The 105,654-nt window shown below is 42.9% G+C and overlaps 2 protein-coding genes and 2 long non-coding RNA genes across 13 annotated transcripts; 2 read left to right on the top strand and 2 right to left on the bottom strand.

The window, feature by feature from the left end:
- Window positions 1-26,551: 26,551 nt before the first annotated feature.
- Window positions 26,552-30,011, bottom strand: LOC133377873 (uncharacterized). Its single transcript, XR_009760813.1, has 2 exons — window positions 29,341-30,011; window positions 26,552-27,106 (listed from the first exon to the last, which is right to left on the bottom strand). It is a non-coding gene; the product is annotated as an uncharacterized LOC133377873 (long non-coding RNA).
- A 2,516-nt stretch (window positions 30,012-32,527) lies between these two features.
- LOC133377874 (uncharacterized) lies at window positions 32,528-50,751 on the top strand. Its single transcript, XR_009760814.1, has 4 exons — window positions 32,528-32,648; window positions 33,604-33,647; window positions 33,781-33,864; window positions 50,692-50,751. It is a non-coding gene; the product is annotated as an uncharacterized LOC133377874 (long non-coding RNA).
- A 60-nt stretch (window positions 50,752-50,811) lies between these two features.
- LOC133377872 (translation factor Guf1, mitochondrial-like) lies at window positions 50,812-81,775 on the top strand. Its single transcript, XM_061612660.1, is given in 19 exon segments — window positions 50,812-51,100; window positions 52,601-52,712; window positions 54,177-54,194; window positions 56,191-56,321; window positions 58,216-58,296; window positions 61,018-61,095; window positions 62,686-62,769; window positions 64,582-64,646; window positions 64,995-65,198; window positions 66,774-66,913; window positions 69,088-69,211; window positions 69,410-69,542; window positions 72,706-72,849; window positions 76,265-76,398; window positions 77,335-77,436; window positions 78,356-78,444; window positions 78,447-78,474; window positions 81,109-81,145; window positions 81,546-81,775. Coding segments are annotated over 19 exon segments (1,995 nt in total). The 5' UTR covers window positions 50,812-50,947; the 3' UTR covers window positions 81,684-81,775.
- Window positions 81,776-83,809: 2,034 nt separating this feature from the next.
- On the bottom strand, window positions 83,810-91,831 carry LOC133377870 (glucosamine-6-phosphate isomerase 2-like). 10 transcript variants are annotated; one of them, XR_009760812.1, is made up of 6 exons: window positions 90,959-91,720; window positions 90,372-90,535; window positions 87,572-87,671; window positions 87,215-87,396; window positions 85,695-85,869; window positions 83,810-84,218 (listed from the first exon to the last, which is right to left on the bottom strand). XR_009760812.1 is itself a non-coding variant. In XM_061612659.1 (4 exons), the coding sequence occupies exons 2-4, from the start codon at window positions 87,581-87,583 to the stop codon at window positions 84,157-84,159; spliced, it is 249 nt and encodes an 82-aa protein (XP_061468643.1). In that variant the 5' UTR covers window positions 87,584-87,671; window positions 91,727-91,821; the 3' UTR covers window positions 83,810-84,156. The 10 variants fall into 10 exon arrangements, 1 of the variants encoding a protein (XP_061468643.1); XR_009760808.1 differs by lacking the exons at window positions 87,215-87,396; window positions 90,959-91,720 and adding an exon at window positions 91,727-91,831; XR_009760806.1 differs by lacking the exon at window positions 87,215-87,396 and having other exon boundaries at window positions 90,955-91,720.
- Window positions 91,832-105,654: the final 13,823 nt, after the last annotated feature.

Genomic DNA, 105,654 nt, shown 5'->3' with positions numbered 1-105,654 from the left:
TTAAGTGCCTTTATAAAGTAATCTTGTTATCTCTGTTATTTAATAAATATATTTGGTTTACCAAAGGCCTGATCCTTGGCTGGGGTTCCACAGACCAGAAGGGAGGGTAAGGTAAATACCAAGGCTGAAGGGTAACAAATGGTGGCAGCGGTGAAGAGAATAACACCACAAGTATTCAGAGCAAACCAGGATTATCTGCATTGATACAAAGGGATTGGGACAGCTTAAGCACGCAGTCACAGGGGTAACCTGATAGAGAGACTCAGGCAGAGTCTCTGGGAATACGGGTTATAGGACGTGACTGGTGGTGCTGCCTAGCAGGGGGATCTGGTGAGGTCTATGCTAGAGCGGGGAGAGAAACCATAAAAAAGGACAGTCCGGACTGGTGGAGTCCCTGGTGGTGCCTAGTGACAGGCAGTAACCACGAGCAGGTAGGAACCTGACAGGGAGAGCCAGGGAAGGGCGTCACAAGGACAACTTTTAAAGATACAGAAGACCTCTTGGAGGACAGGGGGAAGAGCGAATTCCACCTTGTGGTTTTTCCCATTACAGTGTGGCAAGAACACCTGCACTTGGCTGACCTTCTCCTAAATATACAGGATCAGTCTCAAGCCATGAACCTGGCAACCCTACTCCCACATGATGATTGATTGCAGATCACCCAATGGTGGTGGGTGGGAAGGAGATAGTTTAGCCAGAGCAGGCCCTGCTGTCCTCTCTCTCCTGGAATCCTTCCCATGGAACAGATGATGGTAGATCACTTGCGTTAATGGCAGCCAGTAACTGCCATAGAGGAGTTTTTAAAAGGGGGGGATTAGAAATGGCCAGTGCTGCCTAGCCATCGATGGCAAATGTACCCCCAATCAGAAAACACACACCATTTTTTTTCCACCCGTGCATGGGCTGGTGAATTTGGGAGGGGGCATTTCACTACAGCCCTGAGACTACAGTCCCATTGTTTACAAAATATATTTTTTCCTTTGTACCTATGTCTGTCTTTTTATAAAAAAAATGGGACAGATCCAGATGAAGCATATTAAACTTAGTTCCCATTCAACTCAACAGAACAAATTAAATCCCATTGGCATCAATAGAAACTTCAGTTCAACTAACTTACAATCCTAACCATGTCTACTCAGAAGTAAGTCCTACTGAACTCAGTGGGGTTTACTCCCAGGCAAGTAGAGCTAGGATTGCAGCCTTAGTCTGGATCCAGCCCAATGGAGCCCAAACTCAAGTTGTTGCTGTTAAACCCGTGATATTTGCATGCAGAGCCCATTGCTGTACGAGACAAGCACAAAGCAAAACCAAGCAATCTATTTCAAAACACAGTCCCTGGTCATGATACAATGTTCCTGTCTATCCTATGCTAATTTAACCCCTGTGCTAGGACAGGAACCCAGAGTTCTGATTAAGTCTGAATAGAATAAAACAGAATTTGCTAATAGATTCTAGCCTAGCAATTTCACACTGGAGCCTCCCTTTGAAGTCCCTTTGTTGAGCTCTGGTGACTTTAATGTCGGCAGCAGTGTACCTGGGGACTGAAGCGTTCTCCCAAGGCTTCGGAACGTCACCATAGACAATAGAACGGTTATTCATCCCTTACCTTGGGCTCTGAACAGCTTTCTTTCAGCCCAAAACTTGTTATGAAGCTCTATCAAATTGAATTTGGGCATGCTGTCTACAAAGCAAAAGGGGCTGAACCCAGCTCAGGGTGAGCACATATTGAAGCCCCATTGATTTATGGGATGGAGGGGGAGTTAATTGTGTGCTTAAATGTTTCCCACAACTCAGTGGGGCTTCAAAATGCTTAATGTGGTTGGAGTGTGCTCAGTGTGCCAGAGACCAGCAAACTTTGCACCCCTCTGCTTTGGGTCGGCCTCTTTTCACAGCGTTCCACCTATCCTGTTCCTCGCTGGATTTTATTTTGAAGAACACCACTCATGTGGTCAGCCAGCCAGACTTGACCTTACTGTAACAAACTGCCCTCAGTGATGAAGGCCTTAATCAGCGCTTCATTGGAGCACCACAATTTCTGCGAAACCTGCCTTGGCTCAGGGCCGCGGTTGGTAGTGGTGTGTGCAAATTGCTTGGTGGCTGCAGAGAAAAGTGAGTGTGGGGCCTTGGTGGAGCTTCCAAAGGCTTGTTCAAGGCGAGGGAGGGCTGTGCATGCAGCCCTGACTTCCTGTGGCTCTCTGCCTAATGCCATGGAGGTGGCATGAAGGGAAACACTGGAGGGGAAAAGATGGCAGAAAGAGAAAGAAAAAGAAAAGGGAATGAGAGAGGGAGAGGTCAGGCATTGCCCACTGGCAGCGCATGGTTTCCGACAGATCACCTCCAAAGACATGCAGACTTTGACATACTGTATAAAAGGTCCCTCATCCCTAGGCTTTGATGTGTCTTTCATGTCCTGCGCGGTCCCTTCAACGTCACCTATTTCCTTGCTTCTGTCCCTACAATTCCTTCTATAAAGAGGCCTTTGCTGATTCCTTATGGGCACATCGGTCCCAATATGGTCTACGCCAACTGGCAGCAGCCTTTCAGGGTCTTAGGCACAGGTCCTTCCCAGCCCTGCCACCCAGGAGACTTTCAGCTGAAGATGCCAGGAGCTGAATGGGTGCAGAGGAAGCAAGATCCTGTAGGCAAGTCCCATGCTAGATCAGGAACTGTATGCTGGAAAAGGTGCTGTGAGCATGATTTAACGCACCAGATCCCTGCAAGCAGAGAACATGGGTTGGACAGCACTTTGTTGGTCCTCTAGCTCAGCAAATCCAGACTACACCATCACCAACAGAGAGCTCTCCAGCTTCTGATCCAGCCAGTACCATCACCAAATGTTGAGGGGGCCTTTGGCACGGTGCTGACAATGGCTTGCAGCCCTTGGCCTGTGCCCAGTCTGGCCGGCCGCTGGAACCGGGCTTGCCTCCGGCGAGGGAGAGTCTACTGGGTTGCATGTGCAATTCCCAATTAACAATTCTGCTGGATGTCACCAAGGTCCATCTAATCAGCGGCGGCAGGTGGCTCCATGTCAGTGGGGCAATGCTATCCGCTCCTGGGTTTAGTCTGTACTTTCAAGGAGCTGTCCAGGGTGCTGCCAGGCAAAAACCCAGAGTGGATTCCACTGCCCCACTGACACGCCACTGCATCTAGTTGAGTTTTCAACAGTCGCCAGGCAGAAGATGCCTGCCAGGACTGGACTGTAAGTAAACCATGCTCATATTTCTGGATCGGGGTCATAGACTTTCTTTAATATATCATGTACTTTTCAGGCTGAGAGTTCTCATCTCCCTCTCCCTCCTTCCCCCACTTTTTGTTTTACATTTGTAATACGCCACAAATCTGAAATGTCTGAACTGTTATCCTGCCTGCAAAATGTAATTTGATTCTTTCCCCCTTCTTAGCAGTTGATGAGAACCCTTTGTATTTTCATGCTTTAATACAATCTGGCACATAATTACAAATGACTCACCGATAATCTCAGTCATGGAGCTCTCTGAAATTAGATGATAATTTAGCCTGGAGTTTGTGTAGCAAGAAGTAAGAGAAGACGATTTATAATTATTCCAATCAAGAGGTTCTCTCTCTCTCTCCTCCCCCTGCAACTTTCCCTTTTCCAGGCAGCCCCTCCGAAAACAACTAGGGGATGAAAAGTCTTCAGACCTCTTTTGCCCCTCTGTGTCTCCCAGACAAACACGAATGATCAGTGTCCGTTTTCATCACTGTAGAAATGCCCGTAACTGCTACTGGAAAGGTGTGTGTAGAAATCTTCAGGGTCCCAGACCAGGGCAAGAATATGCGTGTCCAAATCTACGTCCACCGAAGCCGTTGGAACTTCCTACCTTCCTCTAAGGACATGTTCATACATTACAAGGCAACAGACCTGAGGCTTGCATTGATGTGCCAGACTGGCTGCTGCTCTTGATGTCTCCCAGATCTTATTACCGCTCGTCTAAGAGAAGACAACATACGCAGCGCAGGAGCGGGGAAACTTTTTCAGCCCAAGGGCCGCATTCCCTTCTGGCCAATCTTCTGAGGGCCACATGCTGGTGGTGGATGGAGCCGGATGCAAAAGCTGGTGGGGCAAATGAATAGACATTTTGACTCTGTACAGTAGGGTAATTTCTACTGTAGAAATCTCTCACACATCCCTCTCTATCCGCCATCCAGACAAGTGAGAGGCATTCACAGAGTTCAAGGACACATTATAGCTGAGGCGAAAGCACTTGAGGGGCAAAACAAGGGCCGGGGAGAGGGTGTGGCCTCTAGAGAAGGGGTGTGGCCTGGGTAGACTTCTGAAGGCCAGACAGAGAGGCCTGGAGGGCCACATTTGGCTTCCAGGCCGAAGGTTCTCCACCCCTGATGTAATGTGGTGCCACCTTTGCTTTCCTCACCGTCTCCTTATTTCATTGGCTGCCATTTGCCAATGTTCCCATTGTCTTGTGCCAGGTGTGGAGTTGCTGCAAGGTTTGGGGGGGCCCTCTAAAGGAGGCCCACCTATGTTGAGGGGCCTCCGGTCTTGTGCTTACCTTGCAGTGACAGCAGCCAGCTAGGAGCCACCCTTTTAACATCCCATGATGGCTCCAATGTACTATCACTCTGGGGCACTGTGTGCAATTAAAACGGCAGCTGTCTGCTACCACCACCTGCCATGGGGGTGTGCATGTGTGGCAGAAATCAACCCCGATGGGCTCGGCTGAGGTGCTGTTTCATTCATATGTTTATTATTACCTTTATATCCAGCCTTTGCTCCAAGGAACTCAAGGCAGTATACACATTTCTTCCGTTTCCATTTTATCCTCACAACAACCCTGCGAGGTAGGTTAGGTTGAGAGATAGTGACTGGCCCAAAGCCACCCAGTGGGCTTCATAGCTGGACGGGGATTTCAACCCTGGTTTCCCAGGCTGTAATCTGACACTTGAATCATTGCACTGCATTGGCTCTGGACCTCGTACTGCTAGGGTCTCAACATTTGCTAGAAGGTGCTAGATGCTGGTGCCAAAACAGCCACATGACCCTTGCAGTGTCTAGTTTGGCCGTGTGTACATTCAACAGGCAGTCAAGGCCAATCTTGGCTTCCTAGCCAAGTGTATCTCTACGATTTCATATTTGTAAACAGATATTGTAAACTGCTTAGAGCTTGTTCACAATCAAGCGGTATATAAATGTTGTTAAAAAAATAAAAAATAGAATAGGAGGCCTGGTAGATCAACCCAGAGGTCTATCTAGTCCAGCATTCTGTTCCCTCAGTGGCACCGTGATGCCTATGGGAAGGCCTCAAGCAGAGCATGGGTGCCACAGCACTTTCTCCAGCAACTGACATTCACTGCCTCTGACACTGGAGATAAAACAGCCATCATGAGTAGTAACTGGGGCTGCTGGAGAATTCCAGTGGAAATGAAAATTGTTAATATTATTTGTCCCATGTACGGAATGGAAATCAATGCAGAGAATACCATATGTTTATGTTTACTATTACATCATTATTTGCTGTTGTTGTTTTTTCAGTCCGCAAACAATGCATAATTGATCATTCCCTCCCCCACTTAAATTCATGTTGAAATGAATGATGCTAAAATAATTACAATGAATTCATAAATACGTAAATAATTATGTAAATAATTAAGTAAAACAGTGTGGACAGCGGGATGAGTAACATCGTATTTGGGGGAACTCACACCTGCAGCAGAATGGAAACAGTGCTGAGGGTGATGAAGACAGGTCGGAATGGAAATCACTATGATTCTATAACTTCTTACATCCCTACTAGGAGCCCCTGATTGTCTTATCTGCCGTCAATTTATTTAACCAAATTTTAAACCAACAAAGTTGGTGACCGTCGCCACACCTTCTGGTGGTGAGCTCCATGTGCGCTGCATGAAGACGTCAGCCACTCAGCCTCTGCTTCCTGCACATAGGAGCATAAGAAGAGCCCTGTTGGATCATGCCAGCATCCTGTTCTCACAGTGGCCAGCCCAGTGCCTATGGGAAGCCTGCAAGCATGACACGACCACAACAGCACCATCCTGACTCATGATTGAGAGAGAGGCACTAGGTAAGGGGGGAAGCCTGAATGAGCCCTTTGCCTTGCAAGTAACAAGGTCAGCATATTATTTTAACTAACTGCTCAGAAAGAAGTAAATCTGCTCCCAGTTTTTAGTGTCCTGGCCAACGAATCAAAGAGCACTGAACTAACACTTCATGTGGGAGTTGTAGTCGAAAGCATCTGGAAGGTGCCAAGCTGGGAACGCTGGACTATAATTTTTCCAATTTTCCTTAAAAAAAAAAAAAAAGGAAAATTGAAAGATTATGGCTGAAATATCCCCAAGGGCAGAGGTTCTCAAACTGTTGGTCCATGCATCACCAGTGGTCCACAAGCTTCATTCAGGTGGTTCGTGGTGTGTCTGTGAAGATAAAAGAATTTGAATTCTATGAAATTGAAATTGTCATACAATAAAATATAGTTTTGCCGCCCTGTGCTCCTGCTGGGAGAAAGGGCGGGATATAAATCAAATAATAAACAAACAAATAAATAGTACAAGAAAACAAAAGAAGCAATACAAATACAGTTAAAGATATCTAGCACTAAACATTACAGTTGCTACAAAATGGAAATGGACTGCCTTCAAGTCGATCCCGACTTATGACTACCCTATGAATAGGGATTTCATGGTAAGCGGTATTCGGACGGGGTTCACCATTGCCTCCCTCTGAGGCTAGTCCTCCCCAGCTGGCTAGGGCCTGCTCAGCTTGCCACAGCTGCACAAGCCAGCCCCTTTGTTGAAGGAAGGCCTTATCCCAGTCTGCGTCTATGTTGGAGCTGCTTTTTAAGATGTCTTGTTTTTATTGTTTTTTTCATTGTTGTTTGCCGTCTTGGGGTTCTTTGGGAGGAAGGGTAGGGTATGAAAGTTGAGATTGATTGATTGATTGATTGATTGATTGATTGATTGATTGATTGAAAGTATATCCCACCGTTCGTGCCAAAGGAGCCCAGGCATCCAGTTGTCAGTGAACAGGGTTGGATTTTACACTACGTTTCTTCAGTCTGGTTTGCACTGGTGCTATTATGCATAAACGTGTGTAGGTATCAACCTGGAGCCTTTGGGATGAAGTAGGTTAGAAATGTTACTTAAAGAAGGAATATGTGAAGCCCAGGTTCAGAGGCCTCTCTCCGCCTATCTGAAGTGCGCCATGTCATCTCTCGGTTGCTCCTTGTCTGTCTTCCATCTTGCCCCGTCTCTCTGCCCTGCTGGTGACCTCGCCCTCTTAGCACTTATCTCCTCCTGTCTCCGAGGCTCAACGGCAGATAAGATGAACGAAAGAGCGAGCGAGAGAAAAGGCAGGCACCGCTAATGACTGAGGTGACGTATTGCCAAACGATAAGCCAACCCACCCTCACGGGCAAAACAGAGGGCGCAGCAGCCTACGGACCAGCGTAGCGACTGTCCAGTTCTTTTGCCTGTAGGGACAAGCACTTTCCTCAGAAAATTACGCAGGCAACAGAAGGAATGGAAGAGTGGAAGCAGACGGTGCAGCTGAAGGACGTAGCTGAGGAATGTAGTCAAGAGAGACGGTCAGACAATGATGCTGGTCTGGGCCCTCACACAAGTTCTCACCCTGCTGTGCACTCCCCGGTCCAAGGAACTGGAAAAATGTGAGACAGTTGGCTTACTAAGGCCAGCTCTGGGTTTAAGAGTGCCTTTTTGTCAAAGTGAGCCCCCTTCTACCTCAGATAGGCTGTGGTCATGGTGGTAGCTCTCTAAATCAGCACTGAGTGGCTGGAAGGTGAGGTAGGGGAGAAATTCAATTCAGTTTGCATTGAAAGGCAAATCTGCCTAATCTACACTTTCTGAAACAATACATGGACTAAAACACAGCCGTCCTTTAAGAATTCTCACTTATTTTCATTTTGCAGTCCACAATTCATGTGGACAAAGATGCCTAAAGCAGGGTAAAGTGTCCATATATTCGTGAAAATAACAGGCAAAATGCCTTATATTAGGGACCACTGTTTTGCAAAAATGTGTATATTAGGGAGAATTGCTTTGCAAAAACGGGTCTATTAGGAGAAATGTGCACTAAATGGCTGATGACTTTTCAAGAGGAATTGGAAAAATGATAAACAGAGAAAAACTAAAACAGAACAATTTGCCCCTCCCAAGCTGGGAGCAGCCATTTACATTTGCCACAGTGCCCTCAACACTGTGTCGCTCTGGGGCATTGCTGGACTACATCATCCTTGACCATTGGCCATGCTGACCTGGACTGATGGGAGCTGGAGTCCAACAACATCCAGAGCAGTGGTTCCCAACCTTTATGAGCACGGGACCCCCTTTATAAGCTGAAAAAAAAATGTGACCCCCTCCCCCCCAGGGGGCAGGCTGGCTGCCAGGAAGCAAGGGGGAAAGCAGCCTTTCTTTGCAGGCTTGCTTCTTTTTGCTTCACAAAAAGCCCTCTCCTCTCATTCTAAGTAAGGGCGTTGCCAGTAGTGGCAGTGCAAGGAGACAGGAATCAGTGATACTAATCCCCTCTTCTTCCTGGTAGCTCCACCCTCAGCCTGCCCTTAGTGTGCCTGAAAGATGCTCTGGCACTTCAGGAAAAGGCCTCCCCTCTTGTTTGGAGCAAGGGGGAGGTGTCATCAGCAGCAGCAGCGGAAAGCAGACAGTGCAGAGGGAGTGAAGACTTTTTTTAAAAAAAATAATAAATAAATAATTTCTTTACTGTTCACGGCCCGCTATGGATTACTTTGCGGCCCCCCTGGGGGTCCCGGCCCCCAGGTTGGGAACCACTGATCTAGAGGATCACAGGTTCCCTCACCCTGATCTAGCCCATTCTTGTCAAGAGGCAAGTCTCCAGTGTTTCAGAAAGGGGTCTTTACCAGCTCTACATGTAGGTGCTGGAGACTGAAGCGGGGACCTTCTGCACACAAAGCTACAGACTAATAAATTGTGCATGATTTTGTGGCTTAAATTAACCCACCTCTCTCCTTTATTGGCCCACCCTAACCCTTCCTTTCTTTGGAGCAAGGTTGGTGCAGAGAAGGTGGTATTAATGAGCTGCTTAGCCAGAGTTTCAGTTTTGCTGTGTGGCACATTGATATGATCAACATTAGCTGAACTGGGGTTTCTAGTCACCGTGGGATAAATATTTGGACTCAGCTGTGTGTCGACAGGCAATCCGTCGGTATCCTCCGACTGAACTCTGGTGGAAATTAAAAGTGCAACAGGCAAGGAATGGACAGGCAGAGGCCCTGCAAAGCAGGAAATGCTCTCTCTCCCCCTCTGAAAGTTGGGTGGTGCTTCTTATTTTTTAACACCTTCCTTTTAATTGTGACACTTGTTATTAAACCTGTGTGTTTTCCTTAAGGGTGGAGAGAGATCTGGGAAACAGCTGGATATTATATTCCAGAGATGGAACATAGGAAGCTGCCTTACACTGAGTCAGACCACTGGTGCACCTAGCTCAGTACTGTCTACTCTGACTGGCAGCAGCTCTTCAGGGCGTCAGCCAGAAATTACTCTCTGGCCTACCTGGAGATGCCGGGGATTGGACCAGGGACCACTGACCACTGAACTATGGTTCTTCTGCCATGGTGGTTTCAACCACTGTTTATTCCGGCAGCTCTTGATGCAACCTGAAACGTGCACAGACCTAAGGGAACCTCATCTGAATGTCTGCCACCTGCTTCCACATTCCACTGTGAAAGGATACAAACTCCATGATTCACCATTAATTCTTCCGTTGCTTTGTTTACCATCTAGCCTGATGAAGTCTTCTGGAGGACTTGAAAGCTGGCACATGCTGTTGCGGCATTTTAATTGGCCTCATCAAGGCATTAATATGGATTTGCAAAACTGATGCATTGCTTAGCATCACTTCATAATTTTATAGGTAAGATAAAATGGCACAAAACCATTTTCTATTGCCATCCCTTGCACTGATGGTGTATTTTATGTAACTCTACACCAAATATTCTCTGATTTTCAGGTAAGAATTAGCCATTTTGGTGGGGTGGAAATTCCTCCCCCAAACCCTTAGGCAGTGAGAATCATTATTTGTTTTATAAAAGAGGGGGTTTGGGTGGACTTCAAGAAATCCCAAGGCTTGCAGAACAACAAAACAAACAATTTTTAAAAAAAAAAACTCCCACTGCCCCCCCAACATGTTATTGAGAAATGAAGATGTTTACTGGGTATGGAATGCTGAGTATGTGTGTTGTTGAGTGGGTGGGGCATAGGTGGAATGGAAAACTGAATGTGGGGGGAATGGAATGGGAGCATTGCTGGCTGGCTGGCTGGCTGGCTGAAACTCTGAACAGAAGCACTTCACCCTGCAACAGTTTAGTGCAGGTCCCACTTGAACATGTGTGTGTGTGTGTGTGTGTGTGTATGTAAGTAAAACTAGGTCAGTAGGCAATAGTGTTTGAGAACCCTGTTTTGTATTTTGACCTATCCTTTTGCTGCTGATTTCTGCTCCTGTGTAAGTATCCAAATTAACCTGTTCAGGCTTCGTAGGTGCTCTCTGACCGTTTCTTCCGATCCCTGCAATTAATTTTTAATCAAGCCTCCTTCCTGAGCATTGTGGGGTATTGTTTCAAACGTGCGTAGGGGAGGCAATTACTCCAAGGTCTTGTATTTAAATTGCCAAACTGATTACCAAGCAAATTGCAAATGTGATTTTGACAAATGCTCCATTGTGCTTCGTGGTTTAAGAGTCAGAAAGAACGCCAAGAGGAGAAGAATTCCACCCATTCCTACTCTACAGGCGGCTTAAGTAAAGTGTTCGGCATTCAGGCTTGCTGGCTTTGTTCCATATGTGCCATTTTGTCTGTTTTGAAGCTTTGCCACAGTGACCTAATAGGGCACAGAATGGGAGGAAAGAAATGGCAGCAATTCTGGGGCTATCCACCCAGTGGCAGGTCAAGGAGGGGAAGGGTTAACTGAAGGAAGGGAGAGGGTCCTTACCCACCTGATGACAGAGGTTTTAATGGGGAAGCTTAAATCAACAGATCTCATCTGGTATAGCACAGTGGGGAGGAGAGCCTGGCTGGGAGTCCAGAGTCTGCGAGTTCAAATCCCCGCTCATGTCTCCTGGGTGTAAAGAGCCAGCTGAAGATCACTGCCACAGTGAGTGGCTCAGGGGTAACATGCCCTGGCACCTGTGCAGCTGTGGGCAAGCTGCAGAGTCCCAAGGAGCCCAGTTGCCCCCCAGCTGGCAGTTGCAAACAAGGAAGGGGCTGGCTTGTGCAGCTGTGGCAAGCTGAGCAGGCCCTAGCCAGCTGGAGAGGACTAGCCTCAGAGGGAGGCAATGGTAACCCCCCTCTGAATACCACTTACCATTGTTGTGTTCAAATTGAAACCCCTGTGTTAATAAAACTATAATTCACTGGTCTTACCTAAACCAGCTTAGGCTTCATGAGAAATAGAACCAGAGTGGCATTTATCTGACTTTCGGTATAAAATGTAGATTTATTTCCTTGTGACCTGACCCTTACCGACATTCCAGTGGCTCACATAATAAAAGCCGGATTACGCTGGAGACTCCCCTACTATGCATTTCATACCGTATATATGCTTATGGCTTTGCTTATTACTGTCAAAATGTTTCACACAGAAATGTCAAAGGCTGCTTTATTGTCCCTCATAGCTCTCGAGTTGTATCCCTCCCTTTTGATATGCAAGACGAAATAATACCATGTCTGTGTTTAAGTTAGAGGGCGCCCGGTTGCAATTGAACCTCCTCTTCCCATGCGCCTTTGTCCGTTCCTGCATAGTGCTTATCTCAAGGACATGTGAAATATGTAGACAAGTTGACAGTGCAATGTTTCCACTTTTGTTCTTCTCCTGTACCCCTTTTTGTTTCTCACATACGTCCCAAAGCTCGGGCAGTTAGCAATTGTTTCTTTATGTTTTATGACGTGAACATGATACTGTAAACTTCGGGGTAAACCTATATAAACCCCCATCTATCAATAAACGCGGTTCCCATGCTCACCTGCTTTGGCTTGTAAGTATTGGGTCCCCTTTGCAAAGGCTTTGTTTTGTGTTGTTTGATCTCTGATAGTGGGTTCATTTTTACTCAGCTCCGCACTCTCCCGGGGTGTAATAAGTGAGCTGGGGTAACAGGACAGCTTGCGTGTTGGGTTTGGATCTAACAATTGGGGGCTCGTCCGGGATCCCTTGTGCGGACCCCCTTTTTGCCATTGCACCCCTTAAATTGATAACAGGCGCCACGAGGATTTCCTCGGTTATCAACGCGAGCGGGCGGCTTTGACAGTTCGGGGATAAAGCACAGTTGAGGAAAAACCCGCTATCAGACGTCATGGGAAATACAGAGGGTGTGCCGGTCAAGGACAGCCCTTTGGGAATTATGTGCATGCTGTGGCAAGAGGAAGAGTTGCCAGTGAGGAGGAGAGGTTTAAAAAAGAAAAAAATGATACAGCTCTGTGAGGAGGAGTGGCCGCGGATGACTGCAGTATCGGTGCCGGGTGAACGGTGGCCGAGGGATGGGTCCTTTGAAACCGTTCCGTTGTTGGGATTGCGGAGACGGATTGGGGATACCCACCCAGACCAATTGGAATTCTGGCTCCTATGGAAAATAGGGTCACAAAAATGGGACAGTCTTACTTTGATGGCAATAAGAACTCTGTCCATTGAGGAACCCCCTCCTTCTTATTTTAATGACAATACGTCAAGTAAAAGAACGGTCCTGAGCCGATCTATAATACCTTCTGCTCCGGATCCGCTCCCAGCTCCCGGGAGCAGAAATCCCACTCCGGAGAAGAGGTTTCTTTCATGTGTGTCGGATGATGACACAGATGAAAGGGAAGAGGAGAAGGGTGCCTCAGGGGGTATGGACACGCGCCAGCGAACAAAAGAAAAGAAAAGGCAGGAGGCAGAAGCGTTAGAGATGCCATTACTTGTACATGATCAGCCGTACGTAGATGCCCGAGGGGGCATCCAGCGTACCGAAGTAGTTGAGCTAAAGAGCTGGTTGGAATGGGATTTAAAGGAATGGAGTAGGATGGCTGGAACTTTTGGTGAGCAGCCAAGGAGAATTAGAGAGTTGTTGGGCAGGTTGTTCGAAAGCCACAATCCGACATACTCGGATGTGGAACATTTGCTGAGAAGGGTTCTGACAGGTGAAGAACGTAGCAGGTTGTGGACGTTGGAGACTGCATGGGCTGCGGAGGCAGCGGGAAATAGAGCTTGGTCGGACCAAGCACGGGTGGCTGCAGCGTGGGTAGCGGGAGACTGGACGCAGCCTCGCCGCGCCCAGCTGCAGACCGACAGGGATAGGCTGTTGACACACTTGGAGCGGATGTCACAGAAACCCCCCAACCAAGCTAAATTCATGGCAATAAAACAAGAAGCCAGTGAACCTCCCAGAAAATTCTGGTCGCGCTTGTTAGAGGGAGCACGTAGCTATACAAATCTGAACCCAGAAAACGTGTTGGATCACCCAACCCTCATTGCCAATTTCGTTCATCAAGCGCAGCCAGCGGTGAGGGATTATTTTCTGAATTTCAGACCCGGATGGGGGGGGGAAGCTGTGACAGTGATATTGGAAGTAGCGGATTTTGTGTGGGATAAGGACAAGGAGAAAAGTAGGAAGAAGGAGAAAAAAGAGGACTTTGAAATGCTGGCTCTTGCTATAAGAGGCCAGCCACCAAATAGAGGATTTCGAGGTAGAGGCAGAGGTTTTCCGAGGGGGCCGAGAGCCGGAAATCAGAGAGGAAGAGGACAAACGAGGAGTCCATGGCAAGGAGATAGGGCTTGTTTTCAGTGCGGAGAGTACACACATTTCAAGAAGGACTGTCCGTGGAGGACAGGGAACGTGCAACACATTTCTAACAACCCTTCTTACCCAGATTTCACAGGTGCGCAAGCGGATTACCCACCTCCACCCCCTCCCGTTGTCCAACAGACGCCGGCTTCATGGGATCAGTACGGAGGGCGCCCAGCACACCAACAATGACTAACTGTGGAAAGGGAGGGGGCAGGATCCGGTCTGATGAATCTGATGTCTTTAGCAGGGATGTTTCTTTCTCTCTCTCTCCCAACTCAAGAACCCAGACTGTCCCTAAACGTGCAAGGACAAGCGGTGACCTTTCTGGTAGATACGGGAGCTACATACTCCCTGATTAATGTAGCGCCAGGAAACTGGTTGAGTAAAGAAGTAAAAATGACAATGGGGGTAGATGGAAACCCCACGCCCATGTGCACAACACTACCGTTGCAAGTTAAATACAATGATAAAATGTTTAACCACGTTTTTCTCTACTCTGTTTCTTGTCCCATTTCCTTAATGGGACGTGACATGTTGTGTAAACTGGAGGCTACCTTAACCTGCACCCCTGAAGGGGTGGGCTTGCTGATGAGTGTATTAGGGGTGCCTACGGGTAATACACTTAGACACAAACATGCAGGAGACGGTTTACCGGGAGACCTTGCTGACCTGCCATCTGACTTGTGGGGCACGGAAGATACAGACGTGGGGCTATTGCGATCAGTAAGCCCCGTTCGAATTCAGGTAAAGCCATCCCTCCCGCCACCAAACGTTGCCCAGTATCCTCTGTCATTAGAAGCAAGAGAAGGCATACGCCCCATAATAGAAGGCTTCATTGCAAAAGGAGTTATCCGGCCGCAGCGGACCCCCTGCAACACGCCAATACTACCAATAAAGAAACCTCCAAAGAAACCCGGAGATCCAGTCCGGTGGAGGTTTTGCCAAGACTTGAGGGCGGTAAACAGGTATGTGATCCCTTTGCACACTGTTGTTCCAGATCCAGTAACGATTATCAGTCAGATTCCATGGGACGCGAAGTGGTTTACCGTGATTGATCTCAAAAATGCTTTTTTTAGCATCCCTCTCCACCCAGATTCGCAATATCTGTTCGGACTCGAATGGGACCAGCGCTCTTTCGTTTGGACCCGAATCCCACAGGGATACCGTGATAGTCCCGGGGTGTTTAGCCAATGCCTGAGGGACGATCTCGAAGGGTTCACCCCAAAAAGAGGTTCCGTGCTTGTTCTGTACGTTGATGATATTTTGATTACCAATGAGCACCAGGGGGCGCTGCGAGAAGACGGTAAGGCTTTTCTGTTATACTTGCATTCAAGGGGTCACAAAATAGACCTGAAGAAGATCCAGTGGCTATCAGAAAGAGTCAAATACTTGGGGTTTATCTTAATGCCAGAGGGGCGACAAATGGACCCGGGGCGTATTTCTACCATACAAAACTGCCCCCTTCCAAGAAAAAAAAGGCAGTTAAGAGGGTTTCTGGGACTGATTGGGTTCTGTAGACCGTGGCTGCCATCATGTGGAGAATTGAGCAAGCCACTATATGCGCTTACTGCAAGCAAGGCTCCTGATCTGATACAATGGAGCCGGGACAACGAGAAGGCGTTTGAATTATTAAAGCAAAGCGTAGCCACGTCCATGTCCCTGAAACCGCCAAATTATGGGAAACCTTTTAATCTGTTTGTACATGAGAGATGTGGGGTGGCCAGTGGAGTTCTGACACAATTATACGGTCCCAGCCATTTCCCAGTGGCGTTTTACTCTCAACAGATTGACAATGTAGCTCGTGGGACCCCCACATGCACGCGCACACTGACTGCGGCAGCCTTGCTGCTAACCAAAGTGAAAGGACTGACCCTCGGACACTCCACCACTGTATGGACCTCCCATGCCCTTTCGGCTTTGCTGCGAAAGTGTACCACACAGGTGTTTTCAGCACAAAGACAGCAACAGCTGGAAGCAGAGCTGCTAGAGGATCCAAATGTCAGATTTGAACGCTGTGGACCATTAAATCCAGCCACACTCTTACCCGATTTACCCCTGCCCCTCCCGGAGCATGACTGTGTGCAAGTCTTACAATCTACCTTACAGATCAGACCAGACCTGTCTGATGAGCCATTGCCAGAATCGGATATTATACTGTTTACAGATGGCAGCTCCTATTACCAAAATGGGGTAAGATATACAGGATTTGCGATAACAACACAGTGGGAGGTGGTGGAGGCGACAGCCCTCCCAGGACGATGGGGAGCGCAAGCAGCAGAGATTTATGCGCTGGCCAGAGCATGTCAATTGTCAGCAGGTAAGAAAGTGACTATTTTTACCGACAGCAGGTATGCTTTTGGAGTTATACACTGTCACATTCATCTGTGGAAATACAGGGGGTTTACAACTGCAGGGGGCAAGCCTATCCAACACTTGGAGCTTGTGCAAAAACTGTTACAAACTATTCTTGATCCCTTACAGCTAGCAGTGGTGCATTGCAAGGCACATACTAAGGAACAGGACCCAGTGACTTTGGGAAATGCCCTGGCTGACCAGACTGCACGCCACGCAGCATTATTACCTATGAGTATGCCAACTCTGGCACTAGTGACCACTGCTTTTGTCCCGCCTGTATCTGTTTCAATACCCCCACGGGAAGTGAAGCAATGGACTGAACTAGGAGCGATCCTGAAACAACAACTATGGACCATGCCGGACGGCCGAGCGTGTCTACCCAGAGCGTTGTATCACGCAGCAGCAAAATGGTTCCATGACCATGGAGGCCATTACGGCATACTTGCCTTATCAGATTCGATCACACGTTTCTGGTATGCCCCTGGAATCCAACCCATATGCGGTGCAATAGTGAAAGCATGCCACATTTGCCAAGCCAACGGACCAGCTTTACCAAACAGGGCCCCACAAGGGGGTAGACCCGTGCCGGCTGCACCTTTTACTCAGCTCCAAATCGACTTCGTTGATCTCCCTAAGGCGGAAGGAAAGAAACATCTTCTAGTCATGGTATGCCCTTTAACAGCATGGGTAGAGGCATTCCCAACCACAAACGCTACGGCAACAACGGTGGCCAAAATATTACTGAAAGAAGTAATACCGCGGTTCGGAATTCCAGAGGTAATAGACTCAGACCGAGGAACACACTTTACAGGACAGATTTTGACAAAAATTGAAGAAGGTCTGGGAATTAAACATGTGTTCCATACCGCTTACCATCCACAATCATCCGGAGCGACGGAAAGACAGAACCGGGAAATTAAGACAGCGTTGGCTAAGTATACTCAGGAAACAGGCTTAAGGTGGCCTCAGGTACTCCCTCTCGTTCTTTTCCATTTGCGTACCCGCCCTACCCGGGCGTTAGGGCTTTCACCGTTCGAATTAGTGTATGGCAGGCCTCCCACAAAAGGGGGGTGCTTGCCAAATGTGGAGGTTTCACTATTGGGGGGGGATCACATAACTGTATCCCAGTATCTTTCCTTGCAGACCAGGCTCCGGGAACTGTGGAAAGCTGCCGGATCCACTAAGACGGTACCCCTTGAGGACCAGGTGCATCCATACAACCCCGGGGACTTTGTTTGGGCAAAGAAATTCGTGAGGGGCGATTCCTTGCAGCCAAGATACACGGGACCACATCAAGTCCTGTTGACTACACAAGCTGCTGTTTTCCTAGAAGGACGAAAGTCGTGGATACACCATTCCCACGTAAAGCCAGCTGTAGTAGCGGCACCGCCACCACCCCAGGTCCCCAAGATACGGTTGCAGAGGAACGAAGAAACCGGCCAGTGGCAGGCGGCACAATTCCCTTTCCAGAACGCGGACATTGAATAAGACATCAACACAGAAATGCTCCAACAAACAGAAAGGATGTCTATTTACTTATGGGGGATGACTGTGTTAGCTCGATATGCCTTACCCCTTTGCTGCCCCCCAAACGTGAAGATATGCAATGATAATGATTATTACTACCTGAAAGACTTTGGACGAACAATCCCAAAAACACGGGATTGCCCAGACCCTTTTCTTTACGATGTAAATCAGATAAAGGAAGGGATAGTGAAGGCTGACATAGCGGGACGGTTGTGTCATAAAACAGCCGTTATCTTGCAACATAATTATACTGGCCGCTGGGTAACGCATTGCACCCAGGCTGAAATCGAATGGCCTATTAGACTTGCACTTCGATGCTGGCAATATAGACATATGCCTAATTACGGCTGCCCTCCAGAGGTAGACATAACATCTATAAGTTCAGAATATAACATGCTTACTTTCCAGGTTAAATATGGAACAACCCAGCCCAAGATGGCAGAAAGACCAAAGTTTTGTGTAGGTATTGGAGAACCATCATGTTATGCATGGCTAAAAGATAAACTGGGCGCTCAGAAACCCATACAAGACAAGGTGACACAAGCTACACAAACCAGGAAAACATGGGGCGGGTTCAAACATAGAAACACCAAAAGAGGCGATGGGTGGGACGGAAATACTTTTGTTGCCTTAATGGAAGAAACAGCTCCGGAAAAGGGCACCTGTTATGTTTGTGCACACACCCCACCGCACGGACAGGCGGGAGTCCCCTTGACGGGGGCCCCATTGCCGTTAAATGACTATCTCTCCTTCGCCTCACATTCCAGCTCACAGGAACTAGAAGGGGGGTTGGTTCTTAGTGGGCCCATCGCGAGATCAGTATGCGTAGGCAGCGGAAGCCAGCCAGCGGGAGGGATGTTATGCGATGGCTTAATTTACTCTACAAAACCAGGTAATTGGTCTTTTATAAATGAAACACGAAAAGCAGCGGGTTTAACGTGGCTTTCTATTTGGCAGCATTTGCTACACCTGACTTTTGCGGACCACCATTTAGTACCTTTCCTTACAGATCTAGTGGATCATCAAACCCCAGCTGGACTCTGGTGGCTTTGTGGGCACTCAGCGGTAAGGAAATTACCAGTAACGGGCTCCTGGACCTGTACTTTGGGAAGAGTAGTTCCAGGACTCCGGGTTTCCTCCACATTGCCTACTCTGCGTCGCCGTAACAAAAGAAGCACAGGGGAGGCAGTGCTGAGAGGTTTCTTTCCACAGTATGGCGCAGCCAAAACATACCAGGAGCTCATAGAATTGTCTCAAGCTTTTGAGCGTTTTATGAATGATTCGGCCATTGCCTTTTCGGATCTCACCAACGAACAAGGGCAAATTAGAACTGTAGTTCTCCAGAACCGGCTCGCTTTGGACTTTTTATTGAGCTCCCACGGGGGGGTCTGTTCGCTGATAGGGAGCGAATGTTGTACCCACATAACAGACAGTAAGGCTGATGTCATAAAACACATTAACGACATCGGAAATATATATCACGAAGTAGAGCACATAGAGAATTTTTCCTTGTTCTCGAGCTTCTCCAATTGGTTTTCAGCCTGGCCCAGTTGGCATAAGATCTTATTTTATATTGTTATAACAGGTGCCTTGTTAATTTCAGTTTGTTGCTGTGTACAATGTATTCCCAATTTAATGCAACTGGCCTCTGCCTGCCTGAACCGACTCACAGTGTCCCTTTTCAAAAAACCACAGCCAACTTACATGGAATTGGCTTTGAGACCGGCTTGGCAATCCAAACAAGGTGATGCAGCTACCTGAGAGACTAACTAGTCTCTCAGGGCTGAAAGGGGGGATTGTTGTGTTCAAATTGAAACCCCTGTGTTAATAAAACTATAATTCACTGGTCTTACCTAAACCAGCTTAGGCTTCATGAGAAATAGAACCAGAGTGGCATTTATCTGACTTTCGGTATAAAATGTAGATTTATTTCCTTGTGACCTGACCCTTACCGACATTCCAGTGGCTCACATAATAAAAGCCGGATTACGCTGGAGACTCCCCTACTATGCATTTCATACCGTATATATGCTTATGGCTTTGCTTATTACTGTCAAAATGTTTCACACAGAAATGTCAAAGGCTGCTTTATTGTCCCTCATAGCTCTCGAGTTGTATCCCTCCCTTTTGATATGCAAGACGAAATAATACCATGTCTGTGTTTAAGTTAGAGGGCGCCCGGTTGCAATTGAACCTCCTCTTCCCATGCGCCTTTGTCCGTTCCTGCATAGTGCTTATCTCAAGGACATGTGAAATATGTAGACAAGTTGACAGTGCAATGTTTCCACTTTTGTTCTTCTCCTGTACCCCTTTTTGTTTCTCACATACGTCCCAAAGCTCGGGCAGTTAGCAATTGTTTCTTTATGTTTTATGACGTGAACATGATACTGTAAACTTCGGGGTAAACCTATATAAACCCCCATCTATCAATAAACGCGGTTCCCATGCTCACCTGCTTTGGCTTGTAAGTATTGGGTCCCCTTTGCAAAGGCTTTGTTTTGTGTTGTTTGATCTCTGATAGTGGGTTCATTTTTACTCAGCTCCGCACTCTCCCGGGGTGTAATAAGTGAGCTGGGGTAACAGGACAGCTTGCGTGTTGGGTTTGGATCTAACACCATGAAAACCCTATTCATAGGGTAGCCATAAGTCAGGATGAACTTGAAGGCAGTCCATTTCCATTTTTTTTCGTTTGCGTGTAGAGCTCACCAGGGTTTTTCTGAAGGCAAGAGAACTCCCTGGGAGTTCTGGGAGCAAATATTAGTAAAAGGATCCACTTCTTTACACATTAGAAGTACCAGATAAGTGATCAACAATACTGTTAGCAATTTCAAGATCAGCAGCGGTAGCAAAGTTGGCCTTGAAAAGAGAGGAAAGGGCGTTTGCTTTCAATTCTCTGCTTTCTTGGGGGGGGAGGGAAAGGGGAATAATTAAACTGTGACATTTCCTACCACTGCTGGTTTTGCTGAGGAAGCATTAATACGACAGGCCTTTTGATTTCCCCCTCCTTCCGATAATCACAGCAGGTTTGAGATCTTATTGTCACAGGATCCAAAGCTAAGGCAGGGAAATTCAAGAGAGGCTAATTAATCACTTCAAAACCTTGCCAGAATGTTATGCTTTTGTAAAACAACAACAAAAAATCAGCACGGCTTTGTCGTTTTGAAGTTACAGGAGCGCATCAGGTGGCTGGGAGGGGGGTGTGGCTGGGAGAGGAGGAGGGAGGAATCTAATGAATATAAACTTCCTGTGGCTGCTTGTTCTAAGCTAGACAATTCATGGCACTCTTTGCATTATTAGCCTCCCAGATGGGCAAACTTGCAGCCATTTGACACCTCATAAATAAATAAAAAATGGTGGTCCAGTTTTCAGTTGCCTTTTCTGGATTCTCTAAGCTGGGGGAGGAAGGCACATAGGGTTGCCATATTCCAGTTCCACAAATCCGGGCAGGTTAATTTGCATATTATGTAAAGTATTTGCATATTATGCAAATTATTTGCATATTATTTGCATATTATGCGAATATTTGCATATTAATACTTGGATTGTCCAGTTGTTTTGTTTTTGTGCCTAGGAATTACCACCAAAAACTGGGGAAAGATGTGAGAAATCTTTTTTTTTTAAAGCAACATTTTTAGCCTTAAATGCCTAGACTCTAGTTTCCAACACTATGGAGTATTTATTGATTGATTAAGAGAATTTATATCCTGCCCTTTTGCTGTTAAAAACAGAGCTCAGCACAGCTTACAAATATAATAAAAACAATAAAAATACACAATCAATATAAAAACATAATAAAAACACAAAATAGCCACATACATAAAGTAAGTCAGGGCAACAGTACGGTTAACCATATACGATATATTTCAAAGATGTGGTGGGTGGAGAAAAACAAGAAGCCAAAATGTTAGGAAAAGGAGTCTTTCACACCACATGCTCAGTTCTAAATACTGTTGCAGCAAGTTTTACAAGTTCCTCCAGTATTCCACTGGTGCAGGCACTCAGACATTCAAAGTATCTGTATGTTTCTTAGGTTTTATAAAAGCAGAGCTTTGCTTAACTCAAAATTTCTTCTCCCTTTGATCAACCACATCTACACAGGTTCCGCCTCCATACTCAAAATGAAACTGGGCCTGGAAGTGTGCAACAACCCCACGCAAATACCTTGCTAATTAGATTACCAATGCCAGGATGTCTGTCTTATCGACTACTCTCCTGCTCCCCCCCCCCCGGGCATCATGAAAGACCCAGTCCTGGGCTCAGAAAGAAAATAAATATCTGGTCCTCTTCAAAGTATTGATAAGCCTCTTGTTTTAATTGAAATAATAATTACAAATTCTTGTTCTTATCACTAATGGGAGTTAATTATCTTGCATATGCTGCTGTTGCTTCTATGGCTGTAACGGAGTGAGGTTAAAGATAAGTGAAATGCAAATAGGAAAAAAACAACACAAAAGGCAGTAACACTTTCCTAAGTGTAATACCATACCAACCACAACAAGATTACTATGAGTAAGGCAGAAAACTAAGCATCTCACAACCAAAAATATGATAAATGAAGAAATATTTATATAAAAGCATGACTATCAAATATATTTATTATTTACACAAACTGTAAAGATATTTATAGTGCAATCCTAGGTTTATTTATTCAGAAGCAAGTCCCAGCGTATTCAGTGGGGCTTACTCAAACAGGGACAGAAATGCAACTTCAAGTGATAAGCAACTTCATTCACACAACCCAAAATTCTGAATCATGCCACTTTACGCTGTTTTGCAACTGTTTATACTTGTTTTTATGGTTATTGGATTTTAAATGGCTTTATTTCTTGTTGTGAGCTGCCTTGGTTTCTAACCCTACCTCACAGGGGTGTCAGAAAGATTCCATACACGCACACGCACACGCAGACACTGCAGATGTACAAATACATACAGCCCATATAATAGTTTATTGTCAAACCAGTTGGTCATTGCAGAGAAATCAGTATTAGTTTTAAAAAAATAAGTATTACTTTCCTACAGAATAAAAACTGTAATACCTAAGTAAGCCCTGCCTACTTGCTTTAAAATAGGACTGGAGGGCACAAACACAATTCTTTTTTACATTCACTCCAAAGTCCCATTGATTTTCAGCACATTCATAACAATGTCTACTCAAAAGTAAGTCCTATTGAATTCAATTTGATTTACTCTGGGCATATGGGATTAGCATTGCTTTTACAAAAAGCAAGCATTGGGAAAGTTTTCAAAACACTGCCCAAGATCTGACTCCTGCACACAAGAGGAAAAGAAACTGAAATGTATATACTTACCCAATTTATGAGATTTTCAGATAAACAGGGGGTGAACCCACCTGATTGGCTGCAATCCTGAACGGGTGGGGTTAAAGCTACGAAGTGCTATACAGTACTGTTTAAAGAAATATTTAACAGTCGGGGGGGCGGCTGACGTTTCTATGTATATCTCCAGAACCAGACCACCTAGAAACTTAATTTTTAAAAAAAATTAAAGCTGAGAATCCGGGCCACCTAAAGGGCTAGCCGGGCGCCGGGTGGCATGCATAGAATCCAGGTAAAACCCAGCTAACCAGGCAATATGGCAACCCTAAGATAAAGGGAAATGCCATTTGTGGTGAAAATGAAATAGCAACAGGCAATGTGAAAAGCCTAGGTGTGTGGACTGAGGTACCTTATCGCTAGGGATGGGAAGATCTGTCTGTTGGTTCTCTCAGTTTCTCATTTTTCCAAGGTTAAATTCAATTCTCTACATTCCTACAGCAATCTGTGATTTTTTTTAAAAAAATCCTCATGAAAATTCTCCACCATTTTAGTGCGAATTTCTCCAAATAAATACATTTTTGTAGGCAGTTTTGACAGAGGTACACATTTTTGCAAGCCATTTCTCATGATTTCATGCCTTTTTGCATGTAATTTTTAATCATGTATTCATTTTTGTGCACACTATCCCCTAATATATGCATTTTTGTAAATGTTGTTTAGTTGGCAAACTGCATCCCAAAATTCTAATAAATGTGAATTTCGAAGGACGGCTGTGTTTCAGTTCTCATATTCATTCAGAAACTGCAAATTTGATAAATTCTGCTTGAAATGCAAACTGAATCACAATTCTCACCCATCCCTACTTATTGCAAACCAGATTTCAGTGTGATCTATCAATGAACCCAGGGATGGGAGAGAAATTTGATTCAGTTCGCATTTAAAGCCCAATCTATCGAATCTGCACTTTCCAAAACAATAAGAGAACTGAAATACAGTCATCCTTCAAAATTCGCACTTATCCAGATTTTGTGATGTAGCTCCCCAGCCAAACAATGTTTGCAGAAATGCATATATTAGGGGAATGCATGCATAAAAATATATTAATGAATGCAGTCTATTAGGAGAAATTGCTTGCAAAAATGTGTGTATTTGTCAAAACTGCATACAAAAATGTGTTTGTTAGGAAAAAATGGTGCTAAAACGCTGAAGAATTTCCATGAGGATTTTTTAAAAAAAAGATATTCACAAACTGCTGCAGTGATGTATCAGAGAACTGAATTTAAGAGTGGAAAAATGAGTAACGGAGAGAACTGAAATTGAGAGTTCCTTCTATTCCTAAAGGCACAAGGAGGAGATTGCATTGACAAATTGTAATTAGGATATTTTCCTCTTCCCTTTTTAAAATGGATATAGGGTCTGAGATGGTTTTCCAACCTAAAACAAAGAATTGCACCCTCAACATGTGTATCAAACGTCATTCCAATGTTTAATTGCTGAAGGGTGATACCATATTGCCAAGACATGCCATGTTAAGTAATCGAGTGCAGCCCCACTTCACTTACCTAACAACAATTAATCTACAGACGTGCAGATTGGAGAAGCCTTCAAAGAATTCCCGCCTCTCTCTCCCCCTGCCCCTTCCTCTCCTCAGTCTCAAATTGCTGATTCTGTCCATTTGGGCTTGAATAGTACTACTACAGGTATTAATTAAAACAGCAAATTTAGGATTATGGTACTGTCACTGATCACTGCTATAGCAAATGGTCATGGTGCTTATTTAGCATATATTTAAGTGCTCTGCTGTTTACATTCCATGACCCATTTGACTCCAGTGTTTACAACTCTTTCTTTCATGTATGTATATGTATTCTCTCACTCACTCACACTCATCACTCACTCACACTCACTCATTGAATTTATGCATCGCTTTGCACAACAAAAATCCCAAAGTGATTTACAATAATAAAATCCAATAATACAAATATATGAACATGTTAAAAACAGAGAATTAAAAAATCCAATCATTTGCTGCTGCCAAAGTGTTTAGGAAAACAAAATCGTCTTTGCCCGGTGCTGAAAGAATGCCCAAGTTGGCGACAGGTGGGCCTCCCTGGGGAAAGCATTCCATAGGTGGGGAGCTACTACAGAAAAATAACTGCATGTGAGCACATGTGCACGCGCACGCACACACACACACGCACACACACACACAGACACATCAACCGAGGGCTACACTTCATGCATCTGATGAAGTGGACTCCAGTGCACAAAAACTTATGCCAGAATAATTCATTTGTCAGTCTTTAAAACAAAGGGTTAAGGGGCACATTGCCTTAGGAAAAATGAGAGGGACCACATCCTGGTGGCAGTGAGCATGGCTACAGCAAAAAGGGGGTGGGACACCCCTTTTCTCTTCCCGCTTCATTCTCTCTCTCTATTCATTTCCTTTCATTCATTCTCTCTCTTTCTTCAGGAGGTGGAAGGCTGTGGTTGCCCACCTGTGGCTTTTAGGTGCTGGTTTTGTTGCACTAGAGGAGCAGGTTCAGCCCTCTTCAGAGGTCACCTACAAATACTGAGGAAGGCTGTACAAGTCTCTTTCTTGCTGTATCAGCATAAAATCCAAAGCCACCCAAAGATGCATCTTTATAGTTGCTGAGCCCCCAAACCAACAGCAAAAATGGAGGGAGTTGATTCCAACAGAGTCTCCTTCCGATTGTGGCATGTGCTGTGCTTTGCCCTGTCCCCCCTTCTCTCCCCAGAGACTAATTGCCAAGAGTGAGCACCTTCTCGACGGGGCACTGACTGGTGCCATTTATGCTCCTAGGCCTGGGCTAAACACTCTGCGGTAGGACTTATTTCTGTAGCAACGCTGCACTGCAGAACGACCAGTACCAGGAAGTGGAACATAAGCACAGACCTCTTAAGCACACTGCATTACCTAAAGAGCCTTTCCTGGCTCAGCTGAAGAAAGATAAGCATGAATTGTAAGTGGAGCTTTTCCACCCGCAAACAATTGTCCCTCCCGCCCCCATCACCACCACAGTCAGTTGGACATTGTTTAAGAGTTGATGGAAATGGTGAATCAATGTTGCCATGCCAGTTGAGTGAGAATCTTGCCCATGTTTAGGGGAAGGGGGAGAAATATGGTTTTGATTTGCATTTTTATGTGAACATTCCTAATTCATGCTTCCCAAAATAGGATGGGAACTGAAATGCAGCGATCCTTCAAAATTCACACTCTTCCGAATTGTATACAAAATGCATATATTAGGCGAAAGTGTTCATGAAAATACTTTCATAAGTGACAATAACTTACAAAATGCATTATGTTAAGGGAGGTTGCTTGCAAAAATGTGTACATAAGGCAAAATTGCATACAAAATGCATATATTAGGCGAAAGTGTTCATGAAAATACTTTCATAAGTGACAATAACTTACAAAATGCATTATGTTAAGGGAGGTTGCTTGCAAAAATGTGTATATAAGGCAAAATTGCATACAAAATGTGTATATTAATAGAACTTTGTAACTAAAATGCTGTCCTGGGCTCCTTCTGAGAGGAAGGGCGGGATTTAAACTTAATAAATAATAATAACTAAAACACTGTTGAATTTTCATAAGGATGTTAAACACGATAATCACAAACAGATGTGGAAACGGGTAAACCGAACTGAAGACTGGGGGGAAAATAAGAAATTGAGAGAAAGTCGGCAGACTCATTCACCCCTAGCCAGGCCTGAGAATGAAAGGCCTCTGTGCTAGGCATGAGACCCTTACTTTGCACTTTTGTACAGAAATATATGGAGAATTCATTCAGCACCATGGCAGGGCTTCCTGGGGCAGCTGGCCAGCACGTCTCAAACCAAAGCATGAGGGGGGAAATACTTTGGAGGGTTGGTGGGTGTTGTTGTTGTTTACAATTTTTACTTTTTTTACCCAATTTTACAACTACGATGCACCAACCAAGAGCAAAGAAGGGTTCCAAGTCTCCCCGTTTCTTCTACAGCAGCAGAGTGGAAAAGCTTCCTTCATTCTCTGTCCCTTCTCCATTTGTCTATAGCAGAGGTGGAAATGGAAATGGACTGCCTTGAAGTCGATCCCAACTTATGGCGACCCTATGAATAGGGTTTTTTTTTTTAATATAAATTTTTATTCAGATTTCTAAAAACAAAACAAAAGAAAAAGAACAAATTAATAACTAATACAATAAAAATATTGACTTCCGATTTGTCTTAAATCAGCTATAGGTCTATAGTATATAACAAACCTGTCCCTTAATATATTACAAAATCACTTTCCTCCAGTGGTTATCTTGGTTAATCATTAAATCTCATTAACATCATATCATTTTATTCTTTCCACAAAAAGTCAAAGAGAGGTTTCCAGTTCTTGAGAAATATTTCTATCGATTTTTCTCCAAATAGACATGTCAATTAATCCATCTATTCAAGTCTAATAAATCCAGTAGTTTCAACAGCTATTCTTCCATTATCAGTGTTAGTTCCATCTTCCATCGTCCATCCTTGCACACATAATTCTGCTGTCATAGTCATATAGTAACAGTCTAATAGGAATTTCCTTCATCACAAATATTTTCTTGCCATCAATTCTGACTGTGTTACTGAAATATTGTTGTAAAGTCATATCTCTGTTCTTTTTTACGGGGTGCACTAGCACATCTCTTGAAAGTTTTTCCATTGTCACATATCTGGAATTAATGCTATAAACTTTCTCTATCTCAGGTTCCATCAGATCATTCCAGTCCAGAAATTTTTTTGAAACATTGATAAATTTATCTCTGATATCTTCACCAATTCCTTCAGAGACAGAGCTGAATTCCAAGCAATAATCTTTGTCACTAGGATCCATCACAGCTATAAAGTCCAAATCTTTTTCAAATTCCACATTTGATATATCTATTCCAATTTCCAGGACTTGCACCTTCCCTTTAATTTTTCTTTCATTTCCTGTTGCTTGTCCAGTTATATCTTCTTTTCTCATAGAATCCTTTATTTCTTTCAGCTCCTGTTTCATTTTGCCAAATTCAATTTTCATCTCTTGTCTGCTCTGTCTCAATTCTTGTTTCGTTATCTTAATCTCATCCATTATTTTCTGAAACATGTTTAAAGAGAGAACCCCTTCCTGTACATCCAGGGTCTCGGCCGCTTTCTTGATTGTCATTCTTAAGACCAAAAAAACCCCCCCTTCAATTTCCAATATAGCCACTATTCTCAAGCAAAGAGCAATTTATTTCTTTTTCCAGCAACAAAGGAGTTAATATTCCAAGCCTGTTGACATCATCTTCTAGACAGACTGCCTTATCTCTTATGTTACCAAGAGTGCAAAACAAACTTAGTTCCCAGCATCAAAATAATTAGTGGCATAAAGAATAAACAGATTCGTCAAAATAAAGTAGACCAGAAAAAATAGTCCCAAACAAATAGTACTCAAATGTTCATATTAATCAGATATTTCTCTTCAAATTAGATGCCCCTCATCCGTTTATATCTTTATAATGCTCAATTCCATGCCAGCTTTTTGCAATAAAAACAAAGATAAGCTATTTCGATTTTCTTCTTCCTTAATTCCGTGTATAAAAGAGAAAGGTATAACTCACCCAGGGATTCTTTGTTGCTGATTCTATAACAAATCTCTTTTACTGTAACAATGATAAGAGTGATAGTAGATAGTAGTAGACAGAAGGATGCTTGCCTGTTAAAATTCATTTTTCTTTAAAGAAAAAAAAAGTCTCGCTTAGTCAGTTTGAGCTTGCTTGAATTCCCTGACTCCGTCAGACGCTGCTGGCTACACCTTCGTTCATAGGCGATCCTAATGAATTCCAGTCCCCAACAAACACAACGAAGCTTCTGTGGGTGATATCTTCGTTTCTCCCTTGCCTGGGAGAGAGTTTTTACCAGTCAAAAAATTCTTCTGACTGGTTTTAAAACTGAAAAAGCTTCCTCTGAGACGGGAGCTCGTCTCAGAGGCAGTCACAGGCGGACCTTGGGACTATGCAGCTTGCCCACAGCTGCACAGGTGGCAGGACACGTAACCCCTGAGCCACTCACTGTGGGAGTGATCTTTAGCTGGCCCTTGACACCCAGGAGACACGAGCGGGGATTTGAACTCACCGACTCTGGATTCCCAGCCAGGCTCTCCTCCCCACTGTACTATACCAGCTGATAGCAGAGGTAGGGAACCTTTTTTAATCCAAGGGTGGCATTCCCTTCTGAGCAACTTTCTAAGGGCCACATGCTAGCGGTGGGCAGGTACAACAGCAAATGTGGGTGGAAAGTTTGAGATCCTCAGACAAGGGTTCCAAATCAATTATTTGATTTCAAAGAGACATCATGATTTTTGCAAGCAGACCCACCCAGAAGCAGCTCCAGACCTACCACGACTGGAAGATGTTCAAGATACAGCTGGAGCCCTTCAGTTAGACTCAAGGAGTGAACAGGAGCCCCTCTCCCCCACTCCCTGCAGAGCGAAGATTCCTGCGAGTAGCAGAGCAATGCAGGCTTCTGGTGGTTTAAGGCTACAAGCTCCCAGGAGTCGGAGGGCTAATTGCTAGCACCTGAACCAGGGAAGGGAGCTTAAAAGGCTGTGCGTGGCTTAGGGCTCTTTCTGGAAACAATGTTGACCTTTCGTGTGTCCTTGTAGGCTAGCCAGCCTGGCTTGTGATTGAGTATCTTCAACCCTGCCCTGTCTCATCATCGCATCCCCGGTATCTTCACTTTGGACTTCCCCAGGACTTGTCTCTTCTTCACTCTCTCAGTATTTACACTGACTGTAGTTGCTGGCCTCTTTGCCTCAAGCTTGGCAGATTTATGGCCTGGCTGCTGGACGTTATCTATTAATTACCTTACTGCAACCATAAACCATTCCCCTCAGTCGACAGAGACTGACAGTAGCTATGAGAACCCAAGGAAGCCAAATCTGATTCAGGTGTTTTTCTAATCAAGACATTTCACATGTGAGCGGGGCCATGGGGGTAAGTGCTCTAGTGATGCCCCCCATTCCTGCCCCTGTCTCCACGAGTTGAAGAATGATGGTCTGAAGCATTGAATCTTGTTTCTAGTCTTGGAGGCTCCCCCCCTGCATGATTAGAATTCTGATCTTCCACAAATTCAAGACAGACAGTTGCCCTTCAACGTGCAGAGGATGATAGGGTTGGGCATGGAGGTAGTGCACTTGTTCCAGCCCCCCCCCCCATGTGTTGCATTCCTGAATTAGAAGAACGTCTGTAGATGACTCCAAATGCAAATCTTGGACTTGTTTATCTTTTGCTGGCTGCATTGTAACCCCTTTCCTCACCCCAACCTGCGAGTGTGGGATTTGCCCTAGCTCAGTAGTCACCAGCCATCAATGCTCATTAAAGAAATATCTTCTAGTCATTGAAGGCTACTGATCAGGTTTCTTCAGCAAGATCTAGAAGCATGCTGCCCTTCTGCAAGCAATAAAAGATGGTTGCCCTGATATGAAATGAGATATATAGTTTGGAAACTATAGTATGTAGTGTTAATATGACACAGCAGAAAATGGATTAACCTGAATTAACTTAGAAGCAGAAAAGCAAAATTCCTCTGTGGATACTAAAAGTGCCTGAGAAGGCCAAAATGCTTAGTTGCTGTTTGATGCTCAAAATGCTAGCTTACCAATGTAACGGGACACCTTCCAAGAAGATAGGGACTGAGCGAAGAATATGCTGTGCCTGGGGGAGGTAGGAACAGCACAGGGAGTGCTCAAGATTAGAACGCTCTAAATGCAAAGACAATGAAGTTCACTGAGAAAGTGTTGCTAACAAGATGGGAGGGGCTGTGTATGTGGAGGACTTGAGAGCCATATATCAATCTATCTGTGCAGCTATGCTTTTCAGACTAGGATTCTGGCGTTAGTCGAATGCTTTGTCTCTCTTTTGCAAAAGATGTAGGTAATTAATCAATAAAGGTGTTGTTTTATATATCTGGTTTCTCATCTGGTGATTATTGAAGCTTCCTCCAGATGTAAAGAGCCTTTTGGCGTAACAGCCCCTTCTTTTGACACCATGCAAAAGCAAATGCTGGGAAAAGCAGAAGGGAGTAGAAAAAGAGGAAGACCAAACAAGAGATGGATTTATTCAATAAAGGAAGCCACAGACCTGAACTTACAAGATCTGAACAGGGTAGTTTACAACAGATGCTATTGGAGGCCACTGATTCATAGGGTCACCTTCAGTCGTAATTGACTTGAAGGCACATAACACACACATAGATGCTCAGTCTTAAGCCCATCTGGGTCATACATTTAAAGCAGTATCATACCACTTTAAACAGTCATGGCTCCCCCCTCAAGGAATCCTGGGAACTGTTGTTTGTGAAGGGTGCTGAGAGTTGTTAGGAGACTCCTATACCCCTCACAGAGCTACAGTTGTCAGAGTGGTTTAACTGTGTCAGTCCCTCTTCCCAAAGAACTCTGGGAATTGTCGCTCTGTGAGGGGAATAGGGGGTGTCCTAACAACTCTCAGCACCCATAACAAGCTACAGTTCCCAGGATTCCTTGAGGGGGGAGCCATGATTGCTTAAAGTGGTATGATACTGCTTGAAATGTATGACCCAGATGGGGCCTAGCTCATTTGATACGTTGTGTATTAAACCTCAATTAAAACAAAAAGGGAACGAGAAAGCCTGCTCTTCTGACGCTAGGGCATTGCCAGACAAAGATATATTTTTTCTCTTCTAAGTGTGACATGCAAATAAAATGTATTTCAGATTTCAAAGCCACGGTTGTCCCCCCCCCCTCCTGCCCTGTTTTTCTCTGCAAATTTTCAGGGCTTCAGGGACTTGTTAGGGAAAAGATCAAACATAGCCTCTGCGTAAATGCATAATACATACATTTACCTCACAGGGGTACTGAGGATTAATTAGTTACTGATTGGAAACCACTTTGAAGATGAAAAAGGGCTATATGCACTCTAAAGATTATAAATATTTTTGTTGTCCGTGATAGCTGGCTTTTTAATTTTTTTAATGTGCTAACTTTAAATTATTGGAAAATGTTGATTTTGGCTCTGTTTGAGGATGGAAATAGACAAGCAGCATTTATGGAGTAAAATGTAAATGTACTGCCTTCAAATGGATTCCAACTTATGGCGACCCTATGAATATGGACCAGACTTATACCCGGATCCCTTGGAAAGTGAAGTGTGTGCACATGCCCTGTTCTCTCTTTCTGTCTCTTAGGGAGAGGGAAGACAGCTGATCCGGGGATGGGGGTAGGGAGAAGAATGGCGACCCCTGGTGTAGTAAGGCACATGGCCACCCTAGCCACTTCCAACCCTGGGATTGCAAACTCTTCGTTTAGATTTTTATGAAACTGAAACAACATGAAAGTTTCTAAGTTTTTTGGGGTCTCTTACTCTTTGTCAGCTCTAACCTTCCTATCCATTAAACAGACCACAGAGTGAGAGGGTAGGTAATGGGCTGGGGTGTGGGGCCTCTTCTCTGATAAGCAATTCCTTGAAAAGTCAATCGAAAAGCAATTTAGTGCACTTAAAGGCTTTTTACGACTTTGCTGGAAAAGAAATGGGGGGAGGAACCTCATCGAATCTGTTTGTGTCTCAGCCATCTGTGTTGATAGTGGAATTATTTCTAAGGCTCCACTGAAAAGCTCACCTACCTGTTTATTCATTTTTAATAATAACAACCTGCTTGCTTTTCAACAGGAGGTAGGTAATTTGAAAAATGCAATTACACCTGTTTCCACAGCTCTCTCCAGCTGCTTTTTATATTGGGAAACCATAAATGGAGCTGTGTTCAGTTTGGCTCACTCACTGAATCTGTGGCAAGACACTGAACAGCTGTGAATAATTTGGTAAGATTTGATGAGAGTCTCAGAGCCTGTGTCAGACTTGCAAAAGAGAGGTGACTGGTTAAATCTAGAAATTCACAAACTGTGCAGTGAACTTCCATAAATGAAGGAGAGTCTCTTCCAAGTATGATTTAGGCTGTAATCCTTACCTGGGAGTAAGTCCCATTGAACTTTTAGTTAGAAAACTCAGTGTTCTTTTTGTGCAGATTTCATATATACATTTTACATGCTAGTTTGCCTAGTGTATGCACTTTTGTACATCATTTCAATTGAGCATTGCATAGCAAAATTTGGAGAAGTGCAAATTTCAAATGGTAGCTGTGTTTCAGTTCATGTATCACTTTGGGAACTGGGAATTAGGAAGGTTCATATTAAAATGCAAACCGAGCTGAATTTCTCTCTCATTCCCGGGCCTATTTGATTCTGACACTCTAATCCAGGAGTTGCCCTTTTGCCCGTAAAGGCCTTGAGTGATGCCCCCCAGCTGGTAGCCTAGAATCTGAGCTTTCTTTCTCTTTTTAAAAGTAAGTCTCTAGTCCTCTTAGAAAGAAAGTTATGGAGCAAAATGTGCAGGTACTCTTCTTTCTGTGAAATGAGCCAAACTGGCTGTTCCCACCTGTCAGTGTTATTAGCCAATGAGTGAAGTCAGAGCTGTATTTGATAAATGAGTTGTTTGGAGCACGGCCAGTAGCAGTTCCTGGGGTCCTAAAGTGCTGCTGTTTTGCCATCCCTTTTAGTGTACTTGTCCTGCTCCTGTCTCCCCCCCCCCAAATATTGCATATCTACATAGTTTGTCCTTCCTTTTTCCCTAGGAACCAGGATGCATCTTTCCTGTGTTGGACTCGCCTGAGATCAGGTAGTGCCTAGAAGTTATTTTCTGCAAATACTACTGCACAATAAGTGTGGGCAAATGTTAAAGAATTCCCCCTTCCCACAAAAGGCAAATGTGAAAACTGCAAAGAGGCTTAGGCATGTCTCCTGTTTTGCAGGAGCTAAAGACCAGGGACTCATTAAGAATTCACTGCACAGTTAACTTACGGTACAATGGTTATACTGTAGATGTCTACTCACAAGTAAGTCTCTTCATGCTTTACAAAACAAGTATACACTCTTTCACACAAACACTTCTACAGTGTGGCAGTAACAACTTGTACTTGTGTTCAATATAATGTGTGAACAAGCTGTCTGCCTTCAGATAAGGGAAGGGGGAGGTCTGGCTGGACACAGCACCAGGGGATCTCACCTAGGGTTGCCAGGTTCATGGCCTGAGACTGATCCTGTATCTTTAGGAGAAGAGAAAGTCAGCCAAGTGCAGGTGTTCTTGCAACACTGTAATGAGAAAAACCACAAGGTGGAATTCTCCCTTCCCCCTGCACAACTTTTAAAGATACAGAAGACTTCTTGGAGGCCGGGCCTGGCAACAGGGAACCTGTGGCCCTCCATATGTTGTTGGATTCCATCTGCCATCAGCCCCAGCCAGCATGGACAAGGGTCAGGGATGATGGGAGCTTTAGTCCCACAACATCCGGAGTGCCACAGGTTCTCCATCCTAGTCCTAGGATGAACGGTTGGAAGAGTTGCATATGGTTTGCCTAAAAAGTAGATGATAGCTATAATATCTGAAGGGCTGAAGCAAATATCTGAAAGGCTGCCACATAGATGATGGAGCAAATTTGTTTTCTGTTGCTTTGGCGGACAGGATGTGAACCCTTGGCAAATGACAAGAAAGAGGAACATAGGAAGCTGCCTTATATCAAGTCAGATCGTTGGTCAATCGAATTCAGTATTGTCTCCTCTGACTAGCAGTGGCAGGGCCAGCACCAGGGGCCAGCCAGGTCGGGCTCTGGCTGTAGGTCTCTGCGGCCCAGAGGGGCCCCTTCTTAGGGTGGGAGGGTAGCACTCCTGTTACATGATCAGCAGCAGCACTGACTCCTGACCTTGCCGCAGATCATAGGGAGGGAGCTCCCAGGGTCCCCCAATTCAGACTGTGGGCACTTCATACCCGCCCGCATGCCCCACCTACCTTTCCTATTGTCTTGTATGCTGCATGCACTGTGCACACATCTGCCATCAACCAAGATGGCTGGGAGGGCATCAGCCCCTTTGGGAAGCCCCCACTGCCAAGCCGTGAGCGCACAGTGTGCACAGCATTCAAGACCACAGGAAAGGTAGGTGGGGCATGTGGGCGAGTGCCACAGGCCTGGGTCAGGCTGGTGCCCAAGGGCCCAGTCATGCCTGGTGCTGGCCCTGTGCAGTGGCTGTCCAGGTTTCAGGCAGGGGTCTTTCCCAACCCTACATGGAGATGCCATGGATTGAATTTGGGACCTTCTGCATGCAAGGCAGATGCTCTGCCAGTGAGATACGGCCCTTCCAGAAATGATTAAGGTGGTATCCAACTAACACGTCCCGTCAGCACAAGGATTTCTGCCTGGGCAATGGGGCTTTCCCCCTCTCTCCCCCCTATACATCTCACACCCTCTCCAAATCTGCTCTGTAGAGAACAGATTCAGGGGGCACATGGGGTGGGTGAAGTCCCATTGCACAAGCTGAAATCCTTGCACCGACAGGACATGGTACTTAATGCTACTTTGGGTAGGCCTGCCCTTAGCATGTGCGGAGCCTGGGACAAAAGCATAGATGGAGGGGCACATTCTCTCTCTCTCTCTCTCTCTCTCTCTCTCTCTCTCTCTCTCTCTCTCTAGAGAGAGAGAGAGAGAGAAAGATTTTATTTACAAATATATGTAATTATAATATTTACATATGAGGCTAACAACCTATTAAATACAAATATGACGCTATCCGTAGCCTTCTCCTCCATGAATTTATCTAATTCTCTTTCAAAGCCATCCACATTGCTGGCCATCACTACATCTTATAGTGAGAAAAGATGTCCCCCTTTTCCAGTATCACAATTGAATCAGAGATCCCTTTTAAAAACTAGAGATGCCAGAGCTAGCACAACATGCCACACCAGCTGAAGCCCCCTCTTTTACACAATTATTCTGGACTGCACACCTGATGTCAGTCATATTGAACAAATGACAATGATTGTACATTATGTTGATGTAATCAAACCATCAGATCATGAGATGTCTGAGCCTGAGGTTATCGTAAGAGAAAATTTCTTGGGATTTGTTCCACTAAAGGAGACTACAGGTGCCTTTATGATAGAAACTCTTCTTGGACAGCTTGAGCAAATGGGATTACCAATTGAGAATCTGCGTGGTCAAGGTTATGATAATGGGAGTAACATGAAAGGCAAAGAAAATGGCGTACAAAAGAGAGTCCTGGACATAAACCCACGTGCCTTTTTTGTGCCCTGCAATGCACACTCTTTAAACTTAGTAGTCAATGATGCCGCTAAGTGTTGTCTGGAAGCAACTAGTTTCTTCAGTTTGGTTCAACAGATCTATAATTATTTCTCTGCATCGACTCAGCGTTGGCAAATTCTGACTAGCCATGTATCAGACTTAGGCATAACTGTTAAGCCATTGAGCGAAATAAGATGGGAGAGGTGGATCAATGCTTTGAAACCACTGAGATATCTTCTTGGTAGTATATATGATGCTTTAATAGAGATCTTTGATGACACAAGCCTAAAAGGTTTATCTGGAAATACTTCCCGAATTGAAGATAAGGCCCTTGCTGATGCAATTTGTAAGTTCAAGTTTGTGGTATTCCTTGTTACATAGTACAACATCCTTTTTGAAGTCAATCTTGCAAGCAAGCTACTACAAAATAAAGAAGCTGATTTAAATTCAGCTACAAGCCAATTGCAAGTGATCAAGAATTACCTTGTGTGGGCTGCAGGTGTGATGAGGGTTTTCAACAAGTTTTGATAGTTGCTACTGAGATTGCAAAGGAGCTAGAAATACTACCAAACTTTGAGACAGAACAGGTTAGAAAAAGGAGAAAGAAATGGCATTTTGAGTATGAGGCCCAAGAAGAGGCACCGCAAGATCCAAAGCAGAAATTCAAAGTAGGTTTCTATTATGCTGTCTTAGACATGGCCATACAATCTGTTGAAGAGAGATTCCAACACCTACAACAATATAATTTCCTATCTGGCTTCCTGTATGATATATACAGTATCAACAAAAAATCTACTGAAGATGTACTTAAGGCCTGCAAGAATTTGGAAAAATCATTAATGCACAATGGACACAAAGATACTGATGCTGAAGATCTGTGCTGTGAACTTAAATCAATAGCTCGAAGACTTCCAAAGTCTATGCCGCCACAAAGAGTACTTCTCTTCATACTACAACAAAAACTCCTGGATAATGTGCCTAATGTTTCTGTTGCTCTAAGGATCCTTCTCACACTTCCAGTGTAAGTGGCAAGTGGTGAACGCAGTTTCTCAAAGCTCAAAGTTATAAAAATGTATATACGCTCAACAATGTTGCAAGAGACTAGTTGGCTTGGCAACTATATCAATTGAACATGCCCAAGCATCAGCACTTGACCTGAAGGAATTGGTGACAAAATTTGCAAAGGAAAAGGCACGCAAAGTGAGATTTTGATGTGCCTGAAATTGAAACTTTTAAGAGACTTAAATTTTAACATCACAATTCACAAGATTATTCAAAATGATTTGTGTGCTAAAACATTTTCTGTTGTATTTGAGAAAGATAATCAAAGATTGTTGTATTACTTATTCTTGCAATTTGAAATAAATTTAGCAGTTTCAAGTTTTGTGCTTTTCATTTTTTCTACAAGACATCTGTTTTTGAAAATTGAAGTTAGCCATGTTTTTTGGAGGGTGCAAGTAGTTACCCTTGCCTAGGGCGCAAAATAGACTGGCACCGGCACTGCACCCAGTCTACACATTTCTGTTTTAAAAACGAACTCTGCAGCGATGTATGGAGGAGGGGGAGACGGGGTGGGAAATTTCTGTCCGCAAGGATGGCCACCTCTGACCACGCCCACGAGGCTGGCCAATCAGCACTTCCCGGTACCTTGCCTACAACGCACGCAAAAGGATCTTCAATCTGGACCAGCAAGTAAGCTGTGTTGTTGTTGTTGTTATATGCCTTCAAGTCGATTACGACTTATGGCGATCCTATGAATCAGTGACCTCCAAGAGCATCTGTCATGAACCACCCTGTTCAGATCTTGTAAGTTTAGGTCTGTGGCTTCCTTTATGGAATCAATCCATCTCTTGCTCTTGTTCTAACACCCAATTATTTGTCTTTTTTGCAGTCCATGGTATGCACAAAGCTCTCCTCCAACACCACATTTCAAATGAGTTGATTTTTCTCTTATCCGCTTTTTTCACTGTCCAACTTTCACATCCATACATAGAGATCAGGAATACTATGGTCTGAATGATCCTGACTTTGGTGTTCAGTGATACATCTTTGCATTTGAGGACCTTTGCTAGTTCTCTCATAACTGCCCTCCCCAGTCCTAGCCTTCTTCTGATTTCTTGACTATTGTCTCCATTTTGGTTAATGACTGTGCCGAGGTATTGATAATCCTTGACAAGTTCAATGTCCTCATTGTCAACAGTAAAGTTACATAAATCTTCTGTTGTCATTAGTCTTTAGTCTTCTTGACATTCAGCTGTAGTCCTGCTTTTGTGCTTTCCTCTTTTCCTTTCATCAGCATTTGTTTCAAATCATTACTGGTTTCTGCTAAGAGTATGGTATCATCTGCATATCTTAAATTATTGATGTTTCTCCCTCCAATTTTCACTCCTCCATCTTGGTCCAATCCCGCTTTCCGTATATGTTCTGCGTATAGATTAAACAAGTAGGGTGATAAAATACAACCCTGTCTCACACCCTTTCCGATGGGGAACCAATCAGTTTCTCCATATTCAGTCCTTACAGTAGCCTCTTGTCCACATTCATGTTTTGGCCACATTCATGTGGACCTCTTTGCCACCAGGCACAATCGACAGGTGAAGAGATTCTTCTCCCGGTATGTGACACCAGGCGCGGAAGGGACGGATGCCTTAACTTCCCAGTGGCCTCTGGGCAAACTGTATGCCTTTCCTCTGATTCCAGTTATTCCCAGGGTGATCAAAAAGCTTCGGACTGAGAGATCGGCACTCCTATTAGTGGCTCCATGGTGGCCACGGAGACCTTGGTTTCCAGCCCTTCTCGACCTGTCGGTGGAACCACCATGGCAGATTCCAGTACGAAGGGACCTACTCTCTCAGGGACAGCTCCCCCACCCGGCTCCAGAGTGGTGGGCGCTTCATGTATGGAACTTGAACGGAGGAGACTCTTGAAAAAAGGCATCTCTCCCCAAGTGTTGGAAACTATGATGGCTTCTAGATGCCCTTCCACACTCAGAATTTATGAGGGCACATGGAAGGCATTCTCATCCTGGTCACAGAAGGAATTCTTCCTCGGAAGGCGGGGGTCAACCAGATCTTGTCTTTTCTACAAGACGGATTATCTTTGGGCCTCAGACCAAATACCCTGAAGCGCCAAGTTTCGGCCTTGTCGGCAATCCTCTCCAGATCTCTGGATAATCCAATCGGATCTCACCCTTTTGTCAAACGTTTCCTCAGGGGTGCGACGGTAACAGCACCACCTACGGTGCACCGCTACCCAACTTGGGATTTACATAAAGTTTTATCAGCCCTTCAAAGACCTCCATTTGAACCTCTGAGTCAGGTTTCCCTCCGTCTTCTCTCCTTTAAAGTCTTGTTTCTCGTGGCCATCACTTCGGCTGTAGAGTGTCTGAGTTGAATGCCCTATCCGTCCATAAAATTTTTTGTATGTTTCATAAGGATAGAGTAGTCCTACGTACTGTTCCTTCCTTCCGTCCCAAAGTGTTGTCTACTTTCCATTGCCAGCAAGAGCTGGTATTGCCGTCCTTTTGTCCGAATCCTGTCCACCCTTTAGAGAAAGCCTGGCACTCTCTTGATGTGCGAAGAGTGCTTAAAGTTTATATTTCCAAGACAAAGCCAATTCGGAAAACAGATAATTTGTTTGTCTCTTTCCACCCTACCTCCCTAGGGAATAAGGTGTCCACGTCCACACTAGCCAGGTGGATTAAGGCATGCATATCATTAGCTTATGCCTCTCTAAGATTAGCTCACCCTACCGGAGTAGTAGCTCACTCTACCAGAGCAGCGGCCACATCAGCGGCCTTTTCCCGTAATGCCCCTCTAGCGGAGATTTGTAGAGCAGCCACATGGTCCACTCCCAATACGTTCATTAAGCATTATAAAATAGACTCCTATGCTTCATCGGAGGCAGCCTTTGGGAGGAGGGTGCTACAGCACATCCTCAAGGATCATTCGTGACCACAGCCCAGCAGTATTCCCACCCTACATGGGTCAGCTTTGGTATGTCCCATCTGATATCATCTTTCCATGCACAGGAGAAGAGACATTTGGTCTTACCGTGAAATCGGTCTTCTCTGTGCATGTCAAAGATGATATCAGGGCCACTCCCTATGAGTGCTGGGCTGCCTTTATAAGCACGGTTAGCCCTGGAGCAGAGAGTGTATGAGTACTGTTGTCTTGTCTTGTTTGTGGCGTCTATTGGCCTGATTTCGTGGGCTTGTCATTGGAAACTGAGCACGGAGCAGGCGCAGACCAGGGACAGAGCTACAGTAAAACGTCAGCAGTACTCTTTTGCCTTCAACCACTTGGTGGAGCTAGTTACCCATCTGATATCATCTTTGACATGCACAGAGAAGACCGATTTCACGGTAAGACCAAATGTCTCTTTTTCCAGTCAAAGCTGACTGCATCTTTCCTTTTCTTTTGTGTGCTAAAATCAAGAGCATGTTCTTGGCAGAGCTGCCATTTTATGTTTGGAGTAGAGTGGAGGGTGGGACACAAAGCTTTCAGTCTGGGTGGCAGATATTGAGGGCATCTTCAGCAGCTGAGGAAAGATGCATTTCCCAGTTAACCTAGAACCCCCTCGTTCCCCCCTCCCTGGCAGTGCTGCCTTTACTGCTTCATCATTTTGCAGGAGAGATCTCTCTGGGTTCACAAGTAGCTCTACAGTCTCCAGTTCACTACTACATTGGAAAGAACATAAGAACATAAGAAGAGCCTGCTGGATCAGGCCAGTGGCCCATGTAGTCCAGCATCCTGTTCTCACAGTGGCCAACCAGGTGCCTGGGGGAAGCCCGCAAGCAGGACCCGAGTGCAAGAACACTCTCCCCTCCTGAGGCTGAAAGGCTTTTGTAGAATAGAGTGATCCTTACAGTATTGCCTGTTGTTGTTGTTGTTATGTGCCTTCAAGTCGATTATGACTTATGGCGACCCTATGAATCAGTGATCTCCAAGAGCATCTGTCATGAACCACCCTGTTCAGATCATGTAAGTTCAGGTCTGTGACTTCCTTTATGGAATCAATCCATCTCTTGTTTGGCCTTCCTTTTTTTCTACTCCCTGCTGTTTTTCCCAGCATTATGGTCTTTTCTAGTGAATCAGGTCTTCTCATGATGTGTCCAAAGTATGATAACCTCAGTTTCATCATTTTAGCTTCTAGTGACAGTTCTGGTTTAATTTGATCTAACACCCATTTATTTGTCTTTTTTGCAGAACATGGTATGCACAAAGCTCTCCTCCAACACCACATTTCAAACAAGTTGATTTTTCTCTTAACCGCTTTTTTCACTGTCCAACTTTCACATCCATACATAGAAATTGGGAATACCATGGTCTCAATGATCCTGACTTTGGTGTTCAGTGATACATCTTTGCATTTGAGGACCTTTTCTAGTTCTGTCATAGCTGCCCTCCCCAGTCCTAGCCTTCTTCTGATTTCTTGACTATTGTCTCCATTTTGGTTAATGACCGTGCCGAGGTATTGAAAATCCTTGACAAGTTCAATGTCCTCATTGCCAACTTTGAAATTACATAAATCTGTTGTCATTACTTTAGTCTTTTTGATGTTGAGCTGTAGTCCTGCTTTTGTGCTTTCCTCTTTAACTTTCATCAGCATTCTTTCCAAATCATTACTGGTTTCTGCTAATAGTATGGTATCATCTGCATATCTTAAATTATTGATATTTCTCCCTCCAATTTTCACACCTCCTTCATCTTGGTCCAGTCTCACTTTCCGTATGATATGTTCTGCATACAGATTAAACAAATAGGGTGATAAAATACACCCCTGTCTCACACCCTTTCCGATGGGGAACCAATCGGTTTCTCCGTATTCTGTCTTTACAGTAGCCTCTTGTCCAGAGTATAGGTTGCGCATCAGGACAATCAGATGCTGTGGCACCCCCATTTCTTTCAAAGCATTGCATAGCTTTTCATGATCTACTGCTGTAGTCTATAAAGCACATGGTGATTTTCTTCTGAAATTCCTTGGTCCGTTCCATTATCCAACGTATGTTTGCGATGTGATCTCTGGTGCCTCTTCCTTTTCTAAATCCAGCTTGGACGTCTGGCATTTCTCTCGCCATATATGGTAAGAGCCTTTGTTGTAGAATCTTGAGCATTACTTTACTTGCATGGGATATTAAGGCAATACTTCGGTAATTACTGCATTCTCTGGGATCCCCTTTCTTTGGAAGTGGGATATATATTGAACGCTTCCAGTCTGTGGGCCATTGTTTAGTTTTCCATATTTCTTGACAGATTTTTGTCAAAATTTGGACAGATTCAGTCTCAGTAGCTTGTAGCAACTCTATTGGTATGCTGTCTATTCCTGGTGATTTGTTTCTTCCAAGAATTTTAAGAGCAGATTTCACCTCACATTCTAAAATTTCTGGTTCTTCATCCGATGGTTCCTCCATGAATGAATCTGTCATCCTGTCATCTCTTTTGTAGAGTTCTTCAGTGTATTGCTTCCATCTTCCTTTTATTTCATCTCGGTCAGTCAGTATGTTTCCCTGTTGATTATTCAACGTCCCTACTCTTGGTTTAAATTTCCCTTTCATTTCTCTAATCTTGTTCTTCCCATTTTGTTGTCCTTTTCTATTTCTATACAATAACTATTGTAATAGTTTTCTTTGTCCCTATGTACTAGTCGTTGTATAGTTGCATTTAGGGTTCTGACTGTGTTTCTATCTCCTTTTGCTTTTGCTTTCCTTCTCTCTTTAACCATTTTAAGCGTTTCTTCAGTCATCCATTGAGGTCTTTCTCTCTTTTTAACAAGAGGTCTTTTTGCATTCTGATAATGTCCCTGACTTCAGTCCATAGTTCTTCTGGTTCTCTGTCAACTAAGTTTAAAGCCTGATCTTTATATTCTTCTGGGATGTTATTTAAATTGTATTTTGGCATTATTATTCCTTTGTTGTTCTTCTTTAGCTTTACTCTGATTTTTGATATGACCACCAGTTCATGATCTGTACCACAGTCTGCTCCTGGTCTTGTTTTTGCAGAAAGTATGGAACTTCTCCATCTTCTGTTGCCATATAACCACATGTACAGTCGTCTTTTCGGTTGCTCAAAAATTGTGTTGGCAAGAAACCAATTACTGGTTTCACAGAATTCAATAAGTCTTTCTCCTGCTTCATTTCTGTCTCCTAAGCCCCATTTCCCCACAATTCCTAGTTCATCTCTGTTCCCTACTTTTGCATTCCAGTCCCCCATGATTATCATTATATCTTGTTTTGGTGTGTGATCAATTTCCTCCTGTACTTCTGCGTAAAATCTCTCCAATTCTTCTTCTTCCGCGTTTGATGTTGGAGCGTAGACTTGGATGATGGTTATGTTAATAGGTTTCCCGTTTAATCTCATTGAGATCACTCGCTCAGACCTTGCTTTGTAGCTCCTAATTGCTTTTGCTACATCACTTCTCACTATTAAAGCAACCCTGTTTCTTCTTGATTTCTCATTTCCTGCATAAAATATTTTGTAGTTGCCTGATTGAAAATGTCCCATTCCAGTCCATTTTAATTCATTCATGCCAAGTATTGTAATGCTGATATGCTCCATTTCTTGCTTGACAATTTCTAACTTTCCCTGGTTCATGCTTCTCACATTTCATGTTCCTATTGTGTGCGTTGTACAACTCCAGACTCTCCTTTCGCATCTGTGCACATCAGCCTCTGGGCTTCCTTTCAGCTTTGACCCAGCTGCGTCCTTAGTCACAGCGCTACTCATACTTGTCCTTTGTTCTTCCCCAGTAGCTCGTTGAGTGCCTTCTGACCTGGGGGTCTCATCTTCTAGCTCTATCTCGTGTTGCATTTTGGATACTGTGTTCATAAGGTTTTTGTGGTAAGAGATATTCAGAGGTGGTTTACCAAGATACCATTGCCTTCCTCTGAGTTTGGATGCATCTTAGTCTGGTGTCTCAGCTTTGACCATTTCACCTTGGGTGCCCCTGTTGGAGTCTAGCCTCTTGGTCTAGACTCCTGACGGCATTGGTCTTAGCTTCTTCAACACTCTCAACCCCCCTCACCACGTTAAGGTGTGCATCCTAAAGGGGGAAGTAAGCTGTAGCAGAGCGGATTCTTCTTTCCACTTTGCTCATGTTGGCTGTAAACATTAAAAAGGGTTTGGTTTGTCAGTTTCATTATATGGCAATACACTTCTTGGCTGGTTTTGATACTATTTTCCCCCCGCTTGTGGAATTACAAGTGACGATTTCTTATAGGCATCAGAGGAGATATCCAGAACTTTACTGTGGCTGGGATTGGGCACCAGCCACTTCCTCTTTGCCCCCACTCAGATGATACAAAAACAGTGCCTCCATTTTCATAGGACATTTTGTGCAAGAAAAAAATGTGATGGTTTAAAACGTATTTAAAACTCCCCTGTCCTGCCGATGCAAATACAATCTGTAGATATTTTCCTCATGTCGCAGTTGGGAAGAACTGTGGTTTTCGGAATGGCTTACAACAGCCCTGCAGTGTAGCCCAACAACATTATTCACCTATTGCAAATGGGGGAAACAGAACTGAGGCTGAGAGAGAGTAATTTATAACAAACCTGCGGTGTAGGCCCTTTTTAATCCATTCCAATCCATGAATTAAATTCACTGTAGTCCTACAAATACGCACCTCTGTTTGCAGAGGATAAATCTACGTGAATGGCCATCTCCATCACCTCTCCGCTCTCCTCCCCAATGCGCAGCAGAATACAGACAAAGTTGTGCCCTGTGCACTAAATTGCACGTAAGCGCATTGTGCTTTTACCCCCTCCGACGGTGTTAAATCGGGATCCCATATCAAACAGAAATCTCGAAACGGCGTTCTATATGTGCAGCTCTAAAAATTTTATCTCTACAGCGTTCTATATTTGCAGCTCTAAAATTTCTATCTCTATGCTTCCCAAATCCATATCCTCCCATAGAGATATGAAAATATTTCAACTGATGGCTTTCCCCCCCTGGACACATCGATTACTTCCGTGTCAATCAGGGTCTCAGTTCCGAAAGTCTGTGATGTCTCAATCTGATTAGTAATGGTGGATGAGCGCGTTTGTTGAACCTCGAGGTTGGCTAATGAGATGCCGGCTAGCCTTAATGGCGGCGGCCTCGTCCTCTCTTGCTCGATGTGTTAAATGAGGCGGCGACAATCTGTTAGAAGGATTACTGGGGTTCTTTCTTCCGGGTGGGTTGTTTTCAATTGCCAGAAGAAACCCTTCGTTCCTCTTTCCTTGTCGCCGGGGTGGGGGCAGTTAGGACCTCTGTGTGTGACATTGATTTATTTATTATATTGATGCCTAGTCTTTCCTGGGCATGTCTGCTTATTTTTCCTTCTCTCGTTTATCCTTACAACAATCCTGTGAGGTAGGTTAGGCTGAGTGACTATTCCGAGGTCACCCGGAGGGCTTTATGGCTGCATGGTGGTTTGAACCAGGACCTACGCGATTTTAGCTCAACACTATACCAGGGTGGATCTCCAGATTTGTGCATAGGCTTCCAAGATAACTTGTCTATTGCCTTTTGTAAAGGAAAAAGACAAGTTAACCGTATGTCTCTGAACTCGGATAACTGCTTGTCTAGGCGTTTAATGTGTTGCAGAATTCTCACATGGAAGACATATTTATGAGCTGGATTTATTAATTTATTTATTTGTTTCATTAAACTTATAGACCGCCCCATAGCTGAAGTTCTCTGGGCAGTTCACAAGACAAGAAACATCAGAAAATACAATAAACATGTAACAGTATAAAAACAGATTAAAAGTTTAAAATGTTAAAAAGTTAAAAATAATGTCAATGCATACTAAACATATTAAAAAGCCTGGGTGAAGAGAAAGGTTTTAACCTGGCGCTGAAAAGATAGTAACGTTGGCGCCAGGCGTATCTCCTCAGGGAGATTGTTCCATAAGTCAGGGGCCACCACAGAAAAAGCCCTCTTCCGCGTTGCCACCCTCCGAGCCTCCCTATGAGTAGGAACTCGGAGGAGGGTCTTTGATGATGAGCGTAGTGTACGGGCAGGTTCATAACGGGGGAGGCGTTCCAACAGGTATTGTGGTCCTGTGCCATGTAGGGCTTTATAGGTCAAAACCAGCACTTTGAACCGGGCCCGGAAACAAATAGGCAGCCAGTGCAGGCGGGCCAGAATCAGTGTTATATGGTCGAACCATCTGGTCCCCGTTAGTAGTCTGGCTGCTGCATTCTGCACAAGCTGCAATTTCTGAACCATCTTCATAGGCAGCCCCACGTAGAGCGCATTGCAGTAATCTAATTTCGAGGTTACCAGCGCATGAACTACTGAAGCGAGGTTCTCTCAGTCAAGGTAGGGGCGTAGCTGGGCCACCAGCCGAAGTTGGTAAAAAGCACCCCATGCCACCGAGGCTATCTGAGCCTCGAGTGACAGGGATGGATCTAAAAGAACTCCCAAGCTACGAACCTGTTCCTTCAGGGGGAGTGCAACCCCATCCAGAACAGGTCGAACATCCCCCATCCTGTCAGGAGAACCACCCACCAGCAGCATCTCAGTCTTGTCTGGATTAAGCCTCAGTTTGTTAGCTTTCATCCAGTCCATTGTCGCAGCTAGACATCGGTTCAGCACATCGACAGGCTCACCTGAAGAAGATGAAAAGGAGAAGTAGAGCTGTGTGTCATCAGCGTACTGATGGCAACGCACTCCAAAACTCCTGATGACCGCATCCAGCGGCTTCATATAGATATTAAAGAGCATGGGGGACAGAACTGACCCCTGCGGGACTCCATACTCGAGATCCCAGGGTGCCGAGCAATGCTCCCCAAGCACTACCCTCTGGAGACGACCCACCAGGTAGGAGCGGAACCAGTGCCATGCAGTACCGCCCACTCCCAAATCAGTGAGTCGTCCCAGGAGGATACCATGGTCGATGGTATCAAAAGCCGCTGGGAGATCAAGGAGAATCAGCAGGGTCACACTCCCCCTGTCTGTCTCCCGACAAAGGTAATCATACAGGGCAACCAAGGCTGTCTCCATGCCAAAACCGGGTCTAAAACCGGACTGAAATGGATCCAGATAATCGGTGTCATCCAAGAGTGTCTGGAGCTGGTAGGCAACCACTCGTTCGAGGACCTTGCCCAGGAATGGCACGTTAGCCACTGGCCTATAGTTGTTAAGATTTTCCGGGTCCAGGGACGTTTTCTTCAGAAGTGGTCTTACTATCGCCTCTTTCAGGAGGCCAGGGACCACTCCCTCCCGCAATGAAGCGTTAATCACTGCCCTGGCCCAGCCGGCTGTTTCATTCCTGCTAGCTTTTATTAGCCAAGAAGGGCAAGGATCCAACTTAGAAGTGGTCGCACGCACCAGTCCAAGCACCTTGTCAACGTCCTCAAGCTGTACTAGCTGAAATTCATCCAAAAAATTAGGACAAGACTGTGCGCTGGACACCTCATTCGATTCAACTGCTGCAACATTAGAGTCTAAGTCCTGGCAGATGCAAGAGATTTTGTCCTGGAAGTGCCTAGCAAATTCATTGCAGCGTGCCTGTGATGACTCCACGACGTCCGTAGGGCCGGAATGTAATAGCCCTCGGACTATTTTAAAGAGCTCCGCTGGCCGGCAGATCGACGATTTAATGGTGGCAGCAAAATGTTGCTTCTTAGCTGTCCTCACTGCCCCTAAGTACAACTTAGTGTAGGCACTTACCAGTGCATAATTGCATCCATCAGGAGTTCGCCTCCATCTGCACTCAAGCGGTCTTCTATGCTGTTTCATCGCTCTCAGCTCCAAAGTATACCATGGAGCTGCATGAGCTTTACACCGAAGAGGGTGCACAGGGGCGATCGTGTCAACTGCCCGGGTCATTTCTGCATTCCACAGTTCCACCAGGGCTTTGACAGGAGCACCAGCCTTATCAGCCGAAAAACTCCCCAGAGCCTTTTGAAAGTCCTCCGGAATCATTAGTCTCTGGGGGCGGACCATCTTAATGGGTCCCCCACCCTTGCAGAGGGAAGAGGTCGCTGTGAATCTAAACCTCAGCAAGCGGTGATCTGTCCATGACAAAGGGACCGTTGTAAAATCCCCTACATTCAGATCACCATCCCCCAGTCCAGTGGCAAAAATTAGATCTAGAGTGTGTCCCGCTATATGTGTTGGGCCAACAGCATATTGAGACAGCCCCATGGTTGTCATGGAGGCCATGAAGTCCTGAGCCACCCCAGACAAGATGGTCTCTGCATGGATGTTGACATCCCCCAGCACCAAAAGTCTAGGGGATCTCAACAGTACATCCGAGACCACCTCCGTCAGCTCAGTTAGGGAGTCCGTTGGGCAGCTGGGTGGGCGGTATACCAACAGAATCCCCAATCTGTCACGTTGACCCAACACAAGATGCAAGCACTCCAAGCCAGTAGCCACTTGGACAGGGTGCTTGGAGAGGGAGATGGAACTCCTATAGACCACAGCCACCCCCTCCCCGACCCTCAGATCTACCCAGATGCTGAACCAGATACCCCGGTGGGCACAGCTGGGAGAGACTAGCTCCTCCCTGCTCACCCACCCAGGTCTCTGTAATGCACATCAGGTTGGCTCCCTCATCCACAATTAAATCGTGGATGAGGGAGATCTTATTTTGAACCGATCTGGCATTTAAGAGCAGCATCTGAAGATCTGAGAGCTGGCCGATAGGACAACCACAAAACCCGTGGGTGCGAGGAAGACCGGAACAAGGCACAGTCGTTAGCTGCCTGGGCCGAGTTCCCCTTACCTGGCCAGACTTCTTCACAATGCCGTATCTCCCTCTGCCTGTCACCACGGCAATTGGGGCCCCCTCAGATCTCCCCACATAGCCCTGAAACCTCTCACCCAGGCACATAATGTAAAACCTTAAACGTACACGCAATTCTCATACACATACACTCTCATACACACTCATACCACCATACTCGCCCAGAAGCAAGCTGTAAACACGTGCTAACAGAACCCTAATTAATGACTCTGCTCCCAAAAATAAGAGTTAGAGCGATGTTAACAGCCAGAGAACAACAGCAGCGACAACCAACAACAGTCACGACTCTTCCCCCTCAGATGATAATGATATTCCTTTCCGACAAGCAGGTGGAGAAGATTAGCCACGTCTGGCGGACGGCCAGGGCTCAGTCCTGTGAAGCACCATACCAGCCAGACTACAGCAGCCCGACCCGGGAAATATTGATAGTAAACAATTCCAAGAAAGCAGCAACACAATCCCAGATAAATCGCACAGCTTTATCCTCCAGCAGCAACAGTGGCAGCGGCAGCAGCAGCGTCTCCGTCGTCCTAGGGTCTGCATAGCAGGCAGAAATTTCTAATATGGAAATACAGTTATGGGAAATGCTGCGGCACTCTGTGTTATGTCATGCCCCCATGGTAGTTGTTTTGTGTTATAACACCCCCCCCCATGGCAGCTGTTTTGTGACTGATGCCCCTAGCACTCTCTCAAAATTTGAAATGTGCCCTCTGGTCCAAAAAGGTTAGCAATCCTTGGTGTAGACTGATTCCTATACAGAGAAAGTCAGTGTGTAATCTGCATAAGTTAGCACCTACATTTGTTTTCTGCTATGCAAATGTGTCCTGGGAAGGCATGGCCAATCAAAGCTTCCAAGCATATCTACATACAGTGGAAATCAATGCGCATTTGCAGGTTTCATGTTCATTCTTTTCTGGAAATGCCTTTCATGTAGTAATATAACAGTTGAATCAACTCTGAAACAAACACAAGCCAAGTGAATAATTGTTGAACCTAATGGAGGTGAACTTGAATGGAAGTAAGAGGAATGGACTGTTCAAGATATGGAATATAATTGTGGGCAGTGACTGACTAATTGGTATGATTATTCCATTAAAGCTTTAATTGCAGATTTAAAAGTCTATTAAATAGTTAATAGGTCATGGCATTAGGCTTGTAGAATGGATTCCTCAGCAATGAGCTATGGAACTCAGTCACGTGAAAGTCTGAAAGAATGCTCATTTTTGCTATCGTAAACAAACAATGTGCATCTCTTGATTCTGCGAAAATTAATAAACTGTTTAATTAATTGCAAAATTAAAATAATGGCCAAAGAGCACACAGGATAGGAACAGGATAATCAAGTATATGAGGAACATAAGAAGAGCTTAGTGGGTCTTTCTAGTCCAGCATACTCTTTCCTGCGTTGCCCAACCAAAGCATAGGAAGACTTACAAACAAGGCAGGAAGGCAGCTGCCCTCTCTTTTTTGCCCTGCTGTCGTCTGATACTTGGAGGCATGTTGGCTCTGACTTGGAGCTTCCACTTGGCTGTCTTGGCTATTTATTGTTGATTGGCCTATCCTTCATGAACTACTTTTGTAACTCTTAGGGATGGTAAACGCAAATGAAAGAAGGAACTCTGAGCTTGGGGTGCAGTAAACATAACTGTTAGGATAAGTATTAGGTCCTTTGCAGTGGAGGGCATAAGCTTATCAGGCAACATCTGTCACTTTAAGATTGCTTGTTGCACAAAGTAATTCCTCCCCCCCCCCCATTAATGATTTGGTTGCGACAGGGGAAGGAATACAGTTTTAGAACATGTGAGATGTAACACCAAAAAATAAGTTTCAGCTTTCTCTTTTCACAGGTATAGCCCAATGTGTAACCCCATGAACCTTCGGATCTTTCTGCTCTGTACAGAGAACACACAGACAAGTTCATAAAATCAACTTGCTCCATCTTCTGGAAATGTGTTTTTGTTAAGGATCCCTTTGGCTGATTGTAGAAAGAAGCATCTTGGTGGAACACTATGCTGAACCAGTGGCTGCATTTATGCCCTGTTCTAAGCACTTTGCTTGTCGTACTACAGCCTGAACAGTGACTTCTGCAGCTTTCCTAAAAACATGCTTGCACTTGTAAAAAAGGCTTTATGTCTTTGTGTCAGCCTCAAGAGGTCATATAATGCTGGCATTTTTTCATATTTTTCTCCGGGGCTAGAAAAGCCTCCTGGACATTGTGTCACATTCCCCAGGCAATATCGCTCAGAGACTGGCAAGGTGACAGCTGTCTGTGTACTTATAAATATATCTGTAGGGTAGGGTTGATTTCAGCATTATTAAGCTCATTTTGTAACAGTATAGTTGAGAAGTAAATATATGACAAACATTTCCATAGCAAGTTGGGGGTATTAATTTGCTGGGTTGTGTTCTGTAGTAGAGGACATCAAGTACCTAATTCCTGCTACTACTTTACGAACATAACTGTGCTCTGTGGCCATCTGATGTTTTCTTCCCTTAGTGTTTTTTTAATGAGTATCAGGGAAGTGAATGTTTTCTCAGTAATATCCCAGTTTTAAGTACATTTACTTGGAAGTAAGTCCCATTCATTTCAGTGAAATTTATCTCCTAAGTATGTATGTTTTATTTATTTAACAAAACGGAGAAGAACGTTGGAAGACCATACAGGATCAGGCCAATGGCTCATCTGTTCTCACAGTGACCAACAAGTTGCCCATGGGAAACCTGCAAGCAGGACTTGAGTGCAAGGAGCACTTTCCCCTCCTGCCGGTTTCCAGCAACTGGTATCTAGAATGCTTATGGAGGCAGAGCATAGCCGTCATGGCTAGTATATAGTGCTAGATTGTAACAAACCTTTAAGTGGTTTACAAGAATGAGTTACTATTAAGAACTGCATATCTGCTGTTTTTGTTTTGTGTGTGCATGTGAATCTTCATAGGCTGCTGCTCAAAGCATGCATACTCTGCATATGTGTGTAACATAATCCAGTGTTCCCCAACCTGATGCTCTACAGATGTTTTGGCAAAGCTGCTTACTGGGGTTGTTTATTGAGCTTGCGGCCCCATTTTTGAAGAACTGTGCTGGTTGCTAATTTGCTACTGAGCCAACTTTAGGTTGTCTTGTTGACTTTAAAGCCCTAAACTATTTCTGATTTGGAAACCTGTAAGAATGTCATCTCCCACATAGACCTGCCCGTATGGTAAGATCTTTGGATGAGTCCTGTCTGGTAGTGCTGCAGCCTGCTGAGTTTCATCTTGCAGTAACCAGGCAGATGGTCTTTTCTGTTATGGTGCCCAGCTTGTGGAATCATCCTCTCCTCCCATAAAGCAACTGCTGATTTTGTTAAATTTTCAGTGCATGCTAACAACATTTTTATTCACCCAGGCATTTGCTGCTTATTAAAGCTGAGTTTTTTGTAGTGATGGCTGAGGCTGATGGGAGATGTTGTCCAAAACATCTAGAAGTCACAGGCTGGGGAAGTTTGGCATAACTAGGTTTAGTAAAGAATTGGTTAGGTTGGATCAGAATGGAGATGGAAAATAAACAAATGCTGTAAAGCTGCTAAAGATGTACATCAGAACAGCAAACTTGTGTGAGGCTGAAGCGCCTCTCTTTTTCCTCAGTTTGTGTCTTGGAACAGAAAATGTAAAATTGCATCTTGTGGTTTTAATGAATATAAGTGCATTGGCAAAGATGCATGATTTGTCTGCTGCCCTAGGCTATTAATGTTTTGTGACACTTTTCCTTTATGTGCTTTAGGACACAGTAGATATGGCATTGTTTCCTGTTGAAAACATTAGAAATTTCAGCATAATAGTTCACGTAGACCATGGGAAAAGTACTCTAGCAGATAGGCTGCTGGAGATAACAGGTGAGATAATTTTAGAGTGTGCCTCATGTTTTGTATCATTCTGTGGTATGATTTATTTATTAGATTTATATGTATACTGCCTTTCATTTCAAAGAAATACCAAGACAGTTTACAGAACATTATGACATCATAAAACAAAATATAACAATAAAAGCCATATCAATAAAACAAGAGGAAAACATCAGAATCAATTATGGTAGCTAGAGATGTAAGGACTCAGTATTAATAGTCAGCAAAAACTTGTGCAGAGAGGTATGTTATAATTGCTGTCGGAGGCACCCAGCAGTCAGGGCCTGACTGATCTCCATGAGATAGGTGCCACCATGTGGAAAGCCCTTTTTCGCACTGCTGTGAGGGAGTCATCTGCAGGCTGTGGAATGGCTAACAGGGCCTCCACCACAGATTGCAGCGGTTGGCTTCATCTTACTTTGTTATGCATGCACAGCAATACAATTCTCATGCCAGAGGTCTGTTATATACTGACCATTGTGTAACAATATAGATTTAGCAAGATTTTCATACCTAAAATATAGTGCTTTCTCTAGTGTAATGGCTCATAAAATTTCGTTTATTGCAGTGATGAAGTGGATATTTTATAGAAATGGGACCCAAAAGTTTTGTTTCTATTTCAGTGAGTTGAATTTGATAACGGCTATTTTGTTGTTGATGTCTCTGTTGTGAAACTGCAGTCAGGTTGCATAAAAAAAAAGTATTCACCTTGTTGCCAAGAGAAGCATAGATGTTTCCATTTGCCCATTCTCTTGTCCTCCCCTTCAATGCCAAACACTTTTAAAAATTGAACTCATGGAGGCAAAATGTGTTAAGCAAACAGATATGTTGGCAAAATCTGGATTTGTCCACTGAATGTGCACCATTCTTTTTTTCATTGGTGAATTGTCTTTTCTTATCATGAGCATTGTAGAAAGGCCTTCTATACAGACTAACATATATATAGGTGGCAGCATATGCAGTTTGCTGAAGCTTCTGCCCTCATATTTTTGTACGGAATACCTGTTTGGTTACAAGATTACGGGAAAGCCCTGGTAAGTCAGATGCAGCCTGCTGGCCTTTGATTGACCATCTATACTTTGGCATATAAGACAGGACAAGGAAGGGCACACGGCCCATCTGAATGACTGAACTTGGGTCTAATATTGCACATTAAAACATTTGGGCACCAAAACATCCATTTTGTCCTGCACCATCAATTCTGAGGATATTTGCTTATCCATTGCGTCAATATATTTTAGATGAATTTCCCTGAATATTATCTGGCTGCCATGCCAAACTTTGGAACTATAGCTTTCTTGATAGGAATGGATTAAGAAAGATAATACATAGAAATCGTTCTCTCTCTTTTTTTAATAGCCATATGCCTACGAGAATGAAATATGGCTATGCATAAATTTACAGTATTTTCTTACTCACTTGTACATTAATTATTGAGTATGTTTGACCCTTTAGGAACAATTGTCAAAGCTGACCATAATTAGGGTTGCCATATTCCAGTTCCACAAATCCGGGCAGGTTAATTTGCATATTATGCAAATTATTTGCAAATTATTTGCATATTATGCATATTATTTGCATATTAAAATTTTGATTGTCCAGTTGTTTTGTTTTTGTGCCTAGGAATTACCACCAAAAACTGGGGTGGAGAAAAACAAGAAGCCAAAATGTTAGGAAAAGGAGTCTTTCACACCACATGCTCAGTTCTAAATACTGTTGCAGTAAATTTTACAAGTTCCTCCAGTATTCCACTGGTGCAGGCACTCAGACATTCAAAGTATTTGTATGTTTCTGAGGTTTTATAAAAGCAGAGCTTTGCTTAACTCAAAATTTCTTTTCCCTTTGATCAACCACATCTACACAGGTTCCACCCTCATACTCAAAATGAAACTGGGCCTGGAAGTGTGCAACAACTCCACACATACCTTGCTAATTAGATTACCAATACCAGGATGTCTGTCTTATCGACTACTCTCCTGCTCCCCCCCCCCACCGGGCATCATGAAAGACCCAGTCCTGGGCTCAGAAAGAAAATAAATAACTGGTCCTCTTCAAAGTATTGATAAGCCTCTTGTTTTAATTGAAATAATAATTATAAATTCTTGTTCTTATCACTAATGGGAGTTAATTATCTTGCATATGCTGCTGTTGCTTCTATAGCTGTAACGGAGTGAGGTTAAAGATAAGTGAAATGCAAATAGGAAAAAAAAAACAGAAGGCAGTAACACTTTCCTAAATGTAATACCATACCAATCACAACAAGATTCCTATGAGTAAGACAAAAAATTAAGCATCTCACAACCAGTCAGGATTCCTAACCAAAAACCAAAAATATGATAAATGAAGAAATATTTATATAAGCATGACTATCAAATATATTTATTATTTACACAAACTGTAAAGAGATTTATAGTGCAATCCTAGGTTTATTTATTCAGAAGCAAGTCCCAGCATATTCAGTGGGCCTTACTCAAACAGGGACAGAAATGCAACCTCAAGTGATAAGCAACTTCATTCACACAACCCAAAATTCCGAATCATGCCACTTTACGCTGTTTTGCAACTGTTTATACTTGTTTTTATGGTTATTGGATTTTAAATGGCTTTATTTCTTGTTGTGAGCTGCCTTGGTTTCCAACCCTACCTCACAGGGGTGTTGGAAAGACTCCATACACGCACACGCACACACTGCAGATGTATAAATACATACAGCCCATATAATAGTTTATTGTCAAACCAGTTGGTCATTGCAGAAAAATCAGTATTAGTTTTAAAAAAAATCAGTATTACTTTCCTACAGAATAAAAACTGTAATACCTAAGTAAGCCCTGCCTACTTGCTTTAAAATAGGACTGGAGAAGGGGGCAGAAAGAGTTAGAACACAAACACAATTCTTTTTTACATGCACTCCAAAGTCCCATTGATTTTGAGCACATTCATAACCATGTCTACTCAAAAGTAAGTCCTATTGAATTCAATGGGATTTACTCTGGGCATATGGGATTAGCATGCTTTTACCCCCACAAAAGCAAGTATTGGGAAGGTTTTGAAAACACTGCCCAGGATCTGACTCCTGCACATAAGAGGAAAAGAAACTGAAATGTATATACTTACCCAATTTATGAGATTTCAGATAAACAGGGGGGGAAACCACCATTTTGTTTTCTAGACACTGCCTCAGGTGAATGAAACTGAAACGCAATCCCTGATTGGCTGCAATGCGGAATGGGCGGGGTTAAAGCTACGAAGCGCTATAGTACTGTATACAGTAATGTTTAAAGAAAGATTTAACAGTCGGGGGGGTGGCAGACGTTTTTATGTATATCTCGAGAACCGGACCACCTAGAAACTTAATTTTTTTAAAAAATTAAAGCTGAGAATCCGGGCCACCTAAGGGGCTAGCCGGGCGCCGGGTGGCATGCATAGAATCTGGGTAAAACCCGGCTAACCGGGCAATATGGCAACCCTAACCATAATAAGCAGGTGCTGGATAAATTGCAAGTGGAACGGGAACGAGGAATCGCTGTTAAAGCCCAGACTGCCTCTCTCATTTATAATCACAAAGGAACAAATTATCTCTTAAATCTCATTGATACGCCTGTAAGTTAATTGTTAAAAGTTGTGGAAGTAATACATATCTGACCTGTAGCGTGTTCTTTCGTTTTTTCTTTAAGCTTTTTTTTAGTGCTTTTAGATCTTTTGCATTATTGTTATTTCTTGTTACTGGTTTTACTTTGGTTTTATTCTGCTTGTGCTTTTATTCTGTTTTAGATTTTCTGTTTGTTTTCTTTGTATACTTTATGTTTTAACCTTTACATTAAGTGGCCCAGTAGCTTTGGTGGTATGTAAATAATCCTTAAATAACCATGGGCTGGAGCAAAATTTGTGGCTGTGGTCTAGGAGTTCTGAACAGGCTGTGTAGCTGGGCTCACGCAGGGATGCTGTGTTCCGATATATTAGCAGGAAGGAATCCTTTTGCACATGTGGTAGGTTGGATCAAGCTCCATTGTTACCAGACAGGAGTGAAGTAAAACTGCAATTAATCATTGGACACAGTGCAGTTGTTAAACTAATACAGTTAATTTATTCAGTAGAAGAAGCGAAGTTAATGAGCAAGTTTACAAAGATTGAGGCTGATGAGTCATCCAGAAAACTTCATCATTTGGCACAGAGACTCTTTGTTGACTCTAATGGCATCTTCAACAGAAAGTCCAAATGCAAAGCTGTACAGGCCTTAGATCCTATACTTTCCTCAGCCTTATGCCTTCTAGAAGTTTTGAACTGTAACTCCCATCAACTCCAACCAGCATGGCCAATGGTCAGGAGACATCTGGGAGCTACCAGGTTGGCTACCACAGGGTGTAACAAATTTGTGGAAGCCTGCCCAATATCCCTCTTCTAATAAAACTATCATTTTTGAACCATTTCCTCAGGAATTACGATTAACTAATGACAGGTCAAGAAGGTTTCATAATTAGTTTCCTAATGGGGGTAGGCTCTGGTTTGGATATTATGGTGACCCATTCCTCCAAGATTATGAGGATGTTGGTGATGGTGCCATTTCCTCATGTCATGGAGAGTTGTCTGTTATCTCACTGGCCTCAGGTAGCTAGATGTAGCTTCTGTTCCATCACTTCATGAATTTGTGAAATATCAGAAACTAGATTCAGGCTTTTTGGTAAGTCTGCACACAGTTGGGTAACACCACAGCTTCATGGCTCCCATCTTTCCTGACCAATGGCAATGCTGGCTGGGGCTGATGGGGATTGTGGTCCGGCGGCATCTGGGGGCGTGCTGGTTGGGAAGGGCTGCCCTAGTGTGTGCATTTTTGAATGCATTACTTGGCTCGGGAACTGCATTGCAAAATTCAGTGAAGTGTGAATTTTGAGGGAAGGCTGTCTTTCAGTTTTCGCATTGTTCTGGAAGGTGTAAACTAGGTAGGTGTGCCTTTTAATGTAAACTGAATTGAATTTTTCCAAGGCTGGGGGAAACATAATGTGGCCTTCTGCAAGGAGGCTATGAGTAGAGGGGGTGATAAGATGGCACGTCGTCCACTCTCTTCCCTATAGGGTAAGAACCAGAAGATGTTTGTCAAATATTTGTCTCTGAGCTGCTCAAGATGGGATGGGTAAAGTGGATTTCAAATGGATCTTCTCAAAACTTCTATGTATTTAAATATATCCTGCCTTTTCCAAGCAAGGTACAACAGGGATACAGTTTAAATAAGTTAAAGTTAGCCATAAACTCAGAACAACTTAAAATTAGGTTCTGTGGGATCTGCAGTTATTGGTGGTGATTTTAATGTATTAATGTCTTTATGTCTATTGTTCATTGTAATTTTATACTTCTGATTGTATGTCGCCCAGAGTGGTTGGATATCCTCCCAGATGGGCGACTAATAAATCCAATAAATAAAATAAATATCATTAACCAGATTTTGAGCTGCCAAGTCAACAATGTTCTTGAAAATCATGTATCATTTTTTCCTCCACAGGGCCATGTAGATTTTAGTTATGAAGTATCACGATCATTGTCTGCTTGTCAAGGTGTCTTGCTTGTAGTGGATGCAAATGAGGTAGGCGTTTTGAAGTACATTCCTTTGCTCCCTGCTGTATAATTGATAACGGTAAATTCTGTTTTGTGTGTACCCTTTTTTTCCCCCTGGAGCAATGAACAGTCTTCCTCTTCCAAATGGTTCAAGAAAACTTCCATCTGTCATTGTGGATAACTTTAAAAAATAATAATGGAAAAGGACAACTTAGGGGTCCATCTTAGGCAATTTGTGATCAGGAAAGATTGTATGGGATTATTGGCTTTGTAAGAGTTGGATCCTGTGTTATGTCAGAAAATATGCCTCTACAAGTGCTAGGGGTTGCACAAGTGCTAGGGATTGTAGCCTGAAATCCTAAGCACACTTACAATACAACCCTTAACAAGTCTTTTCAGATATAGGCCCCAGTGAGTTCAGTGGGACTTCCTCCCAAGTAAATGAGTATAAGATTAGAGCTCACTATGGACAAGATCCTGGAACGAGTGGTTGCTGACCAGCTCCAGGCGCTATTGGATGAAACCGATTATCTAGATCCATTTCAATCAGAGTTCAGGCCTGGTTTTGGCACTGAGACTGCCTTGGTCGCCCTGTTTGATGACCTATGTCGGGAGAGAGACAGAGGGAGTGTAACTCTGTTGATTCTCCTTGACCTCTCAGCGGCTTTTGATACCATCGACCATGGTATCCTTCTGGAGAGGCTCGCGGAGTTGGGAGTTGGAGGCACTGTGTGGCAGTGGTTCCGCTCCTACTTAGCGGGTCGTCTCCAGAAGATAGTGCTTGGGGAACATTGCTCGACACCGTGGGTTCTCCAATGTGGGGTCCCGCAGGGTTCGGTTCTGTCTCCCATGCTTGTTAACATTTATATGAAGCCACTGGGGGCGGTCATCAGGAGTTTTGGAGTGCGTTGTCATCAGTACGCTGATGACACGCAGCTCTACTTCTCCTTTACATCTTCTTCAGGTGAGGCAGTCGATGTGCTGAACCGTTGCCTGGCCGCGACAATGGACTGGATGAGAACTAACAAACTGAGACTCAATCCTGACAAGACTGAGATGCTGTTGGTGGATGGTTTCTCTGATCGGATGGTGGATATATACCCTGACATGGATGGGGTTACACTCCCCCTAAAGGAACAGGTTCGTAGTCTGGGAGTCATCTTAGACTCTTCCCTCACACTTGAGGCTCATGTAGCCTCGGTGGCCCGGAATGCGTTCTACCAGCTTCGGTTGGTAGCCCAGCTACGTCCCTATCTGAGTAAGGAGGACCTCACATCAGTGGTACATGCTATGGTAACCTCGCGTCTGGACTACTGCAATGCGCTTTACGTAGGGCTACCTTTGAAGACGGTTCGGAAGCTACAACTAGTGCAAAATGCGGCGGCCAGACTGCTAACAAGAACTAAGCGGTCTGAGCATATAACAGCTGTGCTAGCTCACCTGCACTGGCTTCCAATATGCTTCCGGGCCAGATTCAAAGTGTTGGTACTTACCTATAAAGCCTTATACGGCACGGGACCACGATATCTGTCGGAACGCCTCTCCCGATATGAACAGGCCCGTACACTACGGTCTACTATGAAGGCCCTCCTCCGGGTTCCGACCCATAGGGAAGCCCAGAGAGTGGTGACAAGATCTAGGGCCTTCTCAGTGGTGGCCCCCGAACTATGGAATAGTCTCCCCGAGGAGGTGCGCTTGGCACCGACACTATCATCTTTTCAGCGCCAAGTTAAAACCTTTCTCTTCTCTGAGGCATTTTAATTCATGTTAATTTTAAACTATTATAATCTGATTTTAGACTGTACAGTTTTTGTACAGTTTTGCATTGTGTTATATTATATTGTGTTATTTTTTATTGTATTTTTAATGTTCACCGCCCAGAGAGCTGTTGCTAGTCGGGCGGTATATAAGCTTAATTAAATAAAAATAAATAAATAAATAAATAAAATAAAATAAATAAAGCCCACTGGACACAATGAAACTTGGGGGGGGAAAGTACTGCCTTCAAGTCGATTCCAACTTATGATGACCCTATGAATAGGGTTTTCATGAGGCTGAGAGGCAGTGACTGGCCCAAGGTCACTCAGTGAGCTTCATGGCTATGTGAGGATTCGAACCCTGGTCTCCCAGGTTGTAGTCCAACACCTTAACCACTATGCCGCACTTACTTCTGAGTAAACATGCATAGGATTGTAATGTTAGGCTCTGTTGTGAAAGCTCTGTTGAGGATTTAAATCTAATTTCTGGTCAACCAAAAATAAGGTATGAAGAACCAAAATGATTGCAACATTGGTAATAATGCTACAGTGGGACTGAGTTGGATCTAATTTTTATTTATTTTATTTATTCCACTGTTAAACTGCCCTCCGTCAGTTAAAATCCCAGAGTGTTTTGCAATATGTATATGAAAAGAATAAAATTAAATTTGCCAAGCGATAAGACCATCAATAAACAATAATTACATAAGCTATTAATAAAAGTGAAGGAATAATTAAAACTGCCTTACACTGAGTCAAGCCCATTGGTTAATCTAGCTCATAACTGTCTACACTGACTGGCAGCAGCTCTCCATGTTTTCAGATGGGGTCTCTCAGCCATACTTGGAAATGCTGGGGGTTGAACTTGGACCTTCTGCATGCAAAGCATGTGCTCAGTCACTGAGCTACAACTATGTCCCTTTTCTCTGGGACAGTCTTTTGTGGGGAGAATTACATGCACAAACTCTCAAATGTTTAATACTGTTTTCTAGGGTATTCAAGCTCAAACGGTTGCAAACTTTTATCTTGCATTTGAAGCACAGCTGTCAATAATTCCTGTTATAAATAAGGTAATACTTAATAAATTAATAATTCTTCGATTAAGCTTTAAGACAGAACAATGACTTGTCCCCAGCACCCCTGAGTGCACTTGGGACAGAGGTGAGCCACAGGAGGGTAAGTTGCCGTTCTGATTGTGGGTCACCTCTGTGGTTTTCTCTTCACTGATTTAAGTTTGTCTGTCTGTGTTTATAAACTATTATTACTTCTAAGGCTTTCCTATTTCTTCTCCCAATTTTGTTTATTTATTTGCAAAAATTTCTATACCTGCTAACATTAAGAAGAAAAATATCATGACAGTGTACAGCATGAAATACATCACAAATCTGTAGGTCAGACTGATACAGCCCAGCTACGTCCCTATCTGAGTAAGGAGGACCTCACATCAGTGGTACATGCTATGGTAACCTCGTGTCTGGACTACTGCAATGCGCTTTACGTAGGGCTACCTTTGAAGACGATTCGGAAGCTACAGCTAGTGCAAAATGCGGTGGCCAGACTCTTCTCTGAGGCATTTTAATTCCTGTTAATTCTAAATTATTATATTTTGATTTTAGACTGTACAGTTTTTTGTACAGTTTTGTATTGTGATATACTGCATTGTGTTGTTTTTATTGTATTTTTAATGTTCACCGCCCAGAGAGCTGTTGCTAGTCGGGCGGTATATAAGCTTAATAAAATAAATAAATAATAAACATCAACATAGCTGGATCATACCTCAGGAAAAGCCTGGGTGAACAGATGAGTATTAAGCAGGCGCCCAAATGCCAATACTGAAGGTATTCTGATAGTCATTCAAAGCTCATTCCAAAGGACAGGTGCTGCCACACTAGTGGCTCTTGTCTTAGTGGGCATAAGATGAATCTTATGGCACTACTAAGCTTCTTACTCTTTACACTGCTGAATTTAATCTTCTGGTTCGGCATCCTATTTCCTTAGCACTGTTTTATCCTTGACCGTGCAAGCGGCAGTTCTGGGAGCAAGCCTCACTGAAAACATTGACACTTACTTCCAAGAAATCAAGCATAGGGTTATGTGTCTTGGCTGGCTTCTCCCTGTGCTTAGAACTCTCTGCCTCCTATTTCCTCTTCCTTTTTTTCAGTAGAACAACAGAATTAGAAACCTGTTTATTTCTTCTATGTTCTCTTAAGCTGTTCTAGCTTTTGATTCAGAATCTGTATTTCCTTATGTTTGCTTGATTTCCCTTTTTTGCGTCACCTGCCTTACTCTTCCCTTTGTATCAGTTGATTTTAGATGGTGAACCTGCAGGCCGGGGATTTGTCTTTTAAAAAATGTTTTGTACATTATCTAGTAATTTTATGTGCTTTGTATGTAAAATATGATGATGCTGAACCAACTGTTTCCAATTTCACATAGTTGCTCTAAGTAGACACCCCCTCCTTGACTGCAGAACACTAGTTTAACAAAGACATAGAAAGTTCCCAGGTTGCTAGTAAAATATGGAAAAACGAATATGTAACTATAGCACACATTTTTAAAACACCAGTGAATATGGCTGCCTTCTCTCATTTTTTTGCTCCAATAGGATTTGTTTATTGTCCTAATCATTTAGCTGCTGTAACAGTAACTTTGTTTTGCAGATTGATCTAAAGAATGCAGATCCCGAGAGAGTGGAAAATCAAATTGAAACAGTATTTGATATCCCCAAAGGAGACTGTATTAGGGTAAGACACCATTTTATAAATGTGTGTTTTGTTGATAAACCTCTTCAACAGGGACACTTACAGGTTATTTTTACTAAACAGTTATATTCTTACAGCACACTCTTACGCATTACAGTAGGGCCCCACTCATACAGCGGGTTACATTCCGGACCCCCGCTGTAAAACGGAATGCATTGAGTAACATTGACCAAAATAGCGCCTGATGACCAAAAAACACCGTAAAAGCAGAACAAGCGCCGTAGGAGTGGGGCCTTTCTGCAATTGACAACCGTTGCATTAGCGGAACGCTGTAAAGCGAAGCACCGTAAAGCGGGGCCCTACTGTATTTACTCAGAGTCAGTGAAACTTAGTCCCAAGTAAGTGTGTGCACACTCTTTGTCATAAATTCTATCCAGTAATAGAAGACCCATACACAGGAGTAAACTTCTGCACGTAAGGTGACTTCTTGGCTGTATAGGGTAAAACATCATTGCCTCTATCATCCAAGGTCAAGCTGATCATTGCTAGGAATGGGTCCGTGTGCAAAATTCCTAATACATGGTTGGTATGATAATCTTTTATATTACTGATCACTTCTTTGTCAGGGGGATAGAATATAGTGGATTGTTACTGTCAAAGCTGATTACACTGATGATCTGTTTGGTGATCCTTGTACGCATTGGTGTGCTTGGATCTGTGGACTGAATCCATGGGTTGTAGTCCATTACATATTTACATATGTTTAAATATCATATTGCTCTTCTGTAGTTCATTTGCAATAATTACAGCATCTGAGACTCAATTAAATAGGAACGTAGGAAGTTCCTTGATAGTGAATCAGACCGCTGATTCACCTAATTCAGTATTTTGAGAGCTGCTGTCAGTGTACACGAGTTCTCCAGATGAGCGTTTTCAGATGTCAGATATGGATCCTAGGATCTTCTGCATGCAAAACACATACTCTACATTGAGCTGTGGCCCTTTCACTACTTGAAAAGTGCAATTTTTTTTACAGTGTCAAATTTTCCTGTTTATTATTAGAAGAGGATTAAAATGTTTGAAATGAGCTTTTTTACTACACAAAGACTGTCCTTTCTTGTTATCCAATATGTCCAAATAAAGTAGCATTGGGGGAACTACCACAGCTGTAATTAGGCTCATCAGGCCTCCTTGTTTAGCCTGCAAGGCCATTTTAGCCAGGCCACACCCTCCTGACACTCATTTGACATCATATGGTCATCAGATGCATGACAAGTAAAGCTGTGGCTGCAAATGAATAAACTAGAACTTTGGGATTGTTTCTTTTCAACCGTATCTTGTATTCAGTGTTGAAATCTGGCATCCAGTGAAAGCCATGCTGCTTTCAGCAGGGATCAGATCAGCACCTGACTTCATATGACATCGGGTGATTGACATAAGGGGGGTCCTGCCCACCTGTCAAGGCAGCCAGTGGAAGGTTGGTTTTGGATCCAGCCCTTCCTCCAGAGTGAAGTATATTACTTCCTCCTTCTGTGGAGTGAATTGTTAAAGTCATTGAATAAATACAATTGCTTAATACCAGGTGCTGTAGGCTTAGAGGAAGGCAGTGGTAAACCACCTCTGAATACCTCTTACCATGAAAACCCTATGAATATATCCAAAAAAGATCGCCATAAGTCATGATCGACTTGAAAGCATATAACAACAGCAACTATTCACTGTAAAGCATTTTTAAAATACAACTGGGCATCATGCGTGAAACATAATATGTAAATATGACACTTGCAGCTTATTAGTGGGCTTCAATAGCATTCTCTTGAAATAAGGTCAACTTTCATTTTTAATTTACTTTAGATTTCTGCTAAACTGGGAACAAATATTGAAAGAATACTTCAGGAAGTTATCGAAAGAATCCCTCCGTAAGTTTTCTTTTCTTTTCTGACATCTTATATACTCTGGAGAATAGTCTGTCTTGCAGTTAGGCCTAGCCTTTTACTTGAGCCAAGTATATGTTGCCATCTGAATCTCTTTAATAATATCCCTAATTTGATGAGATAATATTAGTAGATTCGGCTGGTAAATAAGATGTGATGAAAAATCAGGATATGGAGAGGCTTAAACATTTCAGTTTCTGTCTGCCAATCATATTACTACTTGCTGCGTTAACTGGAACTGTTGTTATGCAAGCACTTTGAAAATGTATGTCTGGTACTCAAAAGTAACTCTCAGCAAGTATTATATATTTCTTTCTTTCTTTCTTATAACAGGCCCAGAGCTAGCACACGTGACCCATTGAAGGCTTTGGTGTTCGACTCTACCTTTGATCACTACAGGGGTGTGATTGCCAACATAGCATTGTTTGGTGGAGAGGTTCATAAAGGCCATAGGATAACATCAGCTCATACAAAAAAGGTTTATGAAGTTAATGAAGTGGGAATTCTGACACCCAATGAGCAGCCAACACATACATTGTAAGTGTAAAGTTTTTGAAATAAACCAGAAAGTGTTATTTGTGAGGCCTTTGGTGATGTCTTGATCCTTGTTCCTGTGGCTGCCATGCCAGCAGCAGTAAGGCTGATTTTCCTTCAACTTTGCATTTTCCTTTGACATGTAGGGCAAAATATGGAGCGGAGGCAGTTTCTTGTTAAGACCAGCAGATGAAATTGGCTTAATGGCATTTAGAAACTGCTTCTTGGTGCCTCTGGACAAAAGACTATCTGCTGGTCATTGAAATGAATATTTCAGGCAACAATAAAATGCTCATATTTCACTTTATTTGCAAAAGCTGTGTAGCAGTTGTATAAAGATTGTAGCCAACTAGCATGGGGGAATTGATGTAATTGTAGGCAGTTGATTATGTATATCCAAATTGCTAAATAGCTTATTCTGTCAAGAGAAAGGTTTGAAATATTTAATATTCTCCTATTCTGTATCTGTGTAAGAGTGTCATCTTGCTGGAGGGGCAGGCCTCATCTCCATGGAAACATGGAGGGGAAGAAGCAAAGCGGGGATGTGGTCTCTGAACTATGTCTGTCCAAACTCTAACAATACTGTAATCCTCTCCTGCCCTGGTGTAGCAGTGCAGATGGGGAGGGGCATGAAAGGGAAAAAGTGGCATTTTAAAACAGGAGAGGTCTGAGTGGATTGGGAAGGAAGGAATACTAAGGATTTTTTTTGAGTTTTAAAAAGGAGAGATAGAGAAGATGGGTACAACACAGAAAATAATAAGGGTACAACAGAGCCTTTCCCAGCTCCCTTCTTAGTGCAGTAAAACCTCTCCTGTTTAAAACCAACATGTTTTCCCTCTCTTGTTCCTCCATCCCTGTTTTACTTAAACCTCTTCTGTTGTTTAAAGCCAACACTTCCCCCCTCTCAATTGTCCGCCATTCCAGTTTTACTCAAACTTCTCTTGTTGTTTAAAATGGAATGTGTGTGCAAAGGGGACTGCAAGAATAGGAGGGGAGAAGGCGTGGTCCATGTGCAAGGGGGAGTTGAGAAGATGAAGGAGGAGGAGGAGGAGGGAGGAAAAAAGATTCAAGGTGAAAACTGTGTGTGTGCAAAGGGAGGAGGAGGCATGGAAATGGGTCTGTTTGCTAGGGGGAGTTGAGAAAAGGGAGGAGGAGCAAAGAAAAGGGTGAAGATGAAAACGGGGGGCAAAGGTGAAAACAGGTACAAAAGAAGAGGGGGTGGCTTCATAATTGGGCAGAAGGTGAAAAGGGTTCTTAGTTGCAATGTGGGAGAAGGAAGATGTAAAAGGTTACCATGTGTGGGTGGTCTGTGTGCAAGGGGGTACAACATAGAAGCGGGGAGGAATGGACTTGTGGATGAAAGGGAAAACAGGTGCAAAGTAGGTCTGCAGAGTAGACAAGGGAAGTGGCTTCAGAAATGAGGTTGGGAAGGTGAAAAGAGCTTAGTAGTTGCATGGAGTGGGAAGGGGAAGCTCTGCGGGGCTACCATGGCGGGCGTGGTGGGGGGTTGGTGAGCAGAGCAAGCAGGGGCACAGCCCCAAGTAATGCATATTTCTGCGTGATGCCAATTTCATTTAGATATGCTGGCCAGGTTGGCTATCTCATTGCTGGAATGAAAGAAGCCACAGAAGCCCAAATAGGCGATACAATCTATTTGCATAACCAGCCAGTGGAGCCATTGCCCGGGTTTAAATCAGCAAAACCAATGGTCTTTGCAGGTGAGGTGCACATATTCAAAAGATGGGAAGTAGTTCAAAGCATACTAATATTGGAAGGTGCTCAGGTGCATTAAGGGATCCTTGTTACTGTGGCCTGACTCTGCTGTTGCTGCTGCAGTAACATCTGAATCAGCACAAATTAGCCTGCTGTCAAAACCAGTAATTTATTTAGGCCACTTTTATGCCATCTTGAGATGACATTCCTACCTAACCTCCCTTTTCTTCACTGGCTTGGAAGAGATAATATAGGATCTAAAGATGCTATTTATGTATCCCCCGGCAGGAGTGGAACTGAGATGTGGGGTGGAGAACATGCAGGATGCATAACCTGGATTGACAGAAGGGCACACTTTCATTGGATACAGCTTCACAGTGGCAAGGCATAGTATACTGGCAAGGATCCTGTTTCTGATAAGGCACATGCTGTTGGAATTACTGTGGACCAGCCTGACTGCTGGCTCCCATTGGGAAGTGAAGAGGCCACCACAGCTGACAGCTTTAGCTCTTCCCATGGCTGTTGCTCTGCCACCAGGGGGTGCAGCAATGATGTCAGCCTGTGAAATGGGCTGGTCCGTGCCCTGTAACCCTAAGGCCTCTGAAGGGATTCATCCTCATGTGAGGGAGTAAGGAGCCCACTGGCACATCCTCTCAACTGAGGATCTCTAGTGCCATGTGTCAGATGCCACAGCAGTTGTGACAAACATTTTAACATTCCCACAGGGGCAATATCAACCATATGCAGAAGAGATTGCTAAGTGGAAGGCAAAAAACTGATGAGCAGGACTGTCAAAAGTGATCTTGGGTAAAATTATCCACCCTGTTAATCAGTAGTTAATGCTGGGTCCATGGCTGTCTGAAACAATAGTTAAGGCTCTGTCTTAGTAAGGAAAATGTAGAAAGAGGGTGAGATGTCTGGTTAGGCCAAGAACACTGTGGCTAGGTATGTGTCTTTATATCTCTGATAAAGTTCTGCTTCTGGTCCATCCAGGTCAAATGTATGTCCCTCCCTATTCTTCCCTGGCTTGGAAGTGTGAGAATATAGGATCCAAAGATTAACGCTCTTCCCCATTGAGAGCATTTGCAAGTAGGGAACTTTAAAAGAAAAAAATGTGTTCCAAGACAAAAGTCTCAGTGGAAAGCTCTTTATCAAGTTCTGATGGAGTTTAAACGATCCATCATGTTTGGCTTTTGATCAAGCATCAGTGACCTTGTGCTGTAATGCAAGTACATTCAAATAATATCTAGAGGGATACCCTTGTCTCGTTGACTGTGCTTTCATTTTGTGTTTATGGTGGATTCCTCTAAATTATGTGAGGTGATGCTTTGGTGCCTGTGAAGATCGTTGCTTATTACCACAGTGACTTGGGACAGGTGGAAAGACCAGTGATGTTTGTATAGCCTTTTGAATAATTTTGTTGTAAACCGCCCAGAGAGCTTCGGCTATGGGGCGGTATACAAGTATAATGAATGAATGAATGAATGAATGAATGAATGAATGAATGAATGAATGGGTCTTTTCACAATTATTCAGAGCCGGTTTTACTTTATCAGATTTCATTTCAACAAATGATTTTAACACATGGGAGGGTCATTAAAACATTTCAGCTAGTTTATTCCAATGGAAATTTTTCAGGGGGAGAAATTTTTTAAGAACACTTTTTATGGGTTGTATCCAAGGGTTGCATGAGCAGAAGGCAGCTCATGCAACTAATCTTTTTCTACTTCCCTGCAGCCCCCTGTACTCTGGGTTGGGGGGGCTGCATAGCGGGGGTTGTGTCATATGGGGCTGCAAGAGGGAAATCACCCCCAAACAGGTGGATCTTGCTCTAGAGAGAACAATTTCCCTCTCCCGCTGTAGCCCCACATGACGCAGCCCTCACTTTTCAGGCCCCAATCCTCTGGAGAGGTTCTTCGGCAATACTGGCTCCTGCGGAGGGAGGAGAAAGGTCAGTTGTGCAAGCTGCCTGCTCCGACGCCATGGTTCAATACAGCACTCTGTGAAACACGCCTAAATCTTGATAGTTTTAAAACCTGGCATGTTATTTGTGGGCTGGAATTGAAACAGGCATGTCATCTGTAGAGAGAAGTTTTAAGTGACTCCAAAGAAAGTGCTGAATAAAGTGGATGTGGATATTGATCAGCCACTTTTATTAAAGTTCTCTGTGTATTGACAGGAATGTATCCAGTAGACCAGTCGGAATATAGTAACCTGAAAAGTGCTGTAGAGAAACTGACCCTTAATGACTCCAGTGTTACTGTTCACCACGATACTAACCTTGCCTTGGGAGCTGGATGGAGGTGAGCCTTACTGTATTCAGTCTGTCGCTTCGGGTTTCATCTTTGGGGAGTATTTGTGATGTGATCATCTTTAGCGCAATGCAGCATGAACAACCTCTCTTCATTTGGCTAGGAAGTTTAATCTTTGTGGGAAATTATTTTTTACTGCTATGTAATTGACAATAAAGATTGAATGCAGTGTAAATGTTGTATTTACAGGTTGGGTTTTCTTGCCCTTTTACATATGGGAGTTTTTAATCAGCGTTTGGAGCAAGAATACAATGCGTCTGTCATTTTGACAGCACCCACCGTGCCCTATAAAGCTGTTGTTTCATCAGCAAAGTTGATAAAGGTGATGTATTGTTTTTATCTTGTACGTCGCCCAGAGTGGCTGGACATCCAGCCAGATGGGCGACTAATAAATTTAATATTATTATTATTATTATGTAGGGCTTTGTTTTTGGTTTTGAAGGCTAAAGCAGGAGAGGGGTGTGGGACACTCCGGATGTTGCAGGACTATAACTCCTATCGTCCCTAACCACTGTCCGTACTTGCTAGGACTGATGGGGAGTTGGAGTCGATAACATCTGGAGGGCCACAATTCCTCATCCCCTGGTATAAAGAAAAGAATAAGTGATACATGCCACACAGGCTTGATAGGTAAATTGTTGCTGAAATAATTGGAATTAAGCAAGTAAATCTCAAGAGGCACACTTCAGATGCCATGTTGGGCCAATTGCCAAAACATGTTTTTGATTATCAGGAGCATCTTGCAGGCTCATATCTCCCATTTCTCCCTTCCATGGTTAGCATTAACTGCGTTCTAACTGGTACCGTTGTATTTTCTGCTAACTTTCCATTCAGTGTCTGGTTTAAGAACATAAGAACATAAGAAGAGCCTGCTGGATCAGGCCAGTGGCCCATCTAGTCCAGCATCCTGTTCTCACAGTGGCCAACCAGGTTTAAAGACTAGCTGTGATCAGCAATAACTGTGGTTATACTGATTCAAGCATAATGCTAAAGCTAACATTAACCAGGGAAAGAAGTGGAAAGGAGCGTGTGAGCCTGATGTGAGCCTGATGAACAATGGCAAAATAAGTGAGCCTGCAGAGCGCTTCAGATTGCTCGACTGTGGTTTGTTGATGGTAGTGTGACATGCTGGTTTTTTCCTTTTGTTCAACAAACATCTACATTTTGTTAATTAACTGGCACTAGTGATGAGCTTCTGCAATTTTATCTGTCTTTGAATCCAATTCAATATATTCTTAATCTGTCTCTTTTCTTAGTTGTCTCATTTTTAGGAGCCCATCTGGCTTCAACTAGAAGTCAGTTAGTTAGTGTTTGCAGTCTCCATGCTGTGGAAAACGTTTCTGCAGAGATGCAGCAGGCGTCCTCGCTGCTAAATTTTAGGCGTTATCCTGAAGACTTTTTATGCCAACAAGCTTATTCAGTTGTTTAAATTTTCTTATGATGAGCCAGTTGTGTTTATGATTTTGTATTGTTTTTATAATATTTCTATGTCCTCCTGTATTTGAATACATGGCTGTATAGCACCTTGATAGTTTATGAGCGGACGGTTTATAAATATTTTTATAAATAAATGAAATAAGCAGCACATAGGTTTTGATTATTGGATTCTTAGTTTTAGGAGTTTGAATAATTACAAATGGACCTGCAACAAAATGCTACAGTATATCTTCACCCCCTAATAGGAGTTATTAACCAGAGTGCAAGTCAGCCTCTTTGCCATACATTACATCAGGATATTATAAGCCAGGGGTACCCAAACTGTGGTCTGTGGACCACCAGGAATCTGCAAATCTTCCTGGTGAAGGAATCTTCATTCAGGTGGTCTCCGGTATGTATGTGGATTTGTGGCTGAAGACAGGAGATGGCACAGCTATCACATTAAATATTTATATTGATTTTTAATTGTATTTTTACTGCTTTTATTTCTTATATATTGTGGTTTCTATCCAGTGCTACTCCTACCCAGGGTAGACCCGTTGAAATTCATGAACCTAAGGTAGTCATCTTCATTAACTTCAGTATGTCTCCTCTTGAGTAGGACTAGCCCTATAGGATTTCGGCCCAGTTTATCTGAAGGAGCGCCTCCAGCGTCACCAATTATGCCGCCGGACAAGATCAGCCACACAAGACCTCCTCTCGGTCCCACCGGTTAAAACAGCTAGGCTGGTGCGGACCAGAGAGAGGGCATTTTCGATTGTGGCCCCCACCCTCTGGAATTCCCTTCCTTTCGACCTTCGCCATGCCCCCTCCTTGATAGGTTTCCGCCGAGCCTTGAAGACCTGGCTGTTCAGGCAGGCCTACGGGATCGCTGGGGTGGGTTAGTTTTTAATGTTGTTGATTAATGGAAGAGGGGTGATTAGTTGATTATTGAGTGTGGTTTGTACTGGTTTTATATTGTATTTTATTTTATTATGTCAATGTACGTCGCCTAGAGTGGCCGTTAATTCGGCCAGATAGGCGACTCAAAAATAGAATTTTATTATTATTATTATTATTATTATTATTAGTCTTGGATACAACCCTGTATTTTATAAAATGCATATATAAGAAATAAAAGAAGCGATAAAAGTACAGTTCAAAATCATACAGCATCTAGCAGAGTGTATTACAATTGCAACAATAAGCAGAAAAATAATCAAGTGGTCTGCCAAGACCCCTAGCAGTTTTCAAGTTATTCGTGTGTGTGTGTGTGTGTGGAGTTTGAAGACCGCTGCTATAAGCTTCAGGGGCTCAAGCAAGCCAGTTCAGCCTCCCCACACTTTTTCCTTTCCAGCTGACATACAATGTTTTGTGGCAACTGTTGAGCACTGAGCATGCTTAGTCCTCACTGGGCTGTTTTTTTATTTTGGGGTGTTTTATTTTGCTGGTTTGGTTTTTTTACGTTTTTGTTATTCTGCAAACCTCAGGGTTCCTCCAGATTGTGGCCCTGTCTTGGATATGTTTCTGTCACACAAGGTGCTGAGTTTGCTATAAGGAGTGATATCCTAAATACTTCTAGTCCAACGTGTGCTTTCACAGAAGAGGCTGCTCACTGCATTTCTTTGTGAATCATCTTCCAATAAGCCTTTATTCAAGACAGATAATTCTGACCTGCTCTGCTCTGGTTGCGATTAAATCTTGCAGAGACCCAGAGAACAATAGAACTACAGAGAACTATACCCAGAGAACTATAGCAGTGTTGGTTGACTGTTGTGTTTCTGCATGAGTCACTGGCTCTGGGCTTGCCTCACTCAGAAAGGAGGGAGTGGACATTTCTAGCCCTAGAAGGATAAGAACTAATGTCTGGGGATAGACAGTTCTTTCCATTACACATGCTAAAATAAAACCTTTGGAGATGTAGAAGTAATATGCCTCCAATTTGAACTCAAGAATAAGTGCCATTTCAAAATCATGACAAAAGAGTTGAGGGATTCACTTTTGCTAGCCTGAATAATATGTTGCAAAATACTTTCTCTCATACCCCCCAGGCCGCTTTTTTTGTTTAGGAATATGGGCAAGAGGAGATCACCATAATTAATCCTTCTGAGTTTCCTGACAAGTCAACAGTGGTGGAATATTTGGAACCTACCATTTTGGGCACCATCATAGCACCCGATGAATATATTGGGAAAATAATAAGCCTTTGCCAGGTTGGTTTATCATTTTAAAGCTTGTGTCTGCTGTCTGCCTTCAGGGTTGAGAACATTAACAAATTAAATGAGGCAGTTTTAATTTGAATGAACCAGTCTGGTGGTTTTCATACTTTTAGGGAACAACTTCTCTTCTGAAGAACCTCACATATTGCAGAAGATTCTGGGGCATTGACTTGGTTTACATGGGATGCTGGCCAGGTATCTTGACCCTCATTGTCACCTGTGTGAACACTGAGTATGTGCCCAAGAACACACCTAGCACTTCCCTGCACCTGTGCAGTACAGCGAATGTCAGTGGTGATGGGCAAACTTTTCAGAAAACCCCAGGTTCCCCCAAGAGAGTTTGAAAAACCAGGACCTTCAGTGTTTTTAATTCAGGCAAGCACATTGACATGGACTAAATCATAATAAATAATAATAATGTTTTTGAGTGTTCAGAGCATGTTTTATCCCAGTAATCCTTTTTGCAATCCTGGGAGGCAGTATCATTACAGATCAGAAATCGAGCTGAAAGAACAGTAACTTGCCTAAGGCCACATTGTGACTGTGATGAAATTTCAGTTGACAACTTCCGAGCTCTCATAGCTCAGACTCTAAGCTAATATAGTCTCTTCAAAGAAAATTTTTTTCCTTTGTAAATTGGGAGAGGAAGTTACATGTATTGGGATACTATAATTATTTACTTAACTAGTTGGTCATGCACTACGGCCACCGAACAGGCCGTCCATGCAGTCCCAGGACCCAGTTTCCAACCCAGGGCAATTGATCCTGGCAAAATAACTCCCCTTGCCAAGGCTGAGCAAACCAACGACAGCCCTGCAAGGTAGGCAGACTGCCACCACCCCTTAATCTGAGTAACCGCTCTGAGTCAGGGGAAACCCAGAGCCCAGAAATAGTTCGACCAGGGATTCCAAAAGACAAGAGCCAAACAGGCACTCCTTGTCCCAGAGCCCCAAGCAACCCCAAAACACAGTAGTCAGTGGCCAAGGTACAAGATTCAGAGCCAATTTCTCCTTCTGCAAAGAACACATGTGGGTAAATAAGAAGTAGCTTTATTTGAATAAAATATAAGTGCACAATTAATAGCAGCAAAACATTCCTTAAAACTCACACCCTAAGAAAGGGGGCTTAGGCAAAATACAGAGAGTTCAGACACAATACAAAATAACAAAACTAACTAAACTATTCTACTTACTGAAGAGGTAGTTGTTGCAAAGTCTCGCCTCTCCCCAGAGAGGCATGGCTTGGGTAGTGAAAGGCAGTGGAACCCCAGTCAGGTAACCACCCGTCCAGATGGAACCCAGGGGAACAAAGGCTGTAGGTTTCACCCCCTATACTTAAGGAAAAGTCCCTAGTAACAGACCATACTAATTTAGCCAATCAGGGGGCTTTCTTGTGAGGTAATGCTTCTCGAGGCTTCTCCAGTCTTCGTGCCTAACAGGCCCCTTCCTCCCATCGGTGCTCAGGCCAGTTTGACCTTGGCACCAAGCTCTCATCAGATAAACAGGTGTCTCTTCCTAATTAACTGCAGCTGAGAAACGAAACTAGCATTTTTCCACTCAGAGGCCCCATATCTGAACAAGATGAAATCCCCACAATTCTTTGCATCAGAGCCATGTTACAAGCAACCATTCTGACAAGTTCTTGAGATAGTTAACTAATTAAATGCAGATTTGTGCAGATTTAAATGCAGAAGTGGATTTAAAACTCTGGAATTGGTTCATAGATACTTTTAGGCTTACACAGCAATCAATATGTATCATAGGACATACTTTTTCACAAAAATAATAAGTGAATTTTATAGCATGAAGGTACCCAGGGGACCATGCTATCCAGTGACTGCTCTCAAAGAAAACATCCTTTACAGATGCTAGTTTGATTACCAAGGGAGAAGAGGCCATTCCTTCCTTAGGCTACTTACTCCAGGGTTAAGCTTCCTAGCTTTAACTGCTGTTTCTTCTAAGGTTGATACTAAATCCACTGTACTGTAGTTTGTTTCATGTTTTATCCTCAGTGGCTAGGATGACTTGTGTCCCATTCCTTCAAAATATTAGATGGCTGTCAACCAGTTCTTTAGCTTCTCTAGGCTAAGCACACCTTTTTCTTTCAGCATCACTTGCTGGATTTATCCTCTGAAACCTTTCCAGCTTGTGTCAACATTCTTCTTGAACCTTTAATGTAAGAGTTGAACCAACTTTTCCAGACAAGTGGATGTGGCACAGTAATTTCCTATGTACTGGAAATAGGGCTTCTGTAGAGACAAATTACTTTAAGCAAAAAAGAGAGGACCTGGGACATTCAAAAAAGGTTAGGCAAATTCATGGAGGATAAGAGAAAAATCAACTGGTTTGAAATGTGGTGCTGGAGGAGAGCTTTGCGCATTCCATGGACTGCGAAAAAGACAAATAATTGGGTGTTAGAACAAATTAAACCAGAACTGTCACTAGAAGCTAAAATGATGAAACTGAGGTTATCATACTTTGGAGACATAATGAGAAGACATGATTCACTAGAAAAGACACTAATACTGGGAAAAACAGCAGGGAGTAGAAAAAGAGGAAGGCCAAACAAGAGATGGATTGATTCCATAAAGGAAGCCACAGACCTGAACGTACAAGATCTGAACAGGGTGGCTCGTGACATTTGCTCTTGGAGGTTGCTGATTCAAAGGGTCGCCATAAGTCGTAGTCGACTTGGAGGCACATAACAACAACAACAAGGTTATCAGTGGCTACTTAGCCTTGATGGATATACTCTGCTTCTGCAATTGGAGGCAGCATCCTTCTGAATACCAGTTGCTGGAAATCGCAGGAGAGGAAAGTGCTGTTGTGTTCAGGTCCTGCTTGTGGGCTTCCCATAGGCATCTTGTTGGCAACTGAGACCTGGATGTTGAACAAGTTGGGCCACTGGCCTGATCCAGTAGTCTGTTCTTGTGTTCTTTGTTCCAAACAACTTACAATTTAAATTACAGTTTCTTTTATTCAATACAGCTTGGTCTCCTGCAGATACTTCTCACCCAGCAAGCAAAGTTATAGATGATAAAGTAAATAATCTTCTCTGATTTTCATGAAACTTTTGGTACCTTAGCAATAAGAATTGTGAGGAATTTATACATGTCTGCTCAGAAGTAAGCTCCATTGATTTCAGTGGGACTTACTTCCAGGTATATATGCATGTAGTCCATTTCCCAGGTAATGGAAAAAGAACTGCTGAAGAACATGCAAACAACATAGAAAATAAATCTTCCATAAAGAAACACTGGAGCTTTAATGGCTATTATACTTTCCAGCCCTCCTAATATTAATCATTCAGTTTAAAATTCACCCACCATGTTGTAGAATTTAACATTTAGTTAAAATTACTATCACGGGATATTCCAGTTGACTGTCAAAACTACTGTGTTGCTTGTCAGACCCGAAGGGCTATTCAGAAGGACCTGGTGTACATTGATGACCACAGAGTCATGATGAAATATTTATTTCCACTGAATTAAATTGTAGTAGACTTCTATGATGCTCTGAAATCCCTCTCCTCTGGATATGCCAGGTAATGTAATTTTTGTAATAAAACAGGACATTCATTATATGTTGAATTTTCAGTCGTACAGTTGTGCCCAGTACCCAATTCCCATGGAACTTCAAGAGTTTGGAGAAGAGATGGGGTCTCTCCAGTGCATGGCTTGAGGCCTATTGGGGTCTTACCCCTGTTGTGCGGCAGAATGGACATATTTAAGCGTGTCACAGCTCAATCCTATACATGTCTGCTCAGAAGTAAGCTCCATTGATTTCAGTGGGACTTACTTCCAGGTATATATGCATGTAGTCCATTTCCCAGGTTTATTTGCATGTTTAAGGGCATGTAAATAGAACAGGCTGACTTTGAAACCTTGTAAGCTTTAGGTGGGTTATTTCCTACCTCGCTATTTTAAGTCCTCTAGCACAGCCTTTCCCAACTTTTGGGTCCCTAAATGTTGCTGGTCTACAGTTCCCAGAATTCCCAACCATTGACTGTGCTGGCTGGGCTGATGGGAGTTGTAGTCCAGCAACATCTAGGGAACCAAAGGTTGGGAAAGGAGCAATGACCTAACGTGTTTCCCAACCTTAATTTTTTTTGTTGCTGGACTACAGTTCCCATAATTCCTGACCATTGGCCATGCTGGCTGGGGCTGATGGGAGTTGTAGTCCAGCAACAAAAAATAAATAAAAAAAGGTTGGGAAACACTGATGGACTGATGCCTTTCTAACTCTGTTTGACCTTTGTATCTTGGTTTGTTACTGAACTGCAAGTAGATCTGGTTTGGGATTACAAATTTTCCCACCATATATTTGTTTATCAGTATTTGAAAAGGGGGACATTTTACTGAGGGAGAAAAAGTGTGTGTCTTATCTTTGAAGAATTATTCAAGTATTACATTAAAATGCTGCCTTTCAAAATGGCCTTTTACTTTTTTGAGTGGTGAATTTAATATTTCTCTCTCTTCAGTTTTGACTATGAAGATGCAGGATACCAACCTGCCGATCTTGTCAAAATGGATATTCTTTTAAATGGGAACGCTGTAGAAGAGCTGGTAACTATTGTTCATAAGTAAGTAAACTAAAAATGTATTCCCATTTTATGGTGGGTATCTAAGAGTTGGAAACTGTTTCTGATACTTCTTGAATTATGAAGAAACTGAGCATTTTTAGTGAAAGATCAGCAATTAAAAAAACAAATTGTCCCCGAAACTGGAATGTGAGAAATACAACAGAAAGCTTATCTGGGTTTCCCATTGGACAGAACAATTATACAGCGTTGTTTGCCGGGGGGGGGGAGTCTGTGGTGGAGGAGCTGCCAATTCCTAAACTCTGCTGGGCTGACACTGACTAGGTCAGAAGGTGGGGTAATGCTTTTCCTTCTATCAAACCTTTTTTTAAGAATGCCCTTCAGGGCATGTTGGGAGGGTTTTGGATCATGTGAATCCAAGCTGGCCCCACCCATTTTTGTTCCTTAGCTAGTATTGGAGCACAAGCAGAGGAGCACTTGAAAGTCCCATTGCTGCCCACAGCAGCCTGTGGGTTGGGAGGCCCACAATATGTGGCCTGAGACACCCTTATGGCCTGAGACAGCCTGCCAGGGACGATGGGATGGTGCCTAAAATGTGATTTTCTGATTTTGGTTATATTTTAAAAACTGCCATTTTGGTTTCTGTTTCGTTGTGCAGATTGATTACAATACTCGTTCTTTCCTTCAGTGATTTCATTGCATTATGGCACATTAATTCATCTCTTATGTAATTAAATTGAAACATCTAAAGAATTTTAAATCTTAACAGCCAATGTGGTGGCCTCCAGATGTTGCACTATAAATCCCATCATTCCTTGTCATTGGCCATGCTGACAGGGGCTGATGGGAATTGGAACTGAACATCTGGAGGGCACCACATCAGCTAACCCTGCTTAAGATTGATGGGTTTAGACTTTGATATCAAACTGTGATGTTCCTATCTTTTTTCTTTCTTTTTCAGGGACAAAGCATACACAGTTGCTAAGGCTATGGGTGAACGATTAAAAGATGTTATTCCAAGACAACTATTTGAGATAGCTATTCAGGCAGCGTTGGAAACAAAATAATTGCGAGAGAAACGTGAGTTGTTAGTGTTGACTATCCTTTATTTTATTTTAAAAGGTAGCTAAAATGTAATTTTTTATACAGCTATGCTTGATGATACTATTACAAACCAAAAAAGTTTTTTCCTTTCATCTCTAGTCATTAATTTATTTTCTACTATTTACTCAATGCATTGAAATTCCAGTCTCTTAAAAGGATACTAAAGACAAATAGAAAGTAGCAATTTCATTCAGGCAATTTCATGTACTGTTTCTACCTGCTTCCAAAGCCTTTCAGAGACGTTTCCTTTAGTCCTAGTGCATGCCAGCCTTCTTTCAGAGAAGGCATCCAGACCAAGGGCCCATATTAATTAATGAATTAAATTTATGTCCCGCCTTTCTTTTCTTTTCTTTATTTATTAGATGCCCATCTGGCTGGTAATCCTGCCACTCTGGGTGACATACAAATTAAAAACATACAATTACATTAAATATTAAAATCTCAACCAATAATAATAAAACCTAACCCACCCCAAAAGTCTGCTTGAAGAGCCAGGTCTTCAAGGCTCGGCAAAAGCTCATCATAGAGGAGGCATTAATGAGAGAAACCCAAGGCATATGGCTCCCAGGCAGTCTCCCATGCAGGCACTGACCAGATCTGACCCTGCTTAGCTTTAGCAGCATGCTGGCCTCATGTGCCTTCAGACCATAGCCTGGGATTAATATACAAGCAGATTGGAATGACAGGTGTTCACAAAGATCCCTTGGAACCAGACTGTAAACATTAGTGGGTTGAATTCAGCTAAGTCCTACTTGGAGTAGACCCAGTGAAATTAATGAACGTAAATTAGTCATGTCCATTAACTTTAATGAGTCTACTCTGAATAGGACTAGCATTGAATTGAGTTGGGAGTGGGAGGTACTGCATTGTGGTGGTTCCACTCCTACTTGGCAGGTCGTCTCCAGAAGGTGGTGCTTGGGGAACATTGCTCGGCATCCTGGACTCTCCGGTATGGGGTTCCACAGGGGTCAGTTCTGTCCCCCATGCTGTTCAACATCTACATGAAACCGTTGGGTGCGGTCATCCGGAGCTTTGGAGTGCGTTGCCATCAGTATGCTGATGACATGCAGCTCTATTTCTCCTTTTCATCTTCTTCAGGTGAGGCTGTCAATGTGCTGAACCGGTGCCTGGCTGCGACAATGGACTGGCTGAGGGCTAATAAACTGAGGCTCAATCCAGACAAGACTGAGATGCTGCTAGTGGGTGGTTCTTCTGACCAGATGGTGGATGTCCAACCTGTCCTGGATGGGGTTGCACTCCCCGAAGGAGCAGGTTCGTCGCTTGGGGGTTCTCCTAGAACCATCTGTCACTTGAGGCTCAGGTAGCCTCGGTGGCACCTACCAACTTCAGTTGGTGGCCCAACTACGTCCCTATCTGGACAGGGATAACCTGGCTTCAGTTGTCCATGCTCTGGTAACCTCCAAATTAGATTACCGCAATGCATTCTATGTGGGGCTGCCTTTGAAGACGGTTTGGAAGCTGCAGCTTGTGCAAAATGCAGCAGCCAGATTGGTAACAGGGATCAGACGGTCTGAACATATAAAACCGATTCTGGCCCACTTGCATTGGGTGCCGGTATGTTTCCGAGCTCAATTCAGGGTGCTGGTTTTGACCTATAAAGCCTTACACGGCTTGAGACCACAATATCTGATGGAGCGCCTCTCCCGATACGAACCCACCTGTACACTACGGTCAAGATCAAAGGCCCTCCGCCGGGTGCCTACTCCAAGGGAAGCTCGGAGGGTGTCAACAAGGGAGAGGGCCTTCTCAGTGGTGGCCCCCAAATTATGGAATGATCTTCCTGACGAGGTGCACCTGGCACCAACAGTTATCTTTTCGGCGCCAGGTCAAGACTTTCCTCTTCTCCCAGGCATTTTAGCATGTGTTTTTAAATTGTTTTGTTTTAAATTTTAAAATTGTGTTTTAAATTGTTTTTAAAACATGTGTTTTAAATTGTGTATTTGTTTTGATGTTTTTGATTGCTGTAAACCGCCCAGAGAGCTTCGGCTATGGGGCGGTATACAAGTGCAATCAATCAATCAATCAATCATCATCCCTCCCTCCCTCCCATCAGGTACCTGAAGCTTTCTTTACATGTATGTCATGTGACTGACGTGGCTGGTGTGGGTTAGCAATTGCAATCCTGTGGATTCCTTGAAGTTTCTGAACTCTCTTGAAGAGTAGCTCCACACAGAATGCAGAATGTGGGGTGTAACTAAGACAGTAACAAAATACCCATTCTGAATTAAAAGGAATGGTCTCATGAAAGAAAGGATAATCACATTTCCCTGTTGTACCTCTTTGCAATTAAAATGGAAAGTACAAACTGGGATATTGGAATTCTCTTAGAGAAATAATCCTCTTTGATATGTGAAAAATAGTCATGGGGCTATGCTTATACCCAGTGGTTAAAATATACTAGAAAACAAATTTCATTTAAAAACAAGTACTTGCAGTTGCTCCGTGTCAATAGGCATTAGTCATTTGAAACCAGATGGTTTACTGTTGGGAGCTTTTGTGATATAGCACTAGACCACATTATGTAACATTTTTGCACTACACTCTCTAAACATGCACTTTGGTTTAAGCATTGAAACTTCTTTATTTCAGAGTGAAAGCTTATAGAAAAAATGTCCTGGCAAAATGTGTAAGTATCTGCGTGTGTACTATTTGATCATTATTGTCCTTTTCCTTCAGAAGTGTTTGGTGTTTGTAGATTTGTTCAGTGTGCTGCTTCTTCTTGAGTTCTGGTGCTAAGCGATCTATGTACTCCACATTTTTCTCTTGTGCTTTGGATTCATATTGATGCATGTGCATTCAGGAAAACTGACAGTTTACGATTGCAGATCCACAGTGTGTCAAGTATTCGGATTTTTAACAAGGTCATGCTGCTTATTTTACTCAAAGCTCAGTGTACCAGTTTATCTGGAGCAACCAACTGTTGATAGTACAGCTGTCACAATTCTGCTTAGTTTTATCACAGCTTTCTGGTCAGTATTATGGATATGTAAAATCTGGAGAAACTTAACATGATTTTTTAAAAACAGTATGGTGGAGATATTACACGGAAAATGAAGCTATTGAAGAGGCAAGCAGAAGGAAAGAGGAAGTTGAGAAAAATTGGGAATGTGGAAGTTCTAAAGGATGCATTCATAAGTGTCCTAAAGAGACAGCCTGACAAGTAGTTGGAAATAACTGTTTCACAGACTAGTGCTGTTTACAAGGTGGGCATCCTGCCTTGAATGTGATCTATGTAGCTCAAGACTATGAAGTTTTATGAATGTAAATGTACACTTTTGAGAAGAGTTCTATTTATAAGAACATTTACAAATGATAATAGGTGGCTAGAAAGCCTGTGACTGTTCAATAAAACATTCCGGCTGATTGTGATGGCATAATGATCCTGCAACTGATAACACATCATCTTTTATTACATGAGCATATTCTGATGAAATTCCTTAGTGTAGCATATTATGCACACTACCTTATAACTCATTTTTCTTCAGTCTTTTGATTATAATCTAGCTAATTACCTGGTTTGCATGAGATGGTAAGAACAAGTCTTGACTACAGCTCATGGTTAAGGAAGAGCGAGTTTAACCATGAGCCTGGGATTGGAAAATATGCTTTGCTGCTGCACTGAGCAAAATGCCTGCAACCTGTTCCACAGCAGTTGACACATTCATGATGAGCCATGGTTTGGCTTAGCATTAAATGCAAACGCTGCCACTGAGTTGTGCAAGCTCTTGGGCATGCTAGGTAAATGAGCTGAGTTGAAACCAAGGAAGAGCTATGTCATTGTCCTGTCAGCATAAAGATTTCTGCTTGCACAATGGGATTTCCCCACCCTCCCCACAAGCATCTTCTTAATTAGTTCCAAGGGTTCCTTCAATCCTCTGGAGCAGATTTGGGAAGGGTGCAGGAGAAGTCACTTAACACAAGCAGAAAGCTTTGCACTGATGGGACACAGTAGTTGGATACCACCCTTTCTGTTATGTCCACTTCAAAATCTAATTTGGCTTCCAAGCCACTGTGTAAACAAGCTCTGTGGGCCCCATGCACCGCAGAGGCCTTTGTAGGAAGAATGGATTCAGTTTTGTCCATAATCTATATTAGCTTCAGATTTTCAAAGGTTTCCTCTTTTTTACTGTAAAGGAACCGAGATGGTAAGTAATGTATATAATTGTATATATATTTTTTACAAAAACATTAGCAGTTTTGACACTGGCTGCTTAGCTTTTCCAGGCATTACAAGGCAAGGTTGTCATTTATTTTTATTACATTTATATCCCACCCTTCTTCCCAGGAGCTCAAGTTGGCACAGATGGTTCTCCCCTTTTTTATATTCTCCTCACAAGCCTGTGAGGTAGATTAGTCTGGTGGTGACCGACCCAAGGTCACTCAGTGACCTTGAAAGCTAAGGTGGGACACTCAAATACTATATCATACCACCTCCTTGCCTTAATGCTGGTTGAGGAGTTACAGAATAAACTTTTTTTTAATCCTCTACTGCTATAAAATACCCAGAGCTCTTCAGGCAGTACTTCAACACCCTTATTCCTTGAAAACTCATGGACCTACAGTTGCAAAACAGAGACATTGTACACAAAAGAGTAAATAAAAACAGAGCGACATGAGGCTTGGTAGGGACCCTGATCTGACTCATGGCAGGATAAAATCACCCTAAATTACCTGATTATTCAGACCTAGCATAAAGTAGCTACATACTTTTAGTACTGAGCATTTTGTGCAATGGGGAATTTCTTATATGACAAGCTTACTTCTTGCCCTCTAGGAACTACTTCAGGGTTTCAACTTCATTCGGCCTTCCTTGAAACAAAAATATCCTTTTCCACAGGCGCCCTGCCTTCAGGAAACAGTCTTTCCTTTTAGTAGTTAGCTGGGTTTAAAAATGAATTGTAGACAGGATCAATAGCTATGTTAAGTTAGAAGTACAAGAACATGACATTCTTACTGAGACTTAACAACGGGGATGCAATGGCTATATCAGCATTTGAGATAATCCAGTCTTCTTCCACCTTGCAGGATTATCAATAGCTAGCCTTCTAAAACCTAAGTAAAAGTAAATAATTTAACAAAACTAAAAATGAGCACTATGGCTGTCAAAGTTAGTCTTGAAGCTTTCAAAACATTTCCTGCAACATAGGTATGAAAAGTCTCACACTGTTACTGCAGCGCATGGAGATGCCAATGGATAGATTTTAAGGCAAACAGCAGCTGAGGTTTCAGTTTGACTGTACGTGTAAATGTTTCAAAGTAAAGTACCCAATCAGTTACACAGCCCATGACAAAAAAAGAAATTGTTTTTATATTTGGAGTTTACACAAAGCTTTTCTTCTCCTGTGGACAGCTTGCGTACGGCTACCTTTAAAGTCAGAACTGTTGCACTGGTTTCCATAGCGTACAGGTAGCATGTGACAGGCAAAACAAGAAAGCAAAGAATAGCACTTGTAACAGCGCTAACAGGAATGTATATATGTACATTTGGACCGGGGGGGGGGGAAGAGACAAAACCCCACAGTACTTAAGGGCCTCCATTTTAGCCAGTTTTTCAGCACACTGCATAGCAGTAAGTTTATCTGCTACCCAAAAACACTGCTGGGGGGCAGCCAGATGAGTCCAGCTTGGATTTCTCCTTCAGTTTTGCTCTTTCATACTGTACAGCGGGTCCACAAGTTTGTTGTGCACGTGCACTAAACCTTGAGAAAAGAGAATCAGTGTTAACAGTGCTTCCATGTAGGTGAGCTGCCACTCTAGATCTCTCTTACACTCCTCGCTATAAAGCAGGGTGGGGACCCTGCGACCTTCCAAACACTGGTGGACTCCAGCTCTCATCATCCCTAGCGTGGCCAGTGGTCAGGGATGATAGGAGTTGTAGTTCAGCAGCATCTGGAAGCCCACAGGCTTCCTACTCCTGCTATATACAATTAGGCACTAAGGATTAGGCATGAAAAATAAGTTTCTCTTACTTGCAGCCATGCAATAGATTAATTTTGTTTTACTACGTCAACCATATTATAACCAAAAGTCTGAAAGAATTCCCAGCCCTTGCATTGCCAATTTCTCCCCATTGCCCAGCAGCGCTGTTGGGCTTTATGAATGGTACGATAGGCAGAAATTCACCTGGTTTTCCCAGCATGGAGATGCTTTGACTGAAAACTTTAATGTTAGAAATAGAGGAGCTTGGCCAGATGAAGTTGGGATCACTGAGGAAAATGTTTACATATTCCAGATTAAACACAATACCAAGGAAATTATTCATTACTACAAGGCAGGTTTGCACCTGTACCTTCAAGAAACCCATCAAGGAATACATTGCTAATTATGTTTTTTTCCCCAAAGCACTTATTTTTAAAAATATTTCTTAATATATCAGGGGAAGAGGGGAAAAGACTGTGGCGTAAAGTCTGGTCTACACATGCAGCAGAGCAAGATGGTAGAATTCAGTTACTGGAATAGACTAACTCGGGCAAGACAAAACTGCCACTCTGATTTGTCACCACATTCTTTAGCCTAGCTGTTTCAGTGCACTTGTAGCGTCAACAGTGATGGCTTCCACGTTTCCTTTTAAGAAACAGGCTTACCGCAGTCATAATCACCTTTTCCTCTTCCGATAACACTTAAATGCTGGGTTGTGTCATGCTGTTAACTTTATCCAGAGACATTTAGGGAGGGGGGTGTTAGCTATCAGAGCACATTCATGCCTGCTTCTACTAATCTGTTGACGGGAACACCAACTGATGGCTTTTGTGAAAAAGCTGTTGCAGTTACACCACAGGGGGAAAAACACAACAGAGAAAAAAACCTTTTCAATCTTCTCAAAGCACAATACTTTTCAAAGAAGTCAGTTTTCACATGAACTGGGACTCCTTAAGTATCATGTTGAAATGGAAATGGACTGCCTTCAAGTCGATCCCGACTTATGGCGACCCTGTGAACAAGGTTTTCATGGTAAGCGGTATTCAGGGGTGGTTTACCATTGCCTCCCTCTGAGGGTGAGGCAGTGACTGGCCCAAGGTCACCCAGTGAGCTTCATGGCTGTGTGGGGATTCAAACCCTGGTCTCCCAGGTCCTAGTCCAACACCTAGCCACTACGTCACATTCATGTTAAGTATCCTTAAATGTAGATGCACATGTAAATCAGCACTTTGTTTTTATCAAGGGATAGTGCTCACCTTTAAAATACTTGACAGTTTTAACTCTTAGTTCTAAGGTAGCATCTTCATCGCGTACAAAGATGGTGTGAGGATGTTGCTGGAAAGCAGAAACTGTCCACATGTGATTGACGCCCTCTTCAATTGCCTTGTACAAGGCAAAAGCTTTGTGTGCACCAGTGATTAGAATCATCACCTGGAAGAGAGGAAATTGTAAATGTATCTGTGCGGTCACCTAACCACTATCATTTTGCTCAAGATCTGTTGCCACTTGCTACAGCAGGTATTAAACACGTAATTCCAGCTGATGTTGTGTCAAAGTCCTATAAGAAGGTGCTCCTAAACTCTCCTTTGTGTAGGCATTTCAGGAAAGAAGTTTGATGGAACCAAGATGGGAAAATATGTCATATATATACACATTTCCAGTTAAAGACTACAATGTAATTTGAGAAAATTATTTTGTCCTCTGAAATCACAGTGAATATGCATGAAGGATCCCAACATGTTTTTCGTTATCCAGCCTCTTTAGGGAAATCCATAAGAACATGAAGGGTTTTTTTACATGTGCGCAAACTGACTCCCACCATATTGGTTCTTTGAACACATAGGACCATCACCACCTCAATCCCTCCAACATATAAAACAAGGGAAGGAGTAAGGATTGCATAGTTAGCAAGCTTTGGCTGGAGTACAGTGATGGGGAAAATGAGAGGAAGCAGTAGGACCATGACCTGGGAATATCACTGACCCTCCATCTTCACAAACAATGTTTCTCCCTGCAGCAGAAAGCGTGTACATTATCAAGAAACAGTATCTTTTTTGTTTTAAATGAGATTACATAATGGCATCACCTCAAGATGGAGGAATATACAGGGACTATGATTTGATTCAGTTCAAACAGGAGCTTCGCTTACTGACAGGGCAAGTGGTATGGAGATTGGGTGGGTCGGTGGGTTTGAGGATAAAATTAGATGAGACTCCATGTCCCACCTGGAGGAAAGAATGGGTTACCAACGTGATATGTTAACCAAGACAAAATATATTAACTGTATTAAGATTGGAGCAAACATCCATTTTGAAATAGTATTGTTTTGCATTGAAATAGATCTATTATTTACGGAGACACCATCTGTCAAAATGTAATACAGAAATATCCAGGCGAGAAGGAAAAATATTCTTACTTCTCTAGCATTCATCACTGTCCCCACACCAACTGTTAATGCCATAGTAGGAACTTTAGATAAGTCTCCATCAAAGTATTTTGCATTTGCCAGAATGGTGCCCATGGCTAGTGTCTTCAGTCTTGTTCTTGATACCAAATTTGAGCCTGGTTCATTGAAAGCTATGTGACCATCTAGACCAATGCCTTGAAAGAGCACATACAATGAAGCTGATGTGTATGGGTATCTTCAAAAATCTTAAATAACTTTATGTAACAGTAAGTAAGTGACATTCATTCTATGGTGTAATTGTTGATACTACTAAGTCACTGAGAATTTTAATTTTTTTTTTGCCACTGTTTAATTAAGATTATTTTTTACCTCCAACAAATAGATCTATTCCCCCAGCTTCTTCTATCTTTTTTTAAATGCATCACACTCTGCCTTTAGATCTGGAGCATTTCCATCAAGAATATGAGCATTATTTGGGTCTATATCAATATGCTTGAAAAAATTGTTCCACATGTAAGAATGGTAGCTTTCGGGATGACTTCTGGGAAGTCCTGGAACAAAAGATTTAACACAAAAGCCTAATTTACAAGAGTTGCCCAATTACTGGACTGGAAACTAAATTTTGAGATTTACATTTAAACCACCCAGTCCTACCCTATTTTGCATAAAAATATTTGTGAACTCCAGTCTGTATCAGAAATGCAAACATATTTAAGACAGACCTACCCACGTATTCATCCATATTGAACGTCTTCACATATTTGTAAGAGAGATCTCCTCTTTTGTGATATTCTGTCAGTTTCTGGTAGCATCCGAGGTGTACTTCCTGCAGTAAGCAAGTTGTCATTATTTCATGCACTAGGAAAAATATCTTCACTGTACGTAATGTAAAATAGCTACAAATCCTGTTGTTCTCTAAACATAATTTGCAGGATTGCTATTTTGCACATGCATGGGAAAAAAACTCAATTTATACTAGAAAATAAGTCTTCCTTTAAGTGTTAAAATGTATTTGCTTATTATTTATATCCCTCCTCCAGTGAGCTCAGGATAGCATACATGGTTCTTCCTCCACCTTTTATCCCACAACAACCCCTTGAGGTAGGTTAGGCTGAGAAATGATGACTGGCCCAAGGTCATTCCAGTGAGCTTCATGATAGAATGGGAATTTGAACCTGGATCTTCCCTGTCCTAGTCCTCCAAATTAAAAGTGATTTGCAAGAACGTCTGCTCTATGACAACTTAAATACTGTTCAGGATAAAATCAAACTGTTTTCTCACTGTATATTCAGAGTGTGATGGTTTTGTTTCTACAGATGAGATACCAAGGAACTGCACAACTAATTTTTCCACACTTAAAGGTATTTTGGGCTTCTCTTTCTCAACACAGCATCCATTCATACACATACACAGCAAACCAAGGGCAGTTTCAGAAGAACTCTTAATAGCAAAGCCTGCAGTTCCAAGGAACCAAGCAAGAACTTCTATGGGCACGCGTAAGACAACCCAAAGTAGCTCTTTGGATTCTGGCCTATTGTACCTTCTATTTCGCCCATGAAAATAGGACACACTTGTACTTTTTAACATTTTTATTCTCACACTAAGGGTTACTCTTGTCAGTATTCCCCTCCCACTATTACAAATTGCAGAACACTTCTCTTCTTGCTGTATATAGGGCTGCAAAGTTTTTAACCAGCCCTTGCTGCACTGCCTTTCATGGCAGCTTTATCCATAATAGTTCACCAGTGAAGCATTTCAAGGCATAGAGATAAAACAGCAGCAACTTGCAGCAGATCAAGCCCATGTTTCGAGGCAGAGCTATAGGCACTGACAAGTTGGCAAGGCCAATACAGACAGAGAAGTCAGCATATGAACTTGCCCTTCCTTGGCAGCAAGTCCCACTGAAATACGTACAACTTAGTTCCAAGTAAACCTGGTTAGGAACTTATTGAAGCTTTTAAAAGCATTTCTTTGGAGCTTAACTACGTGCAACATGTAAACAAAATTCCAGAAAGGCTGCTTTGGGAATGGGCAACTGGCAGTAAGCATATGCGTGAGCAATAGCATACATTTTCTGCATCTCCTGTGGAAAGACGCATGTGGAACTTTGCAGGAGGAAGTGTGGATTGGAAGGGGGAGCTGGAGGAGAAAATCAACCTATATCCTTTCTTCACTCCGGATAGGTCTCTACTGAGACTATTTGGTTATCTGCACAACATTTACAGCCTGTGCTAGATGGGGTTACACTCCCCCTGAAGACGCAGGTTCGCTCGTTTGGGTGTGCTCCTGGACTCAGCCTTAAACCTGGAGGCTCAGGTTTCTGCGGTGGCCAGGAATGCTTTTGCACAGTTAAGATTAGTGCGCCAACTGCGCCCGTTCCTGCAGTCATCTGATCTGGCTATGGTGACACATGCCTTAGTTACATCCCGCTTAGACTACTGTAACGCGCTCTACGTGGGGCTGCCTTTGAAGACTGTTCGGAAAGTTCAGCTGGTGCAACGAGCTGCAGCCAGAATGTTAACTGGGGCTGGTTACAGGGACCATACAACTCCCCTGCTGCAACAGCTCCACTGGCTGCCAGTCTGTTTCCGGACACAATTCAAAGTGCTGGTTATGACCTATAAAGCCCTATACGGCTTAGGTCCAGGCTATCTGTCAGACCGTATCTCCCTATATGAACCTGCTCGGGCACTGAGATCTTCAGGAGAGACCCTTCTCACAATCCCAACACCTTCACAAGTGCAACTGGTGGGGACACGAGATAGGGCCTTTTCGGTGGCTGCCCCTAGGCTCTGGAACTCCCTCCCTAGGGAGGCAAGAATGGCCTCCTCTGTGCAGTCTTTCCGCCAACAGCTAAAGACTTTTTTCTTCCGGCAGGCCTTTGGAACTGAAGGTTTTAAGGGTAGTGACTGAAGAGGATGCTGTATGTTATTGTTTTGCCTGTATGCTCCTAAACTGGGTTGCAGTATTTTAAGAGTAATTGGTTTTAACATCTTAATAGTTTAATCCTGTTTTAATGCTGATTTTATATGTTTATATGTTTTATATTTTTATAGGTTCTTAATGATGTGTACTTGTTTTTATCTGGAAGCCGCCTTGAGTTCCAGTTTGGAAAAAGGGCGGGGTATAAATAAAGATGATGATGATGATGATGATGATGATGATGATAATAATAATAATAATAATAATAATACTTCCACCTTAAGCCTGTAAAACCACTTGGGGTAAGCCTGTAAAATCAGAAAGGGAGAACACAAAGCAGGCTGAGTGAGGAACAGAGCTTGGGTGGGCGCTGGAGAGAAGGCCGTTATTCCAAAATTATACACAGGAAATTGAAGAACCAAGAGGAATCTTGCCCAGCAGTCAGAACACAGGTTTACACTTGGTTCCTATTGCTTTATTTTCCAAAATGGCAGGGGTAGAAAGGCAGGCAAGCACCATCAAATGAGAAAAGCCACATTTATGGATCCTTAACCCAACTACAACAACCTCCAGACAGCGTAAACATAAAAGCCAAATGCATTACCTGTGGGTAAGCCAAGAATGAAATACCTGCTTGGACTTGGCTTGAACTGGATGATGCGATTACAGATATACTTTGCAGCCCATTCACTAGCCAGGTCATAGTTATCAAGTATTACCAGCCTCATCCTTTTGAGAAACACCTCCCAAAGGAAACTAAGATTAGGGCTAAGGGAAACATAAGATATAATTATTCAAAGAGGAACTTAGACTGCATGCTTGAAGCGTGGCTAACGCAATTTGTGATCAAGTGAGACAAACGAAGCCCACCAACCCTTACATCAGATGCGAGAAATCTTTGCCCCTCCGAAAGTTGCTGAACTACAGCTCCCACCATCTTTTGCCACCTGTCATGCTTGCTAGGGCTGATGGGAATTGTAGTTCAGCAACATTTGGAGGTGCAAAGATTCCCCGTACCCGACTTAAATGAATGAGGAGCGCTATTCGGCTTTGTAAGTCACTAGCGGCCAAGATCTGCTTTAGGGAGCCCTCAAGTGTTTAGACTTCGGTAATACAACAGCAATTGTTCCTTGAAACAGTGATGACCCTCTACTTAGGAAACTCGTCAAAGATCTTGCAAATGTTACCTACGCGCATGCACCCTCGCAGTTCGCCGCCTTGCATCCACGGCTTACGTCGCGCTCTTGAAAGGCAGCGGGGGCATTAGGCGGCTTCGGGTTTTGCGGTGACTCCTACGGCTTCATGAGACATCGCGAGAGCGTTGACAGACTCGCGGGATTTCCCGGGAAGTGTGGCTTGGTCGCTACAAAATGTGGTGGATTTCAGCCACAGTATTTCTAAACCTACAATCATATGTGGCATGGAGAACTGACTTCTGAGTAAAGCACGCATATGATTGGGCTGTACAGAAGAAATACCTATCATATTCCGGCGTGGAAGAGTAAGACCTTGAAAATCTCTCGAAAATTTAGGCTGCCGTTCTGCACACGTCTCTGGAAGCAAGTCCTCCTGAACTCCACAGGGTTTACATCCAAGTAGGCAGACATAGGATTACACTACCAAAATTTCCCACACCATAAGCCGCTCCCCAAACAAGCATAGGACAGCATTGCAGTATATAGACTACAGTATCTGAAGACTGCCAAATGACTCTGAATCTGAATTTTATAATATTCCTTATTTTACATACATGGGAAAAAATCCCCAAACGATTAGCCGTTCTGCTTCTGAAGCTTTTCATAAGAGGACAAACCGGGACTCAGGAGCTGTTCCTCTCTCCCCGCCCCGCCCTGTATTCACCGAGTCACACTCGCTCGCTCACACCCAGCCTAGCTCACTGAATCTCACGCTACACAACAAAGCAGGTAACAAGCAAGAGTAAAGGAAAAAAAACGCTACCCTAGCCTTGTGAAGCACTTCCGGAACAAGCGCAAGCCCACTTCAGCTGTTGCTGTATTTGCAAGCGCCGCGGATGGGGAAGGGGCGGACCCTTGCCTTGACGAGCTGCCTAGAAGGAGAGGAGGAGTCCACTGCGTCTGCGCAAGCTAGGCTATAAACGGCAGCGAACTGTTGTTCGGCTATCTTTTTTGGCCTTCATGGCGGTGGGGTGGGGTTATGTTGTTTTGGGAAGAGAGCGTTTAAAAAAGATTTTTGGAAGGGAGAAAATAGGATATGCCTTCAAAAATAGAAAGGATTAGTAATGTTTGTGCCGAGGTATTGATAATCCTTGACAAGCTCAATGAACTCATTGTCAGCTTTAAAGTTACATAAATCTTTTGTTGTCATTACTTTAGTCTTTTTGACGTTCAGTTGTAGTCCTGTTTTTGTGCTTTCCTCTTTAACTTTCATCAGCATTTGTTTAAAATCATTACTGGTTTCTGCTAATAGTATGATATCATCTGCATATATTAAATTATTGATATTTCTCCCTCCAATTTTCACACCTCCTTCGTCTTGGTCCAATGCCGCTTCCTGTATGATATGTTCTGCATATAGATTAAACAAATAGGGTGATAAAATACACCCCTGCCTCACACCCTTTTCTATTGGGAACCAATCGGTTTCTCCATATTTTGTCCTTTACAGTAGCTTCTTGTCCAGAGTATAGATTGTGCATCAGGACAATCAGATGCTGTGACACCCCAATTTCTTTTAAAGCATTTCGTAATTTTTCATGATCTACACAGTCAAAGGCTTTGCTGTAATCTATAAAACACGGGGTGATTTTCTTCTGAAATTCCTTGCTCTGCTCTATTATCCAACATATGTTTGTGATATGATCTCTGGTGCTTCTTCCCTTTCTAAATCCAGCTTGGATGCTTGGCACTTCTCGCTCCATATATGGTAAGAGCCTTTGTTGTAGAATCTTGAGCATTACTTTACTTGCATGGGATATTAAGGCAATAGTTTGGCAATTACTGCATTCTCTGGGATCCCCTTTCTTTGGAAGTGGGATATATATTGAACGCTTCCAGTCTGTGGGCCATTGTTTAGTTTTCCATATTTGTTGACAAATTTTTGTCAAAATTTGGACAGATTCACTTTCAGTAGCTTGTGGCAACTCTATTGGTATGCCACCTATTCCTGGTGATTTGTTCCTTCCAAGTATTTTAATAGCAGCTTTCACCTCACGTTCTAAAATTTCTGGTTCTTCACCACAGCAGCATATAGCATTCCAAATAAATTGTGCTTCCATTTCTATCATGGCAGGGAGTTTCAGCTGTTTCTGGGAGGGGAATTTCAGCTTCTTTGGTTAAAGAAAACTTTTCCTATTGTACCAAAGAGGGTTTTACACTGTGATCCATGCCACACTGTTTTAGGAGAGAATCGCCTCCCTCTGTGGTTACAGATATTGTACTAAAGACCCCTGGTTTTTGCAGGCTTGGATATGTCTGAAAAAAACAACCCTGGTTTTCTGGCCACTGTTCCCAATTCCCAAGTGGTGGCCTCCACATTCATTCTGCTCCGTAAAGCTGGCACTAATTTAGCCACAGTCATGGATGGAGCAGCGGGAACTGGGGAACCCTGTGCTTGGTTGTGGACATCTGGTATGGCTTGCTTCTGCTCTTCTGAGCAAAGCACTATAGTGGCAGTAGGAGCAGTGGGGGTGGAAACAGAAGAGAAGGTGGAGGGGGCATAGCTGGAGCCTGTGCTGTCCTGTTTAAAGCATCCACCAAAACCTCAGTTGTTTGTTTGTGATATTGATCCATATCTTCCAAGTTTCTAAGCGCGTTCCAAAGCTGATTACGGATGGGATCTCCAAAATCCACCAGTTCATTCCCCTGTCTGGGCAGAGTAGGGCCATTGCTTTGGTGGGATGGAGAAAAGTTACTGCGATTGCTACTGGAGTTATTGAACCCAGGTCTCCTATCTCCCCCCATGGAAGCTAAATTAGCCCTATTGGAACCAGGGGGCAAGAAAGGGTGGTAGTTTCCTCTTCCCTGGGATCCCCCAGTTCAGCTGGGTATAACACATGAATGAGACCCTTGATTGGTATATGTGACAGTTTGAATTGGCTCAAGCTGAATCTTCTGTACAGTGGCAGCTTTTTGCCCCCCTTCAACCTCTTGAAGGAGCTCAGAGACTTGCAAAATACTCAACTCCCGCCAAGTAACACCTTCAAGATCCATTCTCCCTATTGCTAATTTAGTTTGAGCATTTAACCCCATGTGCACTGCTTCCAGAAATTCTGTCATACTGGCCATCTTCTTGTAGTCTCACATGGTCGGATAAACGTGCAAGGAATTTCTTCGGATTCACATAAACCTCTGGGATTTTCCCTGCACCTTCACTCTCCATCCCATAGCCTTTTGCACATTCATCCCAAGCAAAAGAACCTTAATCACAATTCTCATCCAATCATACACATTCCCTGCATTCACTATTCTGAACTTGGCCTCAATGGAAGCTGCATCTTGCTCAGTGGCACAATATCTTGCCACCTGCATTGGATCTTGAGCATCAGCAGTAGGATACATTTCATCTGCCCTAGTCAACTAAGTCAAAACTGTGTCCTTATTCAAAGGACCTAAACTATCTGCTACTGCTTTTGCCTGGGGAGGGGACCAAACCAATCTCTTGGACAATTTTATTATGGGCTGGCCCATTCACAGTGGTTTCTACCAGAGTTTTCATTATAATGGATGCAAGTATTTGTTACTCCTTACACTCAGGATTTAAAGGAGCCGATGGTTCAGCATCCTCCGGGAGATTGGGAGTGGAGGGGGGAAAGTCCCATTCTTCATCCCCATTACTCAAAACATGCATGACTGTGGCATCCAGCCTTTGTTGGATCTGCAGCTGTTTTTCCAGTTCCTTAATCTGAGCCCTGCATTCATTATGGCTAACATTCATCCATTGCTCTTGTGCTGTAACTACCAGGTGTTCAGCAGTTAATTTTGTCTTGGTACATTCATCCTCTTTCTTTTTCAAGTCCTTACGTGCCATCTCAGTCTGGGCTAATGCCTCGTCTCACTCCCTCTCCGTTTGTCTTAACAAAGAAGCCCACCTGATTTTTTCTGCTACCACATCCATTTGTTCGCTGTCAAAATTTTAACAATCCTTTCTCCACCCTTCTTTCAGTTCCACACGCTCCTTTTCAAAAGTCTCTTGTCCCTGATCAAATTCCTCATTCAAACTAACTCACTCTCTGGCAAAAACCTATAGTTCCTGATCAAATCCTTCCCCTGACTGGTCCACCTTACTTCTTAACTCCTGATTTTTCTTGTGTTCTTCCTTTAAAAGGTCTGACAAATCACGGCACACTTTATAAAGTCCCCCAGCGTACTTTTTATTATTTTGAAGGCTTGTACTCTTTACAATATCACTCACATGCTTCATTCATTATTTTTATCAGGTCATCTGTTTTAAAACAATGATCACCCTGCACGCACCTTCCCTTATCAATCAACAATTTCTTTATTTTAGATAGGCGCTCGTGACGCATAACGTGTTTTGCTTCCTCCATGGCTGCCTCTTTTGCTATAAGTTTAGAAGTCTCTAGCTCCAAAAGCCAAATGCAAAGAATAAAACAGTGCACACATAAAACAACCAAGCCTAGTCTGAAAATAAGTTCAGGAATGAGGCACCTTCCAATGCCACATTTCTGGATTAAGTCACTCTTGAGGAAAGCTGTTGCCACCAGCTTCTCCCAGATTGACTCTCAAAAGGAAAAAAGGAGGGTATCTAAAGGGACAGGAACCAATTAGGAATCACTGCCAGCCAGAGCACTGAACCTTCCTAGTGCAAATCTCGTTTCCCAAGTGCCTAGCACCACCGGCTCAAGCTACTTGTAAGGCTTCGTTCCAAGGGATTTTGTGGAAGGGGAGGAAGACACAAGTATTATCAAGGGCGTTCAAAATGGATGGGACCCAGTTTAGGAAACCCCCTTAGTAGCTTCTGTCCACTAGCGGGTTAACCTTCTTTATCCAGTATCAACTTTGGCCAAATGCTGTGCCACAATTGCCACCACTGTTTGCCAAAGCTTTGTTGCCAGGGACAGAAGGGGAGGGAGATAACAATGTGCCAAGGAATTTCTATAACTTAACATCTAAATTTTAACACAGCATTTAAAGGAAATCACACATTCCAGACACATTCAGAACTTGGCTACCTGTTTCCCTGGATTGCTGGACTATTCATACATTATTTTATTTCCTGCAACCCTTGCTGCCTGCATTCTCCACCAATATGTTACAACGTGTCTATTGCAGCGTTACCCAACCTTTTTCGACCCAACGCCCCTTTGCAAAAAATATTTGTGCCCAACGCCCCCCTCAGATTAAGTATATGCCAATGCTTTCTATTCTTCCCTTAAAATATGAGTAATGTATAAAAGGTATTTTCAATGATTATAACTGATTGTTTTTATCATGCCTTTTTATTGCACTTACACATTGAATTCTTAGTATGATTTATTAATATACATACATAGTTGAAAGTCCACACAGTATGAACCAATAGAATACACTGTGTTACTTAACAACAAACTCATTCAGTTTACCGGCATTGTTTCATTGAACAAGTTCATTTAAACATCACAGAAACCACGGGTAGCGAGTGTGTCCCATTCCTGAAGAAAACCAGTGAATAACTGACTGTCTGCGTCACCCGTTTGCTCATGGCACTCATCTGTTGGAAGAATGTGCCCTCCACCAATATGCCCATCTTATCAAATACTCTCTCGTGATTGGATCCAACATCCCTCGGAACATCACCTTGTGCCGGGGCGTGGCTAATATCCCTATTCCTTGATATGACACTGGCCGCTATTCAGAATTTCTTCAACTTAAATGCTTCAACTGTTGCAACAGACCGCCAAATGTCAACACCCCCCTCATGAACCCAAATCCCCCCCTAATGTTTGTAGTCACACCAACACCCCCCTGAAAGGCTGTAGCCCCCCAGGGGGCCCCTATGGCCCATGTTGGAAATCGCTGCCTTAATGCATTCCTCTCACAACACACATATCATGGCATCCCATGGCATCCTGAAATCTGCTACAGGTGCAACATCTTTTTTGAAGTAGTTCTCCATGACTGCTTGCAAATGTGCTAGGAGGGCAGCACTGAATCTTCATGTTGAAGTCTGGTGCTACTCACTCAGGAAATTCAAGCAAACTCAGACCGGAGTGTGGTCTGACACCCGAATCTGCCCTATACATATCCACTGCCACTACAGCATCTTGCAGCCCCATAGACCCCAATAAAAATCAATGCAGGAATAGGTGGTGTGTCAGGCAGAGTAATAAGTGAAATCTGGCTAATGCAAATTTTTCATATGCTGTATGTCCAATAAAGCAAACTTCATCAAAGGTGAACTTATTATCTTATGACATAGTTTGCTTGAATGTGATTCTTATCCTAGTTTGCATCCACAATCCAATTTAAATCTCCACCCAACAATACCCCCTTCTTTAAATTTAGTTAATTGATCTAATACTGTTCTTAAAAATGTGGATTGCTTCATATTGGCTGAGTAAACTGATGCCAGAGTTAAGAGCCTGTCCCTGTTCTTGCCAGTTGCAAATAAGTACTGCCTGTTCAGGTGCCTATAAACTTTAGAACTCAGAAAAGGAAAACTAGCTGCAAAAATTATGGCTCCCTCCCTGGATTTGGAGGTGCCAGGAGCTGTAACTGATTCACTAAAATATTGATGTGTCAATTAGATTTCATTTGTACTCATGTGTCTCTTGTAAAAATGCAATGTCTGGTTGCACTTCCCAGACATATTGTGATACTTTTCTCCTCTTTATGGGGCTCCCCAACCTGAACATTGAGCATCACCATGGTGACATTACCCTTTTGATCCATCGCCATGCTGTCAGTATTGGGGGCCATGCATAATCACCCTTCTGCCTAGCAGTAATTGCTTCATAGACCTTCCATAAACCTTTCTCCCCACTACAACAAGACAAACGACGCAGCCTCCTCAAGGGACCAGGGTAATCTGGCAGAAAGAAAAAAATCATCCATATTGCAGTGTTTATCAGGGTGGCATGCCATATGCCCCGTGAACACCACCTTTCAAGAAAATGTTTGACCTGGGTCATCTCATTTACCATATTGCAATACATCGACTATGATCCAGGTAAACTAATAACCATGAAACTCACCTCAGTCAATTGGCAAAAACTATAGGAAAAGTCTAAACATTAACACAATGATGTTGAACAAATCAAAAAGATGAAAAGATTGAGTGAAAGTTGACTCCCAACTTCCTTGCGCCTAAGAAGTAGATTGTGCCATCTACAACGATGTAGGGGGTATGCAAGATTAAGATCAAGGTAGATTTTACCTGGAAGAAGTCAGCAAGAAGCTGTTGAGTGCAGCTGGATTTAGTCAACTGTGAATGTGTATCCTGTTCTCACCAGGCTCCTTGAGGAGGCAAGAGAGACTACAGCAGAAACACAAGTGAGGGAAGCACAAGGGCAGTATGCAGGGTCAGTCAGAGTCCAGAGTCTTCCTCAAAACCAATACTGGAAAGTGTTGACCAAACAATACCTTGCTGGTTTAGTAATGTATATATAACAGTACTCCCTCCAAATCTGGATGTAGTTTAATTTATTGTTTGTACACTGTAAATAGCTACAATCTGTTCATTTTCATACACATACAAAAATAAGAGACATGATATTGATTGACCTTGTTTTCCTTTCCAAACCCATGCAGCTCCACAGAGAGCTCTACAAAGGCAGCAAAAGCTCAGGCAGAGGACTCAACAAGTGATTCTGCACAGCAAGAGATGTTGGAGGAGATAACTGATGCAGAGGACCATCACCACCGGCATAACATGAAAGTCCACACCCTGCAAGGAATGTGGAGCTTGCAACTACAGTCAGCACCACAAGGAGCCTTTCAAGGGGATGGTGCCCATGTGAACCATACTGTTCTCACTGAGCCTCCAGATGAGGCACATTACCAGTTTTCTCATGGAGATGAAGGAGACGTAAGATTTTTTTTGGTCATACTTCTGCCCATCTTTTGCTATAACTGCAAATCACAAAGGAAACATCAAAATCAACCACATCTAGAAGAAGGGCACTTTGAAGCCATGATAAAAACTATTGGGATTTCCCTACATTCGGAATTGGCATTATTCTCAGTTTAGAGGTATTTATTGATAGAAAACTGTTTAAATAGTATCTGTTCTGTAGGAATTGTTCGGTGGAAAAAAAGGAACGACACACATTTCAGTATGAATTGAATGCTGGTAATTTCAATGTATCACATGAATGAGGCATGTTTTGCATCTGCAAAATGGATACCAAATCAGAGCCTCTGCTCCAATAACTTGCTTGAGGCAACACATTCAATGGTTGTGGGTTTTTTTTACATGTACCTCAATTTGACTATTTTTTCTTTCTAAATGGTACACAACTCATTTTGAGCTTGAAATGAGTGCCGTGTACAACAAGCTGGATCACATGAGGGAGGAGATAGACCACCTGCAGCTCAGATTTTAATTATTGTTTGTAGAAACAATCAATAGGTGGACTTTATTTAAAACAAATACCTTTATCCTGTTTCTATATTATGTAGTCTGTTACAAACCTAATTTCTGCATTTTCTTGCATTTAAATTGATATTCACTTGCTGTCTTTGATTTTAAAAATAAGATTTTTTTATGCAAGAATTTTTGCAAGCTATCAAAATATAAACAGTGGAGTTAACTGCTTCATTTTCTTTCAAAAGAATTAAAACGTTTAGGTTGTTAAGATTTTATTAAAAATAGTGTATTAAACTATATTTTCATTTTAAAATATTTTTATTGCTTGATTAATAAATCATTGTTTCTGTGTCAAAATGAAAAAGCATTTGTTTACTCTTCAATAGACTAAATAATAGATGTTCTTTAGAGGTATTTAGCTGATGTTGCTCAGTTTCATCTATTCACTGCTAATATGTTGGGTGCTGCTGGTTAATCAGAAAAAAATTATTCTTGTCTCCAAAAAGTTACATTAAGCTCACACAATCGCTTTAAAAAAAATTAAACACTTGTGTCATAAACAACATTTACTATATACATGTAGAAGACTAAATAAACTCTGTGCTCATGCTATGCTACCAAAATAAATAAATCCACAAAACAATTATTATCCAATGATCAAATATTAAAAAGGAATCTATTCTTCGTCGCTCTCTATCATAATTGACTGTGTCTTCTGGGTCTCATCTTCTCCAATCATATACTTGTCACCAGAGTAATCAGAAGCATTTTCTTGGCATTCAGCATAGGTTTCTTGTGATGGTGGTGTATGGTTTTTGGGGACCCTGGCAATCTGAACGGAGGAAGCATAGTGTGGAAACATTTGTTGGCTTCAGCCTCATTTGCTGTTTGGTCACAATGTTCCCAGTACAGTAGGGCCCCGCTTATACGGCGGGTTAGGGTCCAGGCCCCCGCTGCAAAGCGGAAATCGCCGTATAGCGGAACCCATTAACTTTAATGGGTTGAGTCGCGCGAAAATGCCGCAAAACGGCAAAACCGGCTTTAAAACGGGGAATTTCCCAATTGAAAGCCGCCGCATCAGCGGAACGCCGGAAAGCGGGGCCCTACTGTAGTCATAAATAGCCTTTTTTACTCAACACTTGGTGGCCATTCAAAAGTTTTCTTTCTCGACTTCCGGGAAGGGTGACTTCGCCTGTGCCTGCTTTTGAGACGAGCTCTTGTCTCAGAAGAAGCTTTTTCAGTTTTAAAATCAGTCAGAACGTTCTTTTTGACTGGTAAAGATTTTCTCCCGGGCAGGGAGAAACGTAGAGATTAACCACAAAAGCCTGTGTTAGTTGGGAGGACTGGATTTTATTAATTTATGAGAGAAGATTCAGCCAGCAATGCCGGACGGATTTTCAAACAAGCTCTAACTAATAAAGCGACACGTTTATCTTTTCTTCAAAGAAAAACGGATTCTAACAGGCAAACATTCTTCTTTCTATTTTTTTCATCTGGTTTAAATTGTTGCAGCAAAAAGAGATTTGTCAATGAATCAGCTATAAAGAATTCCTGGGTGAGTTAACACTCTTCTCTTTCATTCACGAAATTAAGGAGGAAAGAAATTGAAAAAGCTTATCTTTATTTTGATTGCAAAAAGCTGACCTGGAATTGTGAATTTTAAAGATACAAACGGATGAGGGATTTCTATTCCGAGGAGATAAATAAATAAATTTGATTTATGAACTTTGGAATATTATATGTCTGGGACTATTTTTTTTTTGGTCTATTTCATTTTGACGAATCTGCTTGTTCACGACACCACTAACTGTTCTGATGCTGTGAACTAAATTTGTTTTGCATTCCTGAACATATAAGAGATAAGGCAGGCTGTATTGTCTACACTGTGATGTCATCAGGCTTGAATTATTAACCCAATTGTTGCTGAAATAAGAAGTGGGTTTTTTTTCTTCGTGGTTTTAAGAATGGCAATCAAGAAAGTGGCTGAGAATCTGGAAGTAATTATGTTTCAGAAAATAATGGATGAGATTGAGATAACGAAACAAACCCTGAGACAGGGTAGAATGGAGATGAAAATTGAATTTGGCAAAATGAACCAGGAGCTTAAAGAAATAGGGGATCTTGTGAGAGAGGAGATTGATGAGATCAGAGATGAGAAAAGAAAAATTAAAGAGAAGATGCAAGCCCTGGAGATTGGAACAAATGTGGAATTGGAAAAAGACCTGGACTTTATGGATATTAGAGATAAAGTTTACTGTTTGGAATTCAACGTTGTCTCTGAAGAAATTAATGAAGATATTAGAGATATTAATGTCTTGGATAAATTTCTGGACTGGAATGATGAGATGGAGCTTGACATAGAAAAAATCTATGGAATTAACTACAGATATGTGACAATGGACAAACTCTCAAGAGATGTGCCAGTGCATTTTGTAAAAAAAAAGAACAGAGATATGACTTTGCAACAATATTTCAGCAACATATTCAGAATTGATGGCAAGGAAATATTTGTGAGAAAGGAAATTCCCATTAGACTTTTATTATATGACTATGGCTATGATAGGAAGATTATTATGCGATACTGACAATGGAAGAATGGCTACACAATGGAAGAATGGCTACTGAAATTACTGGACTTAACAGGATTATTGAAGATGGAAGATGGAATTAACATTGATAATGGAAGAATGGCTATTGACATTATTGGACCTAACAGATTTGATGAGGTGGATTAAATATTTGTGAGAAAGGAAATTCCCATTAGACTCTTATTATATGACTATGGCTATGACAGCAAGATTATTATGGGATACTGATAACGGAAGAATGGCTACTGAAATTATTGGACTTAACAGGATTATTGAAGATGGAAGATGGAATTATCATTGATAATGGAAGAATGGCTATTGAAATTATTGGACCTAACAGATTTGATGAGATGGATTAATCGATATGTTTATTTGGAGAAAAATTGATAGATATATTTCTCAAGGAAGTGAAACCTCTCTTTGACTTTTTGTGTAAAGAATAAAGTAATGTCTATGAGATTTGATGATTAATTAAGATAACTACTGGAGGAAAGTGATTTTGTAATATAATTTAAGAGACAGGATTGTTATATATTGTAGACCTATAACTGATCTGCGACAAATCGGAAGTCAACATTTTATTTTATTGTTTAATTATTTTTGTTTTGTTTTGTTATGTTTTTGAAAATTTGAATAAAAATTAATGATAAAAAAAAGTTTTCTTTCTCCAGTAAAGAATTGGGTCTCTTCTTGCCTCTTTGTGCACTGGATTGATGTCTTCCATCAAGTATGCCTCCAGCTCCTTAGTGACAACAGCTGTGGCTTCATGGCCATTGTTGACTTGGTACTGTTTAACTGATGCAGAGCAAGTGGCACTGTACGTTCTTGAAATTGCAAAGAACCATGTGTAATCCTGGCTTTGTATGCATGACTGAATGTTGTCATCAGTGTCTGGACATCCTTATCTCCTGAAGGGGTAGGACTGTCTATGGTGCGGCTCTCCCGTTGTCGTTCTATTACTTTGTGGCACTGAGATTACATTTCTTTTCTTATGGTACACCTGCTCTGCTGCCTGCAGCGCTATATAACTTCACATCGCTGAACATGGTGCCAGAATCGGCATACTGCTACATTAGGTGGCTGATCATTCCAGAGGTCCAAGTGATGTTGCAGCCAGGTATTTTAATGGCTGAACAAATAGCACCAAGGTGGCTGTTTGTTCTCATCTCAAGTAACCTTTTACTGAAACTTAGCACACTATTGGTGCTTCTCACAGTGGTTCCAGTACCCATTTTCCCAATGGACGCCATTATAGCCCCCTCAATGATGTTTAATATGGGTATTGCTCAGCACTGAGGATAACTGCAGACATCAAAAATTTTCTTTCACCAAAAGAAGCCACTGATTTGGTGTCACAAACCCATTTGACGCTGATCTACGTTCTTGCACATACTCTTTTATAGCAGTCTTTTGTTTTAGCAGACGCTGAACAATGTATAAACAGTTGTTCCAATGAGTTGAAATGTCTGTTCTGAATCCATGTGCTGGTAGCTTTCTGCTCACTTGGATTTTGGTGATGGTTTCTGTCGCTGCACAAGAGTGACAGAAATCGTTTCCAATTGCACGGGCCAAGGCAAGCACATTTTCTATCTGGTTTCCACAATGTTTAAGCACAGTGAAGACAACCTAAGTTAAAGCCATGTGCAATACACTGCACGTGTTGTACTCCAGAAGACTCATGAATATACTTCATAAAAGTTGAAGCCATTGTCTGTTGTCACACATCCAAATTCTAGATTGTTTGGTGCCAGCCACTGATTACATCCACACTCTAGATGTTGGGCAATATTGTCATTGCTCTACTTTCCTGAGAAAAGATCTAGCATTAGTGTGGCCTTTTCCCACTTCAGTTGGTTGTTTTCTGGATTGCTAGACAACCACTGTGCTGTTATGCAAAGGTACAGCATTGTTTGGTTGCTTGTCTATGAGTCACTGGTAAAGTGGACAGCCCCTGCCTTGGCAGTTTGCAGCGGTTTATGGATTTCATGGGCTATGCCAGCTGGAAGAACGGGAATTGCCACCTTGGCACAGTACTGCCTACCGGATACATTCCACCATGGAGTGAGGACTCTAGCCAGATCAAGAAATGCTTTGTTTTCAACAGTGGGATGTGATACCATTGCTCTTGCAATGCACTCATCAGCTACTCAAGTGTATCATGCAGCTGTTGCACAGTGAGGTGATAACTTGGTGAAATTTGAAAAATGTGTATCCAGGGATATTTGTTTGTGACTATGTGCCTGGAGGCTCTTGTTTGCTTTCTTTATTGTTGGAGGAAGATGTGATCTGTTGATGTTCTGGATCAACCATCCTTGCCTTAAATAGTCCTGTCTAGTTTAGCATGTTCAGCTGAAGGGACAAGTAGAGGGACCAAGGAGAAAATGCCAACGTCGCTGCTGCTCCTGAAGCTGCCGCCCTGCGCTGGGAGAGGCTGACGAGGCCTACAATGATGCAGTTCAGAGCCCAGCAGAGGGGCAGCTGTGCCACCTTTACTTTCAAAAGCCCCAGAGCCACCAAGCACCACCCGCCCGTCTCCACCATCGTGTCTTCTTCACCACCACCCTCCCCACTGGGCCTCTCACCATCCAGCCCGGCCATGATGGCGGGCCCGTGGTGTTGGGCCTCCCTCATGGACAGATCCACCTATGCTGAGCTGGCCTCCACCTCTTTCCTCTCTTTTCCCTTTGAGCTCCTCATTTCCATCTTTGTGACAACCTACGAGAGCAGCCTGGCCAGCCAGGGCAGGGAGATTGTGGGCTGGAACATTGATTGCTTTATTCCCATGATCAGGTTGAAGTACTGCTTACCGTGGACACTGTAAAAATGTTGGTTAAAACTGGACTGCTCCTGCTCCCTTTCCTGTATCAGGACTGACAGGTGCTGTACCAGCAGGACACCCCAGTGGTAGCATGCTTTGATATCAACATATTGATGTAAGAACCAGCAGACATCATCTAATGATTAGGAATTTATTAGGCACGTATTAGGAAAATGTTGCCTGTTATTTATTGTCATTGAAAGTTGTTATTGCTGCTTTTTAATAATGTTAATACTTATCTAATTATTGTAAATTATACTGTTTTTCTTGATGTGTATTCTGTATCTGTGTTTATTTTTTGTAAGCTGCCGTGAGGGACTTTTGGCCAAAAGGCGGCATAGAAATAAACCGTAATAATAATAATAATAATAATAATAATAATAATAGAGGATGATGGATTTCCATGTGGTGACACATAACCAAAGTGCCTATACATGTACCTTCACGCCCAAGCCTTACCTATAAGGCATCTTTTGCAGACAACTGTATACTTGTCCATTGCATCCTTGCAATGGACAAGATAAGATCATTGCCACTTGCTGATATTATTTGACACTATTGTTCTTTGAATTGACTTGGTGTTGATTGGCTGGTCATTGCTAACATCTTCCAGTGATGAACGTACATGTTCATTTGGTATATTTGGAACTAATTTCACCACTGCAGGTATTACTTGAACATCCAACAGCTGATGCTTAACCACACTAGATCTGAAGTTTGAATGAACATTAGAATTGCTGGTACTGCACTGTTGAACTTCCTTGTTAGAGTTCAATTGCATAGTGTCAATCATTTGTGGGGTAATGCAATTTGGGGAGCTGTTGAACTCATTCTCAGAATTGGAGGAGATGTATTCCTTTGACACTATGTAAATACTGTTGTATGTCTCATCTAAATTGTTATAAAAGTTGATATTGCAGTTTGGGCCATCATGACCATGAGGAGCCAGATCTAGATAAACAACTGAAGCAGAA

The sequence above is a fragment of the Rhineura floridana genome, chromosome 2, assembly GCF_030035675.1.
Source record: "Rhineura floridana isolate rRhiFlo1 chromosome 2, rRhiFlo1.hap2, whole genome shotgun sequence".
Taxonomy (NCBI): domain Eukaryota; kingdom Metazoa; phylum Chordata; class Lepidosauria; order Squamata; family Rhineuridae; genus Rhineura; species Rhineura floridana.
Note: the sequence above shows the minus strand (reverse complement) of the source record. Positions and strands in the feature narration are given on the sequence as shown.

Bases quoted from the DNA above. Each gene is read 5' to 3' on its own strand.
- LOC133377870 (XM_061612659.1), bottom strand. The intron at 84,219-85,694 runs GTGAGCACTATC...TCTTTTCTCAAG, and splicing joins AACTGTCAAGTATTTTAAAG to GTTTAGTGCACGTGCACAAC.